This window comes from Prosopis cineraria, unplaced genomic scaffold, assembly GCF_029017545.1.
Source record: "Prosopis cineraria cultivar Desert tree isolate PC_DT_omini unplaced genomic scaffold, ASM2901754v1 PC11, whole genome shotgun sequence".
NCBI classification, from domain to species: domain Eukaryota; kingdom Viridiplantae; phylum Streptophyta; class Magnoliopsida; order Fabales; family Fabaceae; genus Prosopis; species Prosopis cineraria.
Genome location: NW_026555342.1, coordinates 819,113 through 963,291, shown reverse-complemented (window position 1 = coordinate 963,291; position 144,179 = coordinate 819,113). Strand labels below are relative to the sequence as shown.

Here is a 144,179-nt window from a genome sequence, read left to right as displayed (position 1 = left end):
TATACATACCGTGCATGAACGTTCACATGATTATTATGTTCCTAAGACACGTGATAATTTGCGCTATGAATTATTTCAACAGGCAGCTGAATGGGGAAGAGCTTCAAGGATGCACACTTGAAGAATTGCAGACACTAGAGGAAAGACTTGAAAGAGGCTTGTCCCGTGTTTCAAAAACAAAGGTTTCAATTTGACCCTTTTTGTGCTTCAATCTTCATCCTCTCTAAAGTTTGTCAAGTTCTAAGCAAAATTCTACCATCTCCATCCCAAAATGTAAGTCTTGGTTTAGAAGATTTGGGATACTCAAAATGTAAGTCATTTTATGTCATTAAATGTCATCTTTTTAAATTTTCCCCATGAGATATTAATTGAGATGTATCATTAATATGAGATTACGTACATTTTAATAAGGGCTATTACAGAATGTTCAAGTAACTTTTGAAAGTTTCAAGATGTTCCATTAATTAACTTTAACCAACTTTATTGGTTTGTGTAAAATTAAAATTAGAGTAACTTGCATTTTGGGACAAGAGGAACAATACTTTGTCATACTCTATTCGTTAAAAAATATAAGATATTTTTAATCGAATTATATTTTTAATAAGTTAGTTAATTATCTTTAAACTAATATTATCTTTTCATATTTGTCCTTATTTAATTAGGTGTATAAGTGTATTACTTAAAGGTTAATGGTTGAGTGTTTTATTTATTAAGAGTACTTTTGGAAAAAGACTCATTAATTACATATTAAAAAACTAAAATGCCTTATATTTTTAAATATTTAACATAAAAAAATGCCTTATATTTTTTGATCGTAGAGAAATAAATTTTGTATTCTTCATTTACTTTTAGGAATTGAATGTAGAAGAAATATAATTATCTTTTCATCAATCATGCATTAATATAATAGTCACTATATCTTGTTCACAAGCTAGGTTATGAACAATATGGCTTCCTACATTTTGCCCTATGACTTATTTTTCTATAACATCTTTTAATGTTCTTTCACAAGATTCAGTAGATTTCTCTAAACCTACATTATTGCTGATGTAGAATCTACCTGATGATGTGAACATTTTCTATTTTGAAAATATATTTTGGTACTTATCAAGCTACTTATATTTTTTTCATTTTTTTAAATAATGCCTTTACCGTGCATAAAAAAAAATCTAGTTCAGTGATCATAACTGCGAGTTATCTTTCGCTGTGGGAAGAAATTGGCTTGTTTTCTTCCTTATCCTTTACCTTTATGAGTTGTGATTTTGTATAGTTATTGCATTCAAGCTCTTGAGTTGACATGTTTAGTATGATTATATATTGTTTCAGGGTGAAAGAATCTTAAAACGGATCAATGCACTTAAGAGAGAGGTAAATACTACGCCAAGCTTAGAAAAATAGGATATGCTATATATACATATATGTGCGCCAAAGAATGTTAGGATCTATGAATTTCTCTTTTTATCAGCTGATTATATCTAAGCAATATTGATGTGTACAGTAGCTTGTAAAATGAAATCTCATTATATAACTTATATTTCAAGAAGCAGGAAAATATTTTATTTTATGTTAATTTTATTGAAGTGTATTCAATACATTTAAGTCACTTGAAGTGGTTCCGAACATAAAATGGGCCTTTCACAGTATTGCTGAAGGAACAATAGAAGAAAACAAAACCATTGAAGAGCTTGATCAAAAACTACTTGACTTTTTTGTTTTTTGTTTCTTAACTTTGAAAAATTGAAGCAACTTGGATTGAATCTTAATAATTGTGCATGTTGTAGCAAGGCTGTTTTGTCACTTACAATCCAATCATGTATTTTAAGTCTTCTTCAAAGGATTTTACCCACTGCTTGATGGAAATTTCTACTTGACTTTGGAAACTACTTGACTTTATTCCTTTAGCTTATCTGTATAGCAGCAATTAATGCATGTGAAATTAATGCATGTGCCACTCTTTTTATAATCTCCATTTAGAATTATAAGACACTTTTAACTAATTTACACTCTCCATTAAGTTGGTTAATGGTATTTAAAATTACACAGTATTTATATATTTACTCTTATTTAATAGATGGTGTCAATTAGAAAACCTTATTAATTACATTTTTAATTAAGGGAATTTTTGAAAAAACCGTATCAATTACACCTTGTATTCATACTTGAATTATCGGTTCTACAAGAATCCCTTTTTGAGTAGTATATTCTGTGAAACGGGGTAATTCTTAGATATTTGATTCTTACTCTTCTCTTCACTTGTGACACTAAAATTTGAAAATTTCCCATGATGAGAAAATTGAGATCCTTATTCCGACAAACTAATGTATGTGATTTCACTAATACATAATGGATTTCAAGAAAAAGCCAAGTGATGCTTTTTATGACACTAACAATGTTCCACGTACACTCTTAGTCACCTTTGCTGCTACAATATGTTTGACTTTCATGTACAGGGAATTCAACTCATGGAAGAAAACCGAAGAATGAAGCAGGTGATCACAGATTTTCAAACTCTTATCCTCTAAATTATTGCCTCTCTTTTCAGATCTTATGAGTTGAAAGTCTTGTAACATGAAGATACACTTGAGCTTTATATGTCAGAGCCTTGTGCACGAACAAGGGCAGTCTTCTGAGTCCATCATCATTTGCAGTTCATCTGACATTAATCCTCCTCAAGAGTGCGACAGTTCTGACAAGTCTCTCAGGCTTGGGTAATTAATTAGTGTATCTACTTTGTTATAAGGCCTATGATCAATATTTCATCCATGCAAAAGCAAGAATTAAATCAATTTTCATATATTTAAATGAGTTGAATCAAGCCTCTAAATTAATGTTGGACTATCGTAGGATTGTATTAATTGTGTTTTACTGTGTTACTGCTCTGACAAATTTTGATTGTCTAAAAGTTTTAATTATTCTTAGACTTGAGCATTGTTTTCTAAAGTTCATAGTTATAATAATGTTATAAGACCTATAGGTTTGTTTAATGTAATTTGAACCGTCTACATTTGATGCTTATGGTTTGAGTTGAATGTGTAGACTTTGCTTGCTGTGTTTAGCATACTGGAAGGTTTCAATTCTGCAAAATAATTTAAACGAAATTTGAAATGGGTTTTACACTAAGAAATATACAATCCATTCATTTTGTGAAATTTAAAAAAAAACAGATACTGCTTCTATTTTCTGCCTTGTCGGTACTAATTTATTATTCATTCATGTGGTCATTATAGTTCATTCTTCATAGCACTAACAAGAATTTGGCTTTCGATGTGTTGCAGGTTGTCTTTGTTCAAATAAAAGCATAAATGTTTATTTTTGTCACACCCCAATACTAAGAATATGACCGGCACAGAATATGAGATAACCTCATATTCCATAAGTCTTAATTAGTTATAAGTTAAGCTAAATTATCGATATATAGTTTTTATATATTTTTATGAAGTTTGTAAAGTCTTAAATATTTGTAGCAATTTTGACAGAATCTCCCTTATAAATTAGACCTCCTCAAATTCCTACAATAATGAAATTAGCCAATCACAAAGGAGATTAGCTTCACACCAATAGATTATATATTAGCAAAATAAAATTAGGATCTAACTACGGTATACGTGAAGCATTAAGTTACAATTTTATTATATAAAATACATTTACATCAAAAGTAACTATCACATACTTCCGCTGTTCCAAAAATAACTGTGTCTCTTAACAATCAATAGGAGGTGCAGGGTTAATTTCAACATCTGAGACTAAATTTTTTTTTTTGTGAGTAACATCCTAATTGATAGTTGGAAGAAATAATACAAAGTAATGAATGAGCCAATTATAAATTTACTAAAATAATCGATTGAAAATAATATAAATTAAGAATACATAAATACAAATGTAATTATTGAAGTTTCAAATTCCAAATTTCTTAAATTTTTACACATGCTTAAACATCTTGGAATTTGTATGTGTGCGTGTGTGTGTGTGTGTATTACTCAATATAAAATTCACATATAATTAAAAATAACAGTTTGCTTGCTAATATCAAATTTAAAGAAAATAGTTTCAAAATTCCTTCTATAACGAGCCTTGATCAGAATGATTAATAAGTATGGATATAAAGTTTACGAGGGTAAGTAACATATCCAGCATGGCAAGAAGCCATGAAAACAGGTGCAAGCATAAATTTCACAAATAACAAGTGTGGATTATATTCACGAAAATACATCCTTCATTCCACGTGTGTTGGCCAACATACGGGGCTAGCACCTCCAAAGCACCCTGCTAGCTAGGTGTACTATAGTGTATTAAGGGCTAACGGAATTACCGTTAGCATTTAATGTTTTGAATTCAATCCCCCTAATTAAATCAACCTTGTATGGGGTTGAAACATTCATTAAAAACCATTCCTTTGAAAATATAATATTCAACTATAAAATTTTCTTTTCATTATTCTCTGTGCATGAATCACCGTATTAACAACTGTCATATAAATTATAAAATTTAAACAAAAGAAATGTTTCGAATAAATAATCGGTCAATAATGTACCAAATCTAAATATTCTTTAACAATAGCATAATTCTTAATGAAACTAAAGCAAATTCCATAATAAATCAATTAATATAAAAGTGAGGTAAGTAAAAAGAATTGTATAAATCATAAAAATACAATTAACAAGAATATTTATATAACTTATAAAGAAATGCTGTAAAAATTTAAATAAAGAAATTTTATAAATATTTTGCAAGCAATTATTTGGGACACTGCCCACTCACTTGAGAGTTTTTCAAAAATTGTAAAGCTTGCTTCTCTTATCTTTTTACTTTAATTCTAATGACGCTCACAATTTCCTGACAAAAAATCATAATCCTAAAATAATTATCAAGTAATTTTTTTTAATCAAATTCAGGAATAAACATTTTAATTTAAAACCAACCACTACATCATTATGTTCAATTATAATTTCTTAAAGCTTTTGCATCAATAATATAAACTTTAAACCTAAAATATAAATTCCTCATTTCATTTCAATAAACTCAAATTTAACTATACCAATTAATCAATCTTACCATTCTTTTAAGCATTTAAACAAACCTCTTAAAAGCATTCCTATTTACTCATCACATAACCAATCTGCATATATCCTAACCTCTTATCCTCACCATTTAATTCCTAAATCAAACTTCCATATACTATTTAAATATTATTAAAAACACAAAATATTTTAAATTAAACCCCAATCAATTATTTGAATAACCTTTGGCAGCAACTAACATTAGCATTCTTAACAAGAAGTTTTTAGCATGTATATAATTATTCCTCAAACTTCTTCCTTTAATGCTTTAAACAAAAAAGAAAATTCACTTTCCCTCTACCAAACAATAACCAACAGAAACAGTAAAGCAAAACTTCAGTCCCCATCATCATCAATCACGACAAAACCATTTGGAAGGGGCGAAAATTGCCATGCAACAAAAGAGAAGGAATTAAGCTTCATCTAGCACATCTCTCAGTTGAGGAGGAAAGGAAATTGAAGACCAAACACACTCACACACGAACCTGGAAGAACAGAAAGCGACGGAAGAAGAGAATCCGGTGACTCCACCACCTCCAGCAACCAATCGTGACAGTAAGGATAGCATGAGTCGACGACGATGGAGAAAACCAACAGCGGGGACTGGAGAGAGATGGGTCGACGGTGAAGACCAAAGGAGCATATTGGCGGTGGAGAGAAAGAAAAGACAAATAAAAAAAGTGGGGCGCGAGAATATAAATTTGATTCAAAAAGACAATTGGGAAAACTACAAGTAAAGCCCAAGCAAAAATTATCAAAAAGGCACGAAATATTCTATAATTAAAAAAATTAATAAAATCTAACTTTTGCTCAGTAAAATTTTAACTTTGGATTTTCAAGAAAGTTACTAAAATAAGTTTCTGTCAGCTACCACTCTCCACTTGCTACAAAACTAAGTTAAATAAAATATTAATTCATAAAAAATTAATTTAATTTAATTTAAAATTTTAGGTTATTACAATTCCTTAGAGAACTATACTTATAAGCAGGGAAACACAATCTTTAGCATCCATTTAATGGTCACTTAACAACCATTGTGTGTGTGTGTGTGTGAAGGGCTATTATCAGGCCAAGCTGAGAGAACTGTACTACACTTCTGTCTCAAATTAATTTATTTTGGCTAAATATTGCAATTAGTTAAGCATCTATTTGAATTTCAGTTGGATATAATTAATTATAAAAATAATTGATTAATATATTTGATTTTAATTATAATTGATTATATTATAACATAATTTGTTTGGATATTAAAATTAATTTTAGCTATATAAATTATCATAAAGAATATTACTTTTCAAAATTAAATTGTTGACAAAGTTGTATTTAATATCATTAAATTTGTTCAATTATACTCCCTCCGTTAAAAAAATATAAGGTATTTTTAATTAAATTTTATCTCCTAATAAAGTAGTTACCTATTTTTAAACTAAGTATATCTTTTCATATTTATTTCTATTAAATACTCTATAATAAATATAAAGTCATTATCAATAACGGTATTTTTGAAAAAAAAAGCAATGATTATACTTTTGAAAGACTAAAAATATTTTATATTTTTAAACATTCAACTCCTTAAAAAATGTCTTACATTTTTTAAAGGAGGGAATACTTAAAAAGTAAAATATATTATTTAATAATAAAATTAAATTTATAAATAACTTATCAGAATTTATTTTAAATATTATTTTGGTTCAACAATTAATTATTAACTTTGGTGATCGTGTGGATAAATTTTGCAAAAATTAATTATTTTAACTCAATAATCAATTTTTGGCCAACCCCAAACAGGATATAAGTAATGCTAGTCATCTGTTGCATTTATTGGTAGTGTTTACTTTTCTTGCTTTTTTTGTGGCCAAAGAAGACTTTGCAAGAAACAAACTATAAAGCAATTGTTTATTAATTCAGAAAATAAATGTTACTTTTGAATTGACTTGACTTCCTAAGAATACAGCATTAGCAATTATATTTAAACATTTCCAATCAAATTAAAACAAACAAGATATACACATGCACGTGCGCATGGTACGACACACATCGTAATTAACTTCAGCTGTAATGCTTGCCTCCGAATTCTAATTATAAAGTGTCTTCTGAAATATATTATTGACCTATAATATGATGTGTTTGTAATATTATCTAATGATTTTTTTTTAATTTTTACCCTCAGAATTTTAATGAGATCTTGTAAATTGATCCGTGAAAAGGAATGGAGGTTTTATGATGTTTACATTCATTTAATAAACAAGAGTAAAAATAGAATCTTGAAAAGTTTCCTTTTTTTGACAAATTTAACAATATCACAATTTCTATAAGATATGTAAGATAGTTGAAAACTTTTACTTAGAGTACAAAACTTTAAAACATGATGAATAATTTTAATGTAGAACTCAAGTCTTGTAGCTCAAACATATTGTTAGATTGGTGTACATGTTCACCGCCCATATAGGCTCTCTCTCTCTCTCATATTTTTTTTGGAAAAATATATATAGTAGGCCCTTATATATTGATTATATTTTATTTTTAATTTCTGTAGTTTTACTTCATTAATCTTTTTAGTTTGATTCATTTGCAATGGTAGTCTTTATAATTTTAAAAATGCACATAACAGCCATAAGTTGAAATTAATTTCATTGTAACTCTGCTAACATCTTTGCTGATATGAAAATCAATTGACTAAGTATGAGTAAAAATAAAAGATAAGAGAGCAAAAAAGCTTCCTTACATATTTGAACTAACATGAGAGATAAGACAAGATTAAGAACACATCAATAAAGAAATTCAAAACTACAACGATTAAAATTACAATCATATTAAACTAAAGGAATTGGCTAGGAACAATATTACAAACATGTTAAACTAGGAATTAAAAATAAAATATAATCAAAATACAAGAACGTATTATTATATTTTCTTTATTTTTGGCCCCTCTTACAAAAGTTTATTTATTATGCATTAAATATGAATTTAATGTGCTGTAAAAATCATGTACTATTCTAGGTAAAAAGTTAAAAGTGAAATGAATGATGATATGATAATTAAATATTTTAGAATTTAAATATATACAAATATTTTCCTCTATCTAACTTTCCCATTTTTAGCCTTAGGTTTGCGCCACAACTCCACGTGGGTCTACTAACATCATTTATTAGTGAAGAATTTAAGAATTCACACACAATTTTGGAATCACGCTATTAATTTCATATATATATATATATATATATAACAATATAACATCATTTTAGTTGGTGAGTTTATTATATGTGGATAATATTTATTCTTTCTGATTCTATTTATAAATTACTTTTAAAATATTTTATTAAAATTTAAAAAAATATTAAATATTATTAACTTTGTGTTAAAATTTAATAAATTTTTACCTTTACTCCTAATAAATATTATTAAATTTTATTACTGATATTTTTATTCAAAACATTTAATAAGGATAAAAATATAAAAAAATATTAAAAATTAATAAATACTCTAAAAATAGGACCAAAAGAATAATTCTTCAAAGAAAACATAGAGATTTGAAAACGAAAAAAAGCAAGAAAATGATTCAAGACTAGTTGCAAAATAAAGGAAGATTTGCAGGGGACATACTGCAACCAATGTTGTAATTAATGAAGGCCCCAATGAAACTAAGGGCTATTTTTAGTAAAACACATGCATTATTTCTTGGATTTAATTTTTATTTAAGTTTTTCCAGTTATTCCAATATTTTCTTATGTAGTGTGATTTTTTTGAGTAATTATTTAGTGTGATTTTAATCAAATTTGAACTCGTGGGCGAAGTGGTTAAAGGTACTTAAATTTAAAGCCAAATAAATTAGTACATACAATGAGTGTGAGGGGAACAAAAACGTCATCAAAGTCATATCATTATATCAATATAAATTAATACTAATGATAAATATAAATTTTTCAACAAGAGTTAATTTGTAAAATTTTGAGAGTCATATATGTGATTTGGTAAGCCAGGATACATTAATGACGACTACTCTAAGCATGAAAATATTAACTGGGATAAGTTATGCTATAAGGTGATTGGTGATCTCAAAGTTAGATGGAAGCATTTGTTAACTAATAAGAATAGACAAACAAAAGCTACATGGACTAGATTTCATGTTTTTGAGCCTTTAAGGGAATTTCCCTTTTAAATTTAAATAAATTTTGATCTATGTTTGATTTGGTATGATAAAAAAGTTTTTGATGGAATCAAATCAAAATTAAAAGTAAAATAGAATTGAGTTTTAAAAATATATTTGGTTTTGAGATAAATTCTTGATATAATTTTATTTATTAAGCGTATTTAAAATGTAAAAAGACGCTAATGTCCCTTTCAAAATTAAAGGAAAAAATTTTCACTGTTGCCCTTCTGTTTGCTTGATTCATTAGCATTGTCAGTGATAGGGATGGAGAGAGAGATTAAGGGTAGTGATGAGAATTCTATAAAATAAAGCCAGTTCCATCACATGATGGAATTGGATTCAAGGCATTTTTGCTAAATAGAGGTTCTTGAACATCTAGGTTCATGTGTGCCAAACTACTCAACTGCATGATTTTGGTTCATTTTCGTTTCTCTTCAACCAATTCTAGCTAGGTTTCCAAACATAACCTAATTTTCAAACATAAATTCCATAGCATTATAAAAGAGATTATCTCTCAGTGTTTCTCTCTCCTATGGTTTCCCTTGTGAGAGTGGGTCATCATCAACCTTGCAGAGTGTGCTCCATCAAGACTTCCCCCATCATTCCTCATCGAAGGGCTCTCCATGTGATAGCGACATGATTGACAAATCTCTTTTCTTAACTCACGTTAGGTGAGAGTGAGTAGAATATTATTGCTTTCGGTTGGAGTGTGTGTAGGTCTGGGTGCATGTGTGGAGGAAATCAATCAGGACACAATGGCAAAATATTTGAAGCACTATGGATTGACAGATCGAAGGTGATAGGCAATAGTCATATTTGGAACTAATTGTTCACTAAGGTTGGGCCACAAGTGGGTAATGTATGGAGGTACTCTATTTGCATAGAAATAGCAGATGATTATCTTTGTTAGGTGCCATTTGATTTTGTATTAGTTACATTGGATTTGAAGATGAGGAAGAATAGGTCCACGACAAGAATAGAGGTATTGGTGCTTGAATTGTAGGGTGTGATGATTGATGTTAAATGCGAGATGATTAGTCAAGAGTTTTATGGATGGAGGATATATGATTGAATGTACTAAGGTTAATGTTTCAATTAATTCATAGTTTCGAATCCTATTCTTTATTGTACAATTATTTTTCTCATATTTACTTTACAATCTTTGTTTGCTTGATATGGAATTGTTGTATAGACTTGCATGACTATTTTTGGTTAATTGTCCTATGTATTAGAAGCCACTCTTGGCATACAACAGCAAGCCTTATCCCACTAGGTGGGGACAAGCTACATACTCTTGATGTAAAAGGGATTTTTCATTATCTAAGGTACTAAACAATGAGCGCAGATAAGTCTCGCCTATATAAACCCTTTTATTATTCTATCTTATTCCTCCCTTAGAGCTAGAATGAATCAAAATCTAAACTCAAAACTAAGTGATTGGCAACTACCTTTTATGCTATTGAAGAGTGTAGAGCTGGGAATAAAACAAGAATAGGGATCCATATTGAGCCATCCTTCTTAGTTTCGCAACATCAATTGAATCGACAGACACAAAGACGAAGATAAAGATGAGCTAAGACATAAAGTAGTGGAATGGAAAACAATGATAACCCACCCAAAAAAGCATATAAAGTAAGGTTGGCTCTATGCAAGAGAGGAAAACTGTATGGACATGGTTTTTCTTTTGGATAGATCATTAAGCAATTTACCCACATCTCTATTATTGCGAAGGTGAAATCAAATCCATTACATCAGGATTGAAACTTGAGGACCTCGAGAACCAAAGATAGAGGAAGATATAAGCAATATAGCATATTGGAAAATGAATAGGAAACTACCTTTAGAGAGAAGAGAGAAGGCCAAGCTGAAATGATATTGCCATTCCTTGATCAAAGCTCAAAGGGGAAAGGACTGAAATAAAATAAATAGGATTGGCAAAACCTTGAAATAAATCCAACCTGATAAAATAAACTGATAGAGCAATAATGGGTTAAGCACTTCTGAGTTAAGTGATAGTAGGGCGTGCTAATCCTCAACCTAGGGAAGTGTCAAAAAAGGGGAAAATCTTCTCTTTTGGAGAAAGAGAGGAGATCCACCTTTTAGACCTGGAGGAAGTAGAATTCCTAATATGGGTACGAAGGGTCATCCAAAAGTGTTGAAAGGGCTGGAGGAGAGGGGTGGTCTTCCCTTTTAAAAAGATAAGGTGCATTAGAAAGGATCTAGTTGGAACTTTTTTTTTTAATTGTAGCATGTGTGAGAATGAGCCCAGTTTCAACTGGTCTAAGAAATTGTGTTTATCTAGATTATTAGAGGACTGCTTTAGTATGCTTGAGGTGGGTTCTATTTTCAAGTTGGAGGTGTTATAACTTGGATAGAGTTTTTGGGTTTGCAATAAAGTTTTATGACTCTTTGATTATTCAAATTCTCCAGATTTATATTGGATGGCTAATGGTTGGGTCAAGAACAAGAATTAATGTAAAGAGTTCATATAGCAGGTTGATGGAATCTCTAAGTGAAAGAAGTGATTTGGTGGAATATTCTTCGTTCAAATATGAGGTGTTTGCTTTAGACTATGGTTTGACTTGCTGTTTTGAGGATGGTCATGTAGAGGTTTTAGTTCATTCTAATTTGTCTTCCACTAGTTCATATTGTTAGAGGAGAAATTTCTTGATTGGGGGTTGTAATTTTAGTGGAGGAATTTATTAATCTTAAAAAAACTCTTAGCTAACTCCCATTGCTTTAAGTAAATTCCATTATATTATAATGAAACTATTATTTGATGTGCTTAACCCACATTTAGAAAAAAGTACCAAAAAGATTGGATATTACAACCCCTCCTCCCTTGGTAAATGTTCTTGCTAATAGTTTGTTTATACAAGATTAATATGTCACAAAATTTTTGCCAAAATTATTGAGTTTTTACTTGTAAAAAATGCTAAAATTAATTCTTAGCCCCCACTATTATGTAATTTTACATTTTGGTCCCCTTATTGAGCCTATGGCTGGGAATTCCTATCTGTGTTTTCTTTGTTCCCTCGGTCCTTTAGCTTTGCTGTTGCCAGCTACTTCTTTTTTTTTAATACTGTTTTTTCTTTTCTACTGCTACTTTCTGTTTTTGACAATGGGATGTGGTTGCTGGTCTAGGGGAAAAAAATCCATTGCATTAAAATCATTTTTTTCTTAAAATTCAACTTGCAAATTATCAGCTCTATCTGAGTTCAATTTCACCCAACTCTAAACTAAACCAAACTAAACAAACACCCGTACACTTACGCAAAATTGCGCGTGTGGGTTAATTTGAATTTGAATTTAAAATTCCGTGCAAAATGGACAAAAATTGGTACGGCGGAACATGACCGACGTGATTATCATTGCAGCGTGTCCAACATAGTTATGGCGGCAGAGGCTATCCTGTTTAGGCCCATCAAGAGTACATGTTACCACATTGCTAATTATTCATTTTTTATAGAAATATATAGTTTATTTATAATTCGAAAAAGAAAAATATAATTAAACTTACTCCCATAAAAGGCAAAACCCAATCGCTGTAATTGTACGCACCTCTGATTGCCAGCCGTGTGGGGACCACATGTAACTATCTATAATAACGCCATCTGGGCCATCACATTTGAATAGTAAAAGAAAACACCAAACTCATGATACACGTGGACACACACACAAATATAAAATAATACTTTCTTCATTTCTATTTTAATGTATTTCTATTCATTTCATCAATATTAATATAATAAAAATATAATAAGTAAAATTTTAATATAAATTTTAAATAAAAGATATAAATAAAAAAATATATCTTTTATTTTTTAATAATAATTTAAAAATTTTAATTTAAAATAAAATAATTCATTATACAAACTTGAGAGGGCTATGTTTCAAATCTACTGCTTTAGGTCCTAATCTTTCCTTTTGCTTTTATTTGTATTAGAACTTGTAAAAAAATAGTAATCATGGGATGAGATAAAATCTCAATAACCAAAATAATCTAAAACTATCTATTAATAAGTAAAAGCATAACAAGTAAAAAAAACGTTAATACCATTATATTATCCATATATATATACACATCCATTTTCATAAATAATTATTTTTGTATGTATGATCATCTTATCTAGTCGAACCTCCATAGCCATCCTAGTTGAACCCGTAGGCCTCAGTGGATCAATTCTATGTAAACTAATCTAAACACACTTTATATGGTAAAGCTACTTGGCCAAATGTGTTATGTTTCACTTCTTAACCATAAATTTCCCTTATCACATACGCAATCGGAGTGTTGTTATTTTAATAGTGTATCAGCAAAATCTCTAACACGACACCCTTTATGGGCATTAAGGAGAGAAATTCTCAAACACCATATAACATTCTAAAAATTTGATCTTATTAGTTAGATTAATTAAGAAAAAGTATGAGAAGTAGAGAAAATATATTTAAGTGTCCAACTTTTTTATGTGAAATTATTTAGGAGCAAAACTTATAGGATTAGCTAGGTTTTGAATGGAGCTTTTTATAGACACATTCACCTCAATTAAATGTTAAATAAAGAAATGGGGTAGCTATCTGTAATAACGGCAAACTCACGACATTTGAATAGTAAATGAAACGGCAAACTCATGACACACGTGGACACACGCACACAAACAAATATAAAATAATACTTCCTTTATTTCTATTTTAACATATTTCTATCCATTTCATCAATAATAATATAATATAAATATAATAAATAAAAATAAATAAAATTTTAAATATAACTTTTAAGTAAAAACATAAATAAATAAATTATATAATATTATTTTTTATCTTTTATTTTTTATTTTTTAATTATATTATGAAAATTTTAATTTAAAATAAGATAATTTTATCGATAAGTGATTTATAAAGTAAAATAGATTGTGTTTTTAGAGAGTGATTAATATACAAAGCTGAGAGTATCATAGTATAATTTATTTTAAGCCAATCGCATGTAAGGCAGGGATTTCTCTTGTATTGATTGGATATCTAAGGCAATGCCGGTGCCCATATAAAGCTGCAATTAATGAAATTAATTTACCCAAAAGGCAAAAATAAAAGTGAAGATAAGGTAGCAAGATTTAAAATTAAAAAAAAAAATACAGCAAAGCCTGTCTGCTATCTCCTCCAGGACCCAGTTTCCTCAATCTCACCAAGAAGTTCCGTTTGCTCTCCTCTCCAAGACGCACTCTCTCTCACTCGACACGGTCATCCCATTACAGAATATTCTGGTAAGAAATGAGAACTTTTCCACCATTTCTTATTCATTTTCTCTTTCCTTTCATAGATCTGCAGTTATATCCTGACTCTCTCTCTCTCTCTATATGATTATCTGTCTCGATTTACGCCCAGAGCATAATATTCTGCATAATTGTTCTTTTTATGAGACTGGATTATTCTGTAGATTTCCCTAATTTCCATAATTTTGATTTGAATCTGTTTGTGTTTAGTTTGAAATGACGAGAAGAAAGATAGCGATAGAGAAAATAGAGAACGTAGCAGCGAGGCAAGTGGCTTTCTCAAAGAGAAGGAAAGGTCTATTCAAGAAGGCCATGGAGCTCTCTACTCTCTGTGACGCTGAGATTGCACTCTTCGTGTTTTCTGCTTCTGGCAAACTCTTTGATTACTCTAGTACAAGGTATCCTCTCTCTCCCTCTCTCTCTCATTTTTCTCGAGCTTTGAGAGCCACTTGATAGACCAAATAATTCAGATCCAAATTGTTTCCATTGTACTTTTTCTTAGGAAAAAAAAAAAAGTGAACTGTATATATACATATATATGCTGATAAAAAAAGGTGTGATATCGTCCATGCGTTTATTGGGTCTTTATCCATGTGTGTGCATATTCAGTAATTTAGGTGGACCAGAATATTGGACTCAATCCGAATCAGACTTATTTTTTCAAAGAACACTTCAGGAGAGTTAGCCTTAGAGCACTCTTTCATATAAATATTTTTTTAATTTTTTTATTTTACTCTTTTAAAATTCTTTTTAAAAGAACACTGGGTTAGCCCTTTTGAAAAAAGGTTCCTCAAGGATATAAATATTTTTTTAATTTATTTATTTTACTCTTACGGAGCACTTTTTAAAAGAGCAATTCAAAAAAGTTAACCTTTCTAAGAGTGTTCTTTTGAAAGAGCGCTCCTAAAGAATATCAATACTTTTTTTATTTTTTATTTTACTCTTTTGGAGCATTTTTTAAAAGAGCGTTTCGAAAGAGTTAGTCCTCTAGGAGCACTCCTAAAAGATATCAATATTTTTTTAATTTTTTTATTTTACTTTCGGAGTGCTTTTTAAAATAGGAGCACTTTTTAAGGAAGTACTCTAGCATGTTTTGTCTCACTTTTTTAGAGTGCTTTTTTGATTAAGCGCTCTTAAAGACGCGCTTTGAAATATGTATTTTGTAGTAGTATAAAAAAATTGATATAATTAAGTTTGGCTCTAACTTTTTTTTGGTGGGCAAAATTTCAATTTATATACATATAGAGCTGAAAATTCCAGCGATTCGACTTATTCGGGTCGGCTCAATTCAGGCGGGTTTATTTGGATTGAGCTTAAAGTATCATATTCTCTTTAAAAAGATCATATAATCAAGTTTGGCTTTAACTTTTTTTGAGTAAGTTCGAGCTTGGCCCGAATTACTGTGTGGGTGTATCTTAGAATTATTAATCATATTGGCTTTGAAATAGTGAGTAATTTCATCATGACTGCTTGTCTTGCTTACAAATTCAACTTCTTATATATGCAATGTCTTGAGGTTAATTACGGCTACATAAATTCTGAAGTGGTTATATAGTTTGAGCATTGAAATGTCAGCTTAACTCACATTAGTCTTTGAATAGGCTATGGAATTTGTTGAATGTTTATGTAAAAACATGTGTAGTATCAACTTTTAAAGATTCAAATACTACAAAATAGTGGTTAGAAATTAACGAAAATATCATATAATATCTTCATTAAAAAAACAAGGTATTTTTAATTTTTGAAGTGTAATCATTGTCTTTTTTTTAAGTGTTCTTATTGATAAATGACTTTATATTTATTGTAGGGGTGTTTAATAGGGGTAAATATAAAAAAATAAGGTTAGTTTAAAATAAGTAACTTTTTATTATAGGACAAAATTCAGTTAAAAATACTTTACATTTTTAAACAAAAGGAGTATATCATGTATATGCGTGGATGTCTGTAGGAACAATGAATTTCATAAACATATTTCAGCGATCCATATGTTTTTATTTATTCCAAGATGTTATTTGTCTTTTGCAAATATATGAAGTGTTTCTAAATTTGTGGAAGATTACACTATTTATAAATCATAAATAATGTTATTTATTAGTTATGAATAATATTGTTTGTCTTAGATTCTATAAAGCAAAAAAAAAAAAAGGCCTCAAAACTACTATTCAAGCTGTGCTAGTACTGCATTTCCTCTCTATATCACTTGAGAGATATAGGCTGCGTATATCTTTTTTTTTCATTGTTCTGATCTTAATATTTTTATTTTACTTTTTATTTAAAGTTACTTTTCAATAATTCTGTTAGAAAATTGTGTTTATTTGTATGTTATTTTCTTCAAAATTAAAAATATTAAAAGGTCAGAACATGTGAATCATCTAGTTTAATTAACTTAAACTTCCTAAACAATAAAGTACAAATCCGGCATGCCTTTAATATATTAGAGGTAGATCCAAAGTTAATTTTTGGTTCATGATTTCCTTTTGTTGATTAACTAGATTAAAACATTCCAAAGAGGTTATAAAAACATGTTACTAGAACAGTCAGGTCATTCTTGTTTTGAAGATACCTAAAATTTTCTAAGGCTACATATATCAGCTTATATTAAAAAAATATTGATGTTTGTGTGTTATAGCTCTTGACGTTTCTCTTATTGTCTTCATATATTGATCTTAACTGATTATTGTGCAATGCGTGGCTCATTTATTAAATGAGTTGAATGATTTAATGTTCATTGAGTTGATGGAGTCCAAAGTATGATGATCGAACTGATCTTTTGGCTGTTTACGAATTAAGATAAATTAAATATCTAAATGTTATTATTTATATTTGAATGAGCCTATGTATGCTGGATTAAGATTCAATTTAGACGAATTATAGTACACATTATCACGTATTTATCTCTTAGTAAAACATCTTTCTGTAGGTTTGGCGAAGCCATTTGGAAGAAATTGGTGCATAGATATATGATTAATTGCATATATAAGCATAAATGAATGCTTTATTCAAATTCACCCAATTAAATATAGCTTCCATTTAAATTTACATTTGATGAACAATTTTAATTGATCAAATAAAAATTTATAAAATTTAGGATAAATCATATTTATCCGATATAATTTGGCTAAAAATAGTTTTCCACCTATAGTGTATAATTTGGCAACAAACATGACGTCATTTAATTAAGAGTTGGCGAATGAGAGCAAGAGATTGCTAATCTTTTCTTGTTACCATATGCATAGCCTCCCTTTGTGTAGTACTTAAGGAAGCCTTATTTTAGGGGAAAATTAAAAATAATTGTTTTTTCAGCTTATCAAGTCAAAATTCAATATTTACATGTCAAATTTTTTATTTCAAGTATAGTTGGGACCTATAAGTAATTAATTTGTTTTTTACATGTGATTTATATGTAACTCTCTCCCTTATTTTAATTAGGTTCTTCATAACATTTCTCTACCATCTCTGGTTGATTAAGATTGACTACAAGTAGAATTTTATCAAGGTTTCAAAAACCGGATCAGTCATTGAACCAGATTAGCCACTGGTTTACGGTTGATTAGTTCAATCATGATCTAATCGTGGTTGAACCGGTTGATATTAAATTAATAAATTTTAATTTATGTATCATAATTAAATAAAAAATATATGCAAATATTTATATTGTTTTTAAAAAATTAATAAATACTTGGTAAAAGGATATATTATCGATGAATACATGATTAAAATTAATTATTCTTTGTTTAAATTAATTTTTTAAAATTTTTAATAATTCAAACCAGTTTTTAAGGGAACTGATTTGGTTTCTAACCAATTTTTCTGGTTTTTGATCGTTTTTTTGGGTCATTGATTGATTTCTTTGTGGTCGGTTTTGAGGGATCAATTGAACCGGACCAAGAGTCAGTTCTCAGTTTAATCGGTTGAAGTTGATGCTATTCGGATTTTAATTTATACAAGCATGCCAAATTCCATAATTATTATCTTTGGTAAATCAAGGAAATTAGACAATGACATGCATGGCGCGGCATATTTCTTTTTATAACAAAGATGGTTGAGGTCTTATACCACTAGATTGGAGCAATGTTGAACCTCTTAGCCATTGGTGGATAAAGAATGGAGAAAGATTAGTGGAGAAATATAAGGAAAATTCAATTAAATTCACTTTAATTTTTATTTTGAGATATAATAATGTGGAACCAATTTCTAATTAGATGATTGAGTAAGTTGTCTCTTATCGTTCAGTATATCTTCCAATCATATTCTTTCATTTGATAAATTTTCCCAATCTTCCAATCATATTCTATCATTTGATAAATTTTCCATTTGAGACCAACACACTATACTTGATTTAGTAAATTTACTTATAACCAACAAGATAGAGCCACAACATTAACTCATTAAGGCCATGTTTGGTTGAAACGAAGCAATCTCAAAAAATGGAGGAGAGAGATAATAAAATTCCTCTTAGTGTGTTTGGTAGGTCATAATATTTAGCTCTTTGGAAAGCTTAGCTCTCTCTCAAACATGGGAAGGAGCATTTCATTAAAATAGCTTATACCTTTTCATTATGCCCAAACATGACCTAAACTTCTAGTTGTTTGTGCATAAAATTGAAGTACACTATCTAGCTATAATTCATTTTTTGTTTCCTGAATAAGCATTTTAACTTGTTCAACCAATTGTAAAAGTTTAATTATACACAAAACTGGATTCAAATTTCAAAACTCACCAAAAGTAAATAATGATATATGCAAATACTTTCTCCTTTCAAAATATTATATATGTCATTTGAGGTGGTTTAGACATATATAAAGAAGACAATAGAAAGTACCTATGAGGAGAGTGGAACAGATAACTTTGAGCTCTGTCAAAAAGGATAGAGGAAGATCAAAGAGAACACTTTTGGAGATTGTTGAGTGAGACCTTTTAATTAACAATGTTCCTAAAAAAATGATAGAGTACAATAGTGCCATATAATCCATGTAGCCGACCTCACTTAGTGAGATAAAATTTCTTGTTGTTGTTGTTATACTCAAGATGTGTACTTGCCTTTGCATTAAAAAAATATTATTTAAGGTACCATAATATAGTAAACATAATAATATAATACAAACTAATTTGCAACATTTTTGTTGTTTAAAGCATGAGGCAGGTTATTGAAAGGAGAAACTTGTACTCGGATGTGAACCTTGTCAAGTCATTGCCAGCCATCCCAAGAGTTGCAGGTATAAAATAATTATTTGGGAAAATATAATTATTGGTTCAATAGTTTAAATTTATTTTATTTTTAGTCTCTGTAATTTTGTTTACTTGTTTTAAGTTCTTATAGGGATTAAAACTACTAAAAAATATTGAAACTATAGAGACTTGAGCGACAAACATCATCTAATCTTGTTGAAAATATAGGAACTGAAAACTATAAGAACTAAAAGCAAAATATAATAAAATTATAGGGATCAATAATTGTGTTTTTCTAATTATTTTATATACATAATTAAGTTCTTAGAGTGCATTAAAAAAGTAATTATTTTATTCTACGGTATGATAGACTATATATTATATTATGAAAATGCTTAGAGTACACTAAAACGTAAGTTTTTAAATTTGAAAATGTATTTAAATTTACTATCTGAATTATTGTTTGGATTGAACAAGTGAATCACTGAAAATATTCCTCTAGTTATGAGTTAATTTCTGGTTAAATGCCTTGTGGATACTCTCCAAAGCAAACAAATGAAGTTTAGACACATTCACCATTTTCGTGCTCTAATATGATGTTATGAGTTACCCAAGCAGATTTGTTTTGCCTTGGGAGTGGAAAATGTTTTTGGGCATTAACTTGTTTATTTCGAAATTTTATTATTTTTATCTAAATATAATAATTACAATTTCGGATATTATTGCCTTATTTGGCTAGATTAAACAAAAGATACTTATTTTCATCATATAAAAAATTGAATAAAACTTAGGTCAAGTTCCTAATAACGATAAGGTCCATTTATCAATTCAAGAATTTATACATTTACTATTTTTTTTCCCTTTAGGAGTTAAGTGATGATGTGGAAAAAATAAAACATGTGGCACAATTTCATTGGATAAATGAACCTGATGGTTATAAACTTGACCTAATTAAGTCTGTCCTAAAAAACTACGATGGATACAATATTATAATCCATGGTAATCATCTTCGATCTTCGTTCTTCAAAAAATTAAACATAAGAGAAATTTCTCATGTACCAAATCATTTTGTATTTTATTCTTTTTATTTCAATCTATAACTAACGCACTAAAAAAATAGCTGATTATTCCATTACTAATTAGTAAAAATTTCATCGCAAGACAAGTTAACGATATAATTAGCAACAAAATATTTTTATAGGTAAAATCACTATCACTAATTCATTATCGATGAAATTTGCAATTTTGTCACTAATTAATAATGGAATTAGTGATGAAATTGTATTCTGCCGCTAATTAGTGACAGAAAATTTTTATTACTAAAGAAGAATAGGCTATTCTAAATCCATCGCAAATTGATTAAAGGATTTATTCCGTTGATAATTTTTAGGCTGATCAAAATATCATTGCTACATCACCCAGTTGACCAATGCCACTTCAGCATCACCTCACCATTGCCTCACCACAATGTTTTTCTTGACGACCATATCAAATATTATTACTTTTCATTGTGTCTTGGTCAAACTCAAACTCGCAACCTCTCACCCATAGTGCCTTTGTGTCCACCTTATTGCTGGTTGACCTAAAAGGAATATTTAGTCTTAATTGATAAATTAAATATATAATACTTAATCACACACACATATATTAATAAATATATTATTTAAATTTACTTTTTTTTTAACATTATATTTATTAATATGGTAAAATCAATTTATATATAATAATTATTTCTATTATATTTTATTTTAAAAAGTTATTTTTGATAATAAATTTAATATTAAATTTAGAAATATTTTATAATCATTATATATTATATTATAATTTGTATCTATATAATATATAATATTTTAAATTTTTAAATTATTTTATTAATATCTTTTATTTCATTTTTATTTTTAAATAAGAATTATTAAGTATAAAATTTCAATTATTATTATTAATATAAAAATTTTAAATTATTATTTAATATAGCATAATAATATATTATTAAATAAATTATATATAAATATATATTAAAAATAATAAAATTAAATTAAAAATAATTTGTGATAGAATTGGCAACAGAATTATAACAAGAAACTTTGTCACAAAATTTTCTGTCGCATATTCTGTCACTAAATTAGAATAAGATATCTTAAAAATTAACAACAGAATATTCTATCAATAAATTCTGTTGATAAATTATTTCTAAATTAGTGATAGAATAATGATAAAATTTTAGCAACAGAATATTTTGCTGTTGAATTCTATTGGTAATTTAGTGATGAATTCTGTCGCTAATTTACTATTTTTTTTTTGCAGTGAGGAATAGGGCCTTTAAATTGCATATTGGCTTCTAGAAATTTTGAGATATAAAAGAATAGATAGTAGTTCTTTTATTTTTTCAGGTAATTATACAGGTTGCAGGTGAATATTTCAAGCTAAACAAGGAACTAAGAGATAAGACTCTCGAAGTGAGGTATTAATTAATTTTTATGCTGTTAGAGATTTTTTATAATCAGAGATGCTATAGTTTGTTTATTGTTGATTCAAATATGTTGTTCTGCATCTAATTACAGACGGCTCAATGGAGAAGAACTGCAAGAATAGTCCTTAAAAGATATAAGAAAACTAGAAGATTTACTTAGCACAAGCTTGCATCGAATTTCAAAAGCAAAGGTTTGCCTTTTTCCCTTTTTGAGAGCACTATTTTTATTTGTATGGTTTACATTATCAGCATTTGATCTCTCCGCTTTTTAGTTTTTCAATGTAGCAACATAGAATATGAGAAATAAATGACGTAAAAATTATATATGGTGAAGATCTCAATAGGTTAAATTGATATTGCATTTTCAATATAAAGGAGGGATTAGATCACGTGGAATTATAAGAGAGAAGTTAAGGCTAGTGATGTAGGGAACTTACTCCATTTCTCTTGGGTTGTTTGGTATTTTTACACTTATTTGCCTCCTATCAAAGCTATCGTTGCTTCTTCACTTCTTTCTTCTAAGCGGAAAAGGAATTAGAAAACTAGAGTTTATAATGTGTAGGGTTCGCTTTGTGAAATGATTAATATATTAATATATATACCTTATGAAATCGTTAGTATATTAAAAATTTAACATTAAATATCTTTTCTAAAAGGAATTATTTAGATATATGAGGATAACCATATATGGGTAATTTAATCTCTTGTAAATATCATTTGCCCTTTTAGTCTATGCTGATATTTTACGTTTTTTCTACTATTTTCCCTTAACTTTGCTTGATTCTGATTAAACCACAAAACTGTAGAATTCTTTACATGTTGATCCCTATGAATTTTCATGGTAGTCCCTTAATTTTGCGATGTTACATAAACATCCTCTTCTCTAACTCACTATTTAAAAAGCAAACTTCCTATACCAAAAAAAAGAAGCAAACTTCACATGAAATCATCAATACACAGGTAATTGCAATGACTAAAAAACCAAAAATAAAGCAAAACTCTCAGTTTGTTCAAGTTGAGAAACAATGAAAAAAAAGTCTCCTCAAAATCCACACCTTCATGTTGTGAGTATCCTCTAGAAACAAGGTGAGCTTTGTGCTCTTAATTGCTTCCATTAGTGTTATACTTCATCATTTGGAATGCCCATTGGAGCCCTATAACATTTTGTGCCTTCAAGAACATCATCCAACTCTTATGTTGGCTTGTTTGAATATCTTGCATCTCCTCTATCATATCACCTTGTGACGATCCTAATTTTTCTATTGCTTCTTCAAAAGAAGTTGGGTTAGAGACATACACAACAAAACCACAAAAAGCATAGAAAACTGTGAGAAAAGGAACATTTACTTTGTTCACTTGAAATGTCTTCTTTGTACTCGTTTCTTGGGGTCTATTATATTTAACCTACTTTCGTGGGCTAACAAAGAACCCATTAATTTATTAGTAAAAATAACATGTAAATTATGAAATAGCATGTAGGTTCCTTATGGTTGTGATTCATTTGGCCTAAAGTTAAAACGCAATAACAAAAAATAGTAAAAGTAGGTAGAGTAAATCAAATAATGAGATTTATCTTGGTTTATTAGTCTTGCTGCCATGTCTGCTAAAGAATACTATTTGAGAGATGAGAGATTAATTTTTCCCACTAAAACAAACATGATTAATAGTACAAAATGTGATTGTGTGAATACCATAAGTGTATGGGTTATATTAATAATAAAGTGATGAGTACAATATTGTTCCCGCATGAGAACTTAGTATGTTCAAATAACAATGTTGAGCATTAACTTAAAACATTCATTTTTAATTTGCACAAGATATATACAACTAATTAATTATATGTTGAAAGTTAACACAACCACTATGGCAACTGAGAGTTACTAATCCCCTCATGGTTTTCACTTACTCTTTTGAAAGCTAGATTTCTTGTCACAATGTACCAACTCTTGTCAATTACTCTCTCTAATCCTTTTTAGCCATCTCACGGATTTTTTTTAAAGAATCTAAACTATGCAATAATCTAGCCAAATAGTATCATTATCATTTTAAAGCTCTTTGATTCTTAAAAATACTGAAATTAAATATCTGAAAATTTTCTAGATGTAATAATTAAAATTTAACTTTTGGCACTCCAAATCAAACCACTGAAACCTACAAAGGACAATATATAATATAAAATTAGAGTGGATCAATACTTTTTGCTATTCACTACAACATTCCCTCTCCTTTTTTCATATATTCCTATTTCATTTGTTCTTGGTTTGGATGGAGGAAAAAAATAGAGAGGAAGGAATAAAAAATTACTATTTTTAGAAGTTTTACTTCCTACTATTCTCTTCTATCTATTTTCCTCCCACTTTTAAATTTCCCTCTATCCAAACCAAGCAAGCAATTTATGAAATTATGTGTATGGCATGGTAATAATTAAAATTGAAATTAATTCCATGTATTTCAGGTTGAAGTATATGAGCAGGAGATCAATATTCTTTAGGAAAAGGTTAGAAGTAATGTTTATTTGGCAAAATTAAAGCATCGCCTATGCATTTTGTCTTTTCCTCTCTGTTGTAAGAAGAAATTATTAATAATCTCTAGGGTCATTAGTGTTAAGAAATTTTAATTTTTTTAGTGTTTGCTAACATATAAGATGTTTAAATTAAATTTGGTTGGCCAATATATATATATATATATTAAAAAAATTAAGGACCAAAAATATGAAATATATGTATTATATAATTGTCATAGATAGAGAATAATTATCTTTTCATATAAGCCTTCTAAAAATCATATATATATATATATATATATTAATTGGATTGAATGTATTATCAAACTTCTCACCTCTCCAGCAAAAACACAAACCACTAAACCTTTTATGCTACTCTGTCTATACTTTTTATCTTTCATCTAAAATTTTTTTATACTTTAATTAGGTTTAATTTTTAGTCCTTATAATATATTTTCATGGTTTTCCATAACTTAGTCATCCAATGGGTTTAATGGCATTAAGTCTATCTCAACAAAAAGTAACACCATTTTGACTATTACATGGTCCTTATTACCGGCGTAATATCTAAGGCACCCCCTTCATTTATGCTATGGCTTAACGGTGTTAAGTCCATATCAGCAAAAAAAAGGGAAAATAAAAAAATTCATTTCTTTGACCCATCAAATAAGCCCTTGTTTAATAAAGATTGCAAAATATCACAAATTACACACTCCAAGATACAAAAAATTCAAACTTCATAAACTCACATATAAAACTAAGAGTCTCATACATTTTTCTAAATACACAAAGTCAACACTTTAAATATGCACAAAAACTAAACATTGTACATCTGATCAAGTATAATTAGATCTAAAATATAAGATACTTTGACAAAAAATAAGATTTTATTAATTATACTTGTTTCAGTACTATGCTTTCCTCCTTATTATAAATATATATATATATATATATATTCAATGTCTCACAAATAAGGTTAGATTAAATGAGATGTATTTTTGAAAATTTATATTTTTTTAAAAAATAAAATTGTAAAGTATATTTAATGAATTTTATTAGTATGCGTAATTTTTCAAAATCTATCTTATAAATTGAGACAGAAAGAGTATTAACGACAGGATGGGAGCAAGTAGTACATCTCTTAGTACCACTATTTCTTCTAACCTATCATCTTTCCCTTCAATTAATCTTATTTCTCATTCTTTCATATGACGAGGGGATTGAATGAGGGCATTTCAGTCAACGTATAGTAATATTTTACATTAATAAAAGATTTCTTAATCTTTGTGTATAACATTAAGTAACAATAGATATGAAATGGTTGTAGGAATATTTTCTTCAATGGAACAACCTGGCTTAGTACGTTGTGAGTCTTCATTCATGTCTCTGATTTTGTTTTAATAATATGTTTCATTTTGATGTCAATAAAGGAAGCCAAACTCACAAAAGAAAACCAGAGACTAATTAAGGTGGTCATTCTTGTCATTAATTCTCTCATTAATTTCTTATTAATGTGTCTTCATAGTGATAATGTCTCATTTTCCATGTTTTTAAACTTAATTCCAATTCAGGAAATCAAATCCATGGAAGAAAACGAGACATTAGATCAGGGACTCAGGTTTCAAATTCTTATGTTTCTCATTTTTGTCAGTTCTTATTTGGAAATTGTATCAAACCGGGAAATAAAATTGTGTTGATAATAGGCCCAATGGTTTGAGCATGAACAAGGCCAGGCATTAGACACTTCTCTCACAATGAGGTAAGTTGCCATAACCTCCTTTGTGAGAGCTGTGTTTTATTACTTGCTTTCTTTTTTTTTTTTATGGACATGATTGTAGGCCGGGTTTCTAGTTATTGTAGATTAATTATTTAAATCCGGATAATATAATTTTTAGTCTATAAATTTTCTCTTAATTATTAATTTAGTCCTTCAATATAATTTTAACTGACTACAATTCAATCTTTGTAATTTATTCAGCTAAGGAATTATAGGAATTAAGTTGTATCAAATCAAAAATTATAATGACTGGATTGTTTCAAGTCAAGAAATTTATGACTGATTAAAGTCAAGCAATTATAATGATAGAGTCATCCCAATTCAAGAAACTAAAAGGATTGAGTTTTTTTAAGCCCAAGTTCAAGAATTGAATCAATAATTGAGATCAAATTCAAGGACCAAAAGTTATATTTTTTCATTCCAGCCCCTCAAAAACATGTATTAATTGATTATGCATTGTATAAAAATTTTCTTGGATACCAAGGAGCACTTGGTTCAATTAGTTGAGAGAGTTGAATTAATTTATCCTGAAGTCTCAAGTTCAAGTCTAAGATATACAATTGCGTTAAATAAATATGTCAAAAATATTCATATTCCCTAAGGCACCTATGACCCGTCATTGGTAACAATGGTATCACACAGCAAGGATTTAGATTAGTCTAGATAAGTGGTAGTAATGCCCTAAGTTTTCTAGGATACTAGCAGAGGGGATGAAAATATATTGGCCTAGAGCTCAAGATAAACATCACTTTTTACAACTTGTGAATAACTCCTACACTTTAACCTCATATTAATATAGATGTACATGACAATGAACTTTTTGATGTTAAGCCCTTGTGGCTTACATGAATATGATTTGCAACTCATATGGATGAGTTTATTTATACTTAAACACTAAACAATTAGGATTAATATCACTTTTCATTAATTGTTATTTTATTTATTGAATGGTAGGTTACTCTTTCCCTAAATCAAATTGAAGCTTCTGAAGGAAGAAGAGCAATGCCAGATTTTTTTTTGGTTTAAAAAAATTCTGTGCTAAAAATTAAAGTACAGTGCTTGATTAATTATGAATAATGGCCAATAATGTTATATATACGTGGATAGCTCTGTTTCAACTTAGTTAGTTATTCCAGGTCTAAAAGGTCAGTGGACAAACCAGTTTGTTCAGCTGAATTATGTTGTTTTGCATTATTCATGAGGAAAATAAAAGTTCAAGGAAAATGTATTCAGATGGCATGAATTTTCAAAGATTTTTTTTTTTTTGCGTAAACTTTTCTAAAGGCTAATAAGTACTAAAGTGGGAAAGATTACCTCATGACAATAATAGAAAGATTATTTTATCAAAAGTTTAATTTGGTCTATGTCACACTCCAAAAGTAAAGGGTGACAGTACGAATGCGATCCATTTCGCACATTTCCATTAGCCTAAAAATAAAAATTCATTTCCATCTTTCATAAATAGAATTAGATAGTATATAAGTTCTAACAATTTTGATATTGATTGTCATGACAAAGTTTTAACGTTTTTCAGCAGAACCTCCCTTGTAAATAGGATCTTCTGAAAATTTTACAATAAAATTTTCATAGAATACAGTATCAGTTAGGAGCTTAACTCCTTCCAGCCAGCAAACAATTCAAATATCAAAATAAAGTCCTAACAACAATCTATGTTAAGCAATTAGTCTTTCTTCTAAATCAAAATACATACGACTTAAATATTTACATCGAAAAGTAACAGTACCAAATAAAATTTTCACCCAATATAGCTGTATTGCCCTTTAATGATTTCAGTTAGTAAGTATGCTGCTTTGATTTATATTTGAATAATTTGTTTTCTTCAGGCATGATTGAATAAAGCAATTCCAGTTTACTTTGATTTTATGGTAATGATTAAAATTTACTGGCTTAGTAAGTTTGATATATTGAATTATTATCTTTTCAATTATTTTACATAATTGTTTGAGTTTATTATTTTTATTCTTTTAAATTCTATTTTTGAGGATGCTATTCACTGAAAAATGTTTTGATCTCAAATTCATTAGTTGATGTTGAATCTCTTGCTGACTATTGAAGGGTTTGCTATTGAGCTGGGTGAATATTTATAATGAGATCACATTTTCTTTTGATGTATATATTCAATTACATGTTATATTTTGAGACTAAATTTAAGTGCTTTACATTAACTATAGATGTAATTTTGGTTTGTAAATTTATATCGACTATCTATTATTGAGGAGTAAAGCTCTATATATTAATTTGTCTGTAAGTGGTTATTGTAGAGATTCAAAAGGTTCTATTTACAGAGGAAATTTTGTCGAAATCTCTACAAAAGTTTGGGAATCTTTTATTTACATAGAAAATATTCTATAATTTCCAATCTTATTTCAAATGAATTAAGATATTAAATAAAAATTTTATTAATCAAGGCTTAAGGGATGTGTGTTTGTATATATGTCCCGTGCCGGTCATGCCTACTTTTTTAGGCATGACAGGCTGTTAGTTCTTTCGACAAGAATAGAGATCCTTTCAAGCCTCAAGAAAATGATTAAGAACTACTTGCTCCAAAATTACCATATTTTAATGTCATTGGAACACTAATGTATCTTACGTATCACACAGGATGTGATATATGATTTGTTGTTAATCTATTAGCAATATATAATTCTTCATGAACACCAAAATATTGGAATGGAGTTAAACATATTCTAGGTTACCTTGGAGGTACTAAGGATATGGTTTTATTATATTCTAATAAAATAAAATAGGATTTAATAGGTTATGCAAATGTCGGATTCATATCAAATTCTCATAATGGTTGATCTCAAATGGGCTACTTGTTTACTTATGGCAGTATTACTATTTTGTGGTAATCTATGAAACAGATTATAATAGCCGCATCTTCTAATTACACAAAAAATTTAGCAATCCATGAAGTAAGTCGAGAATACATCTAGTTAAGATATGTGGTCTATCACGTTCAAAGCACCTGTGGTCTTTCTTCTGGAAAAATCATCCCAACAATCATATGTGAAAATAATGCATCATGTGTTGCTCAATCAAAAGAATGATATATTAAAGAAGATAGAATAAAATATATCTCACCAAAATTCTTCTTCACATATGATATTCAAAAAAATAGAGAAATCTAAATTCAACAAATTCTTTCTAGTAATAATTTAGCATATTTGTTGACCAATGCACTCACTACTTCAACTTTTGAGAAGTTTATATACAACATTGGAATTCATAGGTTTAAGAATATTAACTGATCTAGTCATGAGGAGAAGCTTATATATATTGTACTCTTTTTTCTTTGATCATATTTTTTTTCATTGGATTTTTCATGGCACAGTTTTTAATAGGGTGTTAGAAATATATTATGTTCTCTTTTTCCTTCACTAGGATTTTGTTCCATTAGGTTTTCTCTAATAAGATTTTAATAAGGCACAATATTTTTATGGACATCCAACAAGGAGAGTTATGAAATTTAAGAAATTATGTGGATACCTATATCTTTCAGTTACTTTGATATTTTTGGGTTATTCTAATATCTTTCAGCTATTATTATTTTATATTTTATTTATTATAATTGATTACATTTATGACTTTAAATAGGGGGTATCTGCATTCAACACATTAAAATGAGAATCATCTCTTCTCTCACTTTTTGAATATTCTCTCCTCTTCTTCTAAATCACTATTTAAACATGAACTTCATTTTAGCTTATGGTTATACTCATTTTTGTTTTAGTAGCAATAACTTTTATTTAAAAATATCAAAATAGTCATCTTTTATTCAAGCAATTAACTCATGTAAAAATATAACATTGAGTCTTTCCATAAAAAAATCATTTAATGTTTCTAAAATGTGAAAACTTAACAGAAAATAATTATATGGTGCATTCATACTTCTTCTTCTTCTTCTTCTTCTTTTTTATGGGCCAACGCATTCATACTTTTACTATTAGTACTATCATATATCATTTATAGCGCTACAAATATTTTAATCCTAGCTAACATAACACCACTACATCTTTTTGCTTCAAACTTGCACACATATCGAGAGTTATACTCCCTCTATCCTTAATTATACTCATGGATACATATCAAGAAAATGGTTAAGTTAATTAATGTTTGAAAATTGATTCCATTTTCCATGTATTCTCTTCAGTGATACTCTACATTTCATCTTTCCAACTTTCTGCATAGGAAAGTTTGCTCCTGAAATTAAAATAATTTTGATATAAAATTTAACATGTAATTTATGATAAAAATACTCACATTGCAATTTTCAGAAAAGAAATGCTCCATAATGCCCTACTTAAATTATTTTTTGGCCAGAACTAATTAAATTATTGTCTTTTAAAATAATTTCCTTTTTCAATAATCATCTGGAGCCATGCCTCTTACGTATATATATTCTTAGAAAAATAAATAATTAGTGAGGGATTTAGCGACAGATTCTATTTCTAACTAGTTACTGCAAAAAAATCTAACCTTTGGTGATGACTTTTAATTATATATTTAATTATGTTCATTTAAAAATAAAACTAAATTTTAAAATTAACTAAAATATTTATAATAAAATTATTTAATATTTAATATTTTATTTATTTTAAGTTGATTTTCATTGAAAAAATAATATTTTATTAAAAATATAATATAAAGAATAATTTAAATAAAATATAAATATTTTTAATGCATTAACAATTGAAAATAAAATTTAATATGTATCATGTGTGTATTTTTATAATATATTATTTGATATATTTATGTAATTAAATAATATATATCTAATTTTTCATATAATAATTACAAGTGCTTTTCAGTTCAACTGATAAAGAATGAGAGTATAGGCTTAAAAGGTATGAGATCAAAGGTTTAAGTCTTAACTTTGACATAAACATAATGAATATATGACATAGTAAGAAGCAAGTGACACAACACAATGTGGATTATCATGGGTTGTCGCATACGAGACACGAGATGGTAGGTGACATGGTAGTTGATGAGGCATGAGATTATTGGTGACATGTCATAATTTAACCCACACATGACGGTTGATGTGGCATCACTATTTTTAAATATAGACATATTTAGCAAGGGCTAATCCTTTGCTAAGGTTATCAAATTTTGAATCCTCACTAAAAATTAGTGGGGGACTAAATCCCCCTTTAAATCTCTCGCCAATTAGCAAGAAAAATATGATCATTCATTAAATTTAGCGAGCCTTGTTTAAGTTATGAATTTGTCCCTCGCTAAAATGCAATTTGGCGAGGGATTCATTAAATTCTATTTTTCTAGTACTGTATTCCTATAAAGTCTGAAATAAGTTGCATGATTTAAATTTTATAAATAGTATGATTCTTTTAAATTTTAAATTATATATTAATATATTGCTTATATAAAATTAATAAAACAATTAACTGTATTATTGATAAATTACAACTTGTGACAAGTTAAACTTTTTGGTTCCCCCCCTCATACACTCGAAATTCACATATCGACTAAATGTATTTTGTTTTATATGGATTTACCTAGTTTATTTGTAGTGGGAACACCATCATGTCTCAGTTTTATTGGAAGCTAACTTGAAATACTTGAAATATATAAATTTGACTAAATTATATTTTTAGTCCTTTAACTTAATATAAAATTTTATTTTAATACTTTAATTTTATAAAGTGTCTTTTTAATCCTTTAACCCTGATACCATTAGTTTTATAACAAAAATATTTTACATTAAATTTTAAAATATTGACAAAATATTTTTAAATGTTGATGTCTTAAATTTAATTTTTTTAAAAAATAATAATGTTTGACATAAAAAAATAATTTAAAAATAACAGTATTAGGATCAATGACTGAAAAAATATATAAAATGGAAAATCAAAAATACACTTTAGCCTATAAATTTAAATATCTAAACTACTTTTCTATTGCTTAACATGGGAGGGGAGGGTTTTTATGTTACTTTGTATTGTTTTGTTAGAGGAGAGGGGAGAAATCTTTAATGATCTTTTGTTTGGTTAAGATGGGTAAGGGAGCTGAGATAATAATTAATTTCCATTATATCCTTATATGATGATTTTTATTTTTTATTTATTTCTTATGTAAATTAATTATACATCTCAATTCAAATTGCTTAATGTATGTAAAATTTAATTTTATCCTATATACTTCTAATAAAGGCATGAAAATTAATATAATAATAAAAATTGACTTGCCCTCTTTTTATGATGATGATAAAAACATCCGAATGGAGCCAGTGGATCCAAGAGGATACTAATCACAGCCCATCTTCATCTCTCCTTGCTTCTCCCATTGTTGCCAACAATAGAGTCCCCAACATAGCAAGCAGTCAAATGTTCATCGCCTTACCTAACACACCCTAATAAAGGAATTATTATATTATTAATAATTGATGAAATTGAATTTTCTTATATTTTACATTGACTTTCATGTACAATGGGGAGCCTCTCTCATCACAATCAAGGAGTATGAGGGAACACAAAAAAGTAACATACACACAAAAATCAATGTATATTCTGATTTTATGAAAATACTTTCGCTTATTCAATATAATTTTCTTGATAACCATTATCTCTCTGGAATTATCAATAGAATCAGAATATTGGTCATGAAAGATTGAATCATTACCTCCAAACACACGTTTAGGGAAGCAAACAGATGTACAGACATGCTCGCTCACTGAGCCTCTCAAGATAATCTTGATCTTATTATTTACAATCATCCGCCCCCAGGATGCAAATCCCTTATAAATCATATATGACTTGATTTGTTCAACTTTTACACGAGTTTTCTGTGTCCTTGTATTAAAAAAAACATACACACAAAAACCATTTATTATAATCAAAAAGCATTTAAATAAGGTTAACTGATAATTTGAATAATGAATTATAAGCTCAAGAGGAGTTCGAACCCTAAACTTATATTTAGTACATTTTAACTTTGAATAACTAATTTAGAGCAAGTTCTCCATGCAGTCAAGTTGGCATAGATGCTCGTTACTTAAAAAAAAAAGTGGAATCAGATATGCAATTTCTACCCTCATTAGATTACACTATCCCTCTCCCCCTCTTTGTACAACAACCTAATGGTAGTCAGAGTGCCATCACTGAGCACTCCCTTGTACACCAAACCAAATCCTCCATTGCTAATTACATTTACTTTGGTGAATCCCTCTATCACCACTTCTAGCTCTCTGTATTTGAAACACTTGAAACTCCTTTGAATCTAGGTGCTGCTAGTGTTGGCTTGCTCATGTTTCCTCCATAAACTTGAGGTAGGATTTTAGGCGATTGAGACGGAAGATGATAAGCGAAATGGCAAAGAGAAGCATGAAAATTATACATTTGGTCTCATTTTTATAAATAACAAACATTTATGCCAACTTAATGGTCAAAGAGAAATTGTCCAAATTTAATTGTTTAGAGTTTAGAATATATTAAATATGAGTTTAGAGTTTAAATCACTTTTGAGCTTATAATCTAAGGCTTAAATATAATTTAAGGTCTAAATTACCATTTAGGCTTTTAAATAAAGATTAAATAATTCTTTTTAAACTTCTTTTTGGTAGAAAGAAAAAAAAATAAACTAAAGTTCTCTAACCAGAAAACAGACCCTTTACTTTCTCTTTTTAAGTTCTCTGTATTAAGTTCATATCCTTCCACACCGTAGCCACTATTAAATGTTAGAGAACAGAAAACGGAAGAATATGAAATTAAAATAGTGGCTACAGAGGAAACATCAACTTGGCCAAAAAGGGCAAAAAAGCATATATTTTAATTTCCTTAGAAAAGCCAGCAATGTACGAACCGCGAAAGCTGAAGAACAAGAGAGAAGAAGTCTGCGATATTCACAACACAAGTTTCTTCAATAGCTACCAGGTTGGATTCCTTATTTTCTGGAGCTTCGGTTTCACTTTCTTTTTTCTGAAAATGCTTTATATGGAGTTTTTATTTATTTTTTGTTCTTCTCTCTCGGCAACTTTTGGTTTGAGGTTCATTTCGAAACACTCGATTTTTTTTCTGTTCTTTTCTCGCTTTCCATTTTTCATCTACTGATAGCTGAGTTTCTCTTTCCTAATTTGGTCGCAAAGATATTGTCGAGTTGGAAATTCTTCCTTAGCTCGATTTATTGGACTTTTTTCAATTATTTCTTGTTATTCTTCCAAGATCACTAATGTTTCTGTAGTTTTTATGTTTATCAACAAAAGCAACATTTTCTCACGTCTTTCCCGATTCTCATCTCTGATCCGTCGGTTCTTGGTCGGATACTTGGCTTTTGTGAAGAATAGTAGTAGTAGTAGTAGTAGTAATTCATTGTAGATCTTTCCCTATGTGATGTGAAACCACTGGATTTACTGTATGTATAATGCCTCTCTATTAATGAGTTCAAGTACAGTGTTACCCCCACTTTGATTCTGCTGATATATATATATATATGTATGTATGTATGTATGTGTAATTTTTTGACTGTATAATTTACTGTATATAATAACCATGTGTTACGGATGAAGAAGAGGGGAAATGACGAGAAGAAAGAAGCAGATAAAGAAAATAGACAGTGTAACAGCAAGACAAGTGGCTTTCTCAAAGAGAAGGAAAGGTCTCTTCAAGAAGGCCCATGAACTCTCAACTCTCTGTGATGCTGAGATTGCTCCCTTGGTCTTCTCTTCCACTGGCAAGCTCTTTGATTATGCTAGCTCAAGGTTCTTATATATATATATATATATCTGTGTGTGTGTGTTATCTCTACTCTAAATTTCATTCTTATACACACACATATATGTACAAAGGGATATTTAATTCTCAAACACGCACACAGAGAGAGAGAGGTTTCCACATTATCATAGTGATTGATTTAAGAATGCAATATGAAACTGTTTGAGTACTCATTATTATTATTATTATTTTCAGTGTGTGTGTGCATCTGCACTTAGCATCTCTCACTTTGTATGATCTATAAAAGTAGCTACCTAGGAACATGTGTTTCGATTTTTATTGTATAACTTCTTAATCTGATAATACAGCAGCATTTCTCATCTAGTTGATAAGAAGCTTTTGTAACTGTTCTCATTAACTCCATGATCTTCCTCTTTTAATAAATTGAATTCAAAGGGTTAGAATTATAAGTTGACCACTAGTTAGAATCTACATGATTCTTGTTTATTTATTAACTTCTAACCTTAAATTGCAATGCATGTGTTTTAATACTGCTGTTACTCTTAAGTAAGAACTTAAAGGGTTAACGAATGAATAAATATTTTTATGGATTTGATGAAGTAATTGAATCATGACTAGTTGCCACACAGTTGAAGGTGCTGAGTAAAAACCATTGGGATTCTGAAGAATTTCTTTATTTATTTTGACATATATAAAGCTGTCCTTAATTATGTGATCTTTTGCATCGATTGATTTCATGGAATAAAATGGATAAAGGCACTCAAATGAGTTACTGTTTTTGTTGGTTTCAGCATTCAGCAGGAAATTGAATGGTATGATCAACATTCAGCCATTCAAATACAAGGTAAATCACCTGTTGATGTGCAGGTAATCAATGAGTCAATATCAATCATCAAAATATTTATATAAGTTATAGAAAGTTGTACTTTATTAGCTGTCAACGATATGCCATATCTTATGTTTTGTGCAAAAAATACATATGTGGCCTACTCTGTTTACTTAACTTTTTCTTTTCTTTTCTATTTTGGATAACATACTTAACTAATAGGTAGTTTCTCTAAATTATGACTTGCACACACTCCCCCCCCCCCCGCCCTTCTTTCTTATTTGATTGACAATGGGATCTGACTACTGAATAACTAAGCAAATGCTTATTATCAAATGAACTAGAGGGAAAAAAAGGATTTGCTTCACCAACAGGAGTGGGTCTAGTAGAAAGAGTTAGTCCTTCATAATATAGCAATCCCAAGTTTGCATTGTCACTAGGAGAGGTACAAATTTAGTGTCCGATTATGCCTCAAATAAGGGGGGATCTCCTTCTTTGGAAGACTTAAACTCACTAAAGAAATTAAGTTTGTCATACCTGTAATTATCCCTCCATCTTGATTCTTTGCAATTTGTTGTCCATCAGCTCCTTTTCTTCTCCCCCCAACCCTTGAAGATTTTTCCCCTTCTGGATTTGATCAGGTTCCAGGATAATAGGGGCTAATCTTACGAACAAAAGTGAAACTGAATTGCCCTACAAAAAACCCTAGGTCCTGAATTAGCTCCACAGAAGAACCAAAAAGAGCATTGCTTTGATGGGTGACATAATGTTGACATCAATTTATGATAATATATGAAATAATGGATATTAAATCACGATAGGCTAATCTTCTCAAGTCTTTTTGTATCTTTCCTTTGGTTTTTTTTTTTCTTTTTGGAAATACGTACAAGCTTAAAGGTGATGAGAACGAGCTGCACAAGGCAGTAGTAGCAGAAAAGACTCGTGAATTGAGGTATACAACTTTATACTATACATACCATGCATGAATGTTCACAAGATTATTATGTTCCTGAGACAAATGATGATTTGCACTATAAATTAATTCAACAGGCAGCTGAATGACGAAGAGCTTCAAGGATGCACACTTGAAGAATTGCAGACGCTAGAGGAAAGACTTGAAAGGGGCTTGTCCCGTGTTTCAAAAACAAAGGTTTCGATTTATTCCTTTTTGTGCTTCAATCTTCATCCTCTCTAAAGTTTGTCAAGTTCTAAGCAAAATTCTAACATCTCCATCCCAAAATTTAAGTCACGTTTTAGAAGATTTGGGATACTCGAAATGTAAGTCATTTTATACCATTAAATGTTATCCTTTCAAATTTTCCCCGTGAGAGATTTTAAATGAGATATATCATTAATATGAGATTATACTTTAATAAGGGTTATTTCAGAATGTTCAAGTAACTTTTGAAAAGTTCATGTTCAATTAATTAACTTTAACCAACTTTATTGGTTTGGGTAAAATAATTGAAATTAAAGTAATTTGCATTTTGGGACAGGAGGAATAATACTTTTTCATACTCCTTCCATTTAAAAATATAAGATATTTTTAATTAAATTATGCTATTGGTAAGTTACTTAATTATCCTTAAACCGATACTATCTTTTCATATTTTTCTTTATTTAAAAGGGTCTATTACTTAAAGGTGAAGGAATGGTTTAGTGATGTATTTATTAAGGGTACTTTTGGGGAAAAAAGTCATTAATTACACATTGAAAAATTAAAAAATGTCTTTTATTTTTAAAAATATAAAATCAGAAAAATTCCTTGTATTTTTTGAATGTAGGGAGTATAAAGTTTGTATTTGTATATACAAAGAAAGGAAAGTGTATTATACTAGTATTCTGCAGAGAAGTTTATGAACTTCAGTAAGGGTTTGTTTGATTGAATTCTTGAACTCCCAAATCTCGATTGCATTCCCAAAAATGGCGTGTCTTTTTTATTTTTTTTTGTTGTATGAATCCTAATCCTGTGAAAAGACTCATTACCAGACTTGTGGAAGGATGGTTCTCCATAAAAGCGTGATCAATCCTCATTCCCAAAAGCTGGAATCACACTATTTCCACCAATACCCTTCATCTGTGGATCTATGATGGGGATTTTTCCCCCTTGTGGGCATTCTGATTGGTTTGATTTTTTATTTAAATATCAAAAATAAATTTTTTCCATTTTCAGTATCATACCAAATAAATTTATGGTTATTATTCATTCCATTTTCACATTTCCTGTGGACCAAACAGCCCTAACGGCACAAACTTTAAGAGTGTTAGGATTCCTTTATGCTATTAATTTCATTCTTCATTTACTTGAGGGATTGAATGTAGAAGAAATATAATATCTTTTCATCAATCATGAATCAGTAGTCACTGTATCTTGTAAATTTGTAGAACTTACCTCACCTTGTTCACAAGCTATGTTATGAACAACGTGGCTTCCTACATTTTGCCCCATGACTTATTTTTCTATAATATCTTTTAATGTTCTTTCACAAGATTCAGTAGATTTCCTTAAACCTACATTATTGCTGATGTAGAATCTACCTGATGTGCACATTTTCTATTTTAAAAATCTATATTTTTACATTTTTTTTTAAAAAGCAATGCCTTTACCATGAAACCCAAAAAAAAATCTGGTTTAGTGATTATTACTGCTAGTCATCTTTCACTGTGTGAAGAAATTGGCTTGATTTCTTCCTCATCCTACACCTTTATGAGTTGTGATTTTGTGTAGTCATTGCATTCAAGCTCTTGAGTTAACATATTTACTATGATTATTGTTTCAGGATGAAAGAATCTTAAAACAAATCAATGCACTTAAGAGAAAGGTAAATACTACACCGAACTTAGAATTTTAGGAGCTGCTCTATATGTGCGCGCGTGCGCCAAAGAATGTTATTATTATCTATGAATTTATTCACTTTTTATCAACTGATAACCACTTAATCCTTTGCGTGTGTCTAAATATTGATGGGTACAGTAGCTTGTAAATGGAAATCTCATTATATAACTTATTATACTTCCAGAAGCAGGAAAAACTTTTATGTGAATTCTACTGAAGTCTATTCAATCCATTTTAGACTTGAAGTAGTTCCAAACCTAAAAAGGGTCTCTCACAGTATTGCAAAAGGTACACCTTTACTACAAAAAGCACTATTTACACCAGCTAAAAATAACTTTTTACATTAGTTCCAAAACTGTGTAGAAAGAGGCAATGTAGAAAGTCTTGACTTTGGACTTTCTACACCAGTTAAAAGATCAGTGTTAAAACTTATTTTAAGCACTTTTTATACTTTCTACAATTCGAGGAAACAAAACCATTGACGAGTGTGATTGAAAACTTTTGACTTTAGTCTTTTAGTCTATCTATACTGTAGCAATTACATTCATTCCCCTTGTTCCCATATATCTGTTTGGTTGGAGGGAAACGGAGGGAATGTGAGATTCTAATGAGTTTGATTTTTAACAAAATGGAGAAGTGGGGTTAAAATATTTAATTAATTTTGCTTACTCTTTGAGTTTACAAAGTTCTCAAAATTTTATAACTCCACCTATACATTTCTTTTGGATCGAATTCATTAGAATTTCTCTTCCCTCCTTTTCATTTCCTTCCAGCCGAACAGGGGTTAATGGTTAGCCCAACTAAGAAAAACATGAAAATAGAGAGCGTTGACTGAATATTAGATTAATTTGTTTTCTTGGGATCACCATTTCTAGTTTCTTAAATAAATTTGGTACTTTCCCCTCATAAGAAAAGACAATCAATACCTAAACTCTTAAAACGTAAAACATCCTTCTTTTTATTGGACTAGAGCTATAAACTTCATTTTTGTGAATGTAGCCTCTATTTAATTAGTCACAAAACAATATCTTAATCTTCTCAATCAGTGAGGTGCTGACACACAAATTAATGGATGTGAAATGCACAAAAGAATATGGAATTAGGAAACTCAATTAATGTATGTGAAAATAATGCATATGCCACTCTTTTTATAATCTTCATTATAAGATACTTTTAACTCATTCATACTCTCCGTTAAATTAATTAATGGTATGTAAAATTACACATTTTTTTCTATGTATACTCTTATTTACTTAATAAGTTGCCTCAATTAAAAAACCCTTGAAAGAAACCTTATTAATTACACTTTAAAAGATTCAATACACCTTATATTTTTTAACATGATTCTTTAAAAAAAAGTGTCTTATACTATGTAGCGAATGAAACATAATACACACAAAGATTCACTTATGGTCATACTTGAATGATCAGTTCTCTGAGAATCCCTTTTGAATAATCGATTCCACAAGACCGGGTTATTCCAGGAGATTTGATGCTCACTCTTCTCTTCACACATGACACTATAATTTGAAAATTTCCCATGATGAGAAGATTCAGATCCATATTCTAACAGACTAATGCATATGATTTCAATAAAACATAATGGATTTCAACAAAAAACCAAGTGATGCTTTTTAGGACACTAACAATGTTCCGCGTACACTCTCAGTCACCTTTGCTATTGCAATATGTTTGACTTTCATGTATAGGGAATCCAACTCAAGGAAGAAAACCAAAGAATGAAGCAGGTGATCACAGATTTTCAAACTCTTATCCTCTAAATTATTGCATCTTTTTTCAGATGTTATGAAATGAAAGTCTTGTAACACAAAGATACACTTGAGCTTTATATGTACAGAGCCTTGTGCATGGACAAGGGCAGTCTTCTGAGTCCATCATCATTTGCAGTTCATCTGACATTAATCCTCCTCAAGACTCTGATAGTTCTGATACATCTCTCAGGCTTGGGCAATTAATTAGTTTATCTACTTTGTTGTAAGGCCCATGATTAATATTTCATCCATGCACAAGCAAGAATTAAATCAATTTTCATATATTTAAAATGAGTTGAATCAAGCCTCTAAATAAATGTTGGACTATAGTGGGATAGCTAGTATTAATTGTGTTTTACTGTTTACTGCTCTGACAATTTTGGATTGTCTGAAGTTTTAATTATGTTTAGGCTTGAGCATTGTTTTGTAAATTACAATAATGTTATTTTTATCATATGTTTTACATTTTTGAAATAATAAAAATATTAAAATTTCAAATATGTCAGATAGGTTTGTTTAATGTAATTTGAACCGTCTACATTTGATGCTGATGGTTTGAATTGAATATATAGACCTTGGTTGCTGTGTTTTAGCATAGTGGAAGGTTTCAATTCTGCAAAATAATTTAAATTAAATTTTGAATAGGTTTTTAACTGAGAAATATACAATCCATTCATTTTGTGAAATAATAATAATAAAAGATACTGCTTCTATTTTCTACCTTGTTGGCACTAATACATTTATTTATTTATTCATGTGGCCATTACTCTTCATTCTTCATAGCACTAACAAGAATTTGGTTTTCGATGTGCTGTAGGTTGCCTTTATTCAAATACGAGCATAAATGTTTTTGCCTTAGAGGATTAGGCTTATGAAAAGGAAAACACGATCTCTAGCTTCCATTTAATGGTCACTTAAAAACCATTTTCTTTGTATGTATGTATGTATCATCTGTGTGTGTGTGTGTGTGTGTGTGTGTGTGTAGGGCTATCAGGTCAAGCTGAGGCAACTGTACTACAACTCTCTCTCTCTCTCTCTCTCTCTCTCTCTCTCTACATACATGCATATATATATATATATATAATTTCTTTTGGCTAATTCGCTAAACACTGCTGTTAGATAAGTAATATTTAGTCACCTGTTGCATTATTGGTAGTGTTGGACTTTTCTTTTCCTCACTCTTTTTGCCCTTTTCTTTTTGGTGGCCGAAGAAGACCTTGCAGAAAACAAACTATAAAGCAATTGTTTATTAGTTCAGAAAAAATGTACGGTTTGAATTGACTTGACTCTCTAAGGATACAACACTAAAAATTATATTTAAACAACTCACAAAAAAAAACAATTAGATTTAAACATTTCCTATCAAATTAAAACAGAAAAGATAATGCACGTGAGCATGGTATGACACACATCTTAATTGACTGCAAATTTGCCTCGAGTTCTAATTGTAGTGTCTTCTAAAATATATTCTTGGTCTATAAAATATAAGGGGGGATGACAAAGAGATTTTAATATGATTAATTAATTTAAGTTAGATTTTAAGTGTTAAATTTTAAAAATTTATAAGTTCAGTTTTAAATTTTGCAAATGTATTGTAATGAATTTATAACTTGTTTTTTCAAATTTTAGTACGGTTGGAGAATAAAAAATTATTTTTTATTAAAATTTAAAATATAAATTGTAAATTCATTATAATGAAATTGCAAAATTGAGAGATTGAGTTATAAATTTTTAAAATTTAGTGTTTGAGATCTAACTTGAATTAATTAATCCTTTTAAAACCTTTCTATCATTCTCCCATAATACAATGTGCTTGTAATATTATCTAACAATTTTTTTTTACTCTCAAATTTTTAATGAGAGATCTTGTAGATTGATCCGTGAAAAAAATGGAGGTTTTATGATAATTACATTTATTTAATTAATAAGAGTAAAAGTAGAATCTTGAGCTGTTTTTCTTTTGGGACAAATTTAACAATATTGCATATTTCTACAAGATACATGAAACAGTTGAAAACATTTTATATTTTAGAGTATAAAATTTTAATACATGATGAATAATTTTAATGTAGAATCCAAGTCTTGTTGCCATCCCACATCCATTAATTCATTCCCCCTGAAAAAAAAAAAACTCTCAAACAGGTTAGATAATTGGATTGGCTACATGTTCGTCAGCCATATAGTATTTTGTCCTTTTGGCCAACTATAGTTAGTTCCTGTATTTTAATTGTATTTTTCTTCTAGTCTTTATAGTTTTATTTCATCGTTTTCCGTTCTTTTAGTTTAATTTTGTTTGCAATTAGTCCCTTTAATTTTAAAAATGTCCAAAATGGCTATAAATTAGCACTGATAGAGTTAATTTCATGGTAACTCTACTAATCTTTTTGTTGATACATTAAAAGTATGTTGGCAAAGAAATAAATTGGCTAAGTATGCTTAAAAATAAAAGATAAGAGAGCAAAAAAGCTTCCTTGTATATTTGGAATAAACAAAACGTGAGAAACAAAGATGAGATTAAGAACACATGCATCAATGAAGGGGTTAATAAAGTTAAGTACAGGTAAGAAAAATTAACTCCATCAATGACAACTTATGGTCTTCATGTGCATTTTGAAAACTATAGGAACTAGCATTATAGATATATCAAACTGAAGTGGCTGGGAACAACAATATAAAACTATAAAAATTAAAAACAAAATGCATTCAAAGTATAGGGATCTATTAATGTATTTTCTCCATTTTTTGTTCCTCTTGCAAAAATTTATTTATTGTGCATTAAATATCAATCCCATGTGTTGTAGAAATCATACTCCCTTTAATCCTATTTATAGGATAGAGAGAGAAGAATTTTTTATCCTATTTATAAGTTACATCATTCAAGTTTTATCACAAATTTTTCCTTTTACTTTCCATTGAATGTTAGAAAAAGAAAATATATTGCTAAAATGCGTATATTTAATAAGGGTAAAGTTAAAAATTTATTAAATTTTTAAACAAAATTAATTAATTTTAAGTATATTATTCGAGGTTAAAAATAAAATGAATGATGATGTGATGATTAAACATTTTAGAATTTAAATGTATACAAATATGTTTTGAGTATGCAATTTGAACCCTAAACTATATGCCCAAGGGTAATTTAAATCTTAAACTCATATTTGGTACATTATGAATCTTAAACACTCTGAACATAATTTAAATCATGTCCCCTTACACTTGAAATAATTTTAGTGACATAATGACTTAAAATTGGAATGCCTTAGGCTGTATACCTTTTCTTTATACTACTTTAAAATAAAAATAATAATTTAAACCTATACAGAACACTAATTTAAAAAAAAATCAGTAGCATAATAGCACATAAATGAATTTTTTCAGACATAATAATGCACTTTTTTTCAAAACAAATATAGAACAATATCACAGCATTATTTTTAGAAAATAAAATCAAAGATAACAACCCATTTTTTCAAAAAAATTAAGGCAAATAGAGAAAATGTCATCATTATTTCAAAACCAAGAACTAATTACCTCAAAGAACAACCCAATATCAGAAAAAGCAATTAAAAACCTCCATAATTCATAGCAATTCGTTCTATTAAATTAAGCGACACCATCTATGCATTTACATAGTCTAAAGCAATTAAATTCAACATATATATATATATATATAAAGAAAATTTAATAAAACAAAGTTTCAGATGATTAAAAATATCATTTTTATATAAAAAATAAAAGGAGAGACAGAGATGCACAGTAATGCAGTCAGAGAAGAAGAACAGTCACATATACACTCCATATATAGAAAAAAAAAACCGAAACTCAATAAAAATGATAAAGTAGGAAGATTAGGGAGAGGATCACAAACCTAATGGAGAAAACTTGAAGAAGATGAAAGAACAAAATCAACGGACTCCCAAAAGCTGAAACTCTTTAAAATGACAAAACCACCACAGGAAGCAAGGCACGGCAACAGTGACGGAAGATATGTGATGGCAAAAAATGAGAGGTTTCATGAGAGGAAGAGAGTCTTGAAATTTTTTTGAGTCGTAATGTTCTGATAGCAAAATGAAGTTGAAAAGTTTTTTAAATGAAATTATTTAACAATTATTGAAACTAATTGCTATATAGTCTCTAAGACTATATAGCAGTTGTTTTAAAACATTCGTTACATAAACTTTGAGACAAAAATTTTAAAAAGAAAAAAAAAAGACTAGTTAAATGGTTTTTTTTTTTGAATAATTGTTATATACAAATTATATAATGGTTATCTTAGTTAGCATTATATGTTCAAGTGCACTAAATCCTGCCTCTCCTATATAACTATTTTTTTTTTTAGTAACCGTTATATAGTAGACGTTATATATTGCCTATTTAATAGTGAAATCGTGCCTATTTTAACGTTAAAAGGCTCTGTGTTTTGTGTAGCTTTATATGTAATTTGGCAAGCCAGGATTAATGATGAGTCTGAGCATGAAAATCTTAATTGTGATAGGTTAAGTTATAATAAGGTGATCGATGATCTCATATGGAAGCATTTGCTAACCAATAGGAATAGACAAACAAAAGCTACATGAACTAGATTTAATATTTTTGAACCTTTAAGCAGATGTACCTTTTAAATTTAAATAGATTTTAATTTACATATATGCTCCCTTTTGTATGATGGAAGAGTTTTTAATGAAATCGAATTAGAATTGGAAACATAATAAAATAAGGTTTCAAAAGTACAATCTTTGATATGTAGATGAAATCTTAATATAATTTTATTTATTATGTGTATCTAAAATGTATAAAAACCCAATGCTCCTTTCAAAATATTGAAAGAAAAAACTCTCACTATTGCCTTTCTCTTTACTTGATTTGTCACCACTGTTGTCAATGATAGTAATGGAAGAGGGCAGGGGAGATTAAGGATATGATGAGAATTCCTTGAAATTTAGCCAATTCTATCATGATAGTGATGGAATTAGATTCAAGACATTTTTGAAAATTTAGATTCATGCATACTTCCTCTGTTCCAAATTATATAGTATGTTTGAAGGAGTTTCTTTATTTTAAAATATAAGATATTTTGAGTATATTAAAGTTTCATTAAATGCATCAATTTTAATATCATCTTTTCTCTTTTTATAATTAATTTTTGTCTTTTCTCTTTTCAATATATTAAGTGATGGACATTTTTAAAAGTTTATATTTTTGCTTTTAAAAAATAAAGTTGTTAAATGTATTTAATGATGTTTGAGATGTTGTCTAACAGCATCTTATAATTTATGACAAACTCAACTTCATGATTTTGGTTCTATTTTCATTTCAATTTGGCCAATTATAGGCTACCAAACGTAGCCTAATTTTCAAACATATATAGCAATATAAAGATGAAATTGTTAAAAAATATGCTGAAAAGAATTATGTGAATCATTAAAAAAATATACTAATTGAGAATTTATAATTTTTGGTTCAGGTTTAGCCCCGCTCAATATTGACATTTAATTTCGAAATTGGGATTCATTTTTTAGAAAAGCATTAGACCAATCAGTCTAATAGTGGCACTCGCTTCTTTAGCGCCTGATTCAATCATCTGAACGGTTTTTTCTTCTAAAGCCGAACCGTTATGCCATTGTCCAGTTGACGGTGCCATCGATCAAACCATTCACTTCGGTCTAATTTTTAAAATAATGCTCCACACTAAACAAACATTCGTACGCTACACACAATTGTGTGTGTGTAATTTGAATTTGAATTTAAAATTCTGTTCAAATGTGTCTAAGTCAAGGCTGGTTAAAAAAATTGAAAGCAAAATTAGTACGAGGGAACATGAATGACACGAATACTGTTGCAGAGCGTCTGACATGGTTATGATAGCAGAGCCTGTCCTGTTTTGGCGCATCAAGGCTACATGTGACGTAACCACATTGCTAACTCATTTACACTCAGCTCATTGTACTTATATTTGATCTATTTAAATTATTCACTTTTTATATAAATATTAATTTATATATAATTGAAAAAAGATACTCGCTGTTTATACTTTTGGAAAAATATATTTGCATGTAAAAATAATTAATTTATTTTTAATAATTTATTAAATAAATCATGTACGGACTATATATTCTTTTTCTTATTTAATATAATTAAACTAATTCCTATAAAAGGAAAAACCCAATCGCTGTAATTGTAAGAACCTCTTATTGTCAGCCATGTGGGGACCACATGTAGCTGTCTATGGTAAGAGTAAAGATGGCGCGCTGCGACACAAACATATACAAGGGAGGATGACAGTCATACACCAAGACGTTAGACTAGGAGGGAATATTAATAAGGGATTCACTAAAAATTTAATATAAAAAAGAACTAAGGTTGATGGAATGTTTGTTAAAATTTAAACCTCACTTGTTAATCATTAATATTTATTTGTTTGAAGTTCTTATTAAACATTAAAATTTTTTAAAGTTCCTTCTCCCTTAAATTGATACAAGTTAAGTTCTCAATAATAGTAACTCTCTCATTAAAAAACATTAATATATCTCAAAGAAAATATACTCTAAATTTACTCAAAGAGACTAGAATGTTGGGGGCAAAACTAGCTGAAATTCTAATGAAACTAAATTACAATTTAGAGGTGAAACTTGATGGGAAGACTGTGAATAAAAAGAAGTACAAAAAATTGGTTAAAAAACTTATATACTTATCCCACATAAGATATATCCTTTCACGGTAGGAGTTGTGAGTCAATTTGCATGTAATCCTCGGAAGGAGCATATGGAAGCTATGAACAATATTCTTAGATATTTGAAAACCACATAGGCAAGGGTAGAGCCAGGCAAAAAAGCTCAACCCAATTGGCTACCCTGCAATTTTTTGCAAGTTGGAATGGTAAAACGAGCCCATTTTGGAAAACAAGTCAGGTTGGCTCAGATCGTTAAAATATGCAGGCTAAACAGGCTAGTTCACTTTTTAAAAAAATTGCTAAGGCATGAGACTACTGTGGTTTGAATTGAGCTCCCTAACTTTTTTTTTTGGGACCCTCTAATCATATTCATTATCCATTCTATGTATAAGTTGAATTAATTATTTTTATCTTATTAATTATTATGAACATGATTTAAGGTTGGCCACTGGATTTCTTAATTCTAGATTCGCAAGAACCCTAAGTATGAAATATAAAAATAATCAAGATCAAGCAAATATGTACATCGATATGGCTAGGTCTTAGTTAAGGTTAATAAACGATGGGGTCAAAAAGATCTATTGAGTATATTTTATGTAATATAAAAATAATCTTAACTATGCACATGTACATATTTATATTCAGGGAGTAATAAGAATGAGGCAAATTAAGTGTTTTGGGAAGAGATGAGAAATTGCATTTATATCATCATTCTTTGACTTGGCTAGGTTCTTTGAGCAAAGGAGTAATTTAGGGACAACTTGAAAATTTATTATATTTTAATGAAGTAGAAAACAACACACACTTTAATTTCTATTAAAATAAAAAGTGAAGAAAAAAATACATAAATATATATATGGATAATTCTAATTAACATTTGTTAGAATACAGAAAGAGTTATTTTAAATAAATATATATATATATATATATAAGTTTATGTTATATAAATTTTAGATTTTTCTAAAAAAAATATTTACGTGTATTTTGCAAATCAACCCGCCTATCAGTTAACAAGATTGGGTTGGATTTTTTAACCTATTTTATCTGACGAATTGGCCAAACCCAACCCACTAAACTGCTAGCCCATGCGGGTTGGCCTGCAGCACATTTGCCTAATGCTAGGCAAGGGATTATTCTTCTCAAAAGGGAATAAGTAGTGTATTGAGATCTATATATAGATGGGAATAAGGGAACTCTGGCTCATACAATATAACAGATGAAGATATTTACATTGATGCAAATCGAGCAGGAGCCATTCATGATAAATGCTACACAACAAGTTATTACACCTTCATGTGGGGTAATTTGATAATTTGGAGAAGCAAAAAATAACCAATAGTTTCAAGAAGCTTGGCTGAATCTGAATCACTACTTGAAAAATTTAAATTAATGAAGGATTGTCTATTCCTCTCTAAAATATCAAATTAGCAAGGGACCTTCAATTCCTCTATAAAAAAAAGATAATTAGCAAGGAAGATAACAAGGCATATTTATACCTCTCTAAGATGATAAGATTAACAAGAGATTTTGTATTTCTATCTAAAATAAGATAATTAGTTATGAAATTAGCAATGCACTTTTATACCTCTCTAAAAATAAATAATTAGCAAGAAAACTGTTAGAGATAAACATCATAGCTTCATTTATACCTCAATTACCCATTATATTCTTTACGCATATTTAAACCAGTTAAATAAAATCTTCTTTAATTTGTTATCATGTTGAGATTTATAAGCACTTTATAAAGGAGAAAATTGAAGCTAAAGTCATAGATCTGGTCTACATTCCCCTCAAGAAGATAAGTTGCAAATCTGATGACCAAGCCTCTAGTTAAAACCAAATTTGATAAAATGAAAAGAGTATTGGGAATGATTAATATCTATTCACCAATTTGAGGGAGTGTTAGGCTGATTGGTCCACAGGTCTTTAGGCCCATTACTTTTTACTAAACCTAACCCTAAATCTGATTGTTATTATCTTTATAATTATTAGTAAGCAGATTATTAGGGATTAGGATCAGATTTATTATTCAGGCCTTTATTATTCATTTTAGTGAGGAGATTTAATTTGATACGATTCTGATCTTATCTCTCCACCCTATATGCATTGCTGCTTTTTATAAATGAAATACATCGATCCTTGTCTATTGTAAAATCACAAATACAGTGACCATTGCTTTAAAGGACAGTGTGGTTAGCACACATTTCTAGCATTTTATGACCAAAACACTGTGATTTAGTTTTTGTGGCTTACCAATGTTTGATGCATTTTTCCATGCTATGCCTGTAATCCAACACATCCAACGATGTCATGATTAAATAGATTTAGTGGATGAAGTGGAGATTTGATAATCAAATAGACAATTAGGATTAATTCAGTAAAAGTTCCAACAACGTAAACATGCTTTATTTTATAAATACTCCTTTCAACCTTATTTATAAATTACTTTTAATATGTTTCATCAAAATTAAAGAAAATTTTAAATCTCATTAACTTTGTCTTAAAATTCAACAAATTTTCATCTTTATTCATAATAAATATTCTTCAATCTCATTACTAGTATTTTTATTCAAAGCATTTAATAAGGATAAAAATGTAAAGAGAAACATAAAAAATTGACAAATATTCTATAAATAGAACTAAATTTTTTATTCTCTCTGCTCTATAAATAAGACTAGATAAGTAAATATATAGACTGATAAATATAACATTTATACTTGATAATAGAGGTGTAGTATGGTAAAATGCAATAACCATTCAAAATCCTTCAATATGTGGTAAAGTACTCGTATTATTTATTAGCAAGGTCTCCATATATTAGTATCTAGATGTTTTCCTTTAGGAAAAATGACAATTAGGTCTCAAAGGAATCAATTAATGATAGTTAGGTCCCTGGTAAATTTTTTTACAAAATGAATTATAAGCATTAATTCAAACAATTACAAACATAAACTTCTGCTATAATATAAAAGTTATATTTGATATTTAAATACTTATTTACAATTGAAATATATGAATTTGTATAAATTTGAATTGATATCTTTAATTTATTTTTCAAAAAAATGTTGGGTACCTAACTATTATTAATTCATTCTTTTGAAACTTAACTGTCATTCTTCCTTTCCTTTATCTTGCACTCCTTTTCTTCTCTTCTTTTAAATATGTTTTCAATGACAACCATATTAGAAATTATTGAATAATTTGAATCAAAACATGATTGAATTTGAACGCTATAATAGTTCACTTTGTTAAGGAAACCAGAACTTATAGCAATTCATAAAATTCATATAAGCAAGGGACTTAGTTTCATTGGTCTAGATTCAAAATGTTACACCCTCCATCACAAATTATAAGATATTTTTAGATAAGATTTCACATATTGATAAAACTTATTAAATACATCTTACAACCTTACTTTTTCAAGGCAAAAGTATAAATTTTTAAAAATACCCTTCATTTAATACTCCATTAATAAAATAATATTGAAGAGAGAGAATATATGGAAAGGATAATATTGAAAAAGAACCATTAATAAAACCTTATTTTTGTTAAAGTGTATTATATTTTGGGACACTCAATCTTTCCTAAAAGTGTCTCATAATTTGAGATGGAGAGAGTATTTTATATTTATTAAAATAAAAATTTTAAAAAATATTTTAATAAATCTTTTTATTATCAATCTGGTCTAGATTTAATTTGAAGGTCTAATTTAATATTAAAATTTTTATATTTTTTATTTATTAACTATTTAGATGTACTCTACACAGTCTAAATTTAATATTAAATTTTTTATAATTTTTTATACATTTTTATTTTTAAAATATAATATTAAAAATTAAAATATATAAAACTAGAATTTTTAAAAAATTATGAGTTAAAAATTTTAAATTTAAACCATGTAGAGTACATCAAGATAGTCAATATATAAAGAAATATAAAAATTTAAATATTAAATTAGGCCCTCCAAATCAAATCTAGACAATGATAAAAAGATTTACTAAATTATTTTAATAAATTTTTATTTTAATAAATAGAAAATAATATTTTAAATTTGTACCATCCAGATCAAAATTTAGATGGTCTAAATTTTTCATGATGTTCATTAGTGTGATGAGCACAGAAGATGGACCTTCTATATGTAAACAAGTTATAAAAACTATATATAGCGAATAATTTTACAAATCTAAATCAATACCAAATTGTATTATTTACAAGTTATAAATAATATAACTTATTTTTTTGCATTTTGTGTAATGTTAGAAGCCAATGTTTAGTTTAAACAAATTATTTTCATTCGTGGCCGAAATGTATTAAAACAAGATTTTGTAAAACCTTGAAAACATGACACCCCTCAAATATGCATTTTAAACAATTGATATTATTATAAGGTATTAGATAGTGTACAGCAGTAAAAATAAATGTAAAAATAATTTTAAAAAAATCAAGTAAGTAAATTTTTTGTTAAAAAAAAAATCAAGCAACTAAATCGCCCCCCCTCTTCTCAGCTTGCAACTTCACAAATTGTATGAAATGTACATTTGTTCCGGGTTATTTTCTTCTTCTCTTAATTAATTTAAGTATTATGTGCCGCATTGAGGAATATGAGGCACAATTTAAATTTTAGAAAAGGTGGATCCTAAGTTATCAACACATAATATAGAGTAGATCCTAAAAGTATTCACATATAACATATAATTAAAGTGGATTTAAAAGTTATGCACAAATAACAGAATGGATTTGGAAGTTATTCACACATAATATATAGTGGATTTTGAAGTTTTTCACCAATAATGTAAAATAGATTATGTTGGTATTCACAAAACTTAAAATGGATGTTGAAGTTATCCATGTAAAATAATTTAGATCATGAAGATAACTACATTCAATTATTAATTAACTTATTTATCACACATTTAATTTTTTATTTTTAATTCCTTGTTTATATGTATAATTCATGTAGATCCCGAAGTTATTAACTCATTGTAATGTCCGCCTTAACAATACCAACATTTTACCACTTAATTCATATTAAGGTGATTAGGAGTCATTAAACTCCAAGGCTTACCTTAATCATTGAAGGGTTAAAAACAAAAAATTAAAAGCTTTGAAAACTGTTTGTGATTTGATAAGAGAGTATTTTATACATATTTATATATTATTTATATATTTAATGTGCGGATTTACAATGAGATTAAATAAAATATCTCACCTAGAGACTTTGGTGTATCTTTAGGAAAATAAGACAAAATATCATGTAAAAAGACCTAAAACGTGAAATTCAGTTGAGGAAATTTCAACCAAGGGTAGAAATGCTCGACCAAGGGTGGAGAAAACACACAACCAAGGGTGAAGATGCAGCACTAGAAGCAAATGAAAGAAAAAAAATGACCAAAAATGACATTTTAAATTAGATACTATCATATCTAATGAGATAAGGGGGTCAAATTTATTATAAATAAATCTCTTAAAAGCCTCTTAACACATCCAATCTTATGTCTAAAGACTAGGAGGCATACTGTGGAGTTCGAAGGAGTATCTTGAGCTAAGAGCTTTCTCTTGTCTTTTCTTTAGGTTGTATTCATATTTTCTATTTAGGATTGTAGCTGTAACTTTATAAGTTCTTGCAAAACTCTTAGTTAGAGTAGGGAGTAGCCTGGTTGGGATGAATTTTATTTTTTATATGGTTTTAATTATTTTTCTTTTTGAACAATAATTTTTGTCCATAAAATTTATGATTGCTTTTAAATTTATCCCTCTCATTTTAATTACTTTTTATGTAGACGGTCGCTATATAGATTGTTCGTGGGTAGTTTGATAAACTAAAAGATGAAAAACTTGCGTAGATCTAGAGAGATAAATGCAAAATAACTAAATTAAAAATAATTTAGGAGTTCGTGATGACTTAATTAGATCATGGTTTCATGGTTTAATCAGAGAATAGAATTTAGTGAGAGTTAAATTTAACTTTAATTAAATATATCCTAATATACTATAAGTCAAGAATACATTGTGTACTACATTTCCTTCACTAGGCTTTTGTTTTATTGGGCTTTCTCTAATATGGTTTTAACAAGGTACAATTTTTTTTATTGACATTCAAGGGAGATAGTTATGAATATGGATGTTCATATCTTTCAATTATTCCAATATCTGTAGGTTATTCTAATATCTTTTAGTTATTATCATTTTATATATTTTATTCATGATAGTTGGTTGGTGGATGTTCATATCTTTTAATTACTCCAATATCTTTAGGTTATTCCAATATCTTTCAATTATTATTGTTTTATATATTTTATTTATTATAGTTGGTTATATCTAAGCTTATAAATAGGGGGTGCCCCAATTATATTCAACATATTGAAATGGGAATAATCTCTTCTCTCACTCTCTAATATTCTCTCCTAATGTTTGTTTGGGTATCATGGGAACAAATTCAACTATAATTAAAATGTGATTAATTATTTAAAAAAATATTAGGACACTTTAAGAATAATTATTACTATAATTGATTGAAGAGTCAATTTAAATAGTAAAAACTAGTAATTTATAAGGGAGAATCCTAATCTCCAACATTTCAACTGATTGTATTTTCCTCAACATTGTTTTCTTGCTTTATTTTCATTCTTTATATTCTCATCAAACAATTCATTTTATCTATTTTTCTCAAACTATTAACTATTTAAATTAGTAAAAGCATAACTTTTATGTGGGTTCAATATCTAAAATACTCTGAGTAATTTATTATTATGATCTTGTACATTTGCAGGGGCGATCAATTACATCAACAATTTTTTTTTTAAAGCTTTGTATATATAATATGCATTTTTCATGGACAATTAATATGTACATAACCAATGTTTATTAATTACAAAATATTATTTATATTCTCACTTAATTTCTCTATATCATTCCTATATATTTATTGTGTATATCATCACGTCTCTTTCTTATAATTTTTAGTCAAATATAACTCTACTTTACCAATCAGACAAGCTCAATTCATACTTTTTAAAAATCGGTCTGTTGATTTTTTTTTTTTTGCAATTAAATATTGACTCTTTATTCTTCTTATTTTTAATTATTCCTTCTTTTTCTTTTTGAATGTGCATATGTATCTTTTTATTGAAGACAATCATATTCCTAATATTGACACATCTGATAGCATAAATTTGAATCTTAGCATTTTTACTAGACCAAAGCTTCTTTGGTTTTTTATTATCCCTTCTAAATCCTAGCATATCAACTTGCCATCATATCCTCTTGCAAGTTGCAGTCAATGTCTTGTGACAACATTAAATAAGATGTTTCATTTATTTATTTTTATTTTCTATATTTATCATACACTTATTTTTAGATAATGCAATTTTTAAAACCTTATAAATTTAAAAATTATAATAAATCAAGCTTTCAATTTTTTTTTAAAAAATTAATGATTTGTTTTGGCTGAAAAAATATATAATGATTGAATAACATATAATAATTTCTTTGCTTTTTTAAAAAAATAAAGGAAAGTAATATTCCGTATATAAACATGAAATTAATTTTCAGCTTAGGGTTATATTCATTTTTGTTCAAGTAGCAGTAAATTTTATTTAAAAATAGAAAAATAATTATCTTTTATTCAAGCACTTGACTCATTTAAAAATTCTACAAAAAAATCATTTAATGTTTCCAAAATGTGAAAATTTAACAAAAAAATAATAATTAGGTAGTGCATTCATACTTTTTAGTATTAATATCATCGTTTGTCATTTGTAGCACTACAATTATTTTAATCCTATATAGCATAATAGCACTACATGTTTTGGCTTCAAACTTGTACATATATCGAGAGTTATACTCTCACTATTCTTAATTATATAAGAGAAAATTACCGCATGGACACATATCAAGAAAACAGTTAAAATTAATTAATGTCTGAAAATTGATTCCATTTTCCATCTATACCCTTAGTTGATACTCAACATTTCATCTTTCCAACTTGCTGCAGAGGAAAGCTTGCTCTTGAAATTAAAATAATTTTGATATAAAATTTAACATGCAAAATTTATAATAAAAATACTCATATTGCAGTTTCCAAAAAAGAAATGCTCCTCAAAGCTGGACTTAAATCATTGTCTTTTAAGATAATTTCCTTTATCAATAATAATCTGGAGCCATGTCTCTTATTAATATTCCTGTAAAGTCTGAAATGAGTTGCATGATTTAGAGCCCATTTGTTTGAACTTATTTTATAAAAAAATCACTTATTTTTTAAAAAAATTAATTTTTTGAGTTTTAATTATGTTTATTTAAAATTTTAAAAATAATAAAAATTAAGAAAGCATATTTTTTTATTATTTCAAGAAGCTGTTTTAAGTAGTTTTTGAAAATAATTTGATGCGGTAGATGAGAAAAAATGTTTTATTATTTTAATGTCATAAAATTTTAAAATAAAAAAATAAATCATTTTGATAAAATAAAAAATAAAGAAATCATAAAATTTAAAAATAACTAATGAATAATCATTGTTTTATCATTATAAATAAACATAAAAATGATATTTATTTTTTATAAAATATCTACAAAACAAATATCTGTTTATAAAATATCTAATCTATCTAAAAATTACTTATTTTTAATCTCAAACAAATGGGCCTTTAAATTTTATGAATGGTATAATTCTTTTAAATTTTAAACTATATATTAATATATTGGTTATATAAAATTCATAAGGAAATTGTATTATTTATAAATTAAAACTTGCGACAAGTTAAACATGTTTCTTTTATTTCCATAGACTCAGAAATTCACATATCTATCTACTAAATATATATATATATATATATATATTAATATATATTATATGGAATTACCTAGTTTATTTAATTTCACAGTGGGAACACCATCACGTCTCTGTATGCTTGGGAGTTAACTTGAAATACTTTTAAGTATATAAATGGTTAAAGTATATTTTTAATCCTCTAACTTTATATAAGATTTTAATTTAATTTTTTAATTTTATAAAGTATTTTTTAGTCATTTAACTTTAACATTGTTTGTTGCAAATGATTATTTTTTGTGTCAATCATTATTATTTTTAAAAAATTAAACTTAATAAATTAACATTTGAGAATATTTTATCAATATTTAAAAGTTTAATGTAAAAATTTGTTAAGATAAAATTAGTAGTATTAGAGTTAAAAGATTAAAAAGATACTTTATAAAATTAATGAATTAAAATAAAATGTTGTATAAAGTTGAAGAATTAAATTTATACTTTAACCAATAAAACTTTAGATACCTAAATTAATTTTTTAGTGCTTAAGGGTGTGTTTCGTTTGAAGGAAGGAAGAAAAAGAGAAGAATTTTTAATGATATTTTGTTTAATTAAGAAGGGAAATGGAGGTCAGGTGATAAATAATTGACTATTATATCTTTATATGATGATTTTTATTTGTTTATTTATTTCTTATATAAATTAGTTATACATCTTAATTCAAATTGTTTAATGTATGTTAAATTCAATTTTTTCCTATATATTTCTAATAAATGCATGAAAATTAGTATAAGAATAAAAAAAAATTGAATCTCAAGAGCCTCTCCCGTCCCTATCAAGGGGCATGAGGGAACACCAAAAAGTAATAAACACACAAAAAATATTTTTTAATTAAAAAGCATTTAAATAGGGTTAAATGACAATTAGAATGCAGAATTATCAGCTCAGAAGGAGTTCAAACTCTAAATTCATATTAATATATTTTAAATCTTAAATAATTAATTTGGAGCAAATTTTCCTTGCCGTTTAGTTCGCATAGATGCTCATTACTTTTTTTAAAAAAATGGAATCAGATATGCAATTCCCACTATGTCAAATCACACTATTATCTCCCCCTCTCCCTGTGCAGCAACTCATTGTGCTCCAAACCAAATCCTTCATTGCCAATTAAATTACCGTTTCTTCACTGAATCCCTTCGTCACTGCTTCTAGTTCTCTGTATGTGAACACTTGACCTCCGCTGAATTTAGGAGCTGCCGGTGCTGGCCTGAAGGGCTGGAGTCAGGAGAGGACCAGCAAGGAATACAGCGCCACAAGCTTTTTAATTTTTTTAATAAAATATAAGAGTTATATATTTTTAACCCTTCTAAGTTAGCACATTATAAAAGGTTCGAGACATTGTATAAAATTTTTATTTTAATTCTATATGTAATTTTTTACGCATGTATTATGTATAGTCCAACTACTTAAGTAGCTCGAAAGTATAATTGTCATAGGATCTATTAATTTTTAATAAGATAATACTATACTTGCTCTTAAAATGTTGATTTATTTGATTTTTCTTTCATTTTATATTTGATGAAAGAAATTATGAGAATTATTACTAACAAAATTTGTCAAGCATTGCAACAAAAATTGTAAAATATATTGAATGCTATATGCTTGATATCTACTATAACATCACTTATACAAAAAGTTAAGAGATTATGGTTAAAATATGTTCTTCTAGAAAAAAAATAATTTTTCTGTAATAGCTAACCAAATTATTGGAATTTATTATAGGAATTGTTTTTACCATGACATAATTAGATTTCATCGATATAAAAAATTTGTGACAATTGAGCATTATTACTGTGTTGATATATTTATTTACTACAATTATCAATTGACAGAATTAAATAGTAAATTTACTTAATAAGTAATAGAGCTTTTTAGATTAAACATAATTTTAAATCTCAAAAATATATTTAAATTATTCAATGCTGATAGAAAAGATAAAATTTTTACTAATTTAATAACAGTTTATATTGAGGAAGAAATTATTGAAAGTTTATTATAGATATGATAATTAATTATTCTTATGCCATGAAAAATCAATGAGCAAAACTTAAAAAATAAAGATGTATATTTATTAGTGATATATATAAATTTTACTTTTTTTTTTATTAACATACATGCTTTGTCATCTCAGTTCTTCCTAATAAAATTTTCTAACTTCGCCTTTATTGGCTTGCTCATATGTCCTTCATAAACTTGGGGCAGCGGCTGGGAAGGAAGATGATGAGTGAAATGGTGAGGAGATGCATGATGATGGTATTGAATTCTTCAATAGCGGAAAAACTGATATTGAATTCTATAATCGCAGAGAACACAGTTAGCCAAGAAAGAAGAGATGGATTCGTTTGATAGTTAGGACAAAATGGACGTTGGGGCATTAGGGCGGGGAAGGAGTGATAAATGAGGGTAGGGGAGAGAGAGCAACTTGACACTAATAGTATGGACATTTATGCCAACTTAATGATAAGGGTGAAATCATTTCAAGTTTAATTGCCCAAAGTTCAGAATAGACTAAATACGAATTTATGATTTAAATTGCCTCTAGACCTATAAATTAAGGTCCAAATTGTTTTTTAGGCCATTAAATAAAGATTAAATAATGAAAAAATGACATTAAAACCCCTTTAAATTATTTAAATTGATATTTTAGTCCTTCAAAATACTATAATTCTTTTAAAATCTTTAGAGACTTTTTTGTCATTAAAGAATTTATATAAAAATCCCAAGCCTCTTGATTCAAACAAAAATCCCAGGCCTCAGACAAGTTTTGTTTCAAGATTCACAACTTCTCTTTCTAAAATCATAAGAATTTAACTACAATTCATAAGTTCGTATTTAAAATTTTAATATTCTTTAAGTGTTGCAAATATCAATTGTCATTTATAAGTTTTGTTTCAAGATTCACAATTTTATTTTTAAATTCATAAAAATTCAACAATTTACAAGTTCACATTTGAAATTCTAATATTTCTCAAGTATTGTAAATATCAATTTTTATTTATAAATTTTGTTCTAAAATTCACATTTTTCTTCTTAAATTCACAAGAATTCAACAGTAATTCACAAGTTTGTATTTAAAATATTGATATTCCTCAAGTGTTACAAATATCAATTGTCATTTACAAATTTTATTATAATATTCACAACTTTTTTTTTCCTGCAAAATTGTAAGAATTCAATAACAATTCACAAATTTGCAAGTATATCTTCTAAGGTTGGGGATTTTTATTTTAATCAAATATAATTTAATCTTTTATATTAATTTTTTAATGATAGAAAAATTTTTAAAAATTTTAAAAAAATTATAACATTTTGAATGATCAAAATATTATTTACATAATAAAAAAATTTTATTATCATTTTTTCTTAAATAATTCCTTTCAAACTTCTTTCTGGTAGAAAAAAATAAAAAAACATAGACAAAATTTATGTGAGCAAAAACAAACGGACCCTTTACTTTTTCTTTTTAAGTTCTCCGACAGTGAAATGGTAGAGAACAGAATATGAAATTAAAATAGTGGCTACAGAGGAAACATCAACTTGCCCATAAAGGGGAAAAAAAGCATATATATTAATTTCTTTTAGAAAGCCATTAATGTACGAACCGCGAAAGCTGAAGAACAAGAGAGAAGAAGAAGTCTGATGCGATATTCATAACACAAGTCTCTTCAATACCTACCAGGTTGGATCCTTTATTTTCTGGAGCTTCGGTTTCACTTTCCTTCTTCTAAAATGGCTTTATTTGGAGGTTTTATTTATTTTTGGTTCTTCACCCTCAGTAACTTTTGGTTTGAGGTTCATTTCGAAACACTCGATTTTTTTTTCCTCTTTTCTCGCTTTCCATTTTTCAACTACTGGTAGCTGAGTTTCTCTTACCTAATTTGGTCGTGAAGACATTACTTCAAAGTACTCTAACCTTTGGACTGATATTGTTGAGTTGGAAATTCTTCAGTTCGATATATTGGACTTTTTTCAATTATTTCTTGTATTCTTTCAAGGTCACTAATCTTTCTATAGTTCATATTTTTAGCAACAAAAGCAACATTTTCTCACTTCTTTCCCGATTCTCATCTCTGATCTGTCCGTTCTTGGTGGGACACTTGGATTTTGTTAAGAATAGTAGTGTGAAACCCACTGGATTTACTGCATGTATAATAGCCTCTCCATTTATCAGTTCAAGTACAGTTTTACCCCCACTTTGATTCTGCTGATACATATGTATATGTAATTTTTTGACTGTATAATTTACTGTATTTAATAACCATGTGTTACGGATGAAGAAGAGGGGAGATGACGAGAAGGAAAATACAGATAAAGAAAATAGACAGTGTAACAGCAAGACAAGTGACTTTCTCAAAGAGAAGGAAAGGTCTCTTCAAGAAGGCACATGAACTCTCAACTCTCTGTGATGCTGAGATTGCTCTCTTGGTCTTCTCTTCCACTGGCAAGCTTTATGACTATGCTAGCTCAAGGTTCGTGTGTGTGTGTGTGTGTTTTATCTCTTCCTCGCACTTTCATTTTGAACACACACACACACACACACACACACGTACAGAGGGATATTTAATTGGGGGGGGGGGCGTGAGAGAGAGAGAGAGAGAGAGAGAGAGGTTTCCACAATATCATCGTGAGTGATTTAAGAATGCAATATGAAACTGTGTGAATGCTCATCATCATCATCATCATCATCATCATCATCATCATCAATGTGTGCGCGTGTGTATTTGCGCTTAGCATCTCTCACTTTGTATGATCTATAAAACTAGCTAGCTAGGAGCATATGTTTTGAATTTTATTGTATAACTTCTTAATCTGATAATACAGCAGCATTTCTCATCCGCTTGATAAGGGGCTTTTGTAATAACTCCATGATCTTCCTCGTTTAACAAATTGAATTCAAAGGGCTAGAATTATAGGTTGACCACTAGTTAGAATCTACATGATTTCTTTTTATTTATTAATTTCTAACCTTAAAGTGCAATGTTAGTGTTTTAGTATTGTTGTTTCTGTTAAGTAATAACTAAAGGGTCGACGAATGAATAAATATTTTTATAGATTTGATGAAGTAATTGAATCATGATTAGCATCCGCCCAGTTGAAGGTTCTGAGTAAAACCATTGGGATTCTGAAGAATTTCATTATTTAGTTTGACATGTATAAAACTGTGCTTAATGATATGATCTTTTGCATTAACTGATTTCAAGGAATAAAATGGATAAAGGCACTCAAATGAGTTACTGTTTTTTTTTTTTTTTGGTTTCAGTATTCAGCAGGTAATAGAAAGGTATGATCAACATTCAGCCATTCAAATACAAGGCAAACCATCTGTTGATCTGCAGGTAATCAATGATTAACATCAATCATCAATATATTTATATTTATAGAAAGTTGTTCTATTTATTAGCTGTTAACAATATACCATCTCTTATGTTTTGTACAAATAAACATATGCGGCGGCCTACCCTGTTTACTTGACTTCTTACTTTTGTTTTTCTATTTTGGATAACATACTTAACTCCTAGTTTCTCTAAATTATGACTTACGCACCCCCCCAAATGATATCTTAATTATGACTACTGAATAACTAAGTAAACACTTACCAAATGAACAATGAACCAGAGGGGAAAAAGGATCTGCTTCAGTAATGGGGGTTGGGTCCAACAGGAGGAGTTAGTCCCTCACAACTTGACGAATCTAGGTTTAAATTCTTGCCAGGAGAGGTTCACATTTAATGTCCGGCCATGCCTTGAATAGGATTACCTCCACTAGTAGGACACTTGTGAGCAATAAGGAAAAAAAAAAGGATCTAATTCTTTGGAAGAATTAAACTCACTGAAGAAATTACGTTCATTATACCTATAGTTCCCTCCCTCTTGATTCTTTATAATTTGTTGTCCATAACTTCCTTTTCTTCTCTCTCTTCCCTTGAAGATATTTCCCCTTCTAGATTGATCAGGTGCCAGGATAATAGGGTCTAATGTTATGAACAAAAGTGAAACTGAATTGCCCTACAGAAAACCCTAGGTCCTGAATTAGCTGCACAGGAGAGCTAAAAAGAGCATTTCTTTGAGGGGCAACATAATGTTGAAATCAATTTATGATAATATATGAAGTAATGGATATGAAATCATAATAGGCTAATTTTCTCAAGTCTTTTTGTATCTTTCCTTTGTTTTTTTTTTTTCTCCTTTTGAAATTTGTACAAGCTCGAAGGTGATGAGAAGGAGCTGCACAAGGTAGTAGTAGCAGAAAAGACTCGTGAATTGAGGTGGACAACTTCATACTATACATACCACGCATGAACGTTCACATGATTATTATGTTCCTAAGACACATGATGATTTGCGCTAGAAATTATTTCAACAGGCAGCTGAATGGGGAAGAGCTTCAAGGATGCACACGAAGAATTGCAGACACTAGAGGAAAGACTTGAAAGAGGCTTGTCCCGTGTTTCAAAAACAAAGGTTTCAATTTGATCCATTTTGTGCTTTGATCTTCGTCCTCTCTAAAGTTTGTCAAGTTCTAAGCAAATTTCTACCATCTCCATCCCAAAACGTTAGTCATTTTATGTCATTAAATGTTATCTTTTTAAATTTTCCCCATGAGATATTAATAGAGATATATCATTAATAAGAGAATATATTTTAATAAGGGCTATTCAAAATGTTCAAGTAACTTTTGTAAAGTTAAAGATGTTCCATTAACTAACTTTAACCAACTTTATTGGTTTGGGTAAAATTAAAATTAGAGTAACTTGCATTTTGGGAAAGGAGGAATAATACTTTGTCATACTCCATCTATTAAAAAATATAAGATATTTTTAACTAAGTTATACTTATAATGAGTTGGTTAATTATCTTTAAATTGATACTATCTTTTCATATTTATCCTTATTTAATTGGGTGGATTACTTAAAGGTTAATGGTTGAGTGATTTATTTTTTAAGAGTACTTGTGGAAAAAGACTCATTAATTACACATTGGATAACTAAAATTCCTTATATTTTTAAATATTTAACATCAGAAAAAATGCCTTGTATTTTTTGATTGTAGGGAGTATGAAATTTGTATTCTTCATTTACTTTTAGGAATTGAATGCAGAAGAAATATAATATCTTTTCATCAATCATGCATCAATATAATAGTCACTATATCTTGTTCACGAGCTAAGTTATGAGCAATATGGCTTCCTACATTTTGCCCTATGACTTCTTTTAATGTTCTTCCACAAGATTCTGTATATTTCTTTAAACCTACATTATTGCTGATGCAGAATCTACTTGATGATGTGCACATTTTCTATTTTGGAAATCTATTTTTGGTACTTATCAAACTTCTTTATATTTGTACATTTTAAAAAAAGTTAACGCCTTTACTGTGCATAAAAAATATACCTAGTTTAGTGATTATAACTGCTAGTTATCTTTCGCTGTGTGAAGAAATTGGCCTGTTTTCTTCCTTATCCTTTACCTTTATGAGTTGTGATTTTGTATAGTTATTGCATCCAAGCTCTTGAGTTGACATTTTTACTATGATTATATATTGTTTCAGGATGAAAGAATCTTAAAACAGATCAATGCACTTAAGAGAAAGGTAAATACTGCGCCAAACTTAGAATTTTAGGATATGCTATATCTATATCTACATGTGCCAAAGAATGTTAGGATCTATGAACTTCTCTTTTTATCAACTGATTATATATAAGCAATATTGATGTGTGCAGTAGCTCGTAAAATGAAATCTCATTATATAACTTATATTTCAAGAAGCAGGAAAATATTTTATGTCAATTTTATCGAAGTGTATTCAATACATTTAAGTCACTTGAAGTAGTTCCAAACATAAAATGGGTCTTTCACAGTATTGTAGAAGGAACAATAGGAGAAAACAAAACCATTGAAGAGCTTGATCAAAAACTACTTGACTTTTTTGTTTTTTGTTTTTTGACTTTGAAAAATTGAAGTAACTTGGATTGAATCTTAGTAATTGTGCATGCTGTAGCAAGGATGTTTTGTTACTTACAATCCAATCATGTATTTTAAGTCATCTTCAAAGGATTTTACCCACTGCTTGATGAAAATTTCGACTTGACTTCGAAAACTACTTAACTTTACTCCTTTAGTTTATTTATATAGTAGCAATTAACGTATGTGAAATTAGTGCGCATACGCCACTCTTTTTATAATCTTCATTTTGAATTATTAGAAACTTTTAACTAATTTATACTCTCCATTAAGTCAGTTAACGGGATTCAAAATTGCAGATTCTTTCTATATTTACTTTTATTTAATAGGTTGTCTTAATTAGAAAACCTTATTAATTACATCTTTAATTAAGGGTATTTTTGAAAAACTGTATTAATTATACCTTAAAAGATTTGTCTTGTATTTTTTAATATGATACTTCAAAAGCAAAGTCTTATAATACGAACAAAATGGAATGCACAGAAAGGGTCACTTATGAGTATTCATAGTTGAATTATCAGTTCTACGAGAATCCCTTTTTGAGTAGTATTTTCCACGAAATGGGGTAATTCTTAGAGATTTGATTCTTACTCTTCTCTTCACTTATGACACTAAAATTTGAAAATTTCCCATGATGAGAAAATTGAGATCCATATTCTGACAAACTAATGTATGTGATTTCACTAATACATAACGGATTTCAAGAAAAACTCAAGTGATGCTTTTTATGACACTGGCAATGTTCCACGTACACTCTCAGTCACCTTTGCTACTGCAATATGTTTGACTTTCATGTACAGGGAATCCAATTCATGGAAAAAAACCGAATAATGAAGCAGGTGATCACAGATTTTCAGACTCTTATCCTCTAAATTATTGCCTCTCTTTTCAGATGTTATGAATTGAAAGTCTTGTAACACAAAGATACACTTGAGATTTATATGTACAGAGCCTTGTGCATTATTTCTTGAATTTAACTTTTATTTAAGTTTTTCCAAGTTATTCCAATATTTTCTTATGCAGTATGATTTTTTTTTGAGTAATTCTTTAGTGTGATTTTAATCAATCTTGAACTCATGTGTGCGAAGTGGCTACTTAAATTTAAAGCTAAATAAATTAGTATATCAATTAGTGTGAGGGGAACAAGAATGTCATCAAAGTCATATCATTATATCAATATAAATTAATACTAACGATAAAAATAAATTTTCCAACAATAGTTAATTTGTAAAATTTTGAGAGTCATATATGTGATTTGGTAAGCCAGGGTACCTTAATGATGACTACTCTAAGCATGAAAATATTAATTGTGATATGTTATAAGGTGATAAGTGATCTCAAAGTTAGATGGGAGCGTTTCTTAACCAAGAGGAATGGACAAACAAGAGCTACATGGACTAGAGTAATGTTTTTGAGCCTTCAAGGGAATGTCCCATTTAAATTTAGATATATTTTGATCTATGTCTATTTTGATATGATAGAAAAGTTTTTAATGGAATCAAATCAGAATTAGAAGTAAAATAGATTTGAGTTTTAAAAATATGTTTGTTTTTTAGATAAATTCTGAATATAATTTTATTTGTTAAGTGTATTTAAAATGTATAAAGACTTTAATGTCCCTTTCAAAATTAAAGGAAAAAAATTCTCATTGTTGCCCTTCTCTTTGCTTGATTCATTAGAGCATTGTCAGTGACAATGATAGGAGAGAGATTAAAGGTAGTGATGAGAATTCCTTAAAATAAAGCCAATTCCATCTGATGGAAATTGGATTCAAGGCATTTGGCTAAATAGAGATTCTTGAACATTTGGGTTGATGTATACTAAACTACTCAACTTCATGATTTTGGTTCCATTTTTGTTTCTCTTCAACCAATTCTAGCTAGATGACCAAATATAACCTAATTTTCAAACATAATTTCCATAGCATTACAAAAGAGACTATCTCTCAATGTTTTTCTCTCCTATAGTTTCCCTTGTGAGAGTGGGTCGTCATCAGCCTTGCGGAGTGTGCTCTACCAAGGCTTCCCCCTGTCCTTCCTTGTCGGAGGGCTCTCCACGTGATAGCGACATGATTGAGAAATCTCTTTTCTTAACTCATGTCAGGTGAGAGCAAGTGGAAGATTTAGTGTTTTAGGTTGGGTGTGTGTGTAGGTCTAGGTGCATGCATGGAGGAAATAGACAGATTAAAGGTGGGAGGCAACCATCATATTGGGAACTAATTGTTCGTTAAGGTTGGGCCACAAGTGGGTAGAGTATGGAGATACTCTATTTGCATGGAAATGGTGGATGATTATCTTTGTTGGGTGCCGTTTGATTTTGTATTAGTTAGATTGGATTTGAAGATTAGGAAAAATAGGTTCATGACAATAATGGAGGTGTTGGTGCTTGAATTTCAAGGTACGATGATTGATGTTAGATGCAAGTTGATTAGTCAAAAGTCTTATGGATAGAGGATATGGGATTGAATGTACTGAGGTTAATGTTTTAATTAATTCATAGTTTTGAATCCTATTCTTTATTGTATAATTCTTTTTCTCATATTTACTTTACAGTCTATACTTGCTTGATATGAAATTGTTGGATAGACTTGCATGACTATTTTTGGTTAATGTTCTCCTATACGTTAGAAGCTACTCTTGATATATGGCAACAAGCCTTGTCCCACTAAGTGGAGAGAAATTACATACTCTTGACATAAAGGGGATTTTCACAATCTAGGGTACTAAACAGAGAACACAGATATGTCCCATATATACTAAACCCTTTTATTATTCTATCTTATTCCATCCCTTAGAGCTAGAATTAGTCAAAATTTGAACTCAAAACTAAGTGATTGGCAACTACTTTTTATTCTATTGAAGAATGTAGAACTAGGAATAAAATAAGAATAGGGATTCATGTTGAGCCATCCTTCTTAGCCTCACGGCATCAATTGAATCGGCAGACACAAAGACGAAGACAAAGACAAGCTAAGATGTAAAGTAGTAGAATGGAAAAGGACGGTAGCCCACCTAAGAAAGCACATAGAGTAAGGTTGGCTCTATCCATGAGAGGAAAACTATATGGTCATGGCTTTCCTTTTAGATAGATTGTCAACCAATTTACCCATACCTCTATTATTGCAAGGGTGAAATCCAATCCATTACATTAGGATTGAAACATGAGAACCTCGAGAACCAAAGATAGAGGAAGATATAAGCAATATAACATATTGAAATATGAATAGGAAACTACATTTAAAGAGAAGAGAGAAGGCCAGGCCAAAATGATATTGCCATTCCTCAATTAGAGCTAAAAAGGGAAAGGAGTGAAATAAAATAAATAGGATAGGCAAAACCTTGAAATAAATCCAACCTTATGAAATAAACCAAAAGAGCAATAATCGGTTAAGCACTTTTGATTTAAGCAATAGTAGGGTGTGCTAATCCCCAACCTAAGGAAGTGTCAACAAAGGGAGAAGTCTTCTCTTTCATAGAAAGAGAGGAGATCCACCTTTTAGACTTGGGGGAAGTAGAATTCCTAATGCGGGTACAAAGGGTCATCCAAAAGCGCTGAAAGGGCTGGAGGTAGGAGGCAGTCTTCCCTTTTAAAAAGATAAGGTGCATCAGAAAGGATCTAATTGGAACTTATTCTCTTAATTGTAGCATGTGTGAGAATGAACTCTATTTCAGCTCGATCTAAGTAGTTGCGTTTATCTAGTATTATTAGAGGATTGCTTTATTATGCTTGAGGTGGGTTCTATTTTTAAGTTGGAGGTGTTATAAGTTTGACAGAGTTTTTAGATTTGCAATAAAGTTTTATGACTCTTTGATTATTCAAATTATATCAGATTCTCTGAATTCATATTGGATGGCTAATGGTTGGGTCAAGAACTAGAATCAATGTAGAGAGTTCGTATAGCAGACTGATGGAATCTTCAAATGAGAGGCTACGTGAAAGAGGTGATTTGGTGGAATATTCTTTGTTCAAATATGTGTTGCTTGCTTTAGACTTTATTTTGAATTGCTGTTTTGAGAATAGTCTTGTAGAGGTCTTGATTCATTCTAATTTATCTTTCACTTGTTCATATTGTTAAAGAAGAAATTTCTTGATTGGAGTTGTGTAATTCTAGTGGAGGAATTTATTAATCTTGAAAAAATTCTCGGCTAACTCTCATTGCTTCAAGTGAATTTTAGTACTTTATAATTGAATTATTGTTTAATATGCTTGACCTATATTTAGAAAACAGTATGGAAAAGATTGTGCGTTACAACCCCTTCTCCCTTAGTAAATATCCTTGCTAATGGCTTGTTTATGCAGGATTAGGATGTCACAAAATTTTTGTCAAAATTATTTAGTTTTCACTTGCAAAAAATGCTAACTTAATTCTCAGCCCCCACTATTATGTAATTTTGCATTTTGGTCCCCTCACAGCATCTATGGCTGGGAATTCCTATCTATGTTTTCTTTGTTCCTTCAGTCCTTTAGCTCTGCTGTTGCCAGCTACGCTTTTTTTTTTTTTAATACTATTTTTTCTTTTGTACTGCTACTTTCTGTTTTTGAATATTGGGGGGTGAAAAAAATCCATTGCATTAAAATCATTTTTTTCTTAAAATTCAACTTGCAAATGATCAGTCCTATCCAAGTTCAATTTCACCCAACTCTAAACTGAACTAAACAAACATCCGTACACTACAACGCAGTTGCGTGTGTGGATTAATTTGAATTTGAATTTGAATTTAAAATTCCGTGCAAAATGGATTGAAAGCAAAAATTAGTACGACGGAACGTGTACGACGTGATTAATATAGTGTTTGACATAGTTATGGCGGCAGAGACTATCCTGTTTAGGCCCATCAAGAGTACATGTTACCACATTGCTAATTATTCATTTTTTATTGAAATATGTAGTTTATTTATAATTCGAAAAAGAAAAATATAATTAAACTTACCCCCATAAAAGGCAAAACCCAATCGCTTTAATTGCACGCACCACTGATTGCCAGCCGTGTGGGGACCACATGTAACTATCTATAATAACGCCACCTGGGCCATCACATCTGAATAGTACAGGAAAACACCAAACTCATGATACACGTGGACACACACACAAATATAAAATGATACTTTCTTCATTTTTTTTAACGTATTTCTATTCATTTTATAAATACTAATATAATAAAAATATAACAAATAAAAATAAGTAAAATTTTAATATAATTTTTAAATAAAAGATATAAATAAAAATATATATAATATCATTTTTAATCTTTTTTCTTTTATTTTTTAATAATAGTTTAAAAATTTTAATTTAAAATAAAATAATTCGTGTTTTCAGAAAGCGATTAACATACAAAACTGAGAGTATCATAGTATAATTTATTTTAAGCCAATCGCATGTAAGGCCGGGATTTCTCTTGTATTGATTGGCTATCTAAAAGGCAATGCCTGTGCCCATATAAAGCTGCAATTAATGAAATTAATTTACTCAAAAGGAAAATATAAAAGTGAAGATAAGGTACCAAGGTTTAAAATAAAAAAAAATAATACAGGCAAAGCCTGTCTGCCGTCTCCTCCAGGACCAAGTTTCCTCAATCTCACCAAGAAGTTCCGTTTGCTCTCCTCTCCAAGACTCTCTCTCTCTCTCTCTCTCTCTCTCTCTCTCTCTCGATCTCGATCTCGATCTCGATCTCGACACAGTCAGCCCATTGCGGAATATTCTGGTAAGAACTAAGAACTTTTCCACCATTTCATATTTATGTTCTCTTTCCTTTCATAGATCTGCAGTTATATCCTGCGTCTCTCTCTCTCTATATGATTATCTGTCTCGTTTTACACCCAGAGCATAATATTCTGCATAATTATTCTTTTTATGAGACTGGATTATTTTGTAGATTTCCCTAATTTCTATAATTTTGATTTGAATCTGTGTGTGTTTAGTTTGAAATGACGAGAAGAAAGATAGCAATAGAGAAAATAGAGAACGTAGCAGCGAGGCAAGTGGCTTTCTCAAAGAGGAGGAAAGGTCTGTTCAAGAAGGCCGTGGAGCTCTCTACTCTCTGTGACGCTGAGATTGCACTCTTCGTGTTTTCTGCTTCTGGCAAACTCTTTGATTACTCTAGTACAAGGTATCCTCTCTCTCTCTCTCTCTCTCTCATTTTCTCGAGATTTGAGAACCACTTAATAGGCCAAATAATTCAGATCCAAATTGCTTCCATTGTACTTTTTCTCACGGTAAGAGGAAAAACCTGAACCGTATATATACATATATATGCTGATAAAAAAAGGTGTGATATCGTCCATACGTTTATTGGGTCTTTATCCATGTGTGTCCATACTCAGTAATTTAGGTGGATCAGAATATTAGACTCAATCTAAATTAGATTTATTTTTACAAAGAGCTTCAGGAGAGTTAGTCTTTTAAAAGCACTCTTTTATATAAATATTTTTTTATTTTACTCTTTTAAAGTTTTTTTTAAAAGAACGTAGTCCTTTAAAAAAATGCTCCTAAAATATATAAATATTTTTAAATTTATTTATTTTACTTATTCGGAGCGCTTTTTAAAAGAGTACTTTAAAAGAGTTAATTCTTCAAAAATATTCTTTTAAAAGAGCGCTTCTAAAGGATATCAATATTTTTTTTAATTTTTTTATTTTACTCTTTTGAAGCGCTATTTAAAAGAACACTCTGAAAGAATTAGTTCTTTAGGAGCGCTCTTTGAGGATATCAATATTTTTTAATTTTTTACTCTTTTAGAGTGCTTTTTAAAATAGCGCTATGAAAAGCCTAATATACAAAAGCACTTTTTTAAGGAAGCACTCCAATATATTTTGCCTCACTTTTTCAAAGCGCTTTTTTGATTAAGCGCTTTTAAAGACACACTCTAAAATATGTATTTTGTAGTAGTGTAGAAAGTTCATATAACCAAGTTTAACCTTAACTTTTTTCAATGGGCAAAATTATCAACTTTATATACATATAGAGTTGAAAATTTCAACAGATTAGCTTATTTGAGTTGGGTTCAATTTGGATCGAGTTTATTTAAATCGAGCTTAAGGTATCATACTTTCTTAAAAAAGTCTATATAATCAAGTTTGACTTTAATTTTTTTTAAGTGAATTTGAGTTTGGCTCAAATTACTGTGTGGGTGTATCTTAGAATTATTAATTTCATCATGATTGCTTGTCTTGCTTACAAATTCAACTTCTTATATATGCAATGTCTTGACGTTAATTACTGCTACATAAATTCTGAAGTGGATATAGAGTTTGAGCATGGACATGTCAGCTTAACTTACATTAGTCTTTGAACATGCTATGGAATTTGTTGAATGTTTATGTAAAATCATGTGTAGTATCCACTTCTAAAGATTCAAATCCTGCAAAATAATGGTTAGAAATTAATGAAAATATCATATATTCTCTTCATTAAAAAATGTAAAGCATTTTTAGCTTTTTAAGGTATAATTATTGTCTTTTTTTTAAGTGTCCTTATTAATAAATGACTTTATATTTATTGTAATGGTATTTAGTAGGAATAAATATAAAAAAATAAGGTTAATTTAGAAGTAAGTGACTAATTTATTGGAGGGCAAAATTTGGTTTAAAAATATCTTATATTTTTAAATGGAGAGAGTATATCATATACATATGTTGGATGTCTGTAGAAACAATGAATTTCATAAACGTATTTAAGCGATCCATAGGTTTTTATTTATTCCAATATGTTATCTGTCTTTTGTAGATATATGAAGTTTTTCCAAATTTGTGAAAGATTACACTATTTATAAGTCATAAATAATGTTATTTATTAGTTATGAATAATATTGTTTGTCTTAGATTCTATAAAAAAAACAAGGTCTCAAACCTACTATTCAAGCTGCACTAGCACTGCATTTCCTCTCTATATCACTTGAGAGATATAGGCTGCATCTATCTTTTTCACATTGTTCGATCTTAATATTTTTATTTTACTTTTTATTTAAAGTTACTTTTCAATTATTCTGTTAGAAAATTGTGTTTATTTGTACTTTATTTTCTTCAAAATTAAAAATATTAAAAGATCAGAACATTTGAATCGTCTATTTTAATTAACTTAAACTTCCTAAACAATAAAGTACAAATCTGGCAAGCCTTTAATATATTAGAGGCAGATCCAAACTTAATTTTTGGTTCATGATTTCTTTTTGTTGATTAACTAGATTAAAACATTCCAAAGAGGTTATAAAAACATGCTACTAGAACAGACAGGTCATTCTTGTTTTGAAGATACCTAAAATTTTCTAAGGCTATATATTAGCTTATATTAAAAAAATATTGATGTTTGTATGTTATACCTCTTGATGTTTCTCTTATTGTCATCATATATTGATCTTAACTGATTATTGTGCAATGCTTGGCTCATTTATTAAATGAGTTGAATGATTTAATGTTCATCGTGTTGATGGAGTCCAAAATATGATGATCAAACTGATCTTTTGGCTGTTTACGAATTAAGATAAATTAAATATTTAAATGATATTATTTATATTTGAATGAGCCTATGTATGCTGGATTAAGATTCAATTTAGATGAATTATATTACACATTATCACGTATTTATCTCTAAGTAAAACATCTCTCTGTAACGTTTGGCGAAGCCATTTGGAAGAAATTGGTGCATAGATATATGACTAATTGCATATACAAGCATAAATGAATTCTTTATTCAAATTCACCCAATTAAATTTGGCTTCCATTTAAATTTACATTTGATGAACAATTTTAATTGATCAAATAAAAATTTATAAAATTTAGTATAAATCATATTTATCCCATATAATTTGGCTAAAAATAGTTTTCCACCTATAGTATATTATTTGGCAACAAACATGACGTCATTTAATTAAGAGTTGGTGAATGAGAGTAAGAGATTGCTAATCTTTTCTTGTTACCATATCCATAGCCTCCCTTTGTGCAGTACTTAAGTAAGCCTTATTTTAGGGAAAAATTAAAAATAATTGTTTTTTCAGCTTATTTACAAGTCAAAATTCAATATTTACATGTCAAAATTTACTATTTATTTCAAGTATAGTTGGGACCTATAAATAATTAATTTTTTTAAAATGATATATTGTTGATAAATACATGATTAATATTAATTATTCTTGGCTATTCTTTGTTTTAATTAATTTTAAATTAATTTTTTAAAATTTTTAAATAATTCATACCAATTTTTAAGGGAACCAATTTGGTTTCCAACCAATTTTTCTAGCTTTTGACCGATTTTTTTAGGTCATTGACCGATTCTCTTATGGTTGGTTTTGAAGAGTCAATCGAAACAGACCAAGAGTCGGTTTTCAGTTTAACCGGCCGATGTGGTTCAGTTTTTAGAACACTAAATTTTACACAAGCATGCCAAGTTCCATAATTAGTATCTTTGGTAAATCAAGGAAATTAGACAATGACATGCATGGCGCGGCATATTTCTTTTTATAACAAACATGGTTGAGGTCTTGTACCACTAGATTGGAGCAATGTTGAACCTCTTAGCTATTGGTGGACAAAGAATGGAGACAGATTAGTGCAGAAATATAAGGAAAATTCAATTAAAATCACTCTAATTTTTATCTTGAGATATAATAATGTGAAACCAATTTCTAATTAAACAATTGAGTAGGTTGTCTCTTATCATTCAATATATCTTCCAATCATATTCTTTCATTTGATAACTTTTCCATTTGAGACCAACACACCATACTTGACTTAGTAAATTTACTTATAACCAACAAGATAGAGCCACAACATTAACTCATTAAGGCCATGTTTGGTTGAAATGAAGAAGTCTCAAAAAATGGAGGAGAGAGATTATAAAATTCGTCTTAGTGTGTTTGGTAGGTCATAATATATAGCTCTTTGGAAAGCTCAGCTCTCTCAAACATGGGAAGGAGCTTTTCATTAAGATAACTTAAAACTTTCCATTATGCCAAACATGACTTAATTTTAGTTGTGTGTGCATAAAATTGAAGTACACTATTTAGCTATAATTCATTTTTTGTTTCCTGAATTATCATTTCAACTTGTTCAACCAATTGTAAAAGTTTAATTATACACAAAACTAGATTCAAATTTCAAAACTCACCAAGAGTAAGTAATGATATATGCAAATACTTTCTCCTTTCAAAATATTATATATGTCGTTTGAGGTGGTTCGGACATGTACAAAGAAGACCACGGGAATAACCTGTGGGAAGAGTGAAATAAATGACTTTGAGTCCTGTCAAAAAGGTAGAAGAAGATTGAAGAGAATATTTTTAGAAGTTGTTAAGCGAGACTTTTTAATTAACAATATTCATAAAAACTTAATAAATGATAGAGAATAATGACATCATATAATCCATGTAGCTGACCCCACCTAATGGGATAAGGCTTATTGTTGTTGTTCTCAAAATGTGTACTTGCCTTTGCACTAAATAAATATTATTTAAGGTACCATAATATAGTAAACATAATAATATAATACAAACTAATTTGCAACATTTTTGTTGTTTAAAGCATGAGGCAGGTTATTGAAAGGAGAAACTTGTACTCGGATGTGATCCTTGCCAAGTCATGCCAACCATCCCAAGAGGTGCAGGTATAAAATAATTATTTGGAAAAACATAATTATTGGTTCAATAGTTTAAATTTATTTTATTTTTAGTCTCTATAATTTTATTTCAATGTTTTAAGTTCTTATAGGGATTAAAACTACTAAAAAATATTGAAACTATAGAGACCTGAGCGACAAACATCATCTAATCTTGTTGAAAATATAGGAACTGAAAACTATAAGAACTAAAAGCAAAATATAATAAAATTATGGGGATCAATAATTATATTTTTTTAATTATTTTATAAACATAATTGAATTCTTAGAGTACATTAAAAAAGTAATTATTTTATTCTAAGGTATGATAGACTATATACTATACTATAAAAATGCTTAGAGTACACTAAAATGTAAGTTTTTGAATTTGAAAATGTATTTAAATTTACTATCTGAATTATTGTTTGGATTGAACAAGTGAGTCACTGAAAATATTCCTCTAGTTCTGAGTTAATTTTTGGTTAAATGCCTTGTGGATACTCTCCAAAGCAAACAAATGAAGTTTAGACACATTTACCATTTTCTTGCTCTAATATGATGTTATGAGTTACCCAGGCAGATTTCGTTGCCTTGGAAGTGGAAAATGTTTTTGGGCATTAACTTGTTTATTTCGAAATTTTATTATTTTTGTCTAAATATAATATTTACAATTTCAGATATTATTGCCTTATTTGGTTAGATAAAACAAAAGATACTTATTTTCATCAAAAAAAAATTGAATAAAACTTAGGTTAAGTTCCTAATAACGATTAGGTCCATTTATTCAATTCAAGAATTTATACATTTACTATTTTTTTCCCCTTTAGGAGCTAAGTGATGATGTGGAAAAAATAAAACATGTGGCACAATTTGATTGGATAAATGAACCTGATGGTTATAAAGGAACTTGACCTAATTAAGTTTGTCTTAAAAAACTAAGATGGATACAATATTATAATTCATGGTAATCATCTTCGATCTTCGTTCTTTAAAAAAAATTAAACATAAAAGAAATTTCTCATGTACCAAATCATTTTATACTTTATTCTTTTTGTTTCAAACTATAACTAACACACTATAAAAAAATAGCTGATTATTCCATTGCTATTTAGTAAAAAGTTTGTTACAAAATGGTTAGCAATATAATTAGCGACAAAATATTTTTATAGGTAAAAATATCATTATTAATTCATTAACAATGAAATTTGCAATTTCATCACTAATTAGTAGTGGAATTAGTGATGAAATTGTATTCTATCACTAATTAGTGATTGAAAATTTTTTGTCACTAAATAAGAATAAATTGTTTTAAATCCGTTGCAAATTGTTTAAAGGATTTATTCCATTGATAATTTTTAGGCTAATTAAAATATTATTGCCACATTACCTAGTGGACCTGTGCCACTTCAACACCACCTCACCGGCGCCTCACCACCATGTTATTTGTCACTATTATGTCAAATATTATTACTTTAAGTTATGTCTTGACTAAGCTCAAATTCACAACCTCCCACTCACAATGTTTTTGTGTCCACCTTATTGTTAGTTAAGCTAAATGAATCTTTAGTCTTAATTGATAAATTAAATATATAATTTTTAATCACACACATATATATATTAATAAATATATTATTTAAATTTACTTTTTTTTAACATTATATTTATTAATATGGTAAAATTAATTTATATATAATACTTATGTCTATTATATTTTATTTTAAAAAAATTATTTTCAATAATAAATTTAATATTAAATTTAAAAATATTATACTGTCATTATATATTTTATTATAATTTGTATCTATATAATATATAATTTTTTAAATTTTTAAATTTTTTATTAATATCTTTTATTTTATTTTTATTTTTAAATAAGAATAATTAAGTATACAATTTCTATTATTATTAATGTAAAGTTTGTAAATTATTTATTTAATATAGCATAATAATAAATTATTAAATAAATCATATATAATATATATTATAAAAAATTAAATTAAATTAAATTAATTTGTGATAGAATTGGCAATGAAATTATGACAGAAAGCTTTGTGATTAAATTTTTGTCGCATATTTTGTCACTAAATTAAAATAAGATGTCCTAACAATTTGCACTGGAATATTTTGTAAGTAAATTTTATAGATAAATTATTTTTAGATAAGCGACGAAATGATGACAGAATTTTTGCAATAGAACATTCCACTGCTAAATTTTATTAATTATGTAGTGATGAATTTCATTGCTAATTCACTATTTTTTTGTAGTGATGAATAGGGCCTTTAAATTACATATTGGTTTCTAGAAATTTTGAGATACACAATAGATAGTAGTTCTTTTATTTTTTTTTTTGGGTAATTGTACAGGTTGAAGGTGAATATTTCAAGGTAAACAAGGAACTAAGAGATAAGACTCTCGAAGTGAGGTATTAATTAATTTATATGCTGTTAGATATTTTTTATAATCAGAGATGCTATAATTTGTTTATTGTTGATTCAAATATGTTGTTCTACATCTAATTAAAGACGGCTCAATGGAGAAGAACTGCAAGACTTGTCCTTAAAAGACCTAAGAAAACTAGAAGATTTACTCAGCACAAGCTTGCATCGAATTTCAAAAGCAAAGGTTTGTCTTTTTCCCTTTTTCAGAGCACCATTTTGATTTAATTTGTATGGTTTAGATTATCACCATTTGATCTCTCCGCTTTTTAGTTTTTCAATGTAGCAACATAGAATATGAGAAATAAATGACGTAAAAATTATATATGGTGAAGATCTCAATTGGCTAAATTGAATATTGAATTTTCAATATAAAGGAGGGATTAGATCGCGTGGAACTATAAGAGAGAAGAAGTTAAGGCTAGTGATGTAGAGAACTTGCTCCATTTCTCTTGGTTTTTTTTTTGTTTTTTTGTTTTTTACACTTCTTTGCCTCCTATCAAAGCTATCGTTGCTTCTTCTCTTCTTTCTTCTAAGCGGAAAAGGAATTAGAAAACTAGGGTTTATAGTGGGCAGGGCTTGCTTTGTGAAATGATTAATATATTAATATATATACTTTATGAAATCGTTAGTATATTAAAAATTTAAAATTAAATATCTTTTCTAAAAGGAATTATTCAGACACATGAGGATAACCATATATGGGTAATTTAATCTCTTGTAAATATCATTTGCCCTTTTGGTCTATGCTGATGTTGAGTGGCCCTTTTCTACCAAAACTTCTGATATTATACGTTTTTGCTACTATTTTCCCTTAACTTTGCTTGATTCTGATTAAACCATAAAACTGTAGAATTCTTTACATGTTGATTTTTATGAATTTTCATGGTAGTCCCTTTGGAATTTTGCGATGTTACATAAGCATCCTCTTTTCTAACTCACTATTTAAAAAGCGAATTTCTTGTGCCAAAAAAAGAAGCAAACTTTGCATGAAATCATCAAAACTCTCAGTTTGTTTAAGTTGAAAAACTATGGGAAAAGTCTCCTCAAAATCCACACCTTGTTCTAAGTATCCTCTAGAAACAAAGTGAGCTTTGTGCTCTTAATTTCTTCCATTAGTGTTATACTTCATCATTTGGAATGCCCAATGGAGCCCTTTAACATTTTTGGCCTTCAAGAACATCATCCAACTCCCATGTTGGCTTTTTGAATGTCTTGCATCTCTATCATATCACCTTGTGATGATCCCAATTTTTCTATTGCTTCTTCAAAAGAAGTTGGGTTAGAGACATACACAACAAAACCACAAAAGCATAGAAAACTATAAGAAAAGGAACATTTAATTTGTTCACCTGAAATGCCCTCTTTGTACTCGTTTCTTGGGGTTTATTATATTTAGCCTACTTTCGTGGGCTAACAAAGCACCCATTGATTTATCAGTAGAAATAACATGTAAATTATGAAATAGCATGTAGGTTCCTTACAGTTGTGATTCATTTGGCTTAAAGCTAAGACACAATAACAAAAAACAGTAAAAGTAGGTAGAGTAAATCAAATAATGAGATTTATCTTGGTTTGTTAGTCTTACTGCCATGTCTGCTAAAGAATACTACTAGAGAGATGAGAGATTAATTTTTCCTACTAAAAAAAACATGATTAAAAATGATGGTTTTTCTTATGCTCACTAGGTAGCAACTTGCAATTTTCAACTATCATAAAACTTATGAACTCAAATGAAGGTTTATCTTGTGCTCATCAACAATGCATGGTTTCCTAACTCACCTCCAACCACAGGATCTAGCTTACCCTAATATGATACAATGTGATTATGTGAATACCATAAGTGTATAGGTTACATTAATAATAAAGTGATGAGTGCAATATCGTTCCTGCATGAGAACTCGGTATGTTCAAATAACAATGTTGAGCATTAACTTAACACATTCATTTTTAATTTGCACAAGATATATACAACTAATTGATTGTATGTTCAAAGTTAACACAACCACTACGGTTAAGGGCAACTGAGAGTTAATAATTCGCTCATGGTTTTCACTTACTCTTTTGAAAACTCAATTTCTTGTCACTATGTACCAACTCTTGTCAATTACTGTCTCTAGTCTTTTTTTAGCCATCTCACAAGGATTTTTTTTAAAAGAATCTAAAATATGAAATAATCTAGCCAAATAGTATCATTATCATTTTAAAGCTCTTTGATTCTTAAAAATACTGAAATTAAATGTTTGAAAATTTTCTAGATGTAATAATTAAAATTTAACTTTTGGCACTCCAAATCAAACCCTAAAACCTTCAAAGGACAATATATAATATAAAATTAGAGCAGATTGATATTTTTTGCTATTCATTACAACATTGTCTCTACCTTTTTCATGCATTCCTATTCCATTTATTCTTGGTTTGGATGGAGGAAAAAAAAAATAGAGATGAGGGAATAAAAAATTATTATTTTTAAAAGTTTTACTTCCTAGTATTCTCTTCTATCTATTTTCCTCCCACTTTTAAACTTCCCTCTATCCAAACCAAGCAAGCAATTTATGGAATTATGTGTACGGCATGGTAATAATTAAAACTGAAATTAATTCTATGCATTTCAGGTTGAAGTATATGAGCAGGAGATCAATATTCTTCAAAAAAAGGTTAGAAGTAATGTTTATTTGGCAGAATTAAAGCATCCTATGCATTTTGTCTTTTCCCCTCTATTGTAATAAGAAATTATTGATAATCTCTAGGGTTAGTGTTAAGAAATTTTAATTTTTCTAGTATTTGCTAACATATAAGATATTTAAATTAACTTTTTTTGGCAAATATATATATATATATATTAAAGAAAATTAAGGACCAAAAATATGAAATATATGTATTATATAATTGTCATAGATAGAGAATAATTATCTGACCAAAAATATGAAATATATGTATTATATAATTGTCATAGATAGAGAATAATTATCTTTTCATATAAGTCTTCTATAAATCTTATATATATATATATATATATATGTATGTATGTATGTATGTATGTATGTATTTATCAAACTCCTCACCCCTCGAACAAAAACATAAACCACCAGCTACTCCTTCTATACTTTTTATCTTTCATCTAAAGTTTTTCTTGATACTTTAATCAGGTTTTATTTTTAGTCTTTATAATATATTTTTATGGTTTTTCATCACTAAGTCATCTAATGGGTTTAACGACATTAAGTCTATCTCAGTAAAAAGTAACGCCATTTTGACTATTGCATGGTCCTTATTAGTAGCGTAATATCTAAGGCACTCCCTTCATTTACTTCATGATTTAACGATGTTAAGTCTATATCGAAAAAAGAAGAAGAAGAAAAAAAATCATTTCTTTGACCATTCAAATAAGCCCTTGTTTAATAAAGATTGCAAATATCACAAATCACATGTTCCAAGATACAAAAATTCAAACTTCATAAACTCACATATAAAACTAAGACTCTCATGCATTTTTCTAAATACACAAAGTCAACGCTTTAAATATGCACAAAAACTACACATTGGACATCTAATCAAGTATAATTAGATCTAAAATACAAGATACTTTAATAAAAAAATAAAATTTTATTAATTATACTTGTTCCAGTACTACCCTTTCCTCCTTATTATAAATAAATAAATGTATATATATATATATATATATGTATGTATGTATATCTATTCAATGTCTCACAAATAAGGTTAGATTAAATGAGATGTATTTTTGAAATTTTATTTATTTTTTAAAAAATAAAATTGTAAAGTATATTTAATAAATTTTATTAGTATGTGTAATTTTGTCAAAATCTATCTTATAAATTGAGACGAAAAGAGTATTAATGACAAAATGGGAGCAGGGTAGTACATCTCTTAATACCACTGTTTCTTCTAACCTATCATCTTTCTCTTCAATTAATCTTATTTCTCATTCTCTTTCATATGACGAGGGGATTGAATGAGGGCATTTCAATCAACATATAGTAATATTTTAAAAAGATTTCTTAATCTTTGTGTATAACATTAAGTAACAATAGATATGAAATGGTTGTAGGAATATTTTATTCAATGGAACAACCTGGGCTTAGTACGTTGTGAGTCTTCATTCATGTCTCTGTTTTGTTTTGATAATGTGTTTCATTTTGATGTCAATAAAGGAAGCCGAACTCACAGAAGAAAACCAGAGACTAATTAAGGTGGTCAGGTTCTTGTCATTAATTCTCTCATTAATTTCTTATTAATGTGTCTTCATAGTGATAATGTCTCATTTTTCATGTTTTTAAACTTAATTCCAATTCAGGAAATCAAATCCATGGAAGAAAACGAGACATTAGATCAGGTACTTAGGTTTTAGATTCTTATGTTTCTCGTTTTCTTCAGTTCTTATATGGAAATTGTATCAAACTGGGAAATAAAATTGTGTTGATAATAGGCCCAATGGTTTGAGCATGAACAAGGCCAGGCATTAGACAGTTCTTTCACAATGAGGTAAGTTACCATAACCTCCTTTGTGAGAGCTGTGTTTTATTACTTACTTTTTTTTTATGGACATGATTGTAAGCCGAGTTTCCAGTTATTGTAGATTAATTATTTTAATCTAGATAATATAATTTTTAGTCTATAAATTTTCTATCAATTATTAATTTAGTCCTTTAATATAATTTTAACCCACTACAATTCAATCCTTGCAATTTATTGAGCTAAAGAATTATAGAGATTAAGTTGTATCGAATCAAAAATTATAATGATTGGATTGTTCCAAGTTAAGAAATTTGTGACTGATTAGAGTCAAGCAATTATAATGACATAGCCATCCCAATTCAAGAAACTAAAAGGATTGAGTTTTTTAAGTCCAAGTTCAAGAATTGAATCAATAATTGAGAACAAATTCAAGGACCAAAAGTTAAATTTTCTCATTTCAGCTCCTCAAAAACATGTATTATTTGATAGTGTATTGTATAAAAATTGTCTTGGATACTAAAAAGCACTTAGTTCAATTAGTTAAGAGAGTTGAATTAATTTATCCTAAGGTCAAGTTCAAGTCTAGGATATGCAATCTCGTAAATAAATATGTCAAAAACATCCATATTCCTTAAGGTACCTATAACCTACCATTAGTAACAACAGTATCACACAGCAAGGATTTGGATTAGTCTAGACAAGTGGTAGTAATATCCCAAGTTTTCTATGATATTGGCTGAGGGAATGAAAATATACTGGCCTGGAGCTCAAGCTAAACATCACTTTTTACAACTTTTGAATAACTCTTACACTTACACATCTAAAAATTTGATACGATTTTGTTAACCTCATATTAATATAGTTGTACATGACAATGAACTTTTTGATGTTATGCCCTTGTGTCTTACATGAATATGATTTGTGATTCATATAGGTGAGTTTATCTATACTTAAACACTAAACAATTAGGATTATCACTTTTTATTAATTATCATTTTATTTATTGAATGGCAGGTTACTCTTTCCCTGAATCAAATTAAAGCCTCTAAAGGAAGAAGAGCAATGCCAGAACTTTTTAAAAAAAAATTATGCACTGAAAACTGAAGTACAGTGCTTGATTAATTATGAATAATGGCCAATAATGTTATATATATGTGGATAGCTCTGTTTCAACTTAATTAGTTATTCTAGATTCGTAAGGTTGGAGGACAAACTAGCTTAATTAAAGCCTCTAAAGGAAGAAGAGCAATGCCAGAACTTTTTAAAAAAATTATGCACTGAAAACTGAAGTACAGTGCTTGATTAATTATGATAATGGCCAATAATGTTATATATATGTGGATAGCTCTGTTTCAACTTAATTAGTTATTCTAGATTCGTAAGGTTGGAGGACAAACTAGCTTGTTCAGTTGAACTATGCTATTTTGCATTATTCATGAAGAAAATAAAAGTTCAAGGAAAATGTGTTGAGATGGCATGAATTTTCAAAGATTTTTTTTTTTTTGGGTAAAGCTTTATAAAGGCTAATAGGTACTAAAGTGGGAAAGATTACCTCATGACAATAATAGAAAGATTATTTTATCAAAAGTTTAATTTGATCTATGTCATGCCCCAAAAGTAGAGGGTGACTGGCACATTTGTGATCCATTTTGCACATTCCGATAAGCCTAAAAATAAAAATTTATTTCTTCTTTCAAAAATAGAATCAAATAGTATGAAAGTTCTTACAATTCTGATACTAATTGTCATAAAAAAGTTTTAATATTTTTGTAGAAATTTTGACAAAACCTCCCTTATAAATAGGGTCTCCCAAAAATTATACAATAAAATTTTCACAGAATACAGTATTAGTTAGGAGCTAGCTCCTTCTAACCAACAAACAGTACAAATATCAAAATAAAGTCTTAATAACAATATGTGTGGAGCAATTAGTCTTTTCTTCTAAATCAAAATACATACTACTTAAATATTTACATAAAAAAGTAAAAATAGCAAACAAAATTTTCACCCAATGTAGGTGGATTGTCCTTCAGAGGTTAATGGTGGGATCAGTGTTAGCTAATAAATCTGAGACCAAACATAAATTTTTTTAATGAATAGCATTTCCAAATTAAAATTTAAAAGAATTAATTAATAAACTCAAATAATAATGTAAACTAATTGAAAGGATGATAATTCAATATAATAAACTTATAAGTATGTAAATCATAATCATAGCTGTAAAATAAGAGAAAATTTGAAAGTAATTTAGTTTGTCATGCTTAAAGGAAACAATTTATTCACACATATATCAAAATAACATACTTGCTAACCAAAACCACTGAAATGTTAAAACACCTATTAACCAAAATTTAAAATTATGAGAACTCAACAAAACAATTAACAAACATAGACACATAATCCATAAGGATAAATAACCAAACATAGTTTATGCCACAAAGACAAGCGTAGACACACAGTTCACGCGAGTAAATAACCAAACACAGCTGAAGTCATAAAATAAACGTAGACATCCAGCCCACGAGGGTAATACTAATCAAAGGCGGCTTAAGGCCACAAAATCAAACGTGGGTATAAAATCCATGAATAAAAACGTGGGAATAAAGCTCACGAGATAAACTAGCTAGTTTTTAACCACAGTGCACTACAGGCTAACCAAACTGCTGTTAGTAGCAGTGTTCTATTCGAAGTCCTCTTAATAATCACGCTTCAAACATGTGAGAAAAATAATCACATTTGAAAGATAATTTACATTTTCAATACCCATCTTGCATAAGGCATAATCAATATTTCATAATTTTCAAAATTAATGTAATTCATAAGAGTAAATATTTTAATAAAGTCTATTAAAATAAAATAAATTAAAAGCGATGCTATTCACTTACTTGTCCGAGTTTCAATTCTCAAAGATCTTCTTTTTTAATCCTGTTAGAGTCTTACTCTTCTACACATCTTCTTATGAGCATAAAAATAAATACAATTTTAATAAATTTTTAATTTATTACATAATCTCAACCACACACCATCATTTACACATTCCACAACCAAAATTCAAAGTGTCCAAATACTATTCATATCACTAGTCTACTCCAACGTTTTTTAACCATGCCAATCCCTTATTATTATTTTTCTTTCTTGAGACACAATGCTCTCTTAATCTTTGCACCAAATACCTAAGGTACATTACTTCTATCTCTTCATTTTAACACATCCAATAATTACCAACAATCATTTTAATAAATTTTTAATTTATTACATAATCTCAACCACACACCCATCATTTACAAATTCCACAACCAAAATTCAAAGTTAGTCCAAAACGACTATTCATATCACTAGTCTACTCCAACTTGTTTTAACCATGCCATCCCTTATTATTTTTTTCTTCTTGAGACACAATGCTCTCTTAATCTTTGCCACCAAATACCTAAGGTATATTACTTCTATCTCTTCATTTTAAAACATCCAATAATTACCAACAATCAAGCAAAACTCCAATCTTCAAATAACTACATGTAGCTCATAATCAAATTTCTTTAAAAGTCTACAAATCTATTCATAATTCAATTACTTCTAAACTAACATACCTCCTCCTACTAATCATTTATTGAATAGTTATGGCATAATTACCAAGCTAAGATAAATTTTTCATTCTAGATTCAGCATCCTTAACCCTTACAAAGTTAATAATCCAATTATTTTAAATAAAACTTCAAGCTACAACATCATCTCTTTCCTTCTACACTTGCAATTACTATTTAAATAAAAAATCTCCTTCCTCCACATGCACGTATAGCCACAGTAACAAGGGAGTCAAATTTTCTTTTTTCAACTTTAATAATCAAATCACACATTACTACCAAGAGGAAAGCAACTCGTGAAGCTCCCTTACTTCCAGCAATCGACAACGCACATATAGGAAAGAGAAAGCAAAAGACTCAAACACGGATGACAAAAGTGGAATAGCAAACGGAGAAAGAGAGACAGAGGTGGGAGATGTGAAACTGAACCTCTTAGAAGTTTCTAACTTGTGACACGTCTCTATTTAAATGCTCCCTTGATAATGATATTTACATGAAAATCCTAAAAAGATTCAAATATCTAGAAGCAAACAATTAAGGTTGTTAAGAATAATGCTTAATCAAGTTAAATAAATCCCTTTATGGTTAAAATAATTGGGCACATGTAGTACAATTGCCTACTAAATATTGATAGAGAAGGGATATAATAATGACCAATTATTTGTCTATGCATTTCCTTAAAGATCTTAAAATGAGAAGAAAATAATCTTCATTTGTGTTAATGACATAAATATTATTAGAACTCCTACAAAGCTTTATACGAATTGCTTATGTCACACCCCCAAAAAATGGAGGGGTAACTGGCACAGGATGTGAATCATATAACACATCTCCGTAAGCCTCTAATCTTAAACTCATTTTATTTCTAAAATATAATAAAAATTTATATTATATTTTTACATTTTTGGTATTGGTCATCATAATAAAGTTTAAAAAAATTGTAAAAATTTGTGATGAAACTTCGTCTATAAATAGGATCTTCCAAAACTCTACAATACAGAAATATTACAGAATATCATGTCAGTCAAGAGCTTAGCTCTTCCAACAAATAGACAGCATATATACCAAAACAGAAGCCCTAGACATAGCATATGTGGAGCAACTAACTAGACCTCTCCAAAATAAACATACATAAGCATTGATAGTTACATAAAAAGGGAAATTTCGATCAGTTCTTTACCCAGCACATCTATGAGTTCTCATGGATCAACGGGAGAATCGGTGTCAACTAGGACATCTGAGACCAAAAATAATTTTCCAGTGAATAACGTCCCAACAATAAATAATTGAATATAACAAAAGATTTAAACAATTATGTCAGTTAAAAAGGCAACGATCTTTATAAAAATTTAGTAAACTTCGAAATAAAATGATTCTATAAAATTTTAAATAAAATCTCGAACCATTAAAATCTTATAATAAATAATATTATCACTTGATTGCAAAGAAGCAAATAAAAGAAATTAATAATTATAAATAATTTACTATTTAAAACTAATGGGATGTAAAATTATCAAATAATCAAATTCATATAATAAGGACTTATCAGAACAATTAATAAACGTGGACACACAGTCCATGAAAGTAAATAACCAAACGCAGCCGAAGCCACGAAACAAACATGGACACCTAGTCCACAAGGGTAATGCTAACCAAACGCGGCTTGAAGCCACGAAACAAACGTGAGTACAATGCTCACGAATAACCATCCCTCCGTTCCACGTGCATTGGCCATCGCATGGGGCTAGCACCTCCTATATACACCCTGCTAGCTAGGTGTACCATGGCGCGCCAAGGGCTAACGGAACTGCCGTTAGCAATCAGTGTTCTATATAAAGTTCCTTTTTTTAAAATCATTTTCAAACATGCGAGAAATTGATCACCATTCCATCAAATTTTTCTTTTCAATGTCGAACTCACATGAATCATTTTTCCGTAACAATTCGATAATTTCCAAATTGAAATCCCACATTTAGAATTCAAACTTACATTTACTGATTAACTAAAATAATCAATTCTGATGAAATAATTTCATGAAATAATATAATTTAATCAATAAAATATCTCATAATCACATTGTTGTCGTAAAAAGAATTTGCATAAAAATATAATATTTGAATAAAAGAGATTTTAATGAAATATCAGTTGGGACGCTATCCACTTACCTGAAAATTTTTCAAATAAGTAACTTACTTCTAACTGATCCTCTTCCAGTAATGCTTGCTCTTTAAATCCTAGTGCCCAAGAAATACCATTGTTATTTTCTTTTGTAGATCTTATCATCATCATCATCAGTCTAAAATAATCAGAAAGTAACACAGATAACTCTTAACTTTCAACATTTTTCAAACATTTCATAGACATTCTAATGACTAATATCTTAATAACAAATTGGCTCTTGAATTACTAATTCATAATATTATTTCCAAACTACTCTTATTTCTAATTTCAACTTTTTGTATAGAGAATAATTCTCGTCCATAACAATTTAATTATCAATAATACAATCATCACATATATTCCCCATCATCCACCAATATTCATCCTTTCCAGCATTTTGTCAAACATCTTATAGGCACTAATTTTTAAATTTTAATAGTAATTTCTTCCTTCAAATACCATCCCATAATTTATTCAACAATCTTACAGCATCAATACAAAATTTAATTTGGCATCCCAAGTTTATTTCTTCAACAAGACTAATATAAATTTAGTTATACTCTAAGCACAAACAACATCTTCAGCAGGCAAATATTTTTGCTTAGTTCAGAAACCTACTCCCTTTCTATAATCATGCACAGCAGTAACCTCACACACTAAATAATATTATCTCCACTAAATAGACACACACGCACACAGCCAGCAAAAAGAAAACTCGATGCTCCTCACCTGGAACCAGCATGACCGAGCAGAGAAGGAGATGATCCTAGGCGAACGAACAAGGAGGAGGAAGGAAAAAGAATCTGCAACAGCATGAACGAGAGAGGAGCGAAGATGTCTGCAATGAGAAACAGGGGAGGATGAACAAAGAACAGAGGGAAATGAACAGCTCCTGCTTCCTCGAACGCATGCGCAGATGAACGGAAGAAAGGGAGAGTTTATACCTCACTCACCAATACATACGTGTGCACAGAATCAAACTAGAGAGAGGACAGAATCAAGCTTCCATGGCTACCTATGAGCATTGCCACAACGCACACAAACAGAGGAGGAAGGGGAGCACAGTCATCAGTAATAACACAGTGGTGGAGGAAGGAGAAGATGCTATTGCATGAAGGAAGAGGGAGAGGAACGAACTCTACTCACAGCATCCAGACAACGCCAACGAGAAAGAGAAAACAAAGAATCAACAGTGAAGCTTGAACAGAGATGGAGTAGGTAGATCTTGAGCGAAATCTTTACAGCGGTGAACTCATGGTGAACTCGACACCCATGCTGGTGATCAATTGAAACGGAGGAGGCGAGAATGTGGTGGAGGTTTGATCAGAAAGTTCCCTTTCTCACTGGGTTCTTGAAGATTCGAGAATGAAAAAATGAAAAAAAAAGTTGGGTATGCGTGTGATTTATATCCGACTCTGTTTTTATTTCTCTTTTTTTTTAACTGGCATAATGGTAATATCATATAAATTAGACAAAATAAACAAAAGCAAGAGAAAAAAATAAAGACTCCCTTTTTTCACCATAAGGATTCGAACATGGGACCTAAAAATAAACATAAATAGTAGTTACCACTAAACTATTAGAATATTTTAATAAATTTATACCAAAAATAATACAAATACCTTAACTTATCTAATTTTAGATTTTTTTTTACATTATTTTCCTGAATCATTACACTTAAAGCAAGAATTTGAGGTAAAAAACTTGAGAAGGACAAAATTTTTTCTTGAATTACAAATTGAATATTTAAATGGTGAAATTTTTGTGTACCAAGAAGCATACGTAAAACAGGGTCTATAAGCAATTTTATATGGACTAAACACATCATTTAAGCACTCCAACGACTACTAGATCTTTGGAGAAGAACAAAGATCCTTTTAAGCTTCAAGAAAATGATTAAGAACTACTTGCTCCAAAATTACCATATCTTAATGCTATTGGAATACTAATGTATCTTGCTTATCATACAAGACTTGATATATGATTTGTTGTTAATCTATTAGCAATATATAGTTTTTCATGAACACAAAAAGATTGGAATGGAGTTAAACATATTCTAGGTTACTTGAGGTACTAAGGATATGGTTTTATTATATTCTAATAAAATCAAACAGTATTTAATGGGTTACGTAAATGTAGGATTCATATCAGATGCTTATAATGGTCAATCTCAAAGGGGCTACTTGTTTACTTATGGTAGCACTACTATTTTATGGTGATTTATGAAATAGATTATAGCAGCCGCATCTTCTAAGCACACAAAAAATTTAGCAATGCATGAAGAAAGCCGAGAATGCATCTGGTTAAGATATGTGGTCTATCACATTCAAAGCACCTATGGTCTTTCTTTTGAAAAATCATCCCACCAATCATATGTGAAAATAATTCAACATGTGTTGCTCAGTCGAAAGAATGATATATTAAAGGAGATAGAATAAAGCATATCTCACCAAAATTCTTCTTCACACATAATATTCAGAAAACTAAAACAAATCTAAATTCAACAAATTCTTTCCAGTAATAATTTAGCATATTTGTTGATCAAAGCACTCACTACTTCAACTTTTGAGAACTTTATATACAACATTGGAGTTCACAAGTTTAAGAATATTAACTGATCTAGTCATGAGGGGAAGCTTATATATATTGTACTCTTGTTTCTTTGATCATATTTTTTTTTCATTGGATTTTTCATGGCAAGGTGTTTAATAGGGCAATGTCAAAAGTATATTGTATACTTTTTTTTTTTCCTTCACTAGGATGTTGTTTCATTGGGTTTTCTCTAAAAGTTTTAATAAGACACAATACCTTTTATGGACATTCAAGAGGGAGAGTTATGAAATTTAATATATTATATGAATGTCTATATCTTTCAGTTACTTTGATATTTTTAGGTTATTCCAATATCTTTTAATTATTATTATTTTATATTTTATTTATGATAGTTGATTACATCTGTGCCTATAAATAGGGGATATTTCAGTTGTATTCAACACAGTAAAAATGAGAATAATCTCTTTTCTCACTTTATGAATATTCTCTCCTCTCTTTCTAAATCTCTATTTAAACATGAAATTAATTGTCAGCTTATGGTTATATTCATTTTTGTTTTAGTAGCAGTAAATTTTATTTAAAAGTATCAAAATAATCATCTTTTACTCAAGCACTTAACTCGTGTAAAAATATAACATTGAGTCTTTCCATAAAAAAATCATTTAATGTTTCTAAAATGTGAAAACTTAACATAAAATAATTACATGGTGTATTCATACTTCTCTCTCTATTATTTTTTTGGCCAACGCGTTCATACTTTTAGTATTAGTACCATCATTTGTCATTCTACAAATATTTTAATCCTACATAGCATAATACCACTACATGTTTTTGCTTCAAACTTGCACACACATCGAGAGTTATACTCTCTCTATCCTTAATTATACTCATGGACACATGTCAAAAAAATGATTAAATTAATTAATGTCTAAAAATTGATTCCATTTTTCATATATACCCTTCACTAATACTCTACATTTCATCTTTCCAATTTTCTGCATGGGAAACTTTGCTCCTGAAATTAAAATAATTTTGATATAAAATTTAACATGTAATTTATAATAAAAATACTCACATTGCAGTTCCTAAAAAAGAAATGCTCCATACTGCCCTACTCAAAATATTTTTTGGCCAGTACTACTTAAATTATTGTCTTTTAAGATAATTTCCTCTATCAATAATTATCTGGAGCCATGCCTCTTACGTATATATATTCTTAAAAAAATAAGATAATTAGTGAGAGATTTTATCCCTAACTAATTAATGCAAAAAAAATTTAACCTTTGGTGATGACTTTTAATTATATATTTAATTATGTTTATTTAAAAATAAAAATTAAATTTAAAAATTAACTAAAATATTCATAATAAAATTATTTAATATTTAATATTTTATTTATTTTAAGTTTATTTTCATTGAAAAATAATATTTTATTAAAAATACAATATAAATAATAATTTAAATAAAAGATAAATATGTTTAACATTGTAATAATTGAAAATAAAATTTAATATGTATATATGTTTGTATTTTTGTAATATATTATTTGATATATTTATAAAGTTAAATAATATATATTTAATTTCTCATATAATAATTATAAGTGCTTTTCAGTTCAACTGGTAAAGAAGGAGAGCACAAGGCTTAGAAGGTATGAAATCAAGGATTCAAGTCTTAGCTTTAGTATAAACATAATAAATATATGATATAATAAGGAGCAAGTAACATGGCGCAATGTGAATTGCCATGAGTTGTCGCATACGAGGCATAAAATGGTCAATAACAATGCAGTTGATGAGGTATAAGATTGTTAGTGACATGTCATGATTTGAAGCGCACATGGCGAATGATGTTGTATCATCATTTTTAAGTATACACATATTTAGTGAGGGATTAGCGAAGTTATTAATGCTAATATTTCACTAAAGTTATCAAATTTTGAATCCTCGCTAAAAATTAATGGGGGACTGAATCTCCCTCTAAATTCCTCGCTAATTAGCAAGGAACAAATGAACCCTATTTAAATTTAGTGAATCTTTTTTTTTAATAATTTGTCCCTTGCTAAAATGGAATTTAACGAGGGTATTTTTTTAATAATGTATTCTTATAAAGTTTGAAATAAGTTGCATGATTTAAATTTTATAAATAGTATGATTCTTTTAAATTTTAAATTATATATTAATATATTGATTATATAAAATTTACAAATTAACTGTATTATTGATAAATTACCACTTGTGACAAGTTAAACTTTTTGCTTTTTTTTTTTTGCCCCCTCATATACTCGAAATTCACATATCTACTAGATGTATTTTGTTTTATATGAATTTACCTAGTTTATTTAATTTCACAGTGGGAACACCACCATGTCTCGGTTTTATTGGAAGCTAACTTGAAATACTTGAAATATATAAATTTGGCTAAATTATATTTTTAATCCTTTAACTTAATATAAGATTTATTTTGATATTTTAATTTTATAAAATATCTTTTCAGTCGTTTAATCCTAACATCGTTAATTTTATGAAAAAAATCTTTTACATTAAAATTTAAAATATTGACAAAATATTTTTAAATGTTAATATATTAAATTTGATTTTTTAAAAAAAAATAATGTTTGACATAAAAAAATCATTTCAAAGTAACAGTATTGGGATTAATGACTAAAAAGATATATAAAGTTGGAAAATCAAAAATATATTTTAGCCTATAAATTTAAATACCCAAACTACTTTTCTATTGCTTAAGTCTGCTTGCTAATAAAGAGGGGAGGAGAGGGTTTTTATATTACTTTGTTTTGTTTTGTTAGAGTGAAAATCTTCAATGATCTTTTGTTTGGTTAGGATAGGTAAGGGAGGTGAGATAATAACTAATTTCCATTATATCCTTATATAATGATTTTTATTTTTCATTTATCTCTTACATAAATTAATTATACATCTTAATTCAAATTTCTTAATGTATGTAAAATTCAATTTTATCCTATATACTTCTAATAAATGCATGAAAATTAATATAATAATAAAAAATTGACTCACCCTCTTTTTATGATGATGATAAAAACATCCGAATGGAGTTATGGAATCAAGAGAACACTAATTACCAAGGTACGTAAAACCGGACCGGTCATTAAACCGGTCATGGCACTGGGTCACGGGTTAGTGGTTCAATCAGGGTTGAACCGGGGGTTGAACCGGTGGCAAACCGGTCATGATTAAAATAATACAATTTAAATAAAAAGACATTAATTATAAAAACATTCAACCAAATCCAACCACTCAAAAGTCTAACAATAATAAAATACTATATTTTTGGACTTAGCATGCTCTATCTCTAATTTTTTATTTTTTGACTTTAATTTTACTTTTTTTTGTTATTTTTTTCCGAACTCAGAGCTTTGAAAAATTAAAAATGAAAAAAAAATCAAAAACGACGTCGTTTTGGGGTAAAAGTCTGAAAAAATATTAACCCGGTTAACCCAGTCAACCCACCGGGTTATCCGGGTTATACCGGGTTGAACCCGGGTTGACCGGGTTACACCGGTTCACTCCCTCACCGGGTTAAGTGCAAACCCAGACCGGACAGGGGACCGGTTCACCGGTTTCCGGGTTGACCCGGCCGGTCCGGTCCGGTTTTCAATACCATGCTAATTACAACCCATCTTCATCTCTCCTTGCTTCTCCCATTGTTGGCTAAAGTCCCAACGTAGCAGGCAGCCAAATGTTCATCACCTTACCTAACACATCCTAATGAAGGAATTATTATATTAATAATAATTGATGAAACTGAATTTTTCTTATATTTTACATTGGCTTTCACGTACAATAAGGAGCCTCTCCCATCACAATCAAGGAATATGAGGAAACACGAAAAAGTAACAAACACACAAAAAGCATTTTTTTAATAAAAAATATTTAAATAAGGTTAAATGATAATTTGAACAATGAATTATAAATTCAGGAGTAGTTTAAACCTAAAACTTATATTTAATACATTTTAACTCTGAATAACTAACTTAAAGCAAGTTCTCCATGAGGTCAAGTTGGCATAGATGCTCGTTACTTTTTTTTGAAAAAAAAATTGGAATCGGATATGCAATTTTTACCCTTGTCAAATTACACTATTCCTCTTCCTTGCTCTTTGTGCAACAACCCAATGGCTGTCAGAGTGCCATCACTGAGCACTCCCTTATATACCAAACCAAATCCTCCATTGCTAATTACATTTTCTTTAGTGAATCCCTCCGTTGCCCCTTCTAGCTCTTTGTATCTGAAACTCTTGGAACTCCTCTGAATTTAGGTGTTGTCAATGTTGGCCTGCTCATGTTTCCTCCATAAAGTTGGGGTAGGATTTTAGGCGATGGAGAAGGAAGATGATGAGTGAAATGGCAAGGAGAAGCATGAATATCATACATCTAGTCTCATTTTAAAAAATAACAGACATTTATGCCAATTTAATGGTTAAATAAAATTATTTAAATTTAATTATTTAGAGTTTAAAATATATTAAACATAAGTTTAGAGTTTAAATTGCTTCTGAATGGATAATCTAAGGCCTAATTATAATTTAAGGTCTAAATTACCATTTAGGCCTTTAAATAAAAATTAAATAATTCTTTTCAAACTCCTTTTTGGTGGAAAGAAATAAATAAAAACAAAAGTTCTCTAATCAGAAAACAGACCCTTTACTTTCCCTTTTTAAGTTCTCTGCAGCCACTATTTTAAGTTCACATCCTTCCTCACTGTGGCCACTATTAAATGTCAGAGAACAGAAAAAGGAAGAATATGAAATTAAAATAGGAAACATCAACTTGGCCAAAACCGGCAAAAAAGCATATATTTTAATTTCCTTAGAAAAGCCATTAACGTACGAACCACGAAGGCTGAAGAACAAGAGAGGAGGAGAAGTCTGCGAAATTCATAACACAAGTCTCTTCAATATCTACCAGGTTGGATTCCTTATTTTCTGGAGCTTCGGTTTCACTTTCTTTCTTCTGAAAATGCTTTATCTGGAGTTTTTATTTGTTTTTTGTTCTTCTCTCTCAGTAACTTTTGGTTTGAGGTTCATTTCGAAACGCTCGATTATTTTTCTTTTCTTTTCTCGCTTTCCGTTTTTCATCTACTCATAGCTGAGTTTCTCTTTCCTAATTTGGTGGCAAAGATATTGTTGAGTCGGAAATTCTTCCTTAGCTCGATTTATTGGACTTTTTTCAATTGTTTCTTGTTATTCTTCCAAGATCACTAATCTTTCTGTAGTTTATATGTTTATCAACAAAAGCAACATTTTCTCACTTCTTTCCCGATTCTCATCTCTGAACCGTCGGTTCTTGGTGGGATACTTGGATTTTGTGAAGAATAGCAGTCGTAGTAATAATAATACATTGTAGATCTTTCTCTATGTGATGTGAAACCACTGGATTTACTGTATTTATAATACCCTCTCTATTAACCAGTTCAGGTACGGTGTTACCCCCACTTTGATTCTGCTGATATATATATGTATGTGTATGTATATGTATATGGAATTTTTTGACTGTATAATTTACAGCATATAATAACCATGTGTTACGGATGAAGAAGAGGGGATATGACGAGAAGAAAGATACAGATAAAGAAAATAGACAGTGTAACAGCAAGACAAGTGGCTTTCTCAAAGAGAAGGAAAGGTCTCCTCAAGAAGGCACATGAACTCTCAATTCTCTGTGATGCCGAGATTGCTCTCTTGGTCTTCTCTTCCACTGGCAAGCTCTTTGATTATGCTAACTCAAGGTTCTTATATATATATATATATATATGTTATCTCTACTCTTAATTTCATTCTTATACACACACATATATGTACAAAGGGATATTTAATTCTCAAACACGCACGCACGCACGCACGCACGCGCACTCAGACGCAGAGAGAAGTTTCCACAATATCATAGCGATTGATTTAAGAATGCAATATGAAACTGTATGAGTACTCATTATTATTATTATTTTCAATATGTGTGCATCTGCACTTAGCATCTCTCACTTTGTATGATCTATAAAAGTAGCCACCTAGGAACATATGTTTTGATTTTTATTGTATAACTTTAATACAGCAGCATTTCTCATCTAGTTGATAAGAAGCTTTTGTAACTGTTCTCATTAACTCCATGATCTTCCTCTTTTAATAAATTGAATTCAAAGGGTTAGAATTATAAGTTGACCACTAGTTAGAATCTACATGATTCTTGTTTATTTATTTACTTCTAACCTTAAATTGCAATGCATGTGTTTTAATACTGCTGTTTCTGTTAAGTAAGAACTTAAAGGGTCAACGAATGAATAAATATTTTTATGGATTTGATGAAGCAATTGAATCATGATTAATATCCGCACAGTTGAAGGTGCTGAGTAAAAACCATTGGGATTCTGAAGAATTTCTTTATTTATTTTGACATATATAAAACGGTTCTTAATTATGTGATCTTTTGCATTGATTGATTTCATGGAATAAAATGGATAAAGGCAGTCAAATGAGTTACTGTTTTTGTTGGTTTCAGTATTCAGCAGGTAATTGAAAGGTATGATCAACATTCAGCCATTCAAATACAAGGTAAATCACCTGTTGATGTGCAGGTAATCAATGAGTCAATATCAATCATCAATATATTTATATAAGTTATAGAAAGTTGTACTTTATTAGCTGTCAACGATATGCCATATCTTATGTTTTGTGCAAGTAAACATATGTGGTACTCTGTTTACTTAACTTTGTTCTTTTCTTTTCTATTTTGGATGACATACTTAACTACTAGCTAGTTTCTCTAAATTATGACTTGCGCACGCTCCCCCTCCCCACCCCTCTTTCTTATTTAATTGACAATGGGATTTGACTACTGAATAACTAAGCAAACACTTATTATCAAATGAACCAGAGGGAAAAAAAGGATTTGCTTCACCAACAGGAGTGGGTCTAGTAGAAGGAGTTAGTCCTTCACAATATAGCGAACTCAAGTTTGGATTCTCACTTAGAGAGGCACAAATTTAGTATCCGATTATGCCTCAAATAAGAGGGGGATCTCCTTCTTTGGAAGACTTAAACTCACTAAAGAAATTAAGTTCGTCATACCTATAATTATCCCTCCATCTTGATTCTTTGTAATTTGTTGTCCATAACTTCTTTTTCTTCTCCGCCCCCATCTTGAAGATTTTTCCCCTTCTAGATTTGATCAGGTTCCAGGATAATAGGGGCTAATCTTACGAACAAAAGTGAAACTGAATTGCCCTACAAAAAACCCTAGGTCCTGAATTAGCTCCACAGAAGAACCAAAAAGGGCATTGCTTTGATGGGTGACATAATGTTGAAATCAATTTATGATAACATATGAAATAATTGATATTAAATCACGATACGCTAATCTTCTCAAGTCTTTTGGTATCTTTCCTTTGGTTTTTTTTTTTTTTTTGAAATAGGCACAATCTTAAAGGTGATGAGAACGAGCTGCACAAGGCAGGAGTAGCAGAAAAGACTCGTGAATTGAGGTATACAACTTTATACTATGCATACCATGCATGAATGTTCACAAGATTATTATGTTCCTAAGACAAATGATGATTTGCACTATAAATTAATTCAACAGGCAGCTGAATGAGGAAGAGCTTCAAGGATGCACACTTGAAGAATTGCAGACCCTAGAGGAAAGACTTGAAAGGGACTTGTCCCGTGTTTCAAAAACAAAGGTTTCGATTTAATCCTTTTTGTGCTTCAATCTTCATCCTCTCTAAAAGTTTGTCAAGTTCTAAGCAAAATTCTAACATCTGCATCCCAAAATTTAAGTCACGTTTTAGAAGATTTGGGATACTCGAAATGTAAGTCATTTTATGGCATTAAATGTTGTCTTTTCAAATTTTCCCCGTGAGAGATTTTAAAAGAGATATATCATTAATATGAGATTATATTTTAATAAGGGTTACTTCGGAATGTTCAAGTAACTTTTGAAAAGTTCAAGATGTTCAATTAATTAACTTCAACCAACTTTATTGGTTTGGGTAAAATAATTAAAATTAAAATAACTTGCATTTTGGGACAAGAGGAATAATACTTTGTCATACTCCTTCCGTTTAAAAATATAAGATATTTTTAATTAAATTATGCTATTGATAAGTTACTTAATTATCCTTAAATTGATATTATCTTTTCATATTTTCTTTATTTAAAAGGGTCTATTACTTAAAGGTGAAGGAATGGTTTAGTGATTCTTTTATTAAGGGTACTTTTGGAAAAGAAAGTCATTAATTACACATTGAAAAATTAAAAAAATGTATTTTATTTTTAAAAATATAAAATCAGAAAAAATTCCTTGTATTTTTTGAATGTAGGGAGTATAAAGTTTGTATTTGTATATACAAAGAAAGGAAAGTGTGTTATACTAGTATTCTGCAGAGAAGTTTATGAACTTCAGTAAGGGTTTGTTTGATTGAATTGTTGAACTCCCAAATCTCGATTGCATTCCCAAAAAATGGCGTGTTTTATATTTTTTTTGTTGTATGAATCCTAATCCTATGAAAAGACTCGTTACCAGACTTGTGGAAGGATGATTCTCCATAAAAGCGTGATCAATCCTCCATAAAATCGCACTATTTCCACTAATACCCTTCATCTGTGGATCTATGATGGAGATTTTTCCCCCTTGTGGGCATTTTGATTGGTTTGATTTTTTTATTTAAATATCAAAAATAAATTTTTTCCATTTTCAGTGTCATACCAAATAAATTTACGGTTATTAATCATTCCTTTTTCATATTTCCTGTGGACCAAACAGCCCTAAAGGCCCAAACTTTAAGAGTGTTAGGATTCCTTTATGCTATTAATTTCATTCTTCATTTACTTTAGGAATTGAATGTAGAAGAAATATAATATCTTTTCATCAATCATGAATCAGTAGCCACTGTATCTTGTAAATTTGTAGAACTTACCTCACCTTGTTCACAAGCTATGTTATGAACAATGTGGCTTCCTACATTTTGCCCCATGACTTTTTTTTTTCTATAATATCTTTTAATGTTCTTTCACAAGATTCAGTAGATTACCTTAAACCTACATTATTGCTGATGTAGAATCTACCTGATGTGCACATTTTCTATTTTAAAAATCTATATTTTTACATTAAAAAAAAAGCAATGCCATTACCATGAAACCAAAAAAAAAAAATCTAGTTTAGTGATTATTACTGCTAGTCATCTTCCACTGTGTGAAGAAATTGGTTTGATTTCTTCCTCATCCTATACCTTTATGAGCTGTGATTTTGTGTAATCATTGCATTCAAGCTGTTGAGTTAACATATTTACTATGATTATTGTTTCAGGATGAAAGAATCTTAAAACAAATCAATGCACTTAAGAGAAAGGTAAATGCTACACCGAACTTGGAATTTTAGGATCTGCTACATATGTGCGCGCGCGCCAAAGAATGTTATGTGAATTTATTCAATTTTTATCAACTGATAACCACTTAATCCTTTGTGTGTGTCTAAATATTGATGGTTACAGTAGCTTGTAAAAGGAAATCTCATTACATAACTTATTATACTTCCAGAAGCAGGAAAAACTTTTATGTGAATTTTACTGAAGTCTGTTCAATCCATTTTAGACTTGAAGTTGTTCCAAACCTAAAAAGGGTCTTTCACAGTATTGCAAAAGGTACATCTTTACTACAAAGAGTACTATTTATACAAGTTAAAAATGACTTTTTACATTGGTACCAAAACTGATGTAGAAAGAGGCAATGTAGAAAGTTTTGACTGCAGACTTTCTACACCGGTTAAAAGACCAGTGTTAAAACTTATTTTAAGAACTTTTTATGCTTTCTAAAATTGGAGGAAACAAAACCATTGAAGAGTGATTAAAAAACTTCTTGACTTTACTCTTTTAGTCTATCTATACAGTAGCAATTACATTCATTTCCCTTGTTCTCATATATCTATTTGGTTGGAGGGAAATGGAGGGAATGTGAGGTTCTAATGAGTTTGATTTTTAACAAAATGGAGAAGTGGGGTTAAAATATTTAATTAATTTTTCTTACTCTTTTAATTTACAAAATTCTCAAAATTTTATAACCCCACCTATCCATTTCTTTTGAAACGAATTCCTTAGAATTTCTCTTCCCTCCTTTTCATTTCCTTCCAAACAAACAGGGGTTAGTGATTAGCCCAACTAAGGAAAACATGAAAATAGAGAGAGTTGACTGAATATTACATTCATTTGTTTTCTTGGGATCACCATTTCTAATTTCTTAAATAAATTTGGTACTTTCCCCTCCTAAGAAAAGACAATCAATACCTAAACTATTAAAACGCAAGACATCCTTCTTTTGATTGGACTAGAGATATAACTTCATTTTTGTGAATGTAGCCTCTATTTAATTAGTCACAAAACAATATCTGAATCTTCTCAATCAGTGAGGTGCTGGCACACAAATTAATGGATGTGAAATGCACAAAAGAATATGGAATTAGGAAACTCAATTAATGTATGTGAAAATAATGCATATGCCACTCTTTTTATAATCTTCGTTATAAGACACTTAACTCATTTATACTCTCCATTAAATTAATTAATGGTATGTAAAATGACACATTCTTTCTACGTTTACTCTTATTTATTTAATAAGTTGGCTCAATTAAACAACCCTTGAAAAAAAACCTTATTAATTACACCTTAAAGGATTCAATGCACCTTATATTTTTTAATATGATTCTTCCAACAAAAAAAAAAAAAGTGTCTTATATTATGTAGCGAATGAAACGTAATACACACAAAGATCCACTTATGTTCATACTTGAATGATCAGTTATCTGAGAATCCCTGTTTGAGTAGTACATTCCACAACACGGGTTATTACAAGAGATTTGATTCTTACTCTTCTCTTCACACATGACATTATATATAATTTAAAAATTTCCCATGATGAGAAGATTCAGATCCATATCCTAACAGACTAATGCATATGATTTCACTAATACATAATGGATTTCAAGAAAAACCCAAGTGATGCTTTTTATGACACTAGCAATGTTCCGCGTACACTCTCAGTCACCTTTGCTGCTGCAATATGTTTGACTTTCATGTACAGGGAATCCAACTGAAGGAAGAAAACCAAAGAACGAAGCAGGTGATCACAGATTTTCAAACTCTTATCCTCTAAATTATTGCCTCTTTTTTCAGATGTTATGAAATGAAAGTCTTGTAACACAGATACACTAGAGCTTTATATGTACAGAGCCTTGTGCATGAACAAGGGCAGTCTTCTGAGTCCATCATCATTTGCAGTTCATCTGACATTAATCCTCCTCAAGACTGTGATAGTTCTGATATATTTCTCAGGCTTGGGTAATTAATTAGCTTATCTACTTTGTTGTAAGGCCCATGATTAATATTTCATCCATGCAAAAGCAAGAATTAAATCAATTTTCATATATTTAAAATGAGTTGAATCAAGCCTCTAAATAAATGTTGGACTATTGTGGGATAGCTAGCATTAATTGTGTTTTACTGTTTACTGCTCTGACAAATTTGGATTGTCTGAAGTTTTAATTATGTTTAGACTTGAGCATTGTTTTGTAAATTACAATAATGTTATTTTTATCATGTGTTTTAAATTTTTGAAATAATAAAAATATTAAAATTTCAAATATGTCAGATAGGTTTGTTTAATGTAATTTGAACCGTCTACATTTGATGCTGACGGTCTGAATTGAATATAGACCTTGGTTGCTGTGTTTTAGCATAGTGGAAGGTTTCAATTCTGCAAAATAATTTAAATTAAATTTTGAATAGGTTTTTAACTAAGAAATATACAATCCATTCATTTTGTGAAATAATAATAATAATAAAAGATACTGCTTCTATTTTCTACCTTGTTGGAATTAATATATTTATTTATTTATTCATGTGGCCATTATTGTGCATTCTTCATAGCACTAACAAGAATTTGGCTTTTGATGTGCTGCAGGTTATCTTTATTGAAATAAAAGCATAAATGTTATTTTCCTTAGAGAATTACACTTACGAACAGCGAAACACGATCTCTAGCTTCCATTTAACGATCACTTAAAAACCATTTTCTTTGTACGTACGTACGTACGTATGTATCATCTATGTGTGCGTGTGTGCGTAGGGCTATCAGGTCAAGCTGAGAGAACTGTACTACAATTCTCTCTCTCTCTCTCTACATACATGCATATATATATATATATATATATATATATATAATTTCTTTTGGCTAATTCGCTAAACACTGCAATTGGATAAGTAATAGTTAGTCATCTGTTGCATTATTGGTAGTGTGGACTTTTCTGTTCCTCACTCTTTCTCCTTTTCCCTTTTTGTGGCCGAAGAAGACTTTGCAGAAAACAAACTATAAAGCAATTGTTTATTAATTCAGAAAAAAAAAAAATGTACGGTTTGAATTGACTTGGCTTCCAAAGGGTACAGCACTAAAAATTATATTTAAACAACTCACCAAAAAAAAATTATATTTAAACATTTCCAATCAAATTAAAGCAGAAAAGATAATGCACGTGAGCATGGTAGGACACACAACTTAGTTAACTGCAAATTTGCCTCGAGTTCTAATTATAGTGTCTTCTAAAATATGTTATTGGTCTATAAAATATAAGGGAGAATGACGAAGGGATTTTAAAATAATTAATTAATTTAAGTTAAATTTTAAGTATTAAATTTTAAAAATTTTAAGTTCATCTTTTAATTTTGTAAGTGCGTTATGATAAATTTATAATTTATTTTTTAAATTTTAATATAGTTGAAAAATAAAAAATTTTATTTTTTTATTAAAATTTAAAATACAAATTGTAAATTCATAGTAATGGAATTAAAAAATTAAGAGATTAAGTTGCAAATTTTTAAAATTTAACATTTAAAACTTAACTTGAATTAATTAATCCTTTTAGGACCTATTTATCATTCTCTCATAATACAATGTGCTTTTAATATTATCTAGTGATTTTTTTTAACCCTCACTGAGAGATCTTGTAGATTGATCCATGAAAAAAATGGAGGTTTTATAATAATTACATTTATTTAATTAATAAGAACAAAAATAGAATCTTGAGTTGTTTTTTTGTTGGGACAAATTTAACAATATTGCATATTTTTACAAGATACATGAAATAGTTAAAAATATTTTATATTTTAGATGATAAAATATTAATACATGATGAATAATTTTAATTTAGAATCCAAGTCTTGTAGCCATCCCACATCCATTAATTCATTCCCTCTAAAAAATGTATACAAATATATTTTGGGTATGTAATTTGAACCCTAAACTATATATCCAAGGGTAATTTGAATCTTAAACTCATATTTGACACATTCTGAATCTTAAACACATTGAACATGATTTAAATCATGTCCCCTTACACTTGAGACAATTTTAGTAGCATAATAACTTAAAATTGGAATGCTTTAGGCTTTATGCCCTTTCTTTGTACTACTTTAAAATCAAAAATAATTTAAATCTATGCAGAACACTAATTTAAAAAAAAAATCAGTAGCATAATAGCACATAAATGAATTTTTACAGACATAATAATGCACTTTTTTCAAAAACAAATATAGAACAATATCACAGCATTATTTTTAGAAAATAAAATCAAAGATAGCAAGCAATTTTTTCAAAAAAAAGTAGGGCAAATAGAAAAAACATCATCATTATTTCAAAACCAAGAACTAATTACCCCAAAGAACAACCCAATATCAGAAAAAGCAATTAAAAACCTCCATAATTCAAAGCAATTCGTTCTATTAAATTAACCAACACCATCAGCGCATGTACATTGTCTAAAGCAATTAAATTCAACATATATATATATATCAAGAAAATTTAATAAAAAAAAGTTTCCAATGATTAAATATATCATTTTTATATAAAAAATAAAAGGAGAAACGGAGATGCACATTAATGGAGTTAGAGAAGAAGAATAGTCGCGTATACACTCCATAAATAAAAAAAGAAAACAACCAAAACTCAATAAAAATGATAATGTAGGAAGATTAGGGAGAGGATCACAAACCTAATGGAGAAAAACTTGAAAAAGATGAAAGAAGAAAATCAACGGACTCCCAAACATTGAAACTCAAAGAAAAAAGACAAAACCACCACAGCAAGACAAGGCACGGCAACGGTGATAGAAGGTATGGTGATGGCAAAAAAATGACTGGGCAATGCCGGAAATTGTTTTTTGATCACAATGGGAGGGTTTCGTTGTGAATGGAGAGGTTTCATGAGAGGAAGAGAGTCTTCAAAATTTTTTGAATCATAACATTTTGATGGCAAAATGAAATTGAAAAGTTTTTTAAATGGAATTATTTAGCAGTTATTAAAACTAATTGCTATATAGTCTATGAGACTATATGGCGATTTAGTCTGTGAGACTATATAGCGATTGTTTTAAAACAATCGTTACATAAACTTTGAGACAAAAGTTTTAAAAAGAAAAAAAAAGACTAGTTAAATGGTTTTTTTTTTTGAATAAATGTTATACATAGATTGTATAATGGTTATATTAGTTAACATTATATGTTCAAGTGCACTAAATCTTGCCTCTTCTATATAACTATTTTTTTAGTATACAAAACGCTATATACTGCCTATTTAATAGTGAAATCGTGCTTATTTTAACGGTAAAAGGTGCTCTGTTTTGTGTAGCTTTATATGTGATTTGGCAAGCCATGATTAATGATGACTCTAAACATGAAAATCTTAATTGTGATAGGGTATGTTATAATAAGGGGATCGATGATCTCATAAAGTTAGATGGAAGCATTTGCTAATCAATAGGAATAGACAAAAAAAAGCTACATGAACTAGATTTAGTATTTTTGAGCCTTTAATTAGATGCACCTTTTAAATTTAAATAAATTTATCAAAAAGTTTATATTTTTAAAAATTTATCAAAATGTATAAAAACCCAATGTCCCTTTCAAAATTGAAGGAAAAAACTCTCACTATTGCCTTTCTCTTTACTTGATTCATCACCACTACTGTCAATGATAGTAAATGGGGGGAGGAGAGAAGAGATTAAGGATAGTGATGAGAATTCCTTGAAATTTAGCCAATTCCATCATGATAGTGATGGAATTAGATTCAAGGAATTTTTGAAAATTCATATTCATACACTACCTCTATTTTAAATTATAAGACACTTTTAAAAGAGTTTCTCTATCTCAAAATATAAGACACTTTGAGTAGATTAAGATTTCATTAAATGCATCAATTTTAATATTATCATTTCTCTTTCCATAATTAATTTTTATCCTTTTTCTTTTCAATATATTAAATGATGGGTATTTTTAAAAGTTTATATTTTTAAAAAATTTTCAAAAAATGTCTTATAATTTAAAACGAAAAAAATACTAAACCACTGAACTTCATGATTTTGGTTCCATTTTCATTTCAATTTGGCCAATTATAGGCTGCCAATTATAGCCTAATTTTCAAACATATATAGCAATATAAAGATGAAATTGTTAAAAAATATGCTGAAAAGAATTATGTGAATCATTAAAAAAATATACTAATTGAGCATTTACAATTTCTGGTTCAGGTTTAGCCCCGCTCAATATTGACATTTTATTTTGAAATTTGGATTCATGTTTTAAAAAAGCATTAGACCAATCAGTCTAATAGTGGTACTCGCTTCTTTACCGCCTGATTCAATCTTCTGAATGGTATTTTCTTCTTAAAAAACAAAAGCCGAACCGTTATGCCATTGTCCAGTTGACAGTGCCATCGATCAAACCATTCACTTCAGTCTAATTTTAAAATAATGCTCCACACTAAACAAACATCCGTACGCTACACACAATTGTGTGTGTATAATTTGAATTTGAATTTAAAATTCTATTCGAATGTGTCTGAGTCAAGGCTGGTTAAAATAAATTGAAAGCAAAATTAGTACGAGGGAACATGAATGACACGATTGCTGTTGCAGAGCGTCTGACATAGTTATGATAGCAGAGCCTGTCCTGTTTTGGCGCATCAAGTTTACATGTGACATAACCACATTGCTAACTCATTTACACTCAACTCATTGTACTTATATTTGATCTAATTAAATTATTCATTTTTTATATAAATATGCAATTTATATATAATTGGAAAAAGATACTTGCTGTTTATACTTTTGGAAAAATATATTTTCATATAAAAATAATTAATTTATTTTTAATAATTTATTAAATAAATCATGCACGGACTATATATTCTTTTTCTTATTTAATATAATTAAACTAATTCCTATAAAAGGAAAAGCCCAATCGCTGTAATTGTAAGAACCTCTTATTGTCAGCCATGTGGGGACCACATGTAGCTGTCTATAGTAATAGTAAAGATGGCGCGCTGCGACACAAACAAAAACAAGGGAGGATGACAGTCATACACCAAGACGCTAGACTAGGAGAGAATATTAATAAGGGATTCACTAAAAATTTAATATAAAAAAGAACTAGGGTTGATGGAATGTTTGTTAAAATTTAAACCTCATTTGTTAGTCATTAATATTTATTTGTTTGAAGTTCTTATTAAACATTAAAATTTTTTAAAGTTCCTTCAATGATAGTCTCCCTTAAATTGACACAAGTTAAGTTCTCAATAAAAGTAACTCTCTCATCAAAAAACATTAATATATCCTAAAGAAAATATACTCTAAATTTACTCAAAGAGACTAGAATGTTGGGGGCAAGATTAGCTGAAATTCTAATGAAACTAAATTGCAATTTAGAGGTGAAACTTGATGGGAAGACTGTGAATAAAAAGAAGTAAAAAAAACTGATTAAAAAACTTATATACTTATCCCACATAAGATATATCTTTTACAGTAGGAGTTGTGAGTCAATTTGCATGTAATCCTCGAAAGGAGCATATGGAAGCTATGAACAAGATTCTTAAATATTTGAAAACCACATAGGCAAGGGCAGAGTTAGGCAAAAAAGCTCAACCCAATTGGCTACGTTGCAATTTTTTGCAAGTTGGAATGGTAAAATGAGCCCATTTTGGAAAATAGGTTGGGTTGGCTCAGATCGTTAAATATGTAGGCTAAACAGGCTAGTTCGCTTTTTAAAAAAATTGCTAAGGCATGAGACTACTGTGGTTTGAATTGAGCTCCCTGACTTTTTTTTTTGGACCCTCTAATCATATTCATTATCCATTCTATGTATAAGTTGAATTAATTATTTTTATCTTATTAATTATTATGAACATGATTTAAGATTAGCCACTGGATTTCTTAATTCTAGATTTGCAAGAACCCTAAGTATGAAATATAAAAATAATCAAGATCAAGCAAATATGTACATTGATATGGCTAAGTCTTAGTTAAGGTTAATAAACCATGGGGTTAAAAAGATCTATTGAGTATATTTTATGTAATATAAAAATAATCTCAGCTATGCACATGCACATATTCATATTCAGGGAGTAATTATAGCCTAAATAATTAGAATAATAAGAATGAGGCAAATTAAGTGTTTTGGGAAGAGCTCAGAAATTGCATTTATATCATCATTCTTTGACTTGGCTAGGTTCTTTGAGCAAAGGAGTAATTTAGGGACAACTTGAAAATTTATTATATTTTAATGAAGTAGAAAACAACACACACTTTAATTTCTATTAAAATAAAAAGTGAAGAAAAAATACATAAATATATATGGATAATTCTAATTCACATTTGTTAGAGTACGGAAAGAGTTATTTTAATATATATATATATATATATAGGTTTATGTTATATAACTTTTAGATTTTTCTAAGAAAAAATATTTACGTGTATTTTACGAATCAACCCACCTATTAGTTAACAAGGTTGGGTTAGGTTTTTCAACCTATTTTATCTGACGAATTGGCCAAACCCAACCCATCAAACTGCTAGCCCATGCGGGCTGGCCCATAGTTTGGCCTACAGCCCATTTGCCTAATGCTAGGCAGGGGATTATTCTTCTCAAAAGGGAATAAGTAGTGTATTGAGATCTATATATAGATGGGAACAAGGGGACTCTAGCTCATACAATATAATAGATGAAGATATTTACATTGATGCAAATCCGGCAGGAGCCATTCATGATAAACGCTACACAACAAGTTATTACACCTTCATGTGGGGTAATTTGATAATTTGGAGAAGCAAAAAACAACCAATAGTTTCAAGAAGCTTGGTTGAATCTGAATCACTACTTGAAAAATTTAAATTAATGAGGGATTGTCTATTCCTCTCTAAAATATCAAATTAGCAAAGGACCTTCAATTCCTCTATGAAAAAAAGATAATTAGCAAGGAAGATAACACAGCATATTTATACCTCTCTAAAATGATAAGATTAGCAAGAGGTTTTGTATTTCTATCTAAAATAAGATAATTAGTTCTGAAATTAGCAATGCATTTTTATACCTCTCTAAAAATAAATAATTAGCAAGAAAACTGTTAGAGATAAACATCATAGCTTCATTTATACCTCAATTACCCATTATATTCTTTACACATATTTAAACCTGTTAAACAAAATCTTCTTTAATTTGTTATCATGTTGAATTGGTAGGCACTTTATAAAGGAGAAAATTGAAGCTAAAGTCATAGATCTGGTCTACATTCCCCTCAAGAAGATAAGTTGCAAATCTGATGACCAAGCCTCTAGTTAAAACCAAATTTGATGAAATGAAAAGAGCATTGGGAATGATCAATATCTATTCACCAATTTGAGGGAGTGTTAGGTTGATTGGCCCACAGGTCTTTAGGCCCATTACTTTTTACTAAACCTAACCCTAAATCTGATTGTTATTATCTTTATAATTATTAGTAAGTAGATTATTAGGGATTAGGATCAGATTTATTATTCAGGCCTTTATTATTCATTTTAGTGAGGAGATTTAATTTGATACGATTCTGATCTTATCTCTCCACCCTATATGCATTGCTGCTTTTTATGAATGAAATACATCGATCCTTGTCTATTGTAAGATCACAAATACAGTGACCATTGCTTTAAAGGACAGGGTGGTTAGCACACATTTCTAGCATTTTATGACCAAAACACTGTGATTTAGGTTTTGTGGCTTACCAATGTTTGATGCATTTTTCCATGCTATGCCTGTAATCCAACACATCCAACGATGTCATGATTAAATAGATTTAGTGGATGAAGTGGAGATTTGATAATCAAATAGACAATTAGGATTAATTCATTAAAAGTTCTAACAACGTAAACATGTTTTATTTTATAAATACTCCTTTCAACTTTATTTATAAATTACTTTTACTATGTTTCATCAAAACTAAAAAAAAATTTAAATCTCATTAACTTTGTCTTAAAATTCAATAAATTTTTATCTTTATCCATAATAAATGTTCTTAAATCTCATTACTAGTATTTCTATTTAAAGTATTTAATAAGAATAAAAATGTAAAGAGAAACATAAAAAATTGACAAGTATTCTATAAATAGAACTAAATTTTTTATTCTCTCTGCTCTATAAATAAGACTAGACAAGTATATATATAGACTGATAAATATAACATTTATACTTGATAATAGAGGTGTAGTATGGTAAAATGCAATAACCATTCAAAATCCTTCAATATGTGGTAAAGTACTCGTATTATTTATTAGCAAGGTCTCCATATATTAGTATCTAGATGTTTTCCTTTAGGAAAAATGACAATTAGGTCTCAAAGGAATCAATTAATGATAGTTAGGTCCCTGATAAAATTTTTTACAAAATGAATTATAAGCATTAATTCAAACAATTACAAACATAAACTTCTGCTATAATATAAAAGTTATATTTGATATTTAAATACTTATTTACAATTGAAATACATGAATTTGTATAAATTTGAATTGATATCTTTAATTTATTTTTCAAAAAAAATGTCGGGTACCTAACTATCATTAATTCATTCTCTTAAAACTTAACTGTCATTCTTCCTTTCCTTTATCTTGCACTCCTTTTCTTCTCTTCTTTTAAATATGTTTTCAATGACAACCATATTAGAAATTATTGACTAATTTGAATCTAAACATGATTGAATTTGAACGCTATAATAGTTCACTTCGTTAAGGAAACTAGAACTCATAGCAATTCATAAAATTCATATAAGCAAGGGACTCTGTTTCATTGGTCTAAATTCAAAATGTTAGACCCTCCATCACAAATTATAAGATATTTTTAGATAAGATCTCACATATTGATAAAACTTATTAAATACATTTTACAACCTTACTTTTTCAAGGCAAAAGTATAAATTTTTAAAAATACCCTTCATTTAATATTCTATTGATAAAAGAATATTGAAGAAAAAGAATATATAAAAAGGATAATATTGGAAAAGAATCATTAATAAAATCTTATTTTTGTTAAAATGTATTATATTTTGGAATACTCAATCTTTCCTAAAAGTGTCTTATAATTTGAGATGGAGGGAGTATTTTATATTTATTAAAATAAAAATTTTAAAAAATATTTTAATAAATCTTTTTATTATCTATCTGGTCTAGATTTAATTTGAAGGTCTAATTTAATATTAAAATTTTTATATTTTTTATTTATTAACTATTTAGATGTACTCTACACAGTCTAAATTTAATATTAAATTTTTTATAATTTTTTATACATTTTATTTTTAAAATATGATATTAAAAATTAAAATATATAAAACTAGCATTTTTAAAAAATTATGAGTTAAAAATTTTAAATTTAAACCATGTAGAGTACATCAAGATAGTCAATATATAAAGAAATATAAAAATTTAAATATTAAATTAGACCCTTCAAATTAAATCTAGACAATGATAAAAAGATTTACTAAATTCTTTTTATAAATTTTTATTTTAATAAATAGAAAATAATATTTTAAATTTGTACCATCCAAATCAAAATTTAGATGGTCTAGATTTTTCATGATGTTCATTAGTGTGATAAGCACAGAAGATGGACCTGCTATATATAAACAAGTTATAAAAACTATATATAGCGAATAATTTTACAAATCTAAATCAATACCAAATTGTATTATTTACAAGTTATAAATATTATAACTTATTTTTTACATTTTTTGTAATGTTAGAAGCCAATGTTTAGTTTAAACAAATTATTTTCATTCGTGGCCGAAATGCATTAAAACAAAGTTTGATTTTGTAAAACCTTGAAAACATGACAGCTCTCAAATATGCAATTTAAACAATTGATATTATTATAAGGTATTAGATAGTGTACAACAATAAAAATAAATGTAAAAATAATTTTAAAAAATCAAGTAAGTAAATTTTTTGTTAAAAAAAAATCAAGCAACTAAATCGCCCCCTCTCTTCTCAGCTTGCAACTTCACAGATTGCATGAAATGTACATTTGTTCTGGGTTATTTTCTTCTTCTCTTAATTAATTTTAGAAAAGGTGGATCCTAGGTTATCAACACATAACATAGAGTAGATCCTAAAAGTATTCACATATAACATATAAAGTGGACTTGAAAGTTATGCACAAATAACAGAATGGATTTGGAAGTTATTCACACATAATATATAGTGGATTTTGAAGTTTTTCACCAATAATGTAAAATAGATTATGTTGATATTCACAAAACTTAAAATGGATGTTGAAGTTATCCATGTGAAATAATTTAGATCATCAAGATAATTACATTCAATTATTAATTAACTTATTTATCACGCATTTAATTTTTTATTTTTAATTCCTTGTTTATATGTATAATTCATGTAGATCCAGAAGTTATTCACTCATTGTAATGTCCACCTTAACAATACCAACATTTTACCATTTAATTATTAAGGTGATTAGGAGTCATTAAACTCCAAGGCTTACCTTAATCATTGAAGGGTTAAAAACAAAAAATTAAAAGCTTTGAAAACTGTTTGTGATTTGATAAGAGAGTATTTTATGCATATTTATATATTATTTATATATTTAATGTGTGGATTTACAATGAGATTAAATAAAATATCTCACCTAGAGACTTTGGTGTATCTTTAGGAAAATAAGACAAAATATCGTGAAAAAAGACCTAAAATGTGAAATTCAATTGAAGAAATTTCAACCAAGGGTGGAGATGCTCAACGAGGGGTGGAGAAAACACACAACCAAGGGTGAAGATGCAAGACTAGAAGCAAATGAAATAAAAAAAATGACCAAAAATGACATTTTAAATTAAATACCACCATATCTACTGAGATAAGGGGGTCAAATTTATTATAAATAAATCTCTTAAAAGCCATTTAACACATCCAATCTCATGTCTAAAGACTAGGAGGCATATTGTGGAGTTCGTAGAAGTTTCCTGAGCTAAGAGCTTTCTCTTTTCTTTTCTTTAGATTGTATTCATATTTTCTATCTAGGATTGTAGCTGTAACTTTACAAGTTCTTGCAAAACTCTTAGTTAGAGTAGGGAGTAGCTTGGTTGGGATGAATTTTATTTTTTATATGGTTTTAATTATTTTTCTTGTTAAACAATAATTTTTGTCTATAAAATTTATGATTGCTTTTAAATTTATCTCTCTCATTTTAATTACTCTTTATGTAGACGGTCGCTATATAGATTGTCCGTGGGTAGTTTGATAAACTAAAAGATGAAAAACTTACCTAGATCTAAAGAGATAAATGCAAACTAACTAAATTAAAAATAATTTAGGAGTTTGTGATGACTTAATTAGATCATGGTTTCATGGTTTAATTAGATAATAGAATTTAGTGAGAGCTAAATTTAACTTTAATTAAATATATCCTAATATACTATAAGTCAAGAATACATTGTGTACTATGTTTCCTTCACTAAGGTTTTGTTTTATTGGGCTTTCTCTAATATGGTTTTAACAAGGTACAATCTTTTTTATTGACATTCAAGGGAGATAGTTATGAATATTTAAGATATTATATGGATGTTCATATCTTTCAATTATTCCAAAATCTTTAGGTTATTTCAATATCTTTTAGTTATTATTATTTTATATATTTTATTCATGATAGTTGGTTGGTGGATGTTCATATCTTTTAATTACTCCAATATCTTTAGGTTATTCCAATATCTTTCAATTATTATTGTTTTATATATTTTATTTATTATAGTTGGTTATATCTAAGCTTATAAATAGGGGGTGCCCCAATTATATTCAACATATTGAAATGGGAATCATCTTTTCTCTCACTCTCTAGTATTCTCTCCTAATGTTTGTTTAGGTATCATGGGAACAAATTCAACTCTAATTAAAATGTGATTAATTATTTAAAAAAATATTAGGACACTTTAATAATAATTATTACTATAATTGATTGAAGAGTCAATTTAAATAGTAAAAAATAGTAATTTATAGGGTAAATCCTAATCTCCAACACTTCAACTGATTGTATTTTCCTCATCATTGTTTTCTTGCTTTATTTTCATTCTTTATAATCTCATCAAACAAATCATTTTATCTATTTTTCTCAAACTATTAACTATTTAAATTAGTAAAAGTATAACTTTTATATGGGTTCGACATCTAAAATATTCTGAGTAATTTATTATTGTGATCTTGTACATTTGCAGGAACGATCAATTACATCAACAATTTTTTTTTAAAAAGCTTTGTATATATAATATGCATTTTTCATGGACAATTAATATGTACATAACCAATGTTTATTAATTACAAAATATTATTTATATTCTCACTCAATTTCTCTATATCATTCCTATATATTTATTGTGTATATCATCACGTCTCTTTCTTATAATTTTTAGTCAAATATAACTCTACTTTACCAATCAAACAAGCTCAATTCGTATTTTTTAAAAATCTGTTTATTGATTTTTTTTGAAATTAAATATTGACTCTTTATTCTTCTTATTTTTAATTATTCCTTCTTTTTCTTTTTGAATGAGCATATGTATCTTTTTATTGAAGACAATCATATTCCTAATATTGACACATCTGATAGCATAAATTTGAATCTTAGCATTTTTACTATACCAAAGCTTCTTTGGTTTTTCATTATCCCTTCTAAATCCTAGCATATCAACTTGCCATCAGATCCTCTTGCAAGTTGCAGTCAATGTCCTGTGACAACATTAAATAAGATGTTTCATTTATTTATTTTTATTTTCTATATTTATCATACACTTATTTTTAGATAATGCAATTTTTAAAACCTTATAAATTTAAAAATTATAATAAATCAAGCTTTCAATTTTTTTTAAAAATAATGATTTGTTTTGGCTGAAAAATATATAATGATTGAATAACATATAATAATTTCTTTGCTTTTTTAAAAAAATAAAGGAAAGTAATATTCCGTATATAAACATGAAATTAATTTTCAGCTTAGGGTTATATTCATTTTTGTTCAAGTAGCAGTAAATTTTATTTAAAAATAGCAAAATAATTATCTTTTATTCAAGCACTTGACTCATTTAAAAATTCTACAAAAAAATCATTTAATGTTTCCAAAATGTGAAAATTTAACAAAAAAATAATAATTAGGTAGTGCATTCATACTTTTTAGTATTAATATCATCGTTGTCATTTGTAGCACTACAATTATTTTAATCCTATATAGCATAATAGCACTACATGTTTTGGCTTCAAACTTGTACATATATCGAGAGTTATACTCTCACTATTCTTAATTATATAAGAGAAAATTACCGCATGGACACATATCAAGAAAACAGTTAAAATTAATTAATGTCTGAAAATTGATTCCATTTTCCATTTATACCCTTAGTTGATACTCAACATTTCATCTTTCCAACTTGCTGCAGAGGAAAGCTTGCTCCTGAAATTAAAATAATTTTGATATAAAATTTAACATGCAAAATTTACAATAAAAATACTCATATTGCAGTTTCCAGAAAAGAAATGCTCCTCAAAGCTGCACTTAAATCATTATCTTTTTAGATAATTTCCTTTCTCAATAATAATCTGGAGCCATGTCTCTTATTAATATTCCTGTAAAGTCTGAAATGAGTTGCATGATTTAAAGCCCATTTGTTTCAACTTATTTTATAAAAAAATCACTTATTTTTTTAAAAAAATTAATTTTTTGAGTTTTAATTATGTTTATTTAAAGTTTTAAAAATAATAAAAATTAAGAAAGCATATTTTTTTTATTATTTCAAGAAGCTATTTTAAGTAGTTTTTTGAAATAATTTGATGCGATAGATGAGAAAGAATGTTTTATTATTTTAATGTCATAAAATTTTAAAATAAAAAAATAAATCATTTTGATAAAATAAAAAATAAAGAGATCATAAAATTTAAAAATAACTAATGAATAATCATTGTTTTATCATTATAAATAAACATAAAAATGATATTTATTTTTTATAAAATCTCTACAAAATAAATATCTGTTTATAAAATATTTAATCTATCTAAAAATTACTTATTTTTAATCTTAAACAAATGGGCCTTTAAATTTTATGAATAGTATGATTCTTTTAAATTTTAAACTATATATTAATATATTGGTTATATAAAATTTATAAGGAAATTGTATTATTTATAAATTAAAACTTGCGACAAGTTATTTTTTATTTCATAGACTCAGAAATTCACATATCTATCTACTAAATATATATATTTTTTATATGGAATTACCTAGTTTATTTAATTTCACAGTGGGAACACCATCACGTCTCGGTATGCTTGGGAGCTAACTTGAAATACTTTTAAGTATATAAATGGTTAAAATATATGTTTAGTCCTCTAACTTTATATAAGATTTTAATTTGATCATTTAATTTTATAAAGTATTTTTTAATCATTTAACTTTAACATTGTTTGTTTCAAATGATTATTTTTTGTGTCAATCATTATTATTTTTAAAAAAATTAAACTTAATAAATTAATATTTGAGAATATTTTATCAATATTTGAAAGTTTAATGTAAAAGTTTGTTAAGATAAAACTAACAATATTAGAGTTAAAAGATTAAAAAGACATTTTATAAAATTAAGAAATTAAAATAAAATGTTGTATAAAGTTAAAGGATTAAATTTATACTTTAACCAATAAAACTTTAGATACCTAAATTAATTTTTTAGTGCTTGAGGGTGTGTTTCGTTTGAAAGAAGGAAGAAGAGATGAATTTTTAATGATATTTTGTTTAGCTAAGAGGGGGAATGGAGGTCAGGTAATAACTAATTGACTATTATATCTTTATATGATTATTTTTATTTGTTTGTTTATTTCTTATATAAATTAATTATACATCTTAATTCAAATTGCTTAATGTATGTTAAATTTAATTTTATCCTATATATTTCTAATAAATGCATGAAAATTAGTATGAGAATAAAAAAAAATTGAATCTCAAGAGCCTCTCCCGTCACAATCAAGGGGCATGAGGGAACACCAAAAAGTAATAAACACACAAAAGATATTTTTTTAATTAAAAACCATTTAAATAGGGTTAAATGACAGTTAGAATGCAGAATTATCAGCTCAGAAGGAGTTCAAACTCTAAATTCATATTAATATATTTTAAATCTTAAATAATTAATTTGGAGCAAATTTTCCTTGCCGTTTAGTTCGCATAGATGCTGATTACTTTTTTTAAAAAAATGGAATCAGATATGCAATTCCAACTATGTCAAATCACACTATTATCTCCCGCTCTCTCTGTGCAGCAACTCATTGTTCCAAATCCTTCATTGCCAATTAAATTACCGTTTCTTCACTGAATCCCTTCGTCACTACTTCTAGTTCTCTGTATGTGAACACTTGACCTCCGCTGAATTTAGGAGCTGCCGGTGCTGGCCTGAAGGGCTGGAGTCAGGAGAGGACCAGCAAGGAATACAGCGCCACAAGCTTTTTATTTTTTTTAATAAAATATAAGAGTTATATATTTTTAACACTTCTAAGTTGATACATTATAGCAGCTTTGAGACATTATATGAAATTTTATTTCAATTCTATATGTAATTTTTTACGCATGTATTATGCATAGTCCAACTACTTATGTCGCTCGAAAGTATAATTGTCATAAGATCTATTAATTTTTAATAAGATAATATTATATTTGCTCTTAAAATGTTGATTTATTTGATTTTTCTTTCATTTTATATTTGATCAAATAAATTATGAGAATTATTACTAACAAAATTTGTCAAGCATTGCAACAAAAATTTTAAAATATATTGAATGCTATATGCTTGATATCTACCATAACATCACTTATCCAAAAAATTAAGAGATTATGGTTAAAATATGTTTTTCTAGAAAAAAATAATTTTTCTATAATAGCTAACCAAATTATTGAAATTTATTATAGGAATGATTTTTACCATGACATAATTAGATTTCATCGATATAAAAAATTTGTGACAATTGAATATCATTATTGTGTTGATTGACAGAATTACATAGTAAATTTAATAAATAAGTAATAGAGCTTTTTAGATTAAACATAATTTTAGATCTCAAAAATATATTTAAATTATTCAATGCTGATAGAAAAGATAAAATTTTCACTAATTTAATAATAGTTTATATTGAGAAAGAAATTATTGAAAGTTCATTATAGATATGATAATTAATTATTTTTATGCCATGAAAAATCAATGAGCAAAACTTACAAAATAAAGATACATGGGGCATATATAGTGATATATATAAATTTTATTTTTTTTTCAATTAACATACATGCTTTGTCATCTCAGCTCTTCCTAATAAAATTTTCTAACTTCACCTCTATTAGCTTGCTCATTTGTCCTCCATAAACTTGGGGCAGCGGCTGGGAAGGAAGATAATGAGTGAGGAGAAGCATGATGATGGTATTGAATTCTTCAGTAGCGGAAAAACTGATATTGAATTCCATAACCCCAGAGCACAGAGCTGGCTAAGAAAGAAAAGATGGATCCATTTGATAGTTAGGACAAAATGGACGTTGGGGCATTAGGGTGGGGAAGGAGTGATAAATGAGGGTAGGGGAGAGAGAGTAACTTGACACTAGTATAATGGACATTTAAGCCAAGTCAATGATAAGGGTGAAATTGTCTCAAATTTAATTGCCCGAAATTTAGAATAGACTAAATACGAATTTATGGTTTAGATTGCCTCTATACCTATAAATTAAGGTCCAAATTGTTTTTTAGGCCATTAAATAAAGATTAAATAATGGAAAAATGACATTAAAACTCTTTTAAATTATCTAAATGATATTTTGGTTCCTCAAAATGCTATAATTCTTTTAAAATCTTTAGAGACTTTTTTGTTATTAAAGAATTTATATAAAAATCCCAAGCCTCTTGATTTAAACAAAAATCCCAAGCCTCAGACACGTTTTGTTCCAAGATTCACAACTTTTCTTTCCAAAATCATAGAATTTAACAATAATTCATAAGTTCGCATTTCAAATTTTGATATTTTTTAAGTGTTACAAATATCAAATGTCATTTATAAGTTTTGTTTCAAGATTCACAATTTTTATTTTTAAATTCGTAAGAATTTAACAATTCACAAGTTCACATTTGAAATTCTAATATTTCTCAAGTATTGTAAATATCAATTTTTATTTACAAGTTTCGTTCTAAAATTCACAACTTTCTTCTTAAATTTGCAAGAATTCAACCGTAATTTATAAGTTCATATTTAAAATCTTGATATTTCTCAAATATTGCAAATATCAATTGCTATTTACAAATTTTGTTATAATATTCACAACTTTTTTTCCTTGCAAAATTGTAAGAATTCAATAACAATTCACAAATTTGCAAGTATATCTTCTAAGGTTTGGGATTTTTATTTTAATCAAAGACAATTTAATCTTTTATATTAATTTTTTAATGATAAAAAAAGTTTTTAAAAATTTTAAAAAAATTATAACATTTGAATGATCAAAATATTATTTACATAATTTAAAAAAAAATTTATCATTTTTTTAAATAATTCCTTTCAAACTTCTTTCTGGTAGAAAGAAAGAAATAAACATAAACAAAATTTATGTGAGCGAAAACAAACGGACCCTTTACTTTTTCTTTTTAAGTTCGCCGACAGTGAAATGGTAGAGAACAGAAAAAGGAAGAATATGAAATTAAAATAGTGGCTACGGAGGAAACATCAACTTGCCCATAAAGGGGAAAAAAAGCATATATATTAATTTCCTTTGGAAAGCCATTAATGTACGAACCGCGAAAGTTGAAGAACAAGAGAGAAGAAGTCTGATGCGATATTCATAACACAAGTCTCTTCAATATCTACCAGGTTGGATCCCTTATTGTCTGGGGCTTCGGTTTCACTTTCCTTCTTCTAAAAATGCTTTATTTGGAGTTTCTATTTATTTTTGGTTCTTCACCCTCAGTAACTTTTGGTTTGAGGTTCATTTCGAAACACTCGACTTTTTTTTCCCTCTTTTCTCGCTTTCCATTTTTCATCTACTGATAGCTGAGTTTCTCTTACCTAATTTGGTCGTGAAGAAATTACTTCAAAGTACTCTAACCTTTGGACTGATATTGTTGAGTTGGAAATTCTTCAGTTCGATATATTGGACTTTTTTCAATTATTTCTTGTATTCTTTCAAGGTCACTAATCTTTCTATAGTTCATATTTTTATCAACAAAAGCAACATTTTCTCACTTCTTTCCCGATTCTCATCTCTGATCTGTCCGTTCTTGGTGGGACACTTGGATTTTGTTAAGAATAGTAGTAGTAGTAGTAATAATAGTTTATTGTAGATCTTTCTCATGTGAAACCCACTGGATTTACTGCATGTATAATAGCCTCTCCATTTATCAGTTCAAGTACAGTTTTACCCCCACTTTGATTCTGCTGATACATTTGTATATGTAATTTTTTGACTGTATAATTTACTGTATTTAATAACCATGTGTTACGAATGAAGAAGAGGGGAAATGACGAGAAGGAAAATACAGATAAAGAAAATAGACAGTGTAACAGCAAGACAAGTGACTTTCTCAAAGAGAAGGAAAGGTCTCTTCAAGAAGGCACATGAACTCTCAACTCTCTGTGATGCTGAGATTGCTTTCTTGGTCTTCTCTTCCACTGGCAAGCTTTATGACTATGCTAGCTCAAGGTTCTTGTGTGTGTGTGTGTGTTTTATCTCTTCCTCGCACTTTCATTTTGAACACACACACACACACACACACACGCACGCACGCACGCAGAGGGATATTTAATTGGGGGGGGGGCGTGAGAGAGAGAGAGAGGTTTCCACAATATCATCGTGAGTGATTTAAGAATGCAATATGAAACTGTGTGAATGCTCATCATCATCATCATCATCAATGTGTGTGCATGTGTATTTGCGCTTAGCATCTCTCACTTTGTATGATCTATAAAACTAGCTAGCTAGGAGCATATGTTTTGAATTTTATTGTATAACTTCTTAATCTGATAATACAGCAGCATTTCTCATCCGCTTGATAAGGAGCTTTTGTAATAACTCCATGATCTTCCTCGTTTAATAAATTGAATTCAAAGGGCTAGAATTTTAAGTTGACCACTAGTTAGAATCTACATTATTTCTGTTTATTTATTAATTTCTAACCTTAAAGTGCAATGTTAGTGTTTTAGTATTGTTGTTTCTGTTAAGTAATAACTAAAGGGTCAACGAATGAATAAATATTTTTATGGATTTGATGAAGTAATTGAATCATGATTAGTGTACGCACAGTTGAAGGTTCTGAGTAAAACCATTGGGATTCTGAAGAATTTCAGTATTTAGTTTGACATGTATAAAACTGTGCTTAATGATATGATCTTTTGCATTAACTGATTTCAGTATTCAGCAGGTAATAGAAAGGTATGATCAACATTCAGCCATTCAAATACAAGGCAAATCATCGGTTGATCTGCAGGTAATCAATGAATTAATATCAATCATCAATATATTTATACTTATAGAAAGTTGTACCATTTATTAGCTGTTAACAATATACCATCTCTTATGTTTTGTACAAATAAACATATGCGGTGGCCTACCCTGTTTACTTGACTTTTTTCTTTTCTTTTTCTATTTTGGATAACATACTTAACTTCTAGTTTCTCTAAATTATGACTTACGCACCCCCTAAATGATATCTTAATTATGACTACTGAATAACTAAGTAAACACTTACCAAATGAACAATGAACCAGAGGGGAAAAAGGATCTGCTTCAGTAACGGGGTTGGGTCCAATGGGAGGAGTTAGTCCCTCACAACTTGGAGAATCTAGGTTTAAATTCTTGCTAGGAGAGGTTCACATTTAATGTCCGGCCATGCCTTGAATAGGATTACCTCCACTAGTAGGACACTTGTGAGCAATTTAAAAAAAAAAAGGATCTAATTCTTTGGAAGAATTATACTCACTGAAGAAATTACGTTCATTATACCTATAATTCCCTCCCTCTTGATTCTTTATAATTTGTTGTCCATAACCTCCTTTTCTTCTCTCTTTTCCCTTGAAGATATTTCCCCTTCTAGATTTGATCAGGTGCCAGGATAATAGGGGCTAATGTTATGAACAAAAGTGAAACTGAATTGCCCTACAGAAAACCCTAGGTCCTGAATTAGCTGCACAGGAGAGCTAAAAAGAGCATTTCTTTGTGGGGTGACATAATGTTGAAATCAATTTATGATAATATATGAAGTAATGGATATGAAATCATAATAGGCTAATTTTCTCAGGTCTTGTTGTATCTTTCCTTTGTTTTTTTTTCCCCTCCTTTTGAAATATGTACAAGCTCGAAGGTGATGAGAAGGAGCTGCACAAGGTAGTAGCAGCAGAAAAGACTCGTGAATTGAGGTGGACAACTTTATACTATACATACCACGCATGAACGTTCACATGATTATTATGTCCCTAAGACACATGATGATTTGCGCTATAAATTATTTCAACAGGCAGCTGAACGGGGAAGAGCTTCAAGGATGCACGCTTGAAGAATTGCAGACACTAGAGGAAAGACTTGAAAGAGGCTTGTCCCGTGTTTCAAAAACAAAGGTTTCAATTTGATCCTTTTTGTGCTTTGATCTTCGTCCTCTCTAAAGTTTGTCAAGTTCTAAGCAAAATTCTACCATCTTCATCCCAAAACGTAAGTCATTTTATTTCATTAAATGTTATCGTTTTAAATTTTCCCCATGAGATATTAATAGAGATATATCATTAATAAGAGAATATACTTTAATTAGGGCTATTTCAAAATGTTCAAGTAACTTTTGTAAAGTTCAAGATGTTCCATTAACTAACTTTAACCAACTTTATTGGTTTGGGTAAAATTAAAATTAGAGTAACTTGCATTTTGGGACAGGAAAAATAATACTTTGTCATACTCTATCCATTAAAAAATATAAGATATTTTTAACTAAGTTATATTTATAATGAGTTAGTTAATTATCTTTAAGCTGATACTATCTTTTTATATTTATCCTTATTTAACCGGGTGGATTACTTAAAGGTTAATGGTTGTGTGATTTATTTATTAAAAGTACTTTTGGAAAAAGACTCATTAATTACACATTGGATAACTAAAATGCCTTATATTATTAAATATTTAACACCAGAAAAAATGCCTTGTATTTTTTGATCGTGGGGAGTATGAAATTTGTATTCTTCATTTACTTTTAGGAATTGAATGTAGAAGAACTATAATATCTTTTCATCAATCATGCATCAATATAATAGTCACTATATCTTGTGCACAAGCTAAGTTATGAGCAATATGGCTTCCTACCCTATGACTTCTTTTTCTATAACATCTTTTAATGTTCTTCCACAAGATTCAGTATATTTCTTTAAAACTACATTATTGCTGATGCAGAATCTACTTGATGATATGCACATTTTCTATTTTGGAAATCTATATCTTGGTACTTATCAAACTTCTTTATATTTGTACATTTTAAAAAACATTAATGCCTTTACTGTGCATAAAAAATATATCTAGTTGAGTGATTATAACTGCTACTTATCTTTCGCTGTGTGAAGAAATTGGCTTGTTTTCTTCCTTATCCTTTACCTTTATGAGTTGTGATTTTGTATAGTTATTGCATCCAAGCTCTTGAGTTGACATATTTACTATGATTATATATTGTTTCAGGATGAAAGAATCTTAAAACAGATCAATGCACTTAAGAGAAAGGTAAATACTACGCCAAACTTAGAATTTTAGGATATGTTATATCTATATCTATATGTTCCAAAGAATGTTAGGATCTATGAACTTCTCTTTTTGTCAACTGATTATATATAAGCAATATTGATGTGTGCAGTAGCTCATAAAATGAAATCTCATTATATAACTTACTCCCTCCGGTCCCATTTATAAGTTCCATTCTAGAAGGTTCATTTGGTCCCATTTATAAGTCATGGTGCGTCTTTTTAGGTAATATTTGAAAAGCACTTCCAAAATTATCCTTCATGAGAGAAAAGGTAATAAGATATTACTTTTTAGATTTGTTATATAGGGGCATATTTGAAATTTTATTTACTTTTATTGTATTGGTATTGATGAGATTGGTAGAAATGACTTATAAATAGAAACGGAGGGAGTATATTTCAAGAAGCAGGAAAATATTTTATGTCAATTTTCTTGAAGTGTATTCAATACATTTAAGTCACTTGAAGTAGTTCCAAACATAAAATGGGTCTTTCACAGTATTGTAGAAGGAACAATAGGAGAAAACAAAACCATTGAAGAGCTTGATCAAAAACTACTTGACTTTTTTGTTTTTTGTTTTTTTAACTTTGAAAAATTGAAGTAACTTGGATTGAATCTTAGTAATTGTGCATGCTGTAGCAAGGATGTTTTGTTACTTACAATCCAATCATGTATTTTAAGTCATCTTCAAAGGATTTTACTCACTGCTTGATGAAAATTTCTACTTGACTTTGAAAACTACTTAACTTTCCTTCTGCGTCGCCGTTTCGAACTCGTGATTTGACTGGAAGAATTAAATTGCTCTCACCATCAAGCCAAGAGTTCGATTGGCGAAAACTAAACTTTACTCCTTTAGTTTATCTATATAGTAGCAATTTGCGCATACCCCACTCTTTTTATAATCTTCATTTAGAATTATTAGAAACTTAACTAATTTATACTCTCCATTAAGTTAGTTAATGGAATTCAAAATTACAGATTCTTTCTATATTTACTTTTATTTAATAGGTTGTCTTAACTAGAAAACCTTATTAATTATATTTTTAATTAAGGGTATTTTTTAAAAACTGCATTAATTACACCTTAAATGCAAAGCCTTACAATACGACCAAAATGGAATACACAAAAAGGGTCACTTATGAGTATTCATACTTGAATTATCAGTTCTACGAGAATCCCTTTTTGAGTAGTATTTTCCACAAAATGGGGTAATTCTTAGAGATTTGATTCTTACTCTTCTCTTCACTTATGACACTAAAATTTGAAAATTTCCCATGATGAGAAAATTGAGATCCATATTCTGACAAACTAATGTATGCGATTTTACTAATACATAACGGATTTCAAGAAAAACTCAAGTGATGCTTTTTATGACACTAGCAATGTTCCACGTACACTCTCAGTCACCTTTGCTACTGCAATATGTTTGACTTTCATGTACAGGGAATCCAACTCGTGGAAGAAAACCGAATAATGAAGCAGGTGATCACAGATTTTCAGACTCTTATCCTCTAAATTATTGCCTCTCATTTCAGATGTTTTGAATTGAAAGTCTTGTAACACAAAGATAACACTTGAGATTTATATGTACAGAGCCTTGTGCATGAACGAGGGCAGTCTTCTGAGTCCATCATCATTTGCAGTTCATCTGACATTAATCTTCCTCAAGACTGCTATAGTTCTGATAAGTCTCTCAGGCTTGGGTAATTAATTAGTTTATATACTTTGTTATAAGACCTATGATCAATATTTCATCCATACAAAAGCAAGAATTAAATCAATTTTCATATATTTAAATGAGCTGAATCAAGCCTCTAAATTAATGTTGGACTATGGTAGGATTGTATTAATTGTGTTTTACTGTGTTACTGGTCTGACAAATTTTGATTGTCTAAAAGTTTTAATTGTTTTTGGACTTGAGCGTTGTTTTCTAAAGTTCATAGTTACAATAATGTTATTTTATCATATATTTTATCGTTTTGAAATAATAAAAACATTAAAATTTCAAATATATCCTCTAGGTTTGTTTAATGTAATTTGAACTGTCTACATTTGATGCTTATGGTTTGAGTTAAATATGTAGACTTTGGGTCTGTTTGGATTTCAGTTAGATATAATAGATTACAAAAATAATTGATTAAGTGATAAATTTTAATTAGAATTGATTATGTTATAATGCAACCTGTTTGGATATTGAAATTGATTTCAACTGTGCAAATTATCATAAAATACATTGTTTTTTGAAATTAAATTATTAATAAAGTTGCATTTAATATTAATAAATTTGTTAAATTTTAATTAACACAATTATGAATTATTTACAAATTATTTATTATTAACATGGTAAAATGGAAACCAGAAGCAGGTATGAATAGATTAACAAAAAAAATTGATTTCATCATGTTTAATCGATTATGCTATTATTATGCTGTTTGGCAAATTTTGTTTTGAAAATCGATTAAATTCCAAAAAATCGATTCTTGACACAAACCAAACGGGCACTTTGCTTGCTGTGTTTAGCATACTCGAAGGTTTCAATTCTGCAAAATAATTGAAATGAAATTTCGAATGTTTTACACTAAGAAATATACAATCCATTCATTTTGTGAAATTTAAAAAAAAAAAAGATACTGCTTCTATTTCCTCCCTTGTTGGCACTAATTTTTTTTATTCATGTGGTCATTGCAATATTCTTCATAGCACTAACAAGAATTTGGCTTTCGATGTGTTGCAGGTTGTCTTTATTCAAATAAAAGCATAAATGTTTATTCCTTAGAGAACTATACCTATGAGCAGGGAAACACAATCTCTAGCATCCATTTAATCATCTCTTAACAACCATTATGTGTGTGTAGCAATGTTTTGAAACTAGACCGGACATCGAACCAAAAAGAGCAACAGGTCGTAGTTTTCATAGTTTAATCGGTTAGACTAACGGTTGAACCGGTGACATAAAAATTAAATAAAAAATAAAATTTATATGCGTAATTATATAAATAAAACATTAATTTGTCAACGGTGCTTAGAATTTCGACCTCAAAAGCTAAATGCTTGAATTATTGGAACTAGAGGTAGAGGCATGTTAGTACAAACTTGTGATCTCAAAGGAAAATGTTGGAGTTAGAGGCATGCCATCATGTCATGACTAACAATCTTTTGATCTCGATGTTAAAGGTTAGATCTTTAGAGCTGGAGGCAGATGTCGGAGGAGAAGTTAGAGATTGAGTTAAGGCCATGAAGGAGGGATTGGAGATTAGAGAAGAGAAGAAAAGAGAGAATTAGTGATTAGAGAAGGGAAATTATGAATCTAAGCAACTTAGCCTAAATTTCTTCTTTTTTTATTTTTTTGGCTTTGAACCGAGTTCACTTAGGTTGACCCGGGTTCGATTTTCGAGTCAAAGTCGGTTTTCTCAAAATCGGTCGGTTCAATCTGAGTCAACTCGGGTTAAACACCAGATTTGTTTACTTGGTTGAATTGAACCGTTTTGTTCAGCAGGTGACGGTTGGATCGGTTGGATCGCCTGATCCAGTCCGGTTTTGACAATATTGGTGTGTAGAGGGCTATTATCAGCCCAAGCTAAGAAAATTGTACTACAATTCTCTCTCTCTCAAACTAATTTCTTTTGGCTATATATTGCAATTAGTTAAGAGTCCGTTTGCATTTCAGTGGAGTATAATTAATTATAAAAATAAATAATTAATATAATTAATTTTTATTATAATTGATTATATTATAACACAATCTATTTGAATATTGAAATTAATTTTAGCTGTACAAATTATCATAAAGAACATTACTTTTTAAAATTAAATTATTAATAAAATTGTATTTAATATTATAAAATTTTGTTAAACTTTATTTAAGAAGTAAAATATATTATTTAATAATAAAATTAAATTTATAAGTAATCTTTTAAAGTTTATTTTAAAATATGATTCTGATTTAATAATTAATTATTAATTTTGGTGATTGTTTGGATAAATTTTGTAAAAATCAATTGTTGTGGCTCAATAATCAGTTTTGGCCGAACTATAATTAATTCTAGTCATCTGTTGCATTTATTGGTAGTGTTTGACTTCTCTTTTCCTTCCTTTTGTTTTTTTCTCTCTTTTCTTTTTTGTGGCCGAAGAAGACATTGCAGGAAACAAACTATAAAGCAATTGTTTATTAATTTACAAAAATAAATGTTACTTTTGAATTGACTTGACTTCCAAAGCATACAGCACTAAAAATTATATTTAAATATTTCCAATCAAATTAAAACAAACAAGATAAACACATGCACGCGCGCATGGTACGACACACATCATAAGTAACTTCAGATGTAATACTGACTCCGAGTTCTAATTATAAAGTGTCTTCTAAAATATATTGTTGATCTATAATATAATGTGTTTGTAATATTATCCAATGAATTTTTTTATTTTTACTCTCAGACTTTTAATGAGATCTTGTAAATTACTCCGTGAAAGGAAATGGAGGTTTTATAATGTTTACATTCATTTAATAAATAAGAGTAAAAATAGAATCTTGAACTGTTTCCTTTTTTTGACAAATTTAACAATATCACAATTTCTATAAGATATGTGAGATAGTTGAAAACATATACTTAGAGTACAAAATTTTAAAAACATGATGAATAATTTTAATGTAGAATTCAAGTCTTGTAGCCGTCCACTTTCATTCATTCATTCCCTTGAAAAAGACTCAAATATATTGTTAGATTGGTGTACATATTCACCGCCCATATGGGCTCTCTCTCTCTCTCACATTTTTTTTTTGGAGAAATATATATAGTAGGTCGTTATATAGTGATTATATTTTATTTTTAGTTTTTTTGTAGTTTTACTTCATTAATCTTTTTAGTTTGATTCATTTGCAATGTTAGTCTTTATAATTTTAAAAATGCACTAACAGCCATAAGTTAGAATTAATTGCATTGTAACTCTGCTAATGTCTTTCTTGATATGAAAATCAATTGATTAAGTATGAGTAAAAATAAAAGATAAGAGAGCAAAAAAGCTTCCTTGCATATTTGAATTAACATGAGAGACAAACACAAAATTTAAAACACGTCAATAAAGAAATTCAAAACTACAAGAACTAAAATTTGTTAAACTAAAGGAAATAGCTAGGAATAATATTACAGACTTATTAAACTATGGGGACTGAAAATAAAATATAAACAAAATACACGAACTTATTATTATATTTTTTCTATTTTTGGCCCCTCTTGCAAAAGTCTATTTATTGTGCAGTAAATATGAATCTAATGTGTTGTAGAAATAATATATTATTCTGGGTAAAAAGTTAAAAGTGAAATGAATGATGATGTGAGGACAAAACATTTTAAATTTTAAATGTATAAAAATATTTTTCCCCTATCTACCTTGCCCATTTTTTAGGTTTGCGCCGGAACTCCGCGTGGTGAGTTTATTATACGTGGATGAAATTTACTCTAATTCCATTTAAAAGTTACTTTTAATATATGTTTCATTAAAATTTAAAAAAATATTAAACTTTATTAACTTTACCTTAAAATTTAATAAGTTTTTACTTTTACTCTTAATAAGTATTATTAAATCTCATTACTAATATTTTTATTTAAAGTATTTAATAAGGATAAAAATATAAAGAGAAGTATTAAAAATTGACAAATATCTTATAAATAAAATCAAAAGGGTAATTATTCAGAGAAAATATAGAGTTTTAAAAACAAAAATATAAAAAGCAAGAACATGATTCCAGACTAGTTGTATTAATATACAAGGCCGCAAAATAAAGGAGCTTTGCAGGGGACATAGTAGAAACTGCAGGATGTAGACCCAATGTTGTAATTAATGAAGGCCCCAATGAAACTAAGGGCTATTTTAGTAAAACACATGCATTATTTCTTGGATTTAATTTTTATTTAAGTTTTTCCAAGTTATTCCAATATTTTCTTATGTAGTATGATTTTTTTTTTTGAGTGATTATTTAGTGTGATTTTAATCAATCTTGAACTCATGTGTGCGAAGTGGCTACTTAAATTTAAAGCTAAATAAATTAGTATATACAATTAGTGTGAGGGGAACAAGAATTTCATCAAAGTCATATCATTATATCAATATAAATTAATACTAACGATAAAAATAAATTTTCCAACAATAGTTAATTTGTAAAATTTTGAGAATCATAATGTGATTTGGTAAGGCAGGATACATTAATGATGACTACTCTAAGCATGAAAACATTAATTGTGATATGTTATAAGGTGATCGGTGATCTCAAAGTTAGATGGGAGCGTTTGTTAACCAAGAGGAATGGACAAACAAGAGCCACATGGACTAGAGTAATGTTTTTGAGCCTTTAAGGGAACGTCCCATTTAAATTTAGATAGATTTTGATCTATGTCTAATTTGATATGATAGAAAAGTTTTTGATGGAATCAAATCAGAATTGAAAGTAAAATAGAATTAAGTTTTAAAATATGTTTGCTTTTTATATAAATTCTTAATATAATTTTATTTGTTAAGTGTATTTAAAATGCATAAAGACTCTAATGTCCCTTTCAAAATTAAAGGAAAAAAACTCTCACTATTGCCCTTCTCTTTGCTTGATTCATTAGAGCATTGTCAGTGACAGTGATAAATTAAAGGTAGTAATGAGAATTTTGTGAAATAAAGCCAATTCCATTATGATAGTGATGGAAATTGGATTCAAGGCATTTGGCTAAATAGAGATTTTTGAACATGTGGGTCGACGTATACTAAACTACTCAACTTCATGATTTTGGTTCCATTTTTGTTTCTCTTCAACCAATTCTAGCTAGATTACCAAATATACCCTAATTTTCAAACACAAATTCCATAGCATTATAAAAGAGACTATCTCTCAATGTTTTTGTCTCCTATAGTTTCCCTTGTGAGAGTGGGTCGTCATCAGCCTTGCAGAGTGTGCTTTGCCAGGGCTTCCCCCTGTCCCTCTTTGTTGGAGGGCTCTCTAAGTGATAGCGACATGATTGAGAAATCTCTTTTCTTAACTCATGTCAAGCAAGAGCAAGTGGAAGATTTAGTGTTTTAGGTTGGGTGTGTGTGTAGGTTTAGGTGCATGCATGGAGGAAATAGACAAATTAAAGGTGGTAGGCAATCATCATATTGGGAACTAATTGTTCGTTAGGGTTGGGCCATAAATGGGTAAAGTATAGAGATACTCTATTTGCATGGAAATGGTGGGTAATTATCTTTATTGGGTGCCATTTGATTTTGTATTAGTTAGATTGGATTTGAAGATTAGGAAAAATAGGTCCATGACAATAATGGAGGTGTTGGTACTTGAATTGCAAGGTGCGATGATTGATGTTAGATGCGAGTTAATTAGTCAAAAGTCTTATGGATGGAGGATATGGGATTGAATGTACTGAAGTTAATGTTTCAATTAATTCATAGTTTTGAATCCTATTCTTTATTGTATAATTCTTTTTCTCATATTTACTTTACAATCTATACTTGCTTGATATGGAATTGTTGGATAGACTTGTATGACTATTTTTAGTTAATGTTCTCCTATATGTTAGAAGCCACTCTTGGCATATAGTAACAAGTCTTGTCGCACTAGGTGGATAGAAACTACATACTCTTGACATAAAGGGGATTTTTCACAATCTAGGGTACTAAACAGAGAGCACAAATAAGTCCCATATGTACTAAACCCTTTTATTATTCTATCTTATTCCATCCCTTAGAGCTAGAATTAGTCAAAATTTGAACTCGAAACTAAGTGATTGGCAACTACTTTTTATTCTATTGAAGAATGTAGAACTAGGAATAAAATAAGAATAAGGATTGATGTCGAGCCATCCTTCTTAGCCTCATGGCATCAATTGAATCAGTAGACACAAAGATGAAGACAAAGACAAGCTAAGATGTAAAGTAGTAGAATGGAAAAGGATGGTAGCCCACCTAAGAAAGCACATAGAGTAAGGTTGGCTCTATCCATGAGAGGAAAACTATATGGTCATGGCTTTCCTTTTAGATAGATTGTCAACCAATTTACCCATATCTCTATTATTGTAAGGGTGAAATCCAATCCATTACATTAGGATTGAAACATGAGAACCTCGAGAACCAAAGATAGAGGAAGATATAAGCAATATAACATATTGAAATATGAATAGGAAACTACATTTAAAGAGAAGAGAGAAGGCCAGGCCAAAATGATATTGCCATTCCTCAATTAGAGCTAAAAAGGGAAAGGAGTGAAATAAAATAAAATAGGATAGGCAAAACCTTAAAATAAATCCAACCTTATAAAATAAACCAAAAGAGCAGTAATCGGTTATGCATTTTTTATTTAAGTGATAGTAGGGCATGCTAATCCCTAACCTAGGGAAGTGTCAACAAAGGGAGAAGTCTCCTCTGTTAGAGAAAGAGAGGAGATCTACCTTTCAGACCTGAGGGAAGTAGAATTCCTAATGCAGGTACAAAGGGTCATCCAAAAACACTGAAAGAGCTGGAGGAAGGAGGCAGTCTTCCCTTTTAAAAAGATAAGGTGCATCAGAAAGGATCTAATTGGAACTTATTCTCTTAATTGTAGCATGTGTGAGAATAAGCTCTATTTCAGCTCAATCTAAGTAGTTGCATTTATCTAGTATTTTTAGAGGATTGCTTTATTATGCTTGAGGTGGGTTCTATTTTTAAGTTGGAGGTGTTATAAGTTTGATAGAGTTTTTAGGTTTGCAATAAAGTTTTATGACTCTTTGATTATTCAAATTGTATCAAATTCTCTGGATTAATATTGGATGGTTAATGGTTGGGTCAAGAACCAGAATCAATGTAGAAAGGTCATATAGCAAATTGATGGAATCTTTAAATGAGAGGCTACGTGAAAGAGGTGATTTGGTGGAATATTCTTTGTTCAAATATGTGGTGTTTGCCTTAGACTTTAGTTTGAGTTGCTGTTTTAAAAATGGTCTTGTAGAGGTCTTGGTTCATTCTAATTTATCTTTCACTTGTTCATATTGTTAAAGAAGAAATTTCTTGATTGGAGTTGTGTAATTTTAGTGGAGGAATTTATTAATCTTGAAAAAATTCTTGACTAACTCTCATTGCTTCGAGTAAATTCTAATACTTTATAATCGAATTATTGTTTAATATGCTTGACCTACATTTAGAAAAAAGTATGGAAAAGATTGTGCGTTACAACCCCTTCTCCCTTGGTAAATATCCTTGCTAATGGCTTGTTTATGCAGGATTAGGATGTCACAAAATTTTTGTCGAAATTATTTAGTTTTCATTTGCAAAAAATGCTAACTTAATTCTGAGCCCCCACTATTATGTAATTTTGCCTTTGGTCCCCTCACAGCATCTATGGCCGGGAATTCCTATCTATGTTTTCTTTGTTCCTTCAGTCCTTTAGCTTTGCTGTTGACAGCTACGGTTTTTTTTAATACTATTTTTTCTTTTGTACTGCTACTTTCTGTTTTTGAATATGGGGGGTGAAAAAAATCCATTGCATTAAAATCATTTTTTTCTTAAAATTCAACTTGCAAATGATCAGTCCTGTCCAAGTCCAATTTCACCCAACTCTAAACTGAACTAAACAAACATCCGTACACTACAACTCAATTGCGTGTGTGGGTTAATTTTAATTTGAATTTGAATTTAAAATTCCGTGTAAAATGGCTTGAAAGCAAAAAAAAAAGTACGACGGAACGTGTACGACATGATTAATATAGTGTCTGGCATAGTTATGGCGGCAGAGACATCCTGTTTAGGCCCATCAAGAGTACATGTTATCACATTGCTAATTATTCATTTTTTATAGAAATATGTAGTTTATTTATAATTCGAAAAAGGAAAATATAACTAAACTCACTCCCATGAAAGGCAAAACCAAATCGCTGTAATTGTACGCACGTCTGATTGCCAGCCGTGTGGGGACCACATGTAACTATCTATAATAATGCCAACTGGGCCATCACATTTGAATAGTAGAAGAAAACACCAAACTCATGATACACGTGGACACACACACAAATATAAAATAATCTTTCTTCGTTTCTATTTTAACGAGTTTCTAATAGGGGTGTTAAATCTAAAGTCATCTCAATTGATCTGATATCATTTTAATAATATTAAGATGGGTCTTATTTCGATTTAAAAATAATTGAGACAGGATTTTATGGGACGGGACGGGACATGAGATTACTATCGAGACGTCCCGTCCTGTCCCGAATATTATATATGTTATTTTTTATTTTAAATATATTAATTATATTAATATAATTTATACTTATATTAATTATATCAATTATAATTTTAATACTTACAATTTTTATTTAAAACTAAAGGGTTTTTATATTGATAATTTTAATGGCATTGAGTAAATATGGTGATATTTTTTTATAATATATTAATTATATTAATATAATTTATTCTTATATCTATCTATTTAATAGCTTTTATTTATAACATATTTCTTGCTTATTTTTAGAAGAGTAATTAGCTTAGTACATCTTCACTAAAGTAGAAGAACAATTATTTGATGTAGTATTTGACTTGCCTGTTGTTGCTAATCTTATAGCATAAAGATCACTTGTATTTTTTATTATAATATATAGTTGTGATTAATATAATTCAATAATTGATTTTAAATTATTGTTATTTATGTACTTGTGTTATTTTAATTTTAAACTTAATAAATTATATAATTTAAAATTTTAATAAATATTATTATTCAGATTTTTTTTCGATATTATTTTATTTATCGAAACGGCGGAACGTCCCTATCTTGTCCTGGTCCCATCCCGACTCTTAACAAGATGGGACGACTTTCGAGACAGGACGGGACACGAGATCAAAATTCAATCTCAATTTTTTTTTGGAGACGAGACACGACATCTTATCCTCTCTCTCTCTCTCATTTTTCTCTTTACACGTTGGTGATTCCAAAGTTCCTCAACACGATCGCCTTCGGAGAATGTTATAACAAATTCTACCACGCGCAGACATCTTTAGGCCGCCTCACTCTTTGACCGTGCGCGGAGGAAAACGCGGACACGCGCTCTTCGACTTTTGACCACACGAGGACAGGGATAAACTTGGCATGACCGCGCGTGGATGAACAGCCCAGAAGTACAAATTTAATATTTAAATATATTCTATTTAAAAAAAATCTAAATATCTTTTAAATCAGATATCAGGAAAATCATATAAGATTAGATGTGATTTATCTGGATTTTAAGCTCAAGGAGGGAGAATTAATTATAAATAAACCTTTAAAAAACTACTCAAATCATCCAATCTCCTATTTAAAAGTAAGGAGGCATATTATGGAGTTTGAATTCATTCGAGTTGAGAGTATGTTTTCTTCTCTTATTCTTTGGATTCCGTTTATGTTTTTATTTGAAATTTTTAATTTTAATTTTATGAGTTGTTTTTAGACTCTCAGTTAGCTAGAAAGTACCTTGATTGGGATGGATTTTTTTTTTTTATTTGGTCCCTGCGTTGATTGGGATGGATTTTTTTTTTTGTCTTATTTGGTCTTAAACATAAATTTTTGTCCATGATAATTTTTGAGAACCACTTGATAGACCAAATAATTCAGATCCAAATTGCTTCCATTGTACTTTTTCCCACAGTAGGAGGAAAAACCTGAACCGTATATATACATATATATGCTGATAAAAAAAGGTGTGATGTCGTCCACATGCTTTCGTGGGTCTTTATCCATGTGTATGCATAGCCAGTAATTCAGGTGGATCAAAATATTGAATTCAATCTAAGTCATATTTATTTTTTCAAAGAGCACTTCAAGAGAATTAATCCTTTAAGAACACTCTTTCATATAAATATTTTTTTTTAATTTTTTTATTTTACTCTTTTAAAGTGATTTTTAAAAGAATACTCCAAAAGGGTTAGCCTTTTAAAAGAACGCTCCTAAAATATATAAATATTTTTAATTTATTTATTTTACTTGTTTTGAGTGTTTTTTAAAAAAGAACTCTGAAAGAGTTAATTCTTTAAGAATGTTCTTTTGAAAGAGTGCTCCTAAAAGATATTAATATTTTTTTAATTTTTTATTTTATTCTTTCGAAACACTTTTTAAAAGAGCACTCTGGAAGAGTTAGTCCTTTAAGAGCGCTCTTTGAAGATATCAATATTTTTTAATTTTTTTATTTTACTCTTTCAGAGCGCTTTTTAAAATAGCACAATAAAAAGCCTAATATAAAGAAGCATTTTTTTAAGGAAGCACTCCGATATGTTTCGCCTCACTTTTTCAAAGCGCTTTTTTGATTAAGCGCTTTTAAAGATGCGCTCTAAAATATGTATTTTATAGTAGTATAAAAAAGTTCATATAATCAAGTTTGGCTTTAATTTTTTTCAACGGGCAAATATCAACTCTATATACATATAGAGTTGAAAATTTCAACGATTCAGCTTATTTGGATTGGGTTTAATCAGGTTAAGTTTATTTAGATTGAGCTTAAAGTATCATACTTTTTTTAAAAAAGCCTATATAATCAAGTCTGATCCTAATTTTTTTCGAATGAGTTCGGGTTTGGCTCGAATTATTGTGTGGGTGTATCTTAGAATTATTAACTTCGTCATGATTGCTTGCCTTGCTTACAAATTCAACTTCTTATATATGCAATGTCTTGATGTTAATTACTGCTACATAAATTCTGAAGTGGATATAGAGTTTGAGCATGGAAATGTCAACTTAACTTACATTAATCTTTGAACAGGCTATGGAATTTGTTGAATGTTTATGTAAAATCATGTGTAGTATCAACTTCTAAAGATTCAAATCCTGCAAAATAATGGTTAGAAATTAACAAAAAATATCATATATTATCTTCATTGAAAAATGTAAGGTATTTTAGTCTTTCGAGATATAATTATTTTCTTTTTTTAAGTATCCCTATTGATGAATGACTTTATATTTATTATAGGAGTGTTTCATAGGGGTAAATATAAAAAAATATGGTTAGTTTAAAAGTAAGTAACTAATTTATTGGAGGGCAAAATTCAGTTTAAAAATATCTTATATTTTTAAATGGAGAGAATATATCATATATGTTTGGATGTCTATAGGAACAATGAATTTCATAAACGTATTTGAGTGATCCATAGGTTTTTATTTATTCCAAGATGTTACTTGTCTTTTGTAAATATATGAAGTTTTTCCAAATTTGTGAAAGATTACACTATTTATAAGTCATAAATAATGTTATTTATTAGTTATGAATAATGTTGTTTGTCTTAGATTCTATAAAAAAACAACGCCTCAAACCTAATATTCAAGCTGTACTAGCACCGCATTTCCTCTGTATATCACTTGAGAGATATAGGCTGCATCTATCTTTTTTCACATTATTCTGATCTTAATATTTTCATTTTACTTTTTATTTAAAGTTACTTTTCAATAATTCTGTTAGAAAATTGTGTTTATTTGTACTTTATTTTCTTCAAAATTAAAAATATTAAAAGATCAGAACATTTGAATCGTCTAATTTAATTAACTTAAACTTCCTAAACAATAAAGTACAAATTTGGCAAGCCTTTAATATATTAGAGGCAGATCCAAACTTAATTTTTGGTTCATGATTTCTTTTTGTTGATTAACTAGATTAAAACATTCCAAAGAGGTTATAAAAACATGCTAGTAGAACAGTCAGGTCATTCTTGCTTTGAAGATACCTAAAATTTTCTAAGGCTATATATCAGCTTATATTAAAAAATATTGATGTTTGTATGTTATAGCTCTTGACGTTTCTCTTATTGTCTTCATACATTGATCTTAACTGATTAATGTGCAATGCTTGGCTCATTTATTAAATGAGTTGAATGATTTAATGTTCATCGAGTTGATGGAGTCCAAAATATGATGATCCAACTGATCTTTTGGCTGTTTACGAATTAAGATAAATTAAATATTTAAATGTTATTATTTATATTTGAATGAGCCTATGTATGCTGGATTAAGATTCAATTTAGACGAATTATATTCCACATTATCACGTATTTATCTCTAAGTAAAACATCTATCTGTAACGTTTGGCGAAGCCATTTGGAAGAAATTGGTGCATAGATATATGACTAATTGCATATACAAGCATAAATGAATGCTTCATTCAAATTCACCCAATTAAATATGGCTTCCATTTAAATTTACATTTGATGAACAAATTTAATTGATCAAAAAAAAATTTATAAAATTTAGTATAAATCATATTTATCCCATATAATTTGGCTAAAAACAATTTTCCACCTATAGTATATAATTTGGCAACAAACATGACGTCATTTAATTAAGAGTTGGTGAACGAGAGTAAGAGATTGCTAATCTTTTCTTGTTACCATATCCATAGCCTCCCTTTGTGTAGTACTTAAGGAAGCCTTATTTTAGGGAAAAATTAAAAATAATTGTTTTTTCAGCTTATTTACAAGTCAAAATTTACTATTTATTTCAAGTATAGTTCGGACCTATAAATAATTAATTTATTTAAAATGATATATTGTTGATAAATACATCATTAATATTAATTATTTTTGGCTATTCTTTGTTTTAATTAATTTTAAATTAATTTTTTAAAATTTTTAAATAATTCAGACCGATTTTTAAGGGAACTGATTGGTTTTCAACCAATTTTTCTAGCTTTTGATCGATTTTTTGGATCATTTACCAATTCCCTTGTAGCCGGTTTTGAAGAGTCAACTGAACTAGACCAAGAGCTAGTTTCTAGTTTAATCGGTTAAACCGGCCGATGTGGTTTAGTTTTTAAAACATTGAATTTTACACAAGCATGCCAAATTCCATAATTAGTATCTTTGGTAAATCAAGGAAATTAGACAATAACATGCATGGCGTGGCATATTTCTTTTTATAACAAAGATGGTTGAGGACTTATACCACTAGATTGGAGCAATGTTGAACCTCTTAGCTATTGGTGGATAAAGAATGGAGACAGATAAGTGGAGAAATATAAGGAAAATTCAATTAAATTCACTCTAAGTTTTATCTTGAGATATAATAATGTGAAACCAATTTTTAATTAGACAACTGAGTAGGTTGTCTCTTATCATTCAGTATATCTTCCAATCATATTCTTTCATTTGATAATTTTTCCATTTGAGATCAACACACCATATTTAGTAAATTTACTTATAACCAACAAGATAGAGCCACAACATTAACTCATTAAGGCCATGTTTGGTTGAAATGAAAAGTCTCAAAAAATGGAGGAGATTATAAAATTCCTCTTAGTGTGTTTGGTAGGTCATAATATATAGCTCTTTAGAAAGCTTAGTTCTCTCAAACATGGGAAGGAGATTTTCATTAAGATAGCTTAAACCTTTCCATTATGCCAAACATGACTTAAGTTTCTAGTTGTGTGTGCATAAAATTGAAGTACACTATCTAGTTATAATTCATTTTTTGTTTTCTGAATTAGCATTTCAACTTGTTCAACCAATTGTAAAAGTTTAATTATACACAAAACTGGATTCAAATTTCAAAACTCACCAAGAGTAAGTAATGATATATGCAAGTACTTTCTCCTTTCAAAATATCATATATGTCATTTGAGGTGGTTTGAACATATACAAAGAAGACCATAGGAATAATTTGTGAGGAGAGTAGAATAGATGACTTTAAGCCCTGTCATGAAAAGTAGAGGAAGACTGTTGCTCACTGCAAGTGTACGGGTCGTAGCAAGTAATATAATAAAAGTAAAGTATCATTCCCTCGAGAATTTGTTCAAAAACAATGATCAAGCAAAAGACTAAGCAAATTCAATCAAGTTGAGCTACACATAGTTAAGTAAAAAATGATTTTGCAAATGAAACTAACACTAGAAAATAAAGAAAAGTGAGTGATTCACAAACTTCCAACATAATTTAAGACCTATGATTATTTATCCCCCTTGCATTTCATAACACTAAAATTACCTCCTCTCACAAATGCTTTTAATGAAAATAAGTGCTAACCTAGGGTTCTAAAAATAATTGAACAAACTCTCTCAAGTCATGAACAAGTGTTTAGTTAAATTAATTGCCTAATCACTTGTTACAATTAATAAAACTCAATTTTGAATACCAACCTTAATGTGGCTATGCAAGGCTAGCAAGTATATCTTTATCTTACTAGCAAAACCATCCATTCAACATGCAAATATTAAGTTCTTACACAATTTTACCCAAGTTCTACACTCAACCTAGCCCTCTTAAGCATCAATTAAGTGAACCTAACATCTAAATGATGGCCAATCAAGTAGAAGCATTAAGAAAAGATTAAAATAAATACATATATATCATTAATCACAAAAAAAGAGGAGAAATATAGTGTTAATCCATACAAGGGTTCTAAATAATCCTAGAACAAAGGGTTTAGCTATTCATAATCATCCACAAGCTACAAATATACAAAATGAGTGGACCCATTTTAGATTACAAGAGAGGGAAGGGAAAAGGAATAGAAAAATCAAAGAAAATGAGCTTCAAATGTCTTCAAAGTTTCAATCTCTTGATCCCAACTCTTCCAATGCCCAAACCCTAGCACAACCAAGCTCCAAAAGTGTCTAAAAGTCTGAAGAATTTCATTTTGGGTTGAGCTCTCAGCTTATATGTATCCTAACCAACTAATTTCTGATAAATGAAACGCAGTGTTTTTTTGACAGCGGCGAAAATCGTGAACAAAAGTCACGACTTTGGGATGACTTTGGCAGTTTTGCACTGTTTTTACAGCTAACGAAAATCATTCATTTTGCTTTTGATTTCATCATCCAAAAGCCTTTCAAAAATCTCCACAAAGCTCCAAAATGCTTCTAATCAAAACTTCAATTAAAATAACATGAAATTAGACTAACAATATCAAATTAAAGCCAAGAACACAAGCCCAAAACAAAATGCACATTTTCCTAATTTGGAAAATAAAAACATATACAATTGAACTAAAATGGATTAAAACATAAGGAAAATATGATGAAATAATATGAACTTCTAGAGGTTAACACACCCCCAAACTTAGATTTTTACTCATCCTCGAGTAAAACAAGTAATAAAACAACTAGATTGATCAATTATTCATCTACTAAGAATGCATGAAAATATCCTCACTAGTTGCTCCAAATATATATTAAAGAGGATAGCAGTGAAATATAAAGGAATGCCCGATTCACAAATTAAGATCATGTTTTCCAACAATTTAGAAATGTGTGTGTGTGAGACAGAAAATGATTTTCCTACAACTATCAAGTCAAAATGTAACAACTCAATATGCATGAAACCAGCTCAATATCAAGACTTCATATGCCTAAACTCTTCTTCTCTCTCTACTAAAAGATCACTTCACATAATTTAAAATCAATTGGACTTTGTAAGCTTGTAGCGTGGCCGAAAGTTTTAGGCTAATTGAAAGAACTTGAGATAAATGACAATGAGAAGCCAACCATTCCATCCTTGCTAGCCCAATACTTTTCCCCAAACTTATTCCAAATACCATTCCTTGTACTCCAAAATTATTGATATTGAAACTCTCTTTTTTTTTTCATTGCAATTTTTCTTTTTTTCATGTATATTTCTATTTTTTTATACTTTTTTTTCCAAGAGCACAATTAATAGAATTCCAAACTTCATTTCCATTCCTCACACCCAAATTTACAATAACAGCACCTCCTTGAACAATTAAACCAATCTTCCCTACTAGCACACACAATTTTTTTTATCACTTATCTCAAGAGTAAAGTAGTTTATGGTTTTTCAAGTTATAGAGGTTAGGTCTAATGTAGGTTTCAAAAAAAAAATACATAAGATTTTCAATTCCAGGCTCAAAGGGGGGTTTAAGTGGAAATGATGCAATAGGTAGGCTTGAAAGGCTCAAACACATTTGAAAAAATGCCCAAATCATATTTTAATATCATACAAAGTGATTAAAATGCCTCAAGATATTTCAAAATAGGTTCTAAAGTTTCTCAATTGAGAAAGAAAATGCACATAAACTTGCCATAAAATTTTCTAATAGAGGCATTTAAATCATTGTCTAATTCAAAAGTGCAAAAAAAAAAAATTTCACAAATTACTAGAAAGCAAGCCTTAACCCTGCAAATCAAGCATTTCAAAATATTGATCACAACTTCCTATAAAACATATAGTTTAAGTAACGTTTAATTATTAGATCACACATTCTGTTCAACAAATAATTTCTCAATCTAGCTTAAATTTCAGAAGAGAGGAACAGTAAATAGCTAAGTTTCAAAATCAACTAAAATTTTAAAATTAACTAAAATAATACCCTCACCCTTAAACTTAAATTGAACAGTGTCCATACTATTAAAAGGGTAAAATGAGGGCCCTCTCTCATGCAACTTAACAACCAAAAAGAAGGTGCATGATAGGCATAAAAAAAATTAGAAACCTGTAACAGTATAATTGAGATATATCCACAGGCAGTCCAAAATACAACTAATTACACCAGCATGTACACAAGTTATCATAGAGTAATTAGTTGCAAGAGATTAGTCAAGGTATCACATATTAGCTACAAAAGGATCAAAGTTAGCCCTGTATAAAGGATATCAGAAGATCATGGCTAACCATATTTACCTAAAAAGAGCTAATCAACAGCTAATTAGAATTAAAAATAGAAATAAAAGGCAGTAAAGTAAAGAAGGGTGAAGCTAGTCAGCGTGAGTGTCTGAGTCTTGGCCAACTTCAGTATTGGCCTCCTCTGCTTCCTTTGGCAAGTCTATCTGAAATCTCTAATGCAAGAATAGCTCAATGTGGTGGAGCCTGAGGTTAATCCGATCCAGCTAGCTCTGGACGCCCTCATGCATATTCTGGATGAGTGCTATGAGGTTGCTCAGTGTAGGCTCAACATGAGGTGGATCAATGTGCCTCCAACTATCCGCAGCTTAATCTGGTACCCCTCTTGGTCCCTTAGCACATCAAATTTCCCTATAATTGAACTTTGGCAAAGAAGGGAGCATGAGATCCTTCGAAAAAGTGAGAACCTTCTTCTCTAAGCACACTTGAGTAATCAAGTGTGGGAACCTAAATGCTTGCTTGCGATATTTGCTTCTAGGCAACTTTCGCATGTACTCAAACATAATTTTTGGAAAGTCGACAGGTTGCCTCATCATCAAGGTATATAACAGGGTAGCTTGATCAATAGTCACATCGCTTATATAGGTTATTGGGATCACATTAGATGCCAAGAAGTGCCACCATATAAGTTGTCCTATTCAAATTACAGCGCAGAATACTCTTGGGATTGCCATGGGTGTCATGTTGCCAAATATTTTTGTCAGGAAGGCATAGCACTCGGATTACATCATCAAATGGCAGTTGAGTTCTATCATTCTTGTAAATGATATATTAGCACTCTTCTATGGGAGAAAGGTTGTACACCTTTCAAAATGTGTCCTTAGTAATCTCTACCCATTTGCCCTGTACCTTACATCGCAAGGTATCCTTACAAGCAGTATAGGCATAGTAAGCTTCCACAAGCGGTTGAGAGGCATGGCTCTGTTCACGGATGAGGCTAGTGGCATGATACACATCATGCAAATCATTGTAAAATTGCTCAGACCATCTCAAAGGGAAGGGTTTTTCTTGAACTATTTTTCTCTCCTTCAAATTTTGCTCAAAATAATTTAAATCGCAGTAGTGGCAAATCGGGTTTTATCTTATCTCGATTCCTTGGAACTTTCACTAACCTCAATGACCTTGGCTTTTTCAGAAAGTGGGACACTTTTCTTACCCATTGCCTACAAGAAAGCACTCAATGCAATACCATTAAGCAACAGTCAGCATAAGTAAAATAAAGGTTCAAACTTTAAGCAAACAAGATTAAATGAAGCTAGCACAAAACAGCACTTTGCATAACATGTTTAAACAAGGTCTAGCTTCACATGACAGATTTGAAATAAGGATGCAAAACATGAAGAGCAAAGCCAAGTCGAGAATCAAGAAGCATGACAGTGAGCGTTGAGCATAAATCACAATCATGAGCTCAAGTTTAATAATGAGAGCATTCAACTAAAGAAATATAGCCCATGCATGCTCAGCAAATTCAACTTGAACAAGTATGCCAACAATATCTCTTTTTCAATCCTCCAGAGTATGCCAAAACTAGAATTGTCAAGCTATAAATAGCTAATCATACACACAAAACTCAAAGAGAAAAATGCTAGTAACAGAGCTTAAAATGCAGCATAATTACTATCTAGATTTAAACCAGACAGCAGCATAATTACATAATGCTCACCAATTTAGATTAGAGAACTTACAAAACATGCCTCAAGCAAGTTAAATCTTCTAACAGCCATTTTACAATAGGTCTATTTCAATTAGGAAAAATATCCAGCAAAGCAATTTCAATCCTATCCCATTTAAAGAATTTAACCAGCCACAATAACATTTCTAGACCCGAAAACTAATAGCATCTTCCCTTGAGTATTCCAAATACAAGATTTAAGCTCTGAGCTCACGGGTCAAAGTTTTAGCATCACAGGCAAATAAAAGGCAAAAAAGCCAATGGCAAAATGACAGTGCAAAGAATCCTCAAAAGAACATTGCATTCTTGCAAGCTCACACTATATTTGCATTCAGTTCGATCAGCAATCAAAGGAAAATAATGGTTCAACATTTTAGCATCCTTATCAGATCAAAATAGCCTAAATAAAGTGGAAAGGTAGAGAAATTTTTTTATTAATATAATCAGAACCTGTGAGCAAGTAGAGAGACGACAGTAAATGAAAGAAATCTTAGCTCAATTACTTAAGGATGACCCACGATGACAATTAGATGGCGAGAAGAGCAGTGGTTGTTGGTGAGTGGGTTGAAACGGAAATGGCGGATGCAATTAGTTGACAGTAATGAACTGAGAAGAGCTAAGACACGAGGATAAAGGAGAGACCAAGGGAGATCAAGTAAAGAAATGCTGGAGATGAGAGGAAGAAATAATGAAGGTGGGTTTAGGAGACAATAATGGTGGAGACAAGGGCTGTGGTTTTAGGTGAAAATGTGACTCACGGGCTCAAGATTTAGGCGAGCTATTGAGATTGAGGTTAAGTGGTCACCAATAGCGGAGGTACGGAGGTGGAAGACAATCATCGGCTTTGGGGAAGAAGATTCGAAGGCTATCAGTGGTGGAGAAGACTAAACTAGAAATGGGGAGAAGCAGTATGGTGGCGAGGCTGATCAGTAAAGAAGAAATGAATGCTGATCAAGAAAAGGAAAAGCTACGTGAGGAGACGAGAGACAGAGTATGGGCAAG

The 144,179-nt window shown here is 29.0% G+C and overlaps 6 protein-coding genes and 1 pseudogene across 16 annotated transcripts; all 7 read left to right on the top strand.

The window, feature by feature from the left end:
* The window catches only part of LOC129285577 (MADS-box protein JOINTLESS-like), a 4,687-nt pseudogene extending 1,975 nt beyond the window's left edge, over nt 1-2,712 (top strand).
* Nucleotides 2,713-14,444: 11,732 nt separating this feature from the next.
* Nucleotides 14,445-22,517, top strand: LOC129285972 (MADS-box protein JOINTLESS-like). The gene is made up of 5 exons (XM_054921988.1): nt 14,445-14,468; nt 14,688-14,875; nt 19,611-19,693; nt 22,037-22,107; nt 22,208-22,517. Exons 2-4 carry the CDS (start codon nt 14,694-14,696, stop codon nt 22,057-22,059), a joined length of 288 nt encoding a protein of 95 aa, XP_054777963.1. The 5' UTR covers nt 14,445-14,468; nt 14,688-14,693; the 3' UTR covers nt 22,060-22,107; nt 22,208-22,517.
* An 11,668-nt stretch (nt 22,518-34,185) lies between these two features.
* On the top strand, nt 34,186-41,021 carry LOC129285965 (MADS-box protein JOINTLESS-like). 6 transcript variants are annotated; one of them, XM_054921976.1, is made up of 8 exons: nt 34,186-34,309; nt 34,942-35,133; nt 35,899-35,951; nt 36,831-36,885; nt 36,984-37,083; nt 38,714-38,755; nt 40,479-40,517; nt 40,628-41,021. In XM_054921976.1, the coding sequence occupies exons 2-8, from the start codon at nt 34,952-34,954 to the stop codon at nt 40,766-40,768; spliced, it is 612 nt and encodes a 203-aa protein (XP_054777951.1). In that variant the 5' UTR covers nt 34,186-34,309; nt 34,942-34,951; the 3' UTR covers nt 40,769-41,021. The 6 variants fall into 6 exon arrangements, with proteins under 6 accessions (XP_054777951.1, XP_054777953.1, XP_054777948.1 ...); XM_054921978.1 differs by having other exon boundaries at nt 36,824-36,885; XM_054921973.1 differs by having other exon boundaries at nt 35,899-35,974; nt 36,824-36,885.
* An 18,614-nt stretch (nt 41,022-59,635) lies between these two features.
* LOC129285971 (MADS-box protein JOINTLESS-like) lies at nt 59,636-64,831 on the top strand. The gene is made up of 7 exons (XM_054921987.1): nt 59,636-59,711; nt 60,313-60,501; nt 61,293-61,368; nt 62,236-62,297; nt 62,396-62,493; nt 63,580-63,621; nt 64,793-64,831. The coding sequence occupies exons 2-5, from the start codon at nt 60,320-60,322 to the stop codon at nt 62,460-62,462; spliced, it is 387 nt and encodes a 128-aa protein (XP_054777962.1). The 5' UTR covers nt 59,636-59,711; nt 60,313-60,319; the 3' UTR covers nt 62,463-62,493; nt 63,580-63,621; nt 64,793-64,831.
* Nucleotides 64,832-69,528: 4,697 nt separating this feature from the next.
* Nucleotides 69,529-82,696, top strand: LOC129285967 (MADS-box protein JOINTLESS-like). 6 transcript variants are annotated; one of them, XR_008587436.1, is made up of 10 exons: nt 69,529-69,694; nt 69,912-70,099; nt 74,505-74,586; nt 76,942-77,000; nt 77,101-77,200; nt 79,629-79,670; nt 81,189-81,235; nt 81,332-81,370; nt 81,464-81,519; nt 82,507-82,696. XR_008587436.1 is itself a non-coding variant. In XM_054921983.1 (10 exons), exons 2-10 carry the CDS (start codon nt 69,918-69,920, stop codon nt 82,520-82,522), a joined length of 615 nt encoding a protein of 204 aa, XP_054777958.1. In that variant the 5' UTR covers nt 69,529-69,694; nt 69,912-69,917; the 3' UTR covers nt 82,523-82,696. The 6 variants fall into 6 exon arrangements, 2 of the variants coding, with proteins under 2 accessions (XP_054777958.1, XP_054777957.1); XR_008587433.1 differs by having other exon boundaries at nt 81,086-81,227; XR_008587434.1 differs by having other exon boundaries at nt 81,086-81,235.
* Nucleotides 82,697-95,372: 12,676 nt separating this feature from the next.
* LOC129285573 (MADS-box protein JOINTLESS-like) lies at nt 95,373-101,860 on the top strand. The gene is made up of 8 exons (XM_054921315.1): nt 95,373-95,554; nt 96,319-96,339; nt 97,232-97,300; nt 97,399-97,498; nt 99,124-99,165; nt 100,890-100,928; nt 101,037-101,146; nt 101,769-101,860. Exons 1-8 carry the CDS (start codon nt 95,373-95,375, stop codon nt 101,785-101,787), a joined length of 582 nt encoding a protein of 193 aa, XP_054777290.1. The 3' UTR covers nt 101,788-101,860.
* A 17,082-nt stretch (nt 101,861-118,942) lies between these two features.
* Nucleotides 118,943-124,739, top strand: LOC129285969 (MADS-box protein JOINTLESS-like). Its single transcript, XM_054921984.1, has 8 exons — nt 118,943-119,025; nt 119,663-119,854; nt 120,563-120,638; nt 121,505-121,566; nt 121,665-121,764; nt 122,861-122,902; nt 124,364-124,402; nt 124,514-124,739. The coding sequence occupies exons 2-8, from the start codon at nt 119,673-119,675 to the stop codon at nt 124,625-124,627; spliced, it is 615 nt and encodes a 204-aa protein (XP_054777959.1). The 5' UTR covers nt 118,943-119,025; nt 119,663-119,672; the 3' UTR covers nt 124,628-124,739.
* The last annotated feature ends 19,440 nt before the right edge of the window (nt 124,740-144,179 follow it).

What these genes read in the sequence shown, in the direction of transcription:
- LOC129285972 (XM_054921988.1), top strand. Translation starts at nt 14,694, where the DNA reads ATGACGAGAAGAAAGATAGCGATAGAGAAAATAGAGAACGTAGCAGCG. An exon ending in TTTGATTACTCTAGTACAAG is followed by an intron (nt 14,876 to 19,610) that starts GTATCCTCTCTC and finishes TGTTGTTTAAAG; the next exon opens with CATGAGGCAGGTTATTGAAA. An exon ending in AGCCATCCCAAGAGTTGCAG is followed by an intron (nt 19,694 to 22,036) that starts GTATAAAATAAT and finishes TTATTTTTTCAG; the next exon opens with GTAATTATACAGGTTGCAGG.
- LOC129285969 (XM_054921984.1), top strand. Translation starts at nt 119,673, where the DNA reads ATGACGAGAAGGAAAATACAGATAAAGAAAATAGACAGTGTAACAGCA. An exon ending in TATGACTATGCTAGCTCAAG is followed by an intron (nt 119,855 to 120,562) that starts GTTCTTGTGTGT and finishes AACTGATTTCAG; the next exon opens with TATTCAGCAGGTAATAGAAA. An exon ending in AATCATCGGTTGATCTGCAG is followed by an intron (nt 120,639 to 121,504) that starts GTAATCAATGAA and finishes AATATGTACAAG; the next exon opens with CTCGAAGGTGATGAGAAGGA.
- LOC129285971 (XM_054921987.1), top strand. Translation starts at nt 60,320, where the DNA reads ATGACGAGAAGGAAAATACAGATAAAGAAAATAGACAGTGTAACAGCA. An exon ending in AACCATCTGTTGATCTGCAG is followed by an intron (nt 61,369 to 62,235) that starts GTAATCAATGAT and finishes AATTTGTACAAG; the next exon opens with CTCGAAGGTGATGAGAAGGA. An exon ending in GAAAAGACTCGTGAATTGAG is followed by an intron (nt 62,298 to 62,395) that starts GTGGACAACTTC and finishes TTATTTCAACAG; the next exon opens with GCAGCTGAATGGGGAAGAGC.
- LOC129285965 (XM_054921973.1), top strand. Translation starts at nt 34,952, where the DNA reads ATGACGAGAAGAAAGAAGCAGATAAAGAAAATAGACAGTGTAACAGCA. An exon ending in GAAAAGACTCGTGAATTGAG is followed by an intron (nt 36,886 to 36,983) that starts GTATACAACTTT and finishes TTAATTCAACAG; the next exon opens with GCAGCTGAATGACGAAGAGC. An exon ending in AAAACCAAAGAATGAAGCAG is followed by an intron (nt 40,518 to 40,627) that starts GTGATCACAGAT and finishes TTATATGTACAG; the next exon opens with AGCCTTGTGCATGGACAAGG.
- LOC129285967 (XM_054921982.1), top strand. Translation starts at nt 69,918, where the DNA reads ATGACGAGAAGAAAGATAGCAATAGAGAAAATAGAGAACGTAGCAGCG. An exon ending in TTTGATTACTCTAGTACAAG is followed by an intron (nt 70,100 to 74,504) that starts GTATCCTCTCTC and finishes TGTTGTTTAAAG; the next exon opens with CATGAGGCAGGTTATTGAAA. An exon ending in ATCGAATTTCAAAAGCAAAG is followed by an intron (nt 77,201 to 79,628) that starts GTTTGTCTTTTT and finishes TATGCATTTCAG; the next exon opens with GTTGAAGTATATGAGCAGGA.
- LOC129285573 (XM_054921315.1), top strand. Translation starts at nt 95,373, where the DNA reads ATGACGAGAAGAAAGATACAGATAAAGAAAATAGACAGTGTAACAGCA. An exon ending in CCCGTGTTTCAAAAACAAAG is followed by an intron (nt 97,499 to 99,123) that starts GTTTCGATTTAA and finishes TTATTGTTTCAG; the next exon opens with GATGAAAGAATCTTAAAACA. An exon ending in TCAATGCACTTAAGAGAAAG is followed by an intron (nt 99,166 to 100,889) that starts GTAAATGCTACA and finishes TTTCATGTACAG; the next exon opens with GGAATCCAACTGAAGGAAGA.